Source organism: Anabrus simplex, chromosome 2 (assembly GCF_040414725.1).
Source record: "Anabrus simplex isolate iqAnaSimp1 chromosome 2, ASM4041472v1, whole genome shotgun sequence".
Lineage (NCBI taxonomy): Eukaryota > Metazoa > Arthropoda > Insecta > Orthoptera > Tettigoniidae > Anabrus > Anabrus simplex.
In genome coordinates this window covers 470,580,528-470,724,706 of record NC_090266.1, presented here as the reverse complement: position 1 = coordinate 470,724,706, position 144,179 = coordinate 470,580,528, and positions in this window count along the sequence as shown.

The window sequence follows — 144,179 nt, the reverse complement described above, 5'->3', positions numbered from 1 at the left end:
TCATTCAGTCAGCCAACAACGACAGTCTATATCTACATTGGGTCAACAGACCTTTCTCCTCTCTGCTTACAAAACCATTCTCGTCTTTCAACACATTGTCAGAGAAGCAGCTCTCTGAGTTAAACTTGTATCTTGATACGACACACCAAACTGTGTCACCATATTATACCGAAATCAGGCCTCACATACGCCTGTATTCAATTACATGTTTCCCATCCCTCATGAGGATAGAATACTCTCATTTACGGCTCCTCACGCCTCACATTTAGAATATACAGATTCGAATCCGGGCTCTCTTGGCCTTTTCTCGTATCTAAGCCTCCTCGAGCTACTTTCACACATATCTCATTGCGGTGTTACACACACATACCTTGGCCCTTTCCGGCCACGCATTTACCCTCTGTAGGTTCTCATTTCAAACACGGCTATAGATGAGTCTCTTGTGGTATCATATAAAAGACCCTTTCTGAGTCACAACGGTGTAAACATCTCACTGGTCTCGCTGCAAGATTGAATACATGCCCCATGCGTGATCATGCACATCCTAATGCTGTTAACTATGCCATCTTCAATACCAGGTTCCCCGTTCGAATTTCTAGAAGTATATTGAACTCCAAATCATTTTGAAGACGTTGACGTCAATATAACCCTCGCGTCCATACATGCCACATAAGAAATCTACATACAAAATCGCGTAATAACCACTAAACTATCATTACCGCCATACCATATAATGCAAAGCTAATAAAACACATAGCTGACGCATGACGTCAGCCCCAAGCTATTACGTAACCTACACTTCATATCAACATGCATATCGTATTGCAAGTTACATATATTTAATACTAGCTGATGTACCCGTGCTTCGCTACGAGATTCTCAGAAAGACTGACTTGGTGGTTTTCCTAACTGAATTCAACATAGGTCATTACAAAAACGTCAGAAGGAATGTAGCGATTGAAAGCAATGTTATCATATAAAATATTCGATCAAATAAAAAACCGCACACTTTCTCACATTCAACGAACAGTACTACGGTGCCGATCTAAGAGTCCTAAGTTCCAGAGCTGGAATAAGCAGGTCGCAGACTGCCGTGAACACTCCCCTGTCATTATTCCGTTAAATATGCACACTACTCATTCCAATCAGTGCCTCAGAGTAGGGAATGAATAGCTCGAATACTATGATGAACCAGTGTGTTACGTACCAGATATATCATAAAATGTATGAACCAGAGGAGTGGCATGCTAAAGAAGAAAGTTATCTCACTCCCCAGCTACTCCGCGCCAATATACAGGCAAGCTGTTACAGCCGGAACGACCAGGCGAGTTGCCTGTGTGGTTAGGGGCGCGCAGCTGTGAGCTTGCATCCGAGAGATAGTGGATTCGAAACCCTTTGCCGGCAACCCTGAAGATGGTATTCCGTGGTTTCCCATTTTCACACCAGTCACACCAGGCTGTACCTTAAAGCCAAGGCAGCTTCCTGCACACCACTATTCATTTCCTATCCCATCGTCGCCATAAGACCTACCTGTGTCGGTGCGACGTCAAGCAAATTAAAAAACCTTGGTACGCTGCAGTAATCCTATCTATGGGGGATGAGAGAAAACAGAAGACAAAAAGCACATCACAACAAACAATGGTCAATGTAATGTTATTGTTGATAAAGTTTATGTGCTTTCTATATTGCAGGCCTTCACATTAGTTTTCTTTCGACTCTGTGATATTAGGGTGTCTTACAAAATTATTTATATCGTAGGCTGTAGTTCGTTATTCTCAGAATTTACATACCGATTTTCACTAAATTCTGTTTACCCATTTTCTCGTGACTCGGCGCTGATATGGACTTAGTAACAAAAATACAAATTTATGAATATCTCTGATTATATGCGGTACGGTAACAATGTATAAGACATAAGTGATCGGAAATTTAATACTTCTTACATAACTACTACTAACTTACGACATAAATAAAGTTATGTTAGTTATGTAGTATTTATCGATACGACCACTAATAACATAAATAATTTATTTGAGAATTACATTTCAGGCCTTCCCCTAAACTACCATTTCACTCAACGTGCATAAAATCATTTGTAGCCTAGATTGCATTATTTCATCACCCGACATTACATACCGATTATCATTAAATTCTCTTCAACCGTTTTCTATTGATGTGTGTACAGACAGACAGACAGACAAACAGACAGACAGACAGACAGACAGACAGACAGACAGACAGACAGACAGACAGACAGACAGACAGACAGACAGTAATTACGGAAAAGTAAAAAATGCATTTCTTTGTTACTGTGGACATGACAGATACAGAAATATCATTAATTTCAAATTCTCACCAATGCACAGACAAAACACTTATTTTATATATAGATCACATTTCAGTCCTTTCCCTGAACTACCATTTCACTCAGTGTGATAACATTATTGATAGCCTAGATAAAGGAACCTATTCCCCGACTTTGCATACAGTTTTCGTGAAGATACCACCACTAATAAAATAAATATTTGACAATTAATTTTAGGCCTTTCCCTAAACTACCAATTTTCTCAGCGTGTATAGCGTATATTGTAGCGAATTATTTGCCATCTTTGTCTAGTGATTTTCATTAAAACACGACCACTAATAACATAAATATTTGAGAATATAATTTCAAGCCTTCCCTAAACTACCATTTCACTCAGCGTGATTAAAATAATTTTTAGCCTAGATTGTAGCGGTCCATTACCCGAGTTTACATTACGATTTTCATTACATTCTCTTCAGCCGTTATCTCGTGATACGTGTACAGACAGACAGACAGACAGACAGACAGACAGACAGACAGACAGACAGACAGACAGACAGACAGACAGACAGACAGACAGACAGACAGACAGACAGACAGAAATTACGGAAAAGTACAAAATGCATTTTCTTGTTACTGTGGACATGACCGATACAGAAATACCATTCTTTTGAAATTCTGAGCAATGTACATACTAAACTCTTACTTTATATATATATAGATTACATTTTAGGCCTTCCCCTAAACTACCACTTCACTCACTGCGAATGACATTATTGATAGCCTAGATTATAGCGACCTATTCCCCGACTTTTCATACCAATTTTCGTGAAGATACGACCACTAATAAAATAAATATTTGACAATTAAATTTTAGGCCTTCCCTAAACTACCATTTTTATCAACGTGTATAGCCTATATTGTAGAGAATTATTTCCCATCTTTGTCTAGCGATTTTCATTAAGACACGACCACTAATAACATAAATATTTTAAAATAAAATTTCAGGCCTTCCCCTAAACTACCATTTCACTCAGCGTGATTAAAATAATTTATAGCCTAGATTGTAGCGGTTCATCACCCGACTTCACATTCCGATTTTCATGAAATTCTCTTCATCCGTTTTCTCGTGATGCGTGTACATACATACATACATACGTACATACATACATACAGACAGACAGACAGACAGACAGACAGACAGACAGACAGACAGACAGACAGACAGACAGACAGACAGACAGACAGACAGACAGACAGAAATTACAGAAAATTAAAAATGCATTTTCTTGTTACTGTGGACATGACCGATACAGAAATACCATTCTTTTGAAATTCTGAGCAATGTACATACTAAACTCTTACTTTATATATATAGATTACATTTTAGGCCTTCCCCTAAACTACCACTTCACTCAGTGCGAATAACACTATTGACAACCTAGATTATAGCGACCTATTCCCCGACTTTGCATACCAATTTTCGTGAAGATACGACCACTAATAATATAAATATTTGACAATTAAATTTTAGGCCTTCCCCTAAGCTACCATTTTTCTGAGCTTGTATAGCCTATATTATAGCGACTTATTTCCCATCTTTGTCTAGCGATTTTCATTAAGACACGACCTATAATAACATAAATATTTGAGAATTAAATTTCAGACCTTCCCCTAAACTACCATTTCAAACAGCGTGATTAAAATAATTTATAGCCTAGATTGTAGCGGTTCATCACCCGACTTTACATTCCGATTTTCATTAAATTCTCTTCAGCTGTTTTCTCGTGATGCGTGTACAGACAGACAGACAGACAGACAGACAGACAGACAGACAGACAGACAGAAATTACCGAAAAGTAAAAAATGCATTTTCTTGTTACTGTGGACGTGACCGATACAGAAATATCATTCTTTTCAAATTCTGAGCAATGTACAAAACAAAACTCTTATTTTATATATATAGATTAAATTTCAGGGCTTCCCCTAAACTACCATTCACGCAACGTGATTAAAATAATTTATAGCCTAGATTGCAGCGGTTCATCACCCGACTTTACATTCCGATTTTCATTAAATTCCCTTCAGCCGTTTTCTCGTGATGCGTGTACATACAGACAGACAGACAGACAGACAGACAGACAGACAGACATTACGGAAAAGTAAAAAATGCATTTTCTTGTTACTGTGGACATGACCGATACAGAAATACCATTATTTTCAAATTCTGAGCAATGTACAGACAAAACTCTTATTTTATATATATATATAGATATATAGATTACATTCCAGGCCTTCCCCTAAACTACCATTTTTCTCAGTGTGTATAGCCTATATTGTAGCGAATTATTTCCCATCTTTGTCTAGCGATTTTCATTAAGACACGGCCACTAATAACATAAATATTTGAGAATAAAATTTCAGGCCTTCCCTTAAACTACCATTTCACTCAGCGTGATTAAAATCATTTATAGCCTAGATTGTAGCGGTTCATCACCCAACTTTACATTCCGATTTTTATTAAATTCTCTTCAGCCGTTTTCTCGTGATGCGTGTACAGACAGACAGACAGACAGACAGACAGACAGACAGACAGACAGACAGACAGACAGACAGACAGACAGACAGACAGACAGACAGACAGACAGAAATTACGGAAAAATAAAAAATGCAATTTTTTGTTACTGGGGACAAGACCGATACAGAAATACCATTCTTTTCAAATTCGGAGCAATGTACAGACAGAATTCTTATTTTATATATATAGACTTACGTTAGTGAAAAAGGCCCTGAGTCAAATCTATAGCTACAAGTCATGCTTAAATGCAGTTCAGCTCATCTGAAATCCTCCGTCATCGCCTCATCGCGCCATCTGGGCTTGCGTTGTGGATTTAGCACATCCTAGCGCTGCATACACTGGATCGTGAAGCCTGGTACTCGACTCCTGGGAACGGCATTTCAGACGCCGTCTTCTTCTTTGTCGATCCTCGACGAGTTCTCCAATCTGGATGATGAAGTATGACACTCCTCTTTACTGCCCTGTATGTGTTCGCGTTCAATGCCACGACCTAGACCATATGTTAATGAATTAATCTCCTACCTATGATAGCAGTTAGCATGCTACTAGGCCTGGAGTGCGCAGACTTGTCTATGTTGTAACATTCATCTGTATTATTATTACTATTATATTTGTATTATTATTGTTTTATCTGTGTTATTATTATTATTATTATTATTATTATTATTATTATTATTATTATTATTATTATTATTATTATTATTATTATATATATATCATTCGCTGGGGCCATCAAGGACCACGTTAAGTCTTGTTGCATTTGACACTGAACTTGGCCTTCTTTAGAGCCCAAATTTCCCTCATTCTTTGTGAGTGGGCCTGCTTATGCTCCTCTGTCCAAGGGGCACCTTGTCTTCTCTTCCGTTGCTCGTCTCGGTTTAGCCCGTTCGTCAAAATTTTATTGCGGAAGAGATCTCTGTTAAAGGCGTCTTCAGCTGAGATATGTAGCATTTGCAGGTCTTCTTTCGTATTTCTAAACCAGGGAATTGTGGTTTTGGGGTTTGAATCAAAAAAGTGAAAGATTTTTTTAGTTAACTTTCTTCTGTCCATTCTTTTCAGATGACCGTAAAATCGTGCCCGTCTTTTTCTGATTGTGTCGGTAATTTTCTCTATTTTGCTGTAGACTTCCTTGTTGGATCTCTTTTGATGGATTCCATTTCTGTCCATTGATCCCAAGATTCCTCTCACGATTTTGCGTCCTCTTTTCTCCAGTTCTTCAAGGAGTCCTTTGTTGGCATTTAGAGACAGGGTTTCGGCTGCATATAGAACTACTGGCTTCAGAACTGTTTCATAGTGACGTATCTTGGTGTTTTGGGAAAGGTTTTTTTTTGTTGTAGATTGTGCGGGATGTTTGGTAGGCTATTTCCAGTTTGCGTACTCGCTCCTGAAGTGCTTCTTTGTCCAGTCCATTTTTCATGATGATCTCACCCAGGTATTTGAATTTGTCTACTCGGGTGATGTCCCCGTATTTTGTATGGAGTTTTGGTGGAGCCTCTTTGATGTTAGTCATTACTTCTGTTTTCTCAAACGATATCTGCAAACCAGTTTGTTCGGCAATTTCCTTTAAAATTTCAACTTGAGCTCTAGCGGTTTCTATGTCGGTTGAGAGAACAGCAATATCATCGGCAAATGCTAAGCAGTCTGTTGTGATCCCCTTGGATTTGGTTCCTATTCTCTAATGGACTGTAGTTGGTTTCCTGTAATCTCACCAGCCAGGTTCTGATGATCTTTTCAAGAACACAGTTGAAGAGTATCGGGGATCGCCTATCACCTTGTCGGACTCCTGTTTTGATGTCAAAGGAATGCGAGAGACATCCGTGGAACTTCACCTTGGATTTTTATCGATCAGGGTGGCTCTAATTAATGCCAGCAATTTCAAATCAACTCCAAATTCATTTAAGATGTTTAGCAGGACTTCCCGGTCAATGGAGTCGTACGCTTTCTTAAAGTCCACAAAGACAGACACATACTGCTTGGAACGTAGTGTACAATATCTGGTGATCGTTTTGAGATTTTGGATCTGTTCAGCTGTTGAGCGTCCTTTTCTGAACCCTCCTTGGATTTCACCTATTTGATGTTCGACTTGTGCTTCCAAACGCTCCAGGATGGCAAGTGATAGAATTTTGTAAGTCACGGGTAGCAAAGATATTCCTCTGTAGTTGTTGATGTTCTTCATGCTGCCTTTTTTGTGTAATGGATGGATCAAAGCTATTTTCCAGTCTTCGGGTATATTCTCCTTGTTCCAAATTCCTTCTATTTGCTTTTGCAAGATATCAAGTGATTCTTCTGGGGCATATTTCCATAGTTCTGCTACTACTGAGTCTTCCCCCGGCGCTTTGTTATTTTTGAGACGGGCAATGTGGCGCTTGATTTCATCTCTGTCGGGTGGTCTGGAATCTGGGTACCTGAGTAAAGGTTCCTTGGTCTCAATGGCGCTTTGCGGTTTAGAGCAATTAAGTAAATTCTTGAAGTAATCATCCAGAATGCTGCAATTTTCTTCATTTGACGTCGCCAACGTGCCCTCCGTTCGCTCAAAGCATAGAGATGGTGGTTTATAGCCAGTGAGTTTGCGTTTGAAGGTTCTGTAGTACTCTCTGCTTTCATTCTTCCTAAAGTTTTATTCTATCTTTTCAATGAGAGATTTTTCGTAATTACGTTTCTCAGTTCTGAACACCCTAGCTGCTTGGGCACGTTGGGTTTTGTAGGTTTCCCCATCATTTTCTGATTTCGTAGAGTAGTACTGTTTCCACACATTGAGTCTTTCTTGGAGGACTGATTCGCAGGTACTATTCCACCAGGCATGCTTTTTGCTTCTCTTGATTTCTGCAACGTCTTTGGCGCCCTCAACAAGGAGACATTTGGCGTTGTTAAAGTCACAGTCATTTGGTCTAGCCTTCTCCTGGAATTCCTCGACCCTTTGCCGAAGTTTATCATTGTCGAAGCGTGTGATCTGTTTGGTTGTCGTCCTTGTGTTTGCGGGAATTGGTTTGAATTTGATAAGAGACATATAATGATCTGAGGCCACATTCATGCCTTTCTTTACCTTGACATTCATAATCTCAGGGCTGTTTCTCCTGGAGGTCGCAACATGATCAATTTGGAACTCTTCGAGAGCTTGGACGGGAGAACGCCAAGTCATTTGCTTTCTGGGTAGATGGCGAAAGTGGGTCAACATGACCTGCAGCTTGTGATTTTCGCAAATGGTCACCAGTCTTTTGCCGTTGGGATTGTTTCTTTTGTGAGCAGGGTAATTTCCTATAACTTTCTTGTACTTCTGCTCACAACCTAGTTGGGCATTGAAGTCACCCAAAAGAAGCTTGACATGGTGTTTGGGGATTTTGTTCAATTTTACATGCAGTAGGTCCCAGAAATTATCAACTTCGTCTGGATCAGACTTGTTCTTATCGTTTGTAGGAGCATGTGCGTTAACTAGGGCGTAGGTTTTGTTCGCGCACTTAATTTATCATAATTTAATTTATCATAACACTGAGGCTATATTACCACCAACACATAAAACTAACATCACCGACAACGTGTCTGAGCAATCCCTACTCTAATGAAGACCTAGATTTCCCAATAAAAAGACGTAAAAGAAAAATGAACACATATGAAACAACACCTGGGTTCGAACCGATCCTCGCTAGTATAGACATCGCCAGGCTGATGGACAGAACCACCACCGACCTTATTTGCAACACACATGACATAAAGGACACATAGATCATACATGATATGCAACAGATATGTAAGGCACTTTGATCTTCCTTCAGACGCCGTAAACCTCCAATATCTACGTTGAGCATCGAACTGACAACCTCTTGCAATGAAGACAGGCTCCTGTAATCCCTATCTATATTATACTCGAACAATTAACAATCATTCACGAGTCAACATTAGCATTATCGGACGGGCCATTTGTTAATAAATACACTACTCTGGCGTGTTGAATGAATCGCATATTTTGCCGTCAAACAGGCCTCTCTCTCTCTCTCTTTACTTCAAAAAGCCCCTGCTTTCTACAGAGCTGGGACGTACAAAAAAAACACGAATGGTGGCAGGGCAGACGAAATGCTCCCCATTCCACACGCGGTCGACAACCCACCATTAACAGGCGTAACATTCCCTTTCATAAGGACACAAGACCACTCCACTAAGAAGCAAGTATACCATAAACCGAGGTCTCAAACCCTCGCGCAAATCACCTCGAATTCAACACATATTTTCCCAACAGTATCACATCACTTTCACAGCACGGCTCCGGTATTACAATGCTAATATTTGCCCGATCATTATTATTATTATTATTATTATTATTATTATTATTATTATTATTATTATTATTATTATTATTATTACCATTGCCATTCTACATGACTTACCCGATGCATTAATCATACACGGTCATCGTGCGGATTCTATTCAGCAATTACAACACAATTACGTACTCGCACGGCAATTAACATCTGATTACTGACTGCTAATTAAACAATGGTCAGCACTTGGTTACTTTATCGTCACACGGCAATACATTTATCAATTAATTAATATTCACACGGTTTGATATTTGACACTCGTATTATGATCACATCCTGGTAAGCTTAATCGCATAATCAATTAAAATCACAACGCTCCCTATCTAAGTATTTCAAAAGGAGGGGTTTTTGGCTGTCAGTTCGGCCGCTGAGCCTCGTAGTTACGTGTCTTACACACTATAGTACTTACCGTTTTACTTGTCATGCACTTATCAAAATAATAATTACTCTAATTAATAACTTCTCTCACTGCACTCCCCTAAACTCACTACTCCTGGTCTTCTGACGCAAATAATCAAACAAAATCTCCCAAGAAAGAAATAATTGAATAACTCTCTACCACATGCAACACTAAAGTATTATATTCCCTAAATTATTTACAATCAATTACTCAGACCTGTCGTCGGCTTCCTAAAGTAAGAATTAATAACTACGCGCCCATTCGGCGCTCTATTTCAACTGGACTACATCTTTAATCCTTTATAGCGCCAGCTTACAATAGATATTCCCATCCCCATTAGGCATGCCAGATATTGAAAATTTGTACTCATCTCTATCACATGATGACACCTTCGTCAGCTCGGGAAGTCCATCCTGGACTTACTCCTGGTCCATGGGCACCGCGGTGATTACTTGCATTTCCATACCACCTTGAAGTTGAGAGTCCATGGTTCCGTGCTTGTGGAGCCGCTGGCAGTTAATCCTGTACACACACAACGCCACTGTTTAATTCCACACTCCGGTTAACAGCGTTCAATGTGAACGTCCCGTCACGATCTCGTATGCGACTACGTAGTCCGCGGTTCAGTACCGAATCCCGTCTATCTCTCGGCCACTATTCAGTCCGCCGCTACGTAATACTATCGGGCTATAGTAATGATAATAATATTACTTTACACATCACGGTTTTATAAAAAGTTAGCACTGGCGTCACAGGGACCAAAACTATGCACTGTCTATACGAATTCTATTATTTCACTTAAAATGGGAGTTAACTTCACTTGAACAAAGAACTAACGAGGGCATAGCCGAGCATAGCTTCGCCGTCGATGAGCCGCGAGTCCAGAATGACCCTCATCCCTTACTGCAGTGGTTTTTACAAGGGAGCGATGCCCCTTCCACTAATTTGCGTATTGCCTATTCACGGCATACTCGAGGTATAATAGTACGGCTAATCGGTGACCAATATTTAGTTGACGAGATTGAGACATAACCATTCAGTTATCCTTCGATGGATCTCCTTCAATTAATTAAAATCTGTCCGGCTTCCCCCACCTTGCGTGGTGAACTCCCTTCTTCGAGGACGTGTCATGAGAATAACCAGATGGCCCAGTATTTTTCCACGCAGAAACCACACCGTATTCTTTCTTCTTCTGAAAGTTATCAAGAAAAGGGACATTAAACACTCTAAATAAATGTTCCAGTGACACTTATCCCTTTTAAACCGGAAGACGACTCCATAATTCGAGTTTCATTAATTTTCTAGATCGTAGATAATTAAGTTGGCTAGTCCGAGTCCAAGATGGCTCCTATATTTCGTTTCGAAAAAGTTGGTTTCCCCTCATTCAGTGAGTCTTCAGGAGGGATGTCTTCTCTCGAGTGATGTCACGGGGAATCCCCAATCATAACCCGTCCCGGGTCTACGTTGGCTTGGCTTCCTCTGCGGGCCCCCCCGCTACACAAGGGATAATACTGCGCAATAAGTCGCAGACAAAGAAATCTCGTAGAATAATTTTTAAAAGACACAATTTATCTATCTCAATGGTATGAATATTAATTACTGTCGGTATTACCTCTATTAATGATATGAACATTAATAAGTTTCAGCATTGTTTTCCTTAAATAGCATTGCGTGCGTAATTACGAAGATCAATATCAACCAAAGGTCCTTGGATCATGCCCCTGTCGGGTTCATTATTATTATTATTATTATTATTATTATTATTATTATTATTATTATTATTATTATTATTATTTTAAGTAATAAAATTGAATTTTGATCGGATTCGCTTTAATAATCCTTTAAAGGAATGAATGAAAATAAATAAATTAATCAATTGAACACTTTATACTATGTGTTACCAATCCAAATACATTAAACATTGATGCTTTTTTCCACGAAGTTGCAACAAAAGGGCGAGAAAAATCTCTCTCTGTAGAAGAGACATAGCCTATTTCTGATTAAAGGCAAGGTTTACTCCGAAAACAATGCTCTGTTCGAAGTGATCGGAAATCATTTTCCAATCTCAACAAACAACCTTCTACCCTGAGCGACAAATCCTAGGCTGAGTTAAGGAAGTTATTCAACAAATTATTACAATATAACAGTATGTATTGCAGATTCTTAATGACAAATGGATCGCGACTTAACGTTGTCGTTGATTTTACCGAGGTTTCTAATGCTCAAATCACAGGGCGCCTATGACATCATTTTAAAATTATGTCAGATTCGAATTCAGCAACCTAAAGAATCCTTATATTTAGATGTAATTGGCCATGTTTTCGGCATTTCTGACCACTGTGCGTCGCGTTTCTTTTAGGCGCTTGTCATTTTCATATCATTTATATCATTTTTTTAATGACGTATACAAACGACGCTGTTAATTTTACCCATAGCACCCGTTGTTGAAGAGAAAATCAATTCTCGTGTTCATGATTGCTTCTTTTTGACCACTTACTGAGCGCTTTGCATAGATCTAGAACTTTGGAGTCTCTGAGATATTTCGATACGTAATAACATTAACGCAAAAATAAACCCTTCAGAAGTCTTGCTAATGTGGATGCGATTGTTCGCAATGAACTCGTAGATCCGAATTATTCAGGTATGGAAGGCGCGTCTGCAGACTTCCAATACTCCTACTCGCTCCCAGTACTCCTCGCCCAGCGTTAAGCTGCGTCGTGTCATTATTTGCATTATGAAATAAATGTACAGTGGGTGTAAGATGTGAAATAACGTTCACCACAGCCTTAGTAACCCACACTATTTCGACCAGACGAATATTAAGTACAACATTAGAAATGTCTTTGTTCTTTTTTTTGTTTTTTTGCTATAGGCTTTACGTCGCACCGACACAGAGAGGTCTTGTGGCGACGATGGGATAGGAAAGGCGTAGGAGTTGGAAGGGAGCGGCCGTGGCCTTAACTAAGGTACAGCCCCAGCATTTGCCTGGTGTGAAAATGGGAAACCACGGAAAACCATTTTCAGGGCTGCCGACAGTGGGATTCGAACCTACTGTCTCCCGGATGCAAGCTCACAGCCGCGCGTTTCTCTTTCGTGCTCAAGTCATCCTCTAAACCACCTTCCCTTCAACACGAGTGGCAAAATGAGTAGCTAACACCCCCATCGTCCTTACCTGATACTTAAATACCATGTTTCATGATATTCCACCCACTCCTTTTCATTGATTCTGTAACAGACAGACAGGAAGTAAACTAAACATGATACTGGCCATCACAATCCAGGTATCACGTTAATATTACAAAAACAGACGAAAGATTAATTTGTAGATCTTTCCCTAACGAGTATGTTTCACATTATAGAAATTATACAAATTAGTTTTTAAATGCAAAGGAAAATTGCACCTATGATAATCATTGTCAGTGTTGGGATTCAAACATCAGAAACATTGGAACAACTTCCGCTACCGTTATACCATGCGCTCTAATAGTGAGTATTGACTTTTAGGCACGCTTCATTTTAATATATGCCTCCTTGAGGTGATTCATTTTGCAATTTTCAACGTACTGTGTTATTTAGAAAACATATTAACTTGTTAATTAATTAGCCAACCTGTTAGTAAGATTGGGAGAGTGCTAGGTACCTCATATTTCAAATCGGGTAGATAGTGAACAACAAATAATCCGATGGTATATGATACGTTTTGCATAACGTTTAAGATATGTATGAGATTTGTTTCATTAATTTCTGTGAGGTGATTCGTTCTCCATGGTCTGAGCGAAAATGAGTCTTGACATTGACGTTGTGAACATCAATCTCCGTTATAAAATATTGGCACGATATACACGGCCGAAGAGAATTTATGAGGGGGTGTAAAAGCGTAAAAGTGAGTTTGAAAGTTATGTACCACTCTCCCCTCCCCATCCCACCTTCAGGTGTAATCTGGCCGGTAAAAATCGTGCATGAAAACTTTGTGAAGCACGGGAGGCAGAAGTCATAAATCGTGTGTATTAAAAGGAACGCGCTTGCTTGCTCCGCCGTGCTGGCTCGCCGGCCACGGACAAGAAGTAACCAAGTTAGAAATCCACGCCCACTTAGTGGAATCGTGGACATTTTTATGTTATATTTATCACGTCATCAGCAACAGGCGTGCGTTAAACCAGGCCGAGGAAATATATATATATGCGATAGACATAATTCGGACTCTCTTGTCATAGACGAGTTAAGGTTTCATTTCTGTGAAGTCTGTCTGGGATGAAGCAGGCTTTACAGAGAGCAAGCACCTCGTATACAAAGAAATGCTCGTTCAGAGCCTCCTTACATTACAGGAACTGTTTATAACAAGTTTAATCAGCACGGCCTGAACACAAACATCAGGTTATTAAACACTCAAGGAAACGAAAGCATTCATCAGTTAAATGTCCGTAACATTCTTATTCCTATTTTTTACCTTTTTTTCAGTTGGTTTTACGTCGCACTAAGTCAGACAGGTCTTATGGTGTCGATGGGAAAGGAAATGGCTAGGACTGTGAAGTAACCGATCAAGACCTTAATTATTGAGGACTTACCTGATGTGCAAGTGGGAAACAATGACGAACTATTTTCAGGGCTACCAATGGTGCGATCTGAACCCACAATCTCCTGAATGCAAGCCAAGAGCTACACTCGCACGATTCCATATGCGTATTGTTACAAGGCTTAGTGGCTCAGATAGTAGAGTGATGGCTTGCTGAGCCCAAGTTGCTGGGTTCGATTCCAGTTTAATTGGAGGCACTTGAATGTACAAAAATTTGTCAGCCTCGCTTTGATAAATTTACCAGCACGTAAAAGAACTTCTCCAAGGCAAGATCCCGGCACCTCGAAGTGTCGAAAATCCGTAAAGGTAGTTATTCTTATTTAACGGGTATCGTAAAAATGATTAGGCCTTCAATGGTGGCGATGTAGACTGATAATGCTGATCATAGAACACTTATAATTTCAATGTTTGCCGTGAGAGGTAGTTCAAAACTCACCAATCACGCCGACAAAAATTGTCCGCGTATGCCTTAGGACACGGAGGCTGTAGAGATTGGAGATCCATTTTACGAATTTATCTGTTGACAATCATATCCTCATGATATTCTGGACTACAGTATTTTAAATTCTTATATAGGCCTACCCGCAGTACCTCAAACAAAACCCCACCGTTTGTAATTTCGTACATTATCACAACTCTAGCTATAACATATCGTGTTCCACAGTCATCATAAAATGAAAAAGTCATGTTTAAAAACAGTGCTGATAATTCACAATTAGATTAAAAGAATAAAAACCACAGTCAATATCAGCAAAAAATTACTTTCTTATGTTAAAACCGGTTTTCGGAATTAAATTCCATAATCAGTATCATGAATTACATTTAAGTTTTTAAAATATTCTAAATTATCTAATATCTGGTCACCTAAGCTTTTAAACAGCGATATGCTTTATGTGGGTTGTTAGATATTTTATAACGTTTTAGAAACTTAAAATATATTCGGCTCCATGGCTAAATAGTTAGCGTGCTGGCCTTTGGTCACAGGAGTCCCGGGTTCGATTCCCGGCAGGGTCGGGAATTTTAACCATCGCGGGAGCTGAGTGTATGTCTTGTCTTCATCATCATTTTATCCTCATCACGACGCGCAGGTTGCCTACGGACGTCACATGAAAAGACCAGCTCCTGGCGAGCCGAACTCGTCCTGTGATCTCCCGGCACTAAAAGCCATACGCCATTTCATTTTTCAACTTAAAATTAAAAGGACCGAGCTCGATAGCTGCAGTCGCTTAAGTGCGGCCAGTATCCAGTATTCGGTAGATAGTAGGTTCGAACCTCACTGTCGGCAGCCCTGAGAATGGTTTTCCGTGGTTTCCCATTTTTCACACCAGGCAAATGCTGGGGCTGTTCATTAATTAAGGCCACGGCCGCTTCCTTCCCACTCCCAGGCCTTCCCTGTCCCATCGTCGCCATAAGACCTATCTGTATCGGTGCGACGTAAAGCAATTAGCAAATTTTTTAAAATTAAAAGATATGTTATTGATGGGATTAAATTCCGAAAAGCGTTTCTAACAAAGCTAATTAATTTGTCCTGATATAGACTGTGCTTCAATGTTTTAATATAAAAAATAACGCACAATAGATCCACACATATTCATTATAGACTGCAATGTTCTTCAGCCTCTGTGAATTAATTCATCGCCCCAGCAATCCTGTATTTGCAGCTAGCTCTGTGGTGGTGCTGGTGCTGGTGCTGGAGGTGATTAGTGTTTTAAGAGGAAGGGCAACTAGGCAACCATCCTCAACAAAACACTAAACAGAGAGAACAAAAGACAGGGATCCAACACTTCGAAAACTGAAGGTATCGCCAAAGAAAGACAAGACCCACGAAGGGCCTGTAAATGAAAGACTCCCTAGCCCTCGGAACCTAATAGCGTCGGGCCGGGAAAGAACAATACTTTACCGAGGAAAGTCGGATTGAATAGATGAAGGTGAGGAGTCTGGCTCAAGTAAGTTGAAGCAATGCTAGGACTCAGTTAATCTGCCCCATGGTCGCCAAACCCACGCTCCCAAGTTAAGAGCCACTAAGACCCCTTTTAGCCGCCTCTCACGACAAGCAGGGAATACCATAAGTGTTATTCTAGTGCCCCCACGCACGGGGGCCTGGTTTACATTCACACCCCTTTTCATAAAATCATAAAAAACTGAGTCTAACCTTGGTCTCCCTCTACTTCTCTTATCCTCCATTATTCTCCTAGGCTACTGGACGATTTGGCCGTGCGGTTAGGGGCGCGCAGCTGTGAGATTGCATCCGGCAGGTAGTGGGTTCGATCCCCAATGTCGGCAGCCCTGAAGATGGTTTTCTGTGGTTTCCCATTTTCACACCAGGCAAATGCTGGGGCTGTGCCTTAAATAAGGCCACGGCCGCTTCCTTCCCACACCTCTAGCCCTTTCCTATCCCATCGTCGCCATAAGACCTATCTGTGTCGGTGTGACTGATGGCCAATAGCAATATATATATATATATATATATATATATATATATATATATATATATATATATATATATATATATATATTCTCCTAGGTAAGCTATTCTTCTCCATTCGCCACGCATGGCCCCATCATCGATCCGGTTCATACGCACAGCTTATATAAGTAATTACACAAGTTGACAAGAATGTCTGCTCAGAGAAGTACATGGATCTGTTAACAAGAGACGCTCCAAACCTTCAATAGAAATTAGTGGCACATCCTTGAGTACAGGGACGGTGGGTGGAGCGAAGACAATGAATGCGGAAGGAGTAACACTTAATTTCATTTAATTTAGTTTAGAAAGCCTTTTCCAACTCTCCTCTTAATCTGCTTACCCTCCAGGGTTGGTTTTTCCCTATCCCACCTCTACCACCTCAAGGGCTGTGTCCTGGAGCGTGAGACATTGGGCCGGGGGATACAACTGGGGAGGATGACCAGTACCTCACCCAGGCGGCCTCACCTGCTATGCTGAACAAAGGCCTTGGTGGGGGATGGGAAGATTGGAAGGGGTAGACAAGGAAGAGGGAAGGAAGCGGCCGTGGCCTTAAGTTAGGTATCCCGTCATTTGCCTGGAGGAGAAGTGGGAAACCACAGAAAACCATTTCGAGGACCGCTGAGGTGGGAATCGAACCCACCTCTACTCAGTTGACCTCCCGAGACTGAGTGGACCACGTTCCAGCCATCGTACCACTTTTCAAATTTCGTGGCAGAGCCAGAATCGAACACGGGCCTCCGGGGGTGGCAGCTAATCACATTAACCACTACACCACAGAGGCGGACCTTTACCAACTACTTTCATATTGAAGGTAAATTATTTTTTAGTTTTCCACTTTTGTTCAATTTGCAATTATATTTCCGATTTCTTTCGTTCATTTCTATTTAATAAATTCCTTGTTTAAATCAGATACAGTCTGATCACTTTACAACTTATGTAACCCTAAGATTACAAAGTGGTGGACGTTCTGCGCCCTGACGCAAGAATAACGTTAGTACAAATCTGAAGAGCGTCCATTGCAGAACCCGAAGATAAGAAGAGCTCATGCTACAAAATGATTTAAAGGGCACAGTGTATCGTGGCTGCCCTGCGTGTAAACAGAAGTTGTTGGTAACAAAGCGTTCCTCGCCAAGTATCAAAGGGATATCAATACAAAGCAGATCCACAACTCGCACGTCAGAAGCGAATTAGCACACGAAACATGAATTTGGTAATGATAATCCATTTTCAAATGATACCAACTTTTAATTGGCTTCTTCATTTGAAGGAAAATTTAGGTAGCAATGAATAATGTATGTAACTACCTTTACAAACTTTTGATTTATCAAAGACTGTAGCATGTAATAAGTAACTTATTCCATCTTTAGGTAAAAACTTATAATTATTACAGTTGGGGATACGTATATTATGGAGATATTTCAAAATGTGATCTAGATTAATTTAATTGATAAGGAAAGAAACAAAGCTCATATCATAGGTAAATGCAAACCTTCGTCCAAATACTGCGGTGCAAGAAATCCCTCTAAAATAACCGTAAATTGTACTGTCTAAGTCGAAGCTCGATGGTGTGATATTGGGTTTATTGACACATTGCAATACGGAGCTCGCTTAATCTTCATCATCTGCGCTTTGGATTGTTAGACCAGTGGGTTCGTATTTGAAAGTACATTGTAGTGACACACCTACATCAGTAGATTTAATGCCATGTTAAAGTTCCCTTTTAATGAAAACGTTTCGACACTCTGGTGTCTCTGAAAATCTGTAACATCTGAATAGACGTTAACAACGTAGATGATGATGTTGATGATGATGATGATGATGATGATGATGATGATGATGATGATGATGTTCTTCGTTATTATTATTGTACCGGGCGGTACACCTCCACTCCGCTAATTTAAAATGTGCGCCTGTGGAAACTCCTCTGCTGGAGGAAGTCTGAACTTTATTTACCCTATTAATTTTCTAGTTTCTCAGAAGATGTCACCACCTGGAAATTTTTGAGTTTGTGAACTGTGTCATTTTCGACGTACTTTTGTTTTGCTTGAAGTAAGAAGCGTGAACTTTCTCTTCTAGAGGACACCACTGAAAAACTACAATAGTGCAACCTAGTGCGGAGTCAAGGAACTATTTTGTTGGAGAAATTTTTATTTCAAATGTTTGGTCTTTGCTAAAAAATTTTTTCAGTCTTTGGTTAAGTTGGCTGTATACCCCTCTCTTTCCCCTTGTTTTGCATTTAACCAATCCTGAATTTCTTTGAGTTATTTCCGACCAATCCGATGTATCTTCCCCCAACTTGGATATGTTTCTGTACCCGAGCCAATAAAAAGTTTGTGGGAGGGTGTTTTCTTTCCCCTAACACCTAGAACCTTCCGCGAGAGGATATAAACTGCTGATTTTTGGGTCTCCGGGCCACTTCTGTTCCATCTTTCAGTGTATTAAGTACATAGCAGGAGGCGGGAAGCGCCTCTTTCTCCGGCAGCGGTCAACTATAAGGTAATGGCCGATTAATATATTCTTGCTTTGCTAGCTCAGCAGTTTAACTCTCGGGGCGGGTGCGAAGCGTTCCACCATGTAACCTCTTCCTAAAATGTAAATGTAACTACTCTTTTCATCTATTCTCTTGGAAAGCTACATTCTGGGATAGAGAGTGCTAACCCTCTCGCGCTCCCACTCATATTGTTTTGAGGTGAACTTATTTTTCTCAACCTATTCTTCGTTAATGTAAAACAAATTGTTCTCTTCTTAAGTCACCTCTTTAGTATGGGATTAGCCCTTGTATTAACGGCCTAGCGCCAAGTAGGTCTTAATCTAGTGTATTAGGAGTGCAAGTTCGCCTCCTCTCAAATTGTTATTTTAGAGGTCATTTAATTAACATTCTTTTCGTTTAATAGACCTCAGTAGATTGGGTATTTTACCCCCTGTGTTTATGTCCGTTGAGGACAGCTTGAAGGTGGAGTTTGGTGTGGCCTGGGAGAGGCTTAAATTTGAGAGCGAGTGGCTCTTTTGAAAATTGTATGTTGTATGCCTCGAGGAGGCTTTTCAGTGTAATTTGGAGCAAGGGCTCCTAGGTATGAATGGGGTTTTCTGCCCCTCTGTTAAAACTTGTGTTTGGGGTAAAACTGAGCTGATTGCCCAAGCATTGTGAACTCGGGGCGCGAAGCCCAAATTCTGTAAATATTGTAACTACCTTATTTTGACTTGCTATTCTGTACCTGCCATGCTTGTTACTTATTTATTTTGAAAAGAAAATATAACCGTATTAAATTTTAAATTTACTTTACAGGCACTATAATTTCGTAGCTTGAAATCCATTCACACCCGCACCTTCTTTCACCTCTACCTACCGCTAAAACACGGTAACAAGTGGTAGCAGAGCGTGGTTGAATGGGTCTCAATTTAGCCCCTTTTGACGGCTAAACATTGTTTGTTCCGAACTCTAACTATTTTCCCAGTTGCTGGAATTTTTTGAGTTTTTCAAAATTGTTCTGTCACCATGCCCGGCCCTCGCGATGTTCTCCATCTTAACTATTTGCGCAAGGAGGAGCTTATCTATGAATTGACTATTAGAAATGTACAATCTGGAGGCACGGTTGCAGTAGACACAAACAAGCTTAGAGAGTCCCTCGATTTGCCCATTTCCATCCCCAATTTGGGAGAGAAAGAAATTGACGACTCTCTTTCCACGATCACGGAGAATATTACTGGGCTAGTTTCTGTAGTTCGTTTTTTTGATGAAAATGATCCTTCTCCCAATCAAATTAAGCGTGTGCAAGCTAGGCTATATCACTTTTCAAATAGAGTTAACGATCTGTTGTCTCTAAAGTTGAATGACGTTCAGAAGAAGGAAGCTAGTACGCTGCTTGAAAATATGTCTGAATTATCTAGCAAGGTCACTCAATTGTTAACTGGGGAAGTTCCTCCCAAATCCGATCAACCCACCATAGTGAATGCAGGTAGTGAGGAAGCGCCTCCCAAGGGAGAAGTTAATAGGATAACCGTTGCTGCTCAAACTATCCCTGCCCCATTGGACAACGAATCTGAACGTCGTGCATCATTGAGTAACATCCGTTCTGAATTAACTTCCTTGCCATTGAAACCTTTACCTACTATGTCACCCGGGTTTAGCAGCTTGCCTCATCCATTGGCAATGTTGCTCAGAGGTATCTCTAAGTTTTCCGTTAATACCACTAGTGATGTAATTTCTTTTTTAAGATTTCTAGTTGAATTTCAGGATCATGCCCTTGTGTTTTCTCTTTCTCCATGTCAAATTTTGCAAATTATCTATCCGTATGCTATTGGTATTCTCTCAGATAAAATCGTAAGAGCCATTGCCGAGCAATCATCTATTGAGGATTTCCATGCCCATTTGCTAGCTAACTTCATCCCGGCTAGGGCCAGGTCCTCCCTTATTCAGAAGTACTATTACCGTGTACAACGCTTGGATGAAAACTTGGCTGATTTCATACAGGACATTAAGTTTTATACTAGGGTGTTTGCTCTTCATTTCCCTGAGGATCAGATTGTACAAGCTATTGTGGAAGGGATTTCACCACCCTACAGGTCATATTTGTGTTTCGCGGCGTGCCCGCAAACTTTCTCTGAACTTGAAGCATTGGCCGTCTCAACGGAAGGAGTTAGATACGCCGATTCTTTGCGTGTCGCGAAAGAACCCCCGCCTTCCTTTAGTAATACTCGGCCTCCACCTCGCCGACCAGTCAATCCCCGTAAATGTTATGCTTGCGGGTCGCCTGACCATCTGCGCAACAAGTGTCCACTGATCAAGTCAAGTGGGACAAGGAATGGAGCCGGGTCATCACAAGGCTGTTTTAAATGTGGGGCTTTCTCACATATCGCCAAGAATTGTCCCAATTCGAATAGCACCCCCTCCTGCTCAACTTCTGGTGCAAATTCCACCCATGCCAATAATAAAAAGTGACTAGTGGCTTCGGCTGAGTCGACTAATCCATCTTCCCGAGACTCAGCCCCTGGTAAACAGGTTGTAAATTCAGGCAACGAGCAATTTTCAAATTTATCTTTTGAAGGTCCCAAAGAGTGTCTTAGGATTGCGGCGGATTCCCCCGCACCGGTTCCTTTTCTTAAGATCGAGTTAAATAACGAGCCTATAACAGCTCTCTTAGATTCAGGCAGTGTTTGTTCGATTATTTCGGCTGAATGGTATTCAAAATGGAAATCTGTTTGTAAGCTTCCTAACTATTGTTTGTCGGCGATCCAATACGTTTCGGCTAATTCCTCTCCATTAGAAATTCTCGGTTCCTTATATGTCAAAATTCGTATTTTTCAATTCACATGGAAAGTTAAATTGTTTGTGGCCAAGCATTTGTCTTGCCCCATTATATTGGGAGCGGACTTTATTTCTCACACTGGTCTTGTGCTCGATCTTCAGAGTAGGTCTTGCACTTTCAAATTTGCCTCTAATTGTAACATCCCTTTATTAAAGTGTAATTCTGCATCATGTTCTTCTATTTCGCCTACCCAGGATGAGATGTTGTTAGACCTTAGACATCTACCTGAGGAGCAGGCGGATAGTATTCGTAAATTGTGTCAGTCGTTTCCCGAGGTGTTCTCTGATACTCTTGGTGTTACTGATCTTATTGAATACAAAATTGAGGTCACGGATTCGATTCCTGTCCGTTTTCCACCTTATAGGCTATCTCCACCTAAAATGAAGGCTCTAAAAGAAATCATCGATCAGATGTTGAAGGATGGTATTATTAGGCCCTCTAAGTCGGCGTATTCATCGCCTATTTTTTTAGTCCCGAAACCCCAAGGAGGCTTCAGGCCTGTCATTGATTACAGGGCTCTCAATCGGAAGGTGGTGTTACAATCTGTGCCCCTTCCCGACCTTCATTCTTGTTTTTCATAGTTTCGTAAGGCCAAGTTCTTTACTATCTTGGACTTGAATCAGGCCTATAATCAAATTCCCCTTGCCGAAGAGTCTAAACATCTTACAGCGTTCGCCACGGACTGGAATTTATATGAATACAACCGCGTGCCTTTCGGGCTCCCCACGGGAGCATCTGTACTCACTAGGCTATTAGATAGGGTCTTCTCCGACATCAAATTTGAGTACTTATATCACTACTTGGATGATGTCGTCGTATTTTCAGAGACTTTTGAAGAACACCTAGATCATCTGCGAGAAGTTCTCGATCGCCTTCGTAAGGCTGGGTTAACTGTTAAGTTGTCCAAGGTTGAGTTTGCTAAGCCCTCTATGTCTTTCCTAGGGCATATTGTGTCACCTGATGGTGTAGCGGTCGATCATTCTAGAACACAGGCCATCCGTGATTTTAAACCTCCCAAGGACATTAAAGGTATCGCCAGGTTCATTGGTATGGTGAATTTCTTCAGGAAGTTTATTCCTAACTTCGCTAATAGAGCGGCGCCCTTAAACCTTCTTCGTAGGAAAGGCATCAAATTCGAGTGGGGACCTTCTCAACAAGCCGCTTTTGAAGACCTTAAATTAGCTCTTTGTAATGCCCCTGTACTTGCTATGCCTGATTTCTCGAAGAAATTCATTGTCCAAACCGACGCATCGTCGTCAGCGGTAGCTGCAGTCCTTCTTCAAGAGACTGAACTAGGGAGGCGCCCCATCGCCTATGCGTCTAGGACATTGTCGGCTCAAGAAGCCAAGTATTCCATCTATGAGCTCGAAGGTTTGGCAGTATTATTCGCCTTAGAGAAGTTCCGTCTCTATCTGGAACATGTCAAATTCGACCTGGAAACAGATAATCAAGCCTTAAGTTGGGTCTTAGGTAGGCCGCGTCGTACTGGTCGTATAGCCCGCTGGGCCATCCGTATTTCTGCCTTCCAGTTTGATGTTAGACATATCAGAGGTACCGAAAATGTTGTTGCTGATGGACTCAACCGTATGTTTTCTAACGACGTCGAGACCCACGAACCGGTCGACAGTTCATCACCTTCCGAGTCCATAATATCTAAGGTTAATGCCATCCTAACAGATGCTCCCATGCTCTTTAGGGATATCGAGAAATACCAACGTGAAGATCCGACGCTGGCTCCGATAATGGAAACCCTTTCTTCTGGGGAACATGTTGTCCCTTATATTCTGAGGAATGGTGTTCTATGTTGCCCTTCGAGGCATGATAAGATGATGAAAGTTGTTGTTCCAGCGGTTCTTGTACCTATGATCTTCAAGTATTATCATGAGACCCCATTAGGAGGGCATCTTGGTATCATTAAAACTCGTGAAAAGATTCGTGAAATGTTCATCTGGAAAGGTATGGACGGTGAAATCCGTGAACTAGTAAAGGCTTGTAAATCCTGTTTGCTTAGTAAACCGACCATGTCCACCAAGGTAGGCCTCTTGTCTTCTCAGCAAGCGTCGCGCCCCATGGAACGCCTGTATATTGATTATGTAGGACCATTCCCCCAGTCAAAGGGTAATGCCAACAAGTTCATCCTTGTGTGTGTAGATGGTTTTACAAGATTTTCTTGGTTATTTCCGACTAAGCTGGCTACCGCTCAGTCTACCATTACTTGCTTAAATTCTATTTTTGCTTCTTTTGGTCCGTGCCAATATATTGTATCTGATAATGCTAAGGCTTTTACATCTAACTTATTTCGTAAATTCTGTTTTGACTTATCCATCTCTCATGTAACTACTTCTGCTTATTACCCTCAACCATCTCTGGCTGAACGGGTTAATCGTAATCTCAGGTCCGCACTTATTGCCTATCATCATGAAGATCATTCCAGGTGGGACACGTCCCTGCATTGGTTAGCTTTTGCTTTGAATTCGGCGGTTCATGAATCTCATAAGTTCACTCCAGCTTCCTTGATGTTCAAGTTTGTTCCCAACAGGCCACTCTCTAACCTTTGGTCTCTGAGTGACATTCTACCCGAGACAATAGATCCGGATAATATTAAAGATCTTTGGAAGAAGGCTAAAGCCAATCTTAAGGTATCTCATGAAAAGGTTAGGGAAAAGTATGATCGTGGACGGAGACCCACCACTTTGAAGGTAGGTGACCAGGTGATGGTCAAGAATTTTGTTCCCGCGGGCAAGCTTGCCCCCAGATTTCATGGGCCATGCATCATTCTCGATTTTCTTACGCCGGTTACATTGTTAGTAAGCAATCCAGCCACCGAGAGGATATTTAGGGTTCACCTGTCCCAGGTGAAACCGGTGTAAATTTTGTGTCAACTTGCTTCATATAATTTGATAGGAATATGAAGGTTATATTTTTTTTGAGTTCCATTCTTAAGGCATTCTGCTCCTTCTATTTTATTTTATATTTAAGCATTTCTTGTAAACCTCCCCCGATTTGTTAAACTGCCATCCTGTCCTTGCTATGGCCATTACCACGCTCCCGTCTCCTGCTCCACTACACACAGTGGCTGGCTTAGATGTAATGCCATGGATATCTGCACGCCGCCGGCCCCTCAATCTCTCTACATGCCTGTGCCCTCAAAAGAAATATGATGGTCCAACACAATTCTGCCGCCTAGCTTTAATGTTTCAGTGCCCCCGCAGCCGCGCGGCGCTGTGCCGCGGCTGGGTTCGAGGACGGGCCCCCTCGGCCCCAGCGAGGACGACATGTGCACGGCGAGCCGGAGCTCTCCTCCCGGCCAAGGCTGATGTGCGGCGCACGACCTGCTACTTGCCCGCAGCCTGTATATGTTCACCGCGGGTGCGGCGTGCTTCAACACCTCTGCTCCCCTCATAGTGCGGGCGAGCGGTATCTCAGGGTACTTGAGGGGTCCGAGCGGCTTCCTTTGGACGCAAGCTGTAACGGCCGGTCTGGACATCCAACTTAGCCTACATCAACTACATAGACATTCCTGTTCAACCTTAATACCGTTTCATGGGAATTCAACAGCAATATTTGGTGGACATTGCAAAATTTTTCTTCACTTTTAAGTATTAAAAGTTTATCCTCAGAATTCAACTACTACAAACAGAAAGACTTTACTTCACTTGCAACAACAAAATTTTGAAACTGAAACAAACCAAATTAAGAAAATCTCATAAATGCTTCTGCAATCTATCTTCATATTCACATCATAACTTGGAACTTGTTTCAAACTGACTTCATGTGTCATCCCTCGAGGAACTTTTGGGGGGGGAGGTCTGTACCGGGCGGTACACCTCCACTCCGCTAATTTAAAATGTGCGCCTGTGGAAACTCCTCTGCTGGAGGAAGTCTGAACTTTATTTACCCTATTAATTTTCTAGTTTCTCAGAAGATTTCACCACCTGGAAATTTTTGAGTTTGTGAACTGTGTCATTTTCGACGTACTTTTATTTTGCTTGAAGTAAGAAGCGTGAACTTTCTCTTCTAGAGGACACCACTGAAAAACTACAATAGTGCAACCTAGTGCGGAGTCAAAGAACTATTTTGTTGGAGAAATTTTTATTTCAAATGTTTGGTCTTTGCTAAATTTTTTTTTCAGTCTTTGGTTAAGTTGGCTGTATACCCCTCTCTTTCCCCTTGTTTTGCATTTAACCAATCCTGAATTTCTTTGAGTTATTTCCGACCAATCCGATGTATCTTCCCCCAACTTGGATATGTTTCTGTACCCGAGCCAATAAAAAGTTTGTGGGAGGGTGTTTTCTTTCCCCTAACACCTAGAACCTTCCGCGAGAGGATATAAACTGCTGATTTTTGGGTCTCCGGGCCACTTCTGTTCCATCTTTCAGTGTATTAAGTACATAGCAGGAGGCGGGAAGCGCCTCTTTCTCCGGCAGCGGTCAACTATAAGGTAATGGCCGATTAATATATTCTTGCTTTGCTAGCTCAGCAGTTTAACTCTCGGGGCGGGTGCGAAGTTCCACCATGTAACCTTTTCCTAAAATGTAAATGTAACTACTCTTTTCATCTATTCTCTTGGAAAGCTACATTCTGGGATAGAGAGTGCTAACCCTCTCGAGCTCCCACTCATATTGTTTTGAGGTGAACTTATTTTTCTCAACCTATTCTTCGTTAATGTAAAACAAATTGTTCTCTTCTTAAGTCACCTCTTTAGTATGGGATTAGCCCTTGTATTAACGGCCTAGCGCCAAGTAGGTCTTAATCTAGTGTATTAGGAGTGCAAGTTCGCCTCCTCTCAAATTGTTATTTTAGAGGTCATTTAATTAACATTCTTTTCGTTTAATAGACCTCAGTAGATTGGGTATTTTACCCCCTGTGTTTATGTCCGTTGAGGACAGCTTGAAGCTGGAGTTTGGTGTGGCCTGGGAGAGGCTTAAATTTGAGAGCGAGTGGCTCTTTTGAAAATTGTATGTTGTATGCCTCGAGGAGGCTTTTCAGTGTAATTTGGAGCAAGGGCTCCTAGGTATGAATGGGGTTTTCTGCCCCTCTGTTAAAACTTGTGTTTGGGGTAAAACTGAGCTGATTGCCCAAGCATTGTGAACTCGGGGCGCGAAGCCCAAATTCTGTAAATATTGTAACTACCTTATTTTGACTTTCTATTCTGTACCTGCCATGCTTGTTACTTATTTATTTTGAAAAGAAAATATAACCGTATTAAATTTTAAATTTACTTTACAGGCACTATAATTTCGTAGCTTGAGATCCATTCACACCCGCACCTTCTTTCACCTCTACCTACCGCTAAAACACGGTAACAATTATTATTATTATTATTATTATTATTATTATTATTATTATTATTATTATTATTATTATTATTATTATTATTATTATTATTATTATTATTATTATTATTACACTGGCGGTAAAAATATCCAAACGCCATGAAATACGGAATGTAAAATGCGGAAATCGTGGCAATATATTTGTCGAGGTAACATATTTAATTGATTGAAGATACAACACTACAGGTTAATATCCACGCGAGAAAAGCCATCGCAAATGTGCCATGCTGGTCCATGAATAACCGGTGTAATCGTCTGACTGTTGAATGCAGGCATGCAAACGTGCAAGAATTGTGTCCTACAAGTGCCATATGTCAACACTATTGGTTATATCTCGGCCAAATTTCATGTCTAATCTACTCAGCTAGGAGCAGATTTCGATAGGCATTTCATTTAAAAATCACTGAATAGACTGGGAGTTTATAGGAAGACCAGACGAATTTTTACAGTTTTCTCTTGCACTATTCATTATGTGTAAAATCTGTAAGTACAGTATATACGAAGCGCCAATTAATTTGAAATATTTTTTTATGTAAGTATTTTCGCTTACTCTCCAAATCTTAAGACACCCAGGACTTGTTCAGTTGGTTTTTGAAGGAAGTGTAGGTGGTAATAACGGTAGGGGTAGACCAAGGTATGAATATGACAAGCAGATTAGAGCAGATGTAGGATGCAATAGTTACGTAGAAATGAAAACGTTAACACAGGATAGGGTGGCATGGAGGGCTGCATCAAACCAGTCTATGGACTGATGAATCAAACAACAACAACTCCAAATGACAATAAAGTTACTATGTTCTACAGGCTTCATGCTTTTCAGCCAGTGACGGTCACAGTCGCCGACGTACAGTTAGTTACCTGAAGGATCCATAACAGGTGAATATCAGAGGATGCATCAAATTCCTCTCGGCTTTAAAATTATCCCCAACTAATGCATCTGAACACCGAGGTAACATGAGGTAGAACTTTTCCACTTGGAGTGTCTGTGTGTCTATCCTGTTATCTATCTGTTTATATATTCCTAAAAGTGAAAACCTGCTGAACCTATTTCAACCAAACTACGTACTTCGATCCTGCTCACTGAAGATTGTGTTATCAGGTGCATATTATGTTATGGTAAACACATGGAGTTGGTATTTATAGGAATATTATTCACAAATAGTTTCGTTAACATTAGGTCTACGAAAAGTTTGTGTACAACAAACATTTATGAATATTGAATTTCAGTTCCTTTATGAGATGTACGTTATTATCTTGTGACGGATAATAACGCAGATGATTACGAAAAACAGGATTTTTACTCCAAGTCCCGCGCCACATGTCGCGCATGTCACTTCGAGTTGGGCAACGGGAAAAACTATAGTCATTTTACTCTGTTCGATAGGACAGATATTAACGGGGTATCACCATTGTCAGAGTGCCGCGGCAGTGGTCAGAGATGTAACATGCAACCTGAGAACCACGGAGAATTTCACACAGATTTCGGACCAGGAACTACACCGTACAATTAATTCGTAAATCGTCCTCAATCTCTCTAGACTTTGTTCAGCTTCATCATATTTCACGTTACTGCCACACGCTTTCGTAAGAGAGTATCACTTTAACATGTCGCATTAAACGTGTGAAGAGAGCCATGTTACTTCACATAAATTCCTGAAGGAAACATGTTATCCACTACAAATTCCCGTGCGAAGAACGGGTACAAATGCTAGTAATTAATATGTATTCGTACGTATTCTTCTTCTTCTTCTTCTTCTTTTTTCTACCGCTTTTACCACACCTGTGGGGTCGCGGGTGCGAACTGTGTGGCACATGTGGCACATATGGATTTGTCCCTGTTTTAAGGCCAGATGCGCTTCCTGTCAGCAAACTTATATGGAAGGATGCAATCACTATTGCGTGTTTATGTGCTGGTTGGTAGTGTAGTGTGTGGTCTGCATATGAAGAGGGAAGTGTTGGAACAAACGCAACCACCCAGCCCCGAGCCAGAACAATTAATCAAACACGATTAAAATCCCTGACACTGCCATGATTCGAACCCCGCATCCTCTGAACCGAAGACTGCAACGCTGACCATTTAGCCATGAGTCGGACATGTATGTATTCATATATGGTTTCAATAAATATTTGAAAGCAACATATACTGTATGTGCAGTCTTACGCAATACTCACTGAAAAATTCTGTTCAGTTCACGTTTCCATTTATTCCGTCTGTAAGGGTTTGTTAACAGCGTATTCTATTGATTTACGCTCGAACTCTTTTAAGACGTTCTGTCGACAGCCGTAAAATTTATGAATATATGAGGAAATGAAAGAATAGAACAGTTGGTAAATACTTAGCATCTTATAAATAAAATTTTAGGGGTCCATTGTCTGTAATGTCATTTATTTTGCCAAATTTTGTTATATTTATCCGTATAAGGCCAATTCAAGACCGTACCAGTAGTTTTAACTTTCGTGTCTGTTTGTCTCTTAGTTTCTCTGTTTGTTCCAACATCACGGGTAAACGGCTGGATAGATCTCGACCAAACTTCGTATTTAGAGCCTAGTCATCCAGGAGCAGGGTTCGATATACGTCTGATTTAAAATCGCTGAATAGACTTGGGTTTTTTACGAAGACCAGAAGAATTTTCTTTAATTTTATCTTACACTATTGATTATATCTCGGCTAAACTTCATATGTAGAGTCTACTCATCCAGGACTAGGTTAAAAATGCATACCACTTAAAAATTAGAGAATAGACTGGGGGTATGTAGGAAGAGCAGAAGGGAGTTTTCAATTTCCTTTTACACTATTGCTTATATCTCGACAAAATTTCATGTTTAGAGTCTACTCATCCAGAAGCAGTTTTCGATATGCATATAATTTAAAATCACAGTATAGACTGGGGTTTGTAGGAGAACCAGAAAAGTTATCTTCAATTTTATTTTACACTATTGATTATACCTCGACTAAATTTCACATTTAGAGTCTACTCATCCAGGAGCAGGTTTCGATATGCATGTCATTTAAAAATCACTGATTAGACTGGGGGTTCGTGGGGTAAGACCACCAAAGTTTTCCAATATTCTCTCACACTATTGATTATATGTAAAATCTGTAAACTATAATTATGTGAAATGCCGCACTCTTCAAATTACGGAGAAAAATACTATTTTCTACGTGCTTCGTGCTCTGCAACCAGTGACGGACACCGTCGCAGATCTACAGTTACATAATGGATCCATAACAGGAGAAAATCAGAGGATGCATCATATTACTCTCGACTTTAAAATTACCCCCACCCAATGAATCTGAACATGGAGGTAACTTGAGGTAGATCTTTTACCTTTGGCGTTAGTGTGTGTGTCTGTCTGTTTGTATATTCCTTCAAGTGGAGAACTGCTGGACGTATTTTAACCAAACTATGTATTTGGATTCTACTCACTCAGGATTGTGTTATCAGGTGCATATGATGTCATGGTAATCACATGAGGCTTGTATTTATAGGAAAATTATTCTCAAATATTTTCTTTAACAGTAGGTCTATCAAAAAACTGTATACAACAAACGTTTATGAATATGTTATTTCCGTTCCTTAACCCCTCAGCGTCGCAGCCGTTTAAAGAGCTTCCTATCCCGCGGCCGGATGAGATTTCAACTACGCGAGACTGAAATACATTGATTCACTTAAAGCGTTACTACTAGTGTAAGAGTGGCCCGATATTCACGAAATTTGGAATTCCTTATGGTAGAACTATGTGCATGAAGATAATTACATAATTGTTTCACATTTCCTTAGTAATTTAGTTCCGTGTGATAGAGTTCGAAGCACTCTTCGAGACAGAGACCCAAGGCACACTCCTGGCAGCAGTACACCGATGTCTTCTTTTCACCGTGTTTTGAACACGCGATACAACGTCTCTGAGGTTTGGATTTCTCACTCTTGGGTGCTAATTTCCTGATAAAACGTATTTCCTGCAACCTTGGAACTGTATTATCTGATGCGCGCCGGCCTTGAATATTTCGTTTCCCGCCCGAGAAGCGTATTTTGTACTACGTAAACAAACCTTCCATCAGCTGAAACTGATAAGATAACTGCTCAATGTTTGTCCCTGTGACTTGTCTAAATATTATTGGAGAATCTAGGAATCATAATTCACTGTTGAAAGCTTCCCTTTGACCTGTATGCGTATCTATAGCCTCCTACATCGTCACTCTCATCATTTACCACTGCTACACCATCTATTTCATTATCACTAATGCTAATACTGCCACTACTACTTCCGACTAAACTTTCATTTGAATTATACAATATTTCATGCACGCTACACTCAGCAGGAGCTAGCCATTGAGCGCGGTGCGTCACACAAGCTAATGAAGCTGCAGCGGGACCGAAAGCGGCAGGACGAAACTGAATGAGGGGAATAATATTTATGACGAATCAAAACAACTCTATACATATTTCAGATTAAAAGGTCGATACATCGTCTTTCAAACGAGATATATACCATGCACAACTGCTTCTCGTGTCGTATGAAAGAAAGCAGCACTAACTGATGCCTATACAGAGTACTCGTAGAGAGTTACGAAAAGACTACAAGCTGAGAAATACAGACATATAATAAATAAACCGCACTCTTAATACAAAATTAGAGCAAAGAACATCACACGAAAAGACAAACTTCTCAGATCATCATTTCTTTATTTTATTCTGTGGGAAAGAATGAAGCAAACGGACTATTAAAAAAGCAGGGATTGGTGCTCAGACATAATTGACATATACTTATCCTTGCAAAAGCAGCTACACTTTAACGATTTTCAATACTTATTTAGAACACTGATAAACCCGAAAATGTCTTCTTGGAAACAAAACAATTTGCATATCCGTAACACCAAAACTCTTCGCGCTATAGCCGTGAATGTGAAACCATGTATGGGTCTATACCACGTATAGAGGTCGGCGGCTACGGAAGAAAAGGGGGTCTATACCACGTATAGAGGTCGGCGCTGAGGGGTTAAGCCATGTACGCATTATTTTATTGTACGACAGATAATAATGGAGATGATTACGAAAATTTGTATGCGTAGTCCAAGTCCCGCGGGACATGTCATTCATGTCACTTCGAGTTGGGCAACGGGAAAAGCTAAAGAGCCATTTTTCTCTTTTCGATAGAACAGACACTAAGGGAGGTATCATCAATGTCAGGGCGCCACGCCAGTGGTAAGGGATACAACATGCTACCTGAGAACCATGGAGAATTTCTTACAACTTCGGACCAGGAACTGTACCGTACAATAAATTCGGATATCGCTATCATTCCTTCTCGACTATGTTCAGCTTCATAATATTTCACATTAATGCCACACGCTTTCGTACGAATATAACATTATAACATGTCGCATTAAACGTGTGAATAGAGCCATGTTACTTCGCATAAATTCCTGAAGGCAACATGTAATCCACCGCAAATTCCCCTGCGAAGAACGAGTACAAATGGTAGTATAAAATATATATTTTTAAAAGTGTATTTCTATAACTATGCCCTTGTTTTTAACAAATTGCTTTGCGTCGCACCGGAACAGATAGGGCTTATGGCGACGATATGACAGGAAGAGACTAGGAGTGGGAAGGAAGCACCCGTGGCACAGCCTCACCGTTCGCCTCGTGAGGAAATGGGAAACCACGGAAAACCATCTTCAGGGCCGCAGACAGTGGGGTTTAGAACCCATTATCACCCGAATATTGGATACCGGCCGCTCTTAAGCGACTGCTGCTATCGAGCTCAATAATAATTATGACTGATCACACTGAATTTTATTCAGATACTTCCTCACTAAAGTACCTGTTATGAACAAAAAGCCGTTATTCCGATAAACTAAAATACAGCGAGACTGGGGTAAGATGTGGTTAGCTTATTTCTAATACTAAAGCGTTGTGTGTCATCAGTTACAAATGATTATATGATGAATCCCTAAAATAATATCCTATCATTCGGTACACGTACTGTAATGTATAGCAGAGCATACTGAGTAGTGTTGCCAACTTATATTTTCAAGATCCGCTAAATAATACTAAAAATCCGCTAAAATTCCGCCAAGAAATCCGATCTGAAATAATGAGCAATAAAAATGAGCAATAATAATAATAATAATAATAATAATAATAATAATAATAATAATAAAAGTAAATGTCTGCATGACCTCATCTGTGAGTTTCACTGGGATTAACCCTCTGTCTGCGAGCCGGCGATTTAAAACTTGTAGGCGTTTTAGTGCCGGGTGCAAACTAGGGCCACACACAAAACAGGCCAGTTCATCAAACGGTCTTCCTTCATAGCATAAATATAAATGCTACTCTCTCACAGTTTCATTATCTGTCGTCATTCGTCAACTAAGAGATAAGTAACCTTTCCACACGCATTACAAATTTATGGTACCATGACATCATAACATCATATCCAAATAACATGTTTTCCTCATGTGACTGCTAGCTCCTGGCAATAAATACGGAACAGTTCGGAGACAGACTGGAGTACAAATTTAAGAAAAACGTAAAATGGATAAAACACTATATTCCGTTATAATAAATCTACAATTCCGCCAAAAAGTCCGCTGTCCGCTAAATTATATATTTCTCCGCCGACAGTCTTCTAATTCCGAAAAATTTAGCGGAAAATCCGCTAAGTTGGCAACACTGGTGCTGAGTTGGCCAAGTACGAGGATCAGACTATGCTGAAATTTATTAACAAATTCATGCTACTATTTTATCCCCCCCCCACCACCTCTCCACCTTGGCAGATACACGCTGCCATGGACTTTGGCTTGCTAAGACGACTGCTGCCTAACCTGGTGGCATACATTTATCTGAGAAACCCATAGTCAGCTTGACGACATATTCAGTCGTACTACTTTGCTTTCATGACCAGTTTCGCTAACGCTCACATAAGCCAGCACCTGAGTTGGTCTCACGAAACTAAGCGAACCCCACTTCTGCCCTCAGTCCAGAATTAAAATCCTTAGACTGGCCAGGAATCGAAGCCGTGACATCCGATATGAATCAGGCACGTTACCCCTATACCACGCGGCTGCATTTTTTTTAAAATTTCGCACATGCAATATAGACTGTGTAGATATTTACGGAACGCGTTGCTTGTATTACGCATTGCATTCCTAAAGTACTCAATATTAAGTCCGAGAGAAAATTTTTATAATCTGAAGCTTTAACCATCCTAGACCCGAAGACGTTAGCGGAAACTTAGGCTGCCCAGGCAAGGCGGTAAAAGTGTGCTCGGTTTACTTGAAATGATGTGGATTTCCCATCAGAAAGTCGAAAAACTTTGAAACCAGATGCACACCTCCGGAGGAGCATATGATCATGTGGATCCCTCAGCCTGCACGAGAAATAGGTACCAGTTTAATTCCCGGGGGCAAAGGTGATCAAGTATAGAGCTAACCACTGTATCATACTAAGTGCCGAGGTTACATGTTTGGATACATTTACTTACCAGTCCTCCACGTGTCCCTCGAGGCTTCTACGGCTTTGCTTTGTGGTAAAGACTTAATGTTAATTGAAGTATGATCTGTTTACCTGAATTCTACTATGTACTTTCTCGCTATATATGCTGCTCATTCCGTAGCATACATCGTGTGCGATATTAGAGTGTCTTTCAAATGAAATTTTTAAAACTATACTGTAGTACTCACCATAAAAGAAATCATCATATGCCATAGGTGTTCCAGAATTTCACGTTTTTTTGCTAGTGGCTTTACGTCGAACTGACACGGGTAGGTCTTATGGTGACGATGGGATAGGAAAGGCCTAGGAGTGGGAAGGAAGTGGCCGTGGTCCCAATTACGGCACAGCTCCAGAATTTGCCTGGTGTGAAAATGGGAAACCACCGAAAACCATCTTCAGGGCTGCCGATAGTGCGATTCGAACTCCTTATATCCCGGATGCAAGCTCGCAGCCGCGCGCCCCTAACCGCATGGCCAACTCGTCCGGGATTTCACGTTTAAAGGTACACTGCTAATTTAATTATATTTTAGCTTTTGCCGGTGTATACGCTCGCGTTGGAATTTGTTTTGTGCCAATTTATTAAATTCGTGGAAACAAAATATTAAACAAAACCGTTTTTGAAAAACGGTGGAACATGCAGACACACACTGCAGAAAGAGATACTTTCAATTATTGCAATGAAGTCACCGTGCTTCCGTATCTCCCACAGGGCTGAATGGCATGGGCAATAGAAGCGCTAGCAATTATGAGCCCAAACTGGCGGATTCGACCTCGGCTCAGTCCAGTGGTATTTGAAGGTAATCAAATATGCCAGCCTCGTGTTTGTAGACTTACCGGCACTGAAACTAATCCTGTGGGACAAAATTCCAACATACTGGTTTCTACGAAAACCGTGAAAGTGTAGTTATTGGGACGTAAAACCAATAACATTATTTTTACTGTCATTATTATTATTGTTATTCTACATTTATAACATTTTAGTTGTCCGGCACCATGATTAAATGGTTAGCGTGCTGGACTTTGGTCACAGGGGCCCGGGTTCGATTCCCGGCAGGGTCGAGAATTTTAAACCATCATTGGTTAAATTCGCTGACAACGGGGCTGGGTGTATGTGACGTCTTCATCGTCATTTCATCCTCATCGCGACGCGCAGGTCACCGAAGGACGTCAAATCAAAAGTTCTGCATTTGGCGAGCCGAACTTTTCCTCGGACACTCCCGGCACTAAAAGCCATACGCCATTTCATTTGAACGTTTTAGTTGCAATACATGTACTTATTAAAGTACATAGAATGGAATTTTTATTCGGCTTTTAAGTACGTTACATACAATAGACATTATCATATTAAATAATCTCACATCCGGCAATTGCTGGGGCTGTACCTAAATTAAGTTCACGGCTATTTGCTTTCCACTCCTAGCCCATTCCTGTCCCATCGTCGCCATGAGATCTACTGTATCTGTGTCGGTTCGACTTCAAGCAAATTGTTTAAAAAAATTAAATAATCTTCATGATTGGTCCGTACTGATGAACAATTACAATTACAATTGGATGACTTTGTCAAAAAATCATAATATACAAACGGAAACTGTGAATAACATAGATAGATAGATAGATAGAATAGAAGAGAATCGAAAAAAATAATTAATTGTGAAGTATTCCCGCACTTGTAAAAAAGGTGTCGATTTCGTTTGATGACACCTAGGGTGGATATGAAACATGCCTTGATGAGTTCAGATAGTGCCTTCTAGCTATCTTCCAGTCAAGACACTGGAGAATTTGAAATCGATTATTGCAGTGCTGCTTTGAACATACTGTAGCTCAATATTCTACCAGTCTCCACCATTTAATGCCTTCAGTCATAGGTTTGAGCCTCATAGACACATTATTTATATATGGACTGTGGCATCTAGTAGACCTACAAGTAGTCGGTGCTGAGGAGTAACGCTGTCATAAGGTATCACTTTTGTATTTTCGACCATCCCAAAGTCCTTTTGTCTCGACATCCAGTAGTCTGTTTAGGAACTTTAGCTTCTACTACGGTGAGTGATAAGGTGTGTGAATTCCGCGTTCTAAAAGAAAGGTGCTTGTTACGGACAGATCCCACGCTTCAGAAAATTTTAGGGTTCAAATGGCATTTTCTTTCGGTAAACATATCCATAGCCTCCATGGTTCCGTTCAAAGTCATCCCTTGTATCCATTAAGATCTCCACAAATGAAAATAATGTAACTATCATTGAAGGCTTGGCTGTGTGGTTCGTGCTCCTTCCAAAATTTGTCTTTCTCTTCATTAAGTCAGCCAGTCTATAATAACGTTATTGGATTTACGTCCCACTAACTACTTTTCGGAGACGCCGTGGTGCGGAAATTTTTTCCTGCAGGAGTTATTTTACTTTTTCTTAAACCTAATGGCACGGGTCGGATGGGCTTGAGCAACTCTTCGCAGTTTACTTCAAATAAAAATCTGTATATTTTTGCGGTTTTCGAAGACACCTAAATGCTTTAATTTTGTCCCACACTAAATGATGTACATGCCGGTGAATCTACGAATACTGGGCTGGCATCTTGACATACTACCGGACTGGGTCGATGTTCATCCACCGGTTTGGGCTCATTGCCCACGCCATTCTGCCCTGTGGCAGATACAGGGGCACCGCAATGGGTGGTGAGATTATTATCAGTCCTGAGAATTATTCACATAGAAATTTCATAATCGGAAGGCCTGTTGCGCATCAACGTAACTGAGGACCGACTTTAAGTGTGACATCAGCACTCCAGATGAACGTTATTTGAAGCTTTCTTGTAAGAGCTGAAGTGGCGGAGTGCGTGTGGTGTATTATTTTCTTAAACGCTTCTTAATATATACTACTGATCGGTGATACGTATCGCAGAATATATTGAGGATCGTTATTCAATTTTGTCGTTCACTGTGTGGTTTATTTTCATATGGTCGGGAAGGTTTTTACGATATTTGTTTCTGTGTGATGAGCCGTAAAAGTAGTATCCACAAATGTGCTCCTTGCGAGTTGTCTATTGGAGATAAATATACGGTATGTTGTCGCAGCGGTTTTTGTAGATTGCTTTAATAGCTGCACGTTTTACTCATATGATTCTTATGAATAATTTTCAGGCTATGTTTTCACTTATAAGGGTTGCATATGTGCAATTTTATAGACTTATTTCATTGTATTTAAATTTCTTTCACTCCAAAGAAGTAAACATGATTATACCAGGTGCATGCATAAGGCTATTCCGGTGAAATGAAATGAAATGAAATGGCGTATGGCTTTTAGTGCCGGGAGTGTCTGAGAACATATTCGGCTCGCCAGGTGCCGGTCTTTTGATTTGACTCCCGTAGGCGACCTGCGCGTCGTGATGAGGATGAATTGATGATGAGGACGACAAATACACCCAGCCCTCGAGGCAGCGAAATTAACCAATGATGGTTAAAATTCCCGACCCTGCTGAGAATCGAACCCGAGATCCCTATGACCAAAGGCCAGCACGCTAACCATTTAGTCATGGAGCCGGACGGCTATTCCGGTTTCACTAAGAGATGGCACCAGCGAACAGTACGTAGGGTATGAATTTGACACACACGTCAGTTTGTTCGTCTGACATTAACCTACGATCAGACACAAGTTGAGTCCGCCAAATAATAGGGTCTATGTTGTATCGTTCAGTGATCATGTCGACGTCTGTTCCTGAAAAAGAACATTTGCGGCACGCATTGCTTATATGATTTAGTCAAAATAAAAAGGCTGTGGAAAGTCATTGTTAGCTGGCAGAAACATATGGCGAACACGCTCCACTGCTTAGAACATGTGAGACATGGTTTCGACAAATTAAACCTGCTGATTTGTGTCTGGTGGGACCAGAGCAGTATTGTATATTATGAACTCTTGAAGCCAGGCGAAACCGTTAAAGCACAACGCTATCGCCAACAAATTATTAATTTAAATCACGCATTGATCGAAAGACGACCGGAATGGGCCACAAGACATGGCAAAGTGATTTTGTTACACGACCCTGTGCCGTCTCACACAGAAACACCAGTCAAAGACACCTTGAAATCGCTTGGATGGGACATCCTTCCGCACCCACCGTACTTACCCGACCTGGCGCCATCTGACTCTCACCCCTTCGCACCAATGGGGCTCGCGCTCGCAGAGCAGCACGTCAGCAATTTCGAGGAAGTTGGAAAGTGGCTAGACGAATGGTTTGCCGCAAAAACAAGCCGTTTTTCTGGCATGGTATTCATAACTTACCTGAAAGATGGGAGAATTGTGTAGAGGTTGATGGCCAATGTTTTGAATAAACGAAAAATGAATTTCCATTGAAAATAACGCTTTTTCTTTACCATAAAAACCGGAAAGAACTTGTGCATACACTTGGTAACGGAAAGGATTTTTGGGCACAAATAGGTTAAAGTGCAAACGTACGTAAGCAAGTCGCAAGTATAATCTAGCCCACGCAATGCTTCTGCACTGAGATTTTCAAAAACATTGGGGATATTTACCATCAGAACCCCTCAAATTTATGGAACTCGCCTATACAGGATATTTCTAAATTCCTACTATAGACTTTGAGGGCTTGGAGTGGGGACCAAGACGGTTACGTTTATCATAGGAACTTGTGCCCGGAAACGTACTGTCTTCCCGCTACCCTCAAAAAATCACCACAGCACACTTTCACATCTCCCGCATTTTCGGCGCTCTGTCTGACTTCTGCAGCTTGTCGTCTGGGTCCAATAACAGGCGGGGCTCGATGTGACGACCACCGACGTCAACAGAGACACGGACGGTACCTACGTATAATGTTCTCGTACATACGTTCATCAATACCTGGTCCTCCAACATCGGCCGCAGCCATAAACCGCGCCAGTAGATTTGCCTCAGATTCCACAGGGGTCTCGTAAATCAAGTTTTCATAAGACCTCAGAGGTAATAGTCTAGCGGTGTCAAGTCGGGTGAACGTGCAGGCCAACAATCGGACCACTACGACCTATCCACTATAGCACAAAACTTTGGTGCAGATGAACAACAGTACGTGCAGCTTACTGCTGGGTACGTAGTAAAGAATTACTGCTGCACTGTAGTATGAACGGAAATCACAGGTACAACAGCAGGATGGTACAACACGTCCCCGTGCGGATCACACACTCAATTGAATGGTATGGAATGTCAACAAATCTATGGGGGTATGGGGCATCACGTGATCGTTCAATGACGTACGTACTCTAGTCAGTAGCGCCGAAAATGAGGGAGATTTCAACGTGTGCTGTGGTGTTTTTTTACGGGTAGCGGGAAGACGGTACGTTTCCGGACACAAGTTCCTATGATAAATTTAACCGCCTTGGTCCCCAATGCAAGTCCTCGAAGTCTGTAATGGGAATACAGAAACACTCTGTATACCTGCAGAGTGGACTAGTTGATACTTGCTACTTACTTAGATACGTTCACAGTCTATCTTATTAGTGCATAAACAAAACCTTTCCCTAAAGCCTACGAAAATCTCGAAGAATTAAACGTTCTAATGGTGAAAGAATTACTGATAGTGGTTGATTTTTCATAGATTACCCTTACAAACGTTCTGTTTATAACATTAGTATAGATATCAAGTAATAGAAATTAACCTCAATTATATATTAATAACAAGGTTGTGAAGAATTCGGGAAGCTAAAATTTACTCTCAGATGCAAGTGATACTCATCTAAATGTTTGACATTTCTTACGCTGTGTAAGGCATGAGTTTGTCAATAACATTTAAATATAAGAAAGATTAAGTGGTTGGTAATAAGGACTCCATCTGCAAAAGGCTGCTCGTGGAGGTGATCAAATTATTGCCGGTCCAAAGAAGAAGTCGCCTAAAATTTCCTTGTTTGGAGAACCTACCTTCTGTCTACAGTAGCCCTGAACAAGGAGTATTATCGGCTAGAATGAAGAGTATGCAAACTGTTGAGCAGCAAACGTGGCTGTTTCATTACGTGTATTGTTGCATTAAGGAGCACGAAGTGATGCGTGCGTGACCCTCGGCCTGATTGATGGTTTTACATTCCAGCCACGCAATGGTGGTGGTGGCACGTGTGTACAGCAGCATAATATATGTTTCACAGTGCTCTTCATTATGTTCGTATTGCTTCAGTGGAAGTAGCAAGCTTACTAGCCTCGTGTATGTCACGTTCGTTCTCTGGAGTACCTGCGTTCTATCCCTCCCTCCATTTTCTTGTACTCTCTCTTTCATCTCACTTCACATCCCCTCTTGTCCCTTTGTGTTCTGCACATGATTAGTACTCCAACACAGCCCGTCTGACTCAAGTGGGCCACTTCCTTTAAAGTGAGTTCAGAATATGCAACCTGCACACAACGCTTGAGCTGCACTCAACAATATCCCTCCTACCTCAAGAATGAGATACATTAGACCTGCTTTGTCTCTTATTCTCATGAGCTCATGAATATACTGAAATGCTTCAAATTACCTGAAAACAGAAGTCAAGAGATTGGCTCAGCATGTCACACTTTCCTTATTATGGACGAGGGGGAGAAGGAGACTTGATTAAATTGCAAATAAACCGTACGTTTGAAACATGTAAGTCAGCTCAGGACTTCATATTTACAAAATATCAACAGAAACACGCACTACGATTGTGGGGGATGTTGATTTACTGTGACTCTGCGGGTCAACTCAAAAGTATCGACAGCTTCACTTTTTTCAGTTCTCCAAGAAGCATTATTTGAAAAAAAAACGACTGCAGGGGTCATTAACAACGGCTTGCAATAGTGAATGTTAGTATGGAAGAGTGGCTCATTCTGTGAAATACAAATGATGGTGAAGTATTCACACGGAATCCTTAATATTTATAACTAGCAAAGCAACGTAATCTCCGTACAGGCCATGAAGGCCCTTGGAGGAGTGAAAGGTAAAGGCTTCCACTATCCTTAACCTCGGAACTTGATGGGGTAGAGTGGTTAGCTCTACGCCCTGCCGCCCTTGCCCCCAGGAATTAACCTGGTACTCATTTTTGGTGTAGGCTGAGTGAACCTCAGGGCCATATGCACCTCCGGAAGTGGAAATCTCGTTTCTTAAATTTTACGAGTTCCTGACGGGGATTCGAACCCACGTCCTTCCGGGCGAACCGAGCACTATATTTATAACTGGCCTATATAATTTAGAAAGTTCTTGGATATTCCAAGGCCATTTAGATATTCTTAGCTCCCTTACTTCGTACTCCCTATCAAATATGAGTTACCTAAAAGTTCAGAGTTCACTTCACTCAAAGTTCACTTCAGGTACCTTATATTAATCTCTCTCAAAGCACATTTTTGGGTCGAATTCAATTGATCTTCCTTTGCACCGGTTAACTGCAACAATATCAACACCACAAAACAGTTAGTCACAGCACTCTTAAAGCTTAATCCATGTTGCTTCTCACCCTGTGGGGTCTGTAATTTACCAGCCGCTTGCCTTTGAGTTTTACTACAGTTTGAGAAACGGCAGTGCAATATGATGGAACATCAGCCTCGTACTGCACGATACATTACATGACATCGTCGTCCACTCAGAGCAACAAAGCCCATTTCTACTATAAATGCGTTAATTCGGCATATTAACAATGACTTATTATTTTCATGTACATAACATTTAAGCCTGTTGCCTTTCGTTCATAGATGCAGTAAGCTACGCTATAATTCCGCTCTATGGTACTCCGACTGCCCTCCCCCCTACACCCGATACGTTCAACAGATTCAAGACGCCATTCTTGGACCCTACAGCCTTAATGCAGAGAACCACTTCCTCCTATCATGCCACAATTAAAACTTCACCACACTGTAATGTAATGAGTCATCCATGGAACATATCAAAAGCGGAAAATAAACGACATCCAGCTTATTTTGGTAATCTTCGGTAGCTTACTGATTTATCCATGGAGGTGTGAGAGTGTTTACCACGCGAGCGACTGAATGGTCAGATCGATCAATCAATCAATCAATCAATCAATCAATCAATCAATCAATCAATCAATCAATCAAACAATCACTTCTGATCTGCATTTAGGGCAGTCGCGCAGGTGAAATATTCCCTATCTGTTGTATTCCTAGGCTTTTCTTAAATGATCGCAAAGAAATTGGAAAATCATTGAACATCTCACTTGGTAAGTTATTCCAATCCCTAACTCCCCTTCCTATAAACGAATATTTGCCCCAATTTGTCCTCTTGAATTCCCACTTTATCTTCATATTGTGATCCTTCCTACTTTTAAAGACACCACTCAAACTTATTCGTCTACTGATGTCCTCCCACGCCATCTCTCCACTGACAGCTCGGAACATACCACTTCATCGATCAGCTCGTCTCCTTTCTCACAAATCTTCCCAGCCCAAACATTGAAACATTCTTGTAACGCTACTCTTTTGTCGGAAGTCACCCAGAACAAATCCAGCTGCTTTCCTTTGGTTTTTTCCAGTTCTTGAATCAAATAATCCTGGTGAGGGTCCCATACACTGGAACCATACTCTAGTTGGTGTCTTACCAGAGAAGTATACGCCCTCTCCTTTACATCCTTACTACAACCCCTAAACACCTTCAAAAATAGGCAGAGATCTGTACCCTTTATTAACAATCATATTTATGTGATTACCCCAATGAAGGTATTTTCTTATATTAACACCTAGGTACTTACAATGATCCCCGAAAGGAACTTTCATCCCATCAACGCAGTAATTAAAACTCAGATGACTTTTCCTATTTGTGAAACTCACAACCTGACTTGAACCCCGTTTATCATCATACCATTGCCCACCGTCCATCTCATAACACTATCGAGGTCACCCTGCAGCCGCTCACCATCTTGTAACTTATTTATTGCTCTGTACTGAATAACGCCATCTGCAAACAGCCTAACCTCTGATTCCACTTCTTTACACATATAATTGATATGCACTGACTGACAGAGCAAATGCAACACCAAGGAGGAGTGGTTCGAAAGGGATGAAAGTTGGGGAAAAAACAGAGACGGCACGGACGAATAATTGATGTTTATTTCAAACCGATATGCAGGTTACACAATGCGCACGGCATCGACTCAGTAGGATGTAGGACCACCGCGAGCGGCGATGCACGCAGAAACACGTCGAGGTACAGAGTCAATAAGAGTGCGGATGGTGTCCTGAGGGATGGTTCTCCATTCTCTGTCAACCATTTGCAAACGGCGTCCAATGAGATCCCACACGTGTTCGATTTGTGAGAGATCCGGAGAGTACGCTGGCCACGGAAGCATCTGTACACCTCGTAGAGCCTGTTGGGAGATGCGAGCAGTGTGTGGGCGGGCATTATCCTGCTGAAACAGAGCATTGGGCAGCCCCTGAAGGTACGGGAGTGCCACCGGCCGCAGCACATGCTGCACGCAGCGGTGGGCATTTAACTTGCCTTGAATACGCACTAGAGGTGACGTGGAATCATACGCAATAGCGCCCCAAAACATGATGCCGCGTTGTCTAGCGGTAGGGCGCTCCACAGTTACTGCCGGATTTGACCTTTCTCCACGCCGACGCCACACTCGTCTGCGGTGACTATCACTGACAGAACAGAAGCGTGACTCATCGGAGAACACGACGTTCCGCCATTCCCTCATCCAAGTCGCTCTAGCCCGGTACCATGCCAGGCGTGCACGTCTATGCTGTGGAGTCAATGGTAGTCTTCTGAGCGGACGCCGGGAGTGCAGGCCTCCTTCAACCAATCGACGGGAAATTGTTCTGGTCGATATTGGAACAGCCAGGGTGTCTTGCACATGCTGAATAATGGCGGTTGACGTGGCGTGCGGGGCTGCCACCGCTTGGCGGCGGATGCGCCGATCCTCGTGTGCTGACGTCACTCGGGCTGCGCCTGGACCCCTCGCACGTGCCACATGTCCCTGCCCCAACCATCTTCGCCACAGGCGCTGCACCGTGGACACATCCCTATGGGTATCGGCTGCGATTTGACGAAGCTACCAACCTGCCCTTCTCAGCCCGATCACCATACCCCTCGTAAAGTCGTCTGTCTGCTGGAAATGCCTCCGTTGACGGCGGCCTGGCATTCTTAGCTATACACGTGTCCTGTGGCACACGACAACACGTTCTACAATGACTGTCGGCTGAGAAATCACGGTACGAAGTGGGCCATTCGCCAACGCCGTGTCCAATTTATCGTTCGCTACGTGCGCAGCACAGCGGCGCATTTCACATCATGAGCATACCTCAGTGACGTCAGTCTACCCTGCAATTGGCATAAAGATCTGACCACTCCTTCTTGGTGTTGCATTTGCTCTGTCAGTCAGTGTATATAAGAAATCATAAAGGTCCAATAATACTGCCTTGAGTAATTCCCCTCTAAATTATTACGGGGGCAGATACAGCTTCGCCTACTCTAATTCTCTGAGTTCTATTTTCTAGAAATATAGCCACCCACTCAGTCACTCCTTTTTCTAGTCCAATAGCACTCATTTTTGCCAGTAGTCTTCCATGATCTACCCTATCATATGCCTTAGATAGGTCAATCGCAATGCAGTCCATTTGGCCTACTGAATCCAGGATATCTGCTATACCTTGCTGAAATGCTACAAGCTGAGCTTCAGTCGAATAACCTTTCCTAAACACAAACTGCCTTCTGTCAAACCAGTTTTTAATTTCGCAAACATGTCTAATATAATCAGAGAGAATGCTTTCCCAAAGCTTACATGCAATGCATGTCAAACTGACTGGCCTGTAATTTTCAGATTACCGGGCGATTTGGCCGTGCGCGTAGAGGCGCGTGGCTGTGAGCATTCATCCGGGAGATAGTAGGTTCGAATCCCACTATCGGCAGCCCTGAAAATGGTTCTCCGTGGTTTCCCATTTTCACACCAGGCAAATGCTGGGGCTGTACCTTAATTAAGGCCACGGCCGCTTCCTTCCAACTCCTAGGCCTTTCCTATCCCATCGTCGCCATAAAACCTGTCTGTGTCGGTGCGACGTAAAGCCCCTAGCAAAAAAAAAAAGTTCAGATTTTTGTCTATCACCTTTTCCTTTATACACAGGGGCTACTATAGCAACTCTCCATTCATTTGGTATAGCTCCTTAAACTAAACAATAATCAAGTAAGTATTTCAGATATGGTACTATATCCCAACCCATTGCCTTTAGTATATCCCCAGAAATCTTATCAATTCCAGCTGCTTTTCTAGATTTCAACCTTTGTATCTCACTGTAAATGTCATTATTACCATAGGTAAATTTTAACACTTCTTTAGTATTACTCACCTCTTCTATCTGGACATTATCCTTGTAACTATCATTCTTTACATACTTCTGACTGAATGCTTCTGCCTTTCGAAGATCCTCGCATACACACTTCCCTTGTTCATTAATGATTCCTGGAATGTCCTCCTTTGAACCTGTTTCTGCCCATGCATATCCTTCCAGTTTTCACTAAAATTTGTATGACCACCAATCATGCTTGCCATCACGTTATCCTTCGCTGACTTCTTTGCTGGATTCAATTTCCTAGTAAGTCCCTTCAATTTCTCCTTACTTTCATAACCATTTATAACTCTACTTCGTTCCAACCTGCACCTCCTCCTTAGTCTCTTTATTTCTCTGTTATAATATAGTGGATCCTTACCATTCCTTACCACCTTTAAAGGTACAAACCTATTTTCACATTCCTCAACAATTGCTTTAAACCCATCCCAGAGTCTGTTTACATTTTTATTTACCATTTTCCAGCGATCATAGTTATTTTTTAAAAACTCCCTCATGCTTTTATCAGCTATATGGTACTGCCTAATAGTCCTAATTTTAATACCTTCCTTTCTTTCACATTTATTTTTAACTACGACAAAAACAGCTTCGTGATCACTAACACCATCTATTACTGCGCTTTCTCTATAGAGCTCATCTGGTTTTATCAGCACCACATCCAATATAATCTTCCCTCTAGTTGGTTCCATCAATTTCTGAATCAGCTGCCTTTCCCATATTAACTTATTTGGTCATTTGTTTTTTATGCTTCCTGTCGTTCGCATTACCTTCCGAATTGACATTTGGTAAATTGAGATCACCTGCTACTATCACATTCCTTTCCATATCATTTCCAACATAGCTGATTATCTTATCAAATAATTCTGAATCAGCGTCAGCGCTACCCTTTCCCGGTCTGTATACTCCAATGACATCAAGTTGCCTATTATCTTTAGAGATGAGCCTTACACCCAGAATTTCATGTTTTTCATCCTTAACATTTTCGTAGCTTACAAATTCTTCTTTCACCAGAATGAATACTCCCCCTCCTACCATTCCTATCCTATTTCTACGATACACACTCCAGTTCTATGAGAATACTGTATTTCTGCATCCATTATATCATTTCTCAGCCATGACTCAACTCCTATTACAATATATGGTAAGTATATATATCTATTGAATTACTTAATTCGATTCCATTGTTTACAATGCTTCTACAGTTGAGCACTAACTTTTTTATGTCATCCCTACTTGATTTCCAGTTTCCTGTTCGCTTAAGACCGCCCCCTAGGCCACCCTGTTTCCTTGTGATGCTGTGGGTGCATGATAGGAGGCAAAAAGTAATCCGTACGGGCCAGCTTAGTCGGAAATAACCAGGAAAACCTAGTGAAACCATCTACACACACGAGAATGAATTTGTTGGCGTTCCCCTTTGATTGGGGGAAGGGTCCGACGTAGTCGATATACAGGTGTTCCATTGGGCGCGACGCTTGATGAGAAGAGAGAAGACCTAGTTTAGTGGACAAGATGGGCTTACCAAGCAAGCAAGGTTTACAAGCTTTTACCAATTCTCTAATTTTACCGCAATTTACGGGCAATATAATACCCCGTTCCTCAACACATAAGGGACGACATGTTCCCCGGAAGAAAGGGTTTCAATAATAAGGGCCAGCACAGGATCTTCACGTTGATATTTTTCAATATCCCTGAACAACTTTGGGGCATCAGTTAGAATGGCATTAATGCCCGAAGGTATGGGCGCGGGAAAAAAGGAACTATCTTCCAATTCGGAGGTCTCCACATCATTAGGAAACATGCGGCTTAATCCATCCGCAACAACATTTTCAGATCCTCTGATGCGCCTAACATCAAACTGGAAGGCAGAAATTCTGATGGCCCATCGGGCTATACGACCAGTACGACGCGGCCTAGCTAAGACCCAACTTAAGGCTTGGTTATCTGTTTCCAGGTCGAACTTGACATGTTTCAGATAGAGGTGGAACTTCTCTAATGCAAATAAGACTGCCAATCCGTCAAGTTCATAGATGGAATACTTGGCTTCTTGAGCCGATTGTGTCCTAGATGCATAGGCGATGGGTCGCCTTCCGAGTTCAGTTTCTTGAAGAAGCACAGCAGCCACCGCCGACGACGAGGCGTCGGTTTGAACGATGACATTCTTCGAGAAATCAGGCGTATCAAGGACCGGGGCATTACAATGGGCTAATGTCAGATCTTCGAAAGCGGCTTGTTGAGGCGGCTTCTTGAGGCGGCCCCCACTCAAATTTGACGCCTTTCCTACGAAGTAAGTTCAAGGGCGCCGCTCTGTTTGCGAAGTTAGGAATAAATTTCCTGAAGAAATTCACCATGCCTATAATCTGGTAATACTTTTGATGTCCTTAGGAGGTTTGAAATCACGGATGGCCTGTGTCCTAGAATGATCGATCGGAACGCCATCGGGCGACACAATATGCCCTAGGAATGACATAGAAGGCTTAGCAAAACCTACCTTACATAACTTCACAGTCAACCCTGCCTTACGAAGGCGATTAAGGACCTCTTTTAGATGACCTAGATGTTCTTCAAAGGTCTCAGAGAATACGACGACATCATCCAGATAATGATACAAGTACTCAAACTTGATGTCGAAGAATACCCTATCTAGCAGTCTCGTGAGAACGGCTGCCCCCGTGGGCACCCCGAAAGGCACGCGGTTGTACTCGTACTAGTTCCAGTCCGTGGCAAAAGTTGTTAGATGTTTTGATTCTTCTGCTAGATGGATCTGATTGTACGCCTGATTAAGGTCTAAGATGGTGAAGAACTTAGCTTTCTGAAACAATGAAAAACAAGAGTGAATGTCGGGAAGAGGCACAGATTGTAACACCACGTTCCGATTTAATGCCCTATAGTCAACAACAGGCCTGGAGCCGCCTTAACGAGGAATACGCCGAATTAGAATGTCGAATAATACCATCCTTTAACATCTGATCGATGATCTTATTGAGGGCCTTCATTTTAGGAAGAGATAGCCTATAAGGTGGAATCTGACCGGGGTTGAATCAGTAACTTCAATCTTGTATTCAATAAGGTCAGTAACACCAAGACTATCTGAAAATACATCAGGAAATATCTGACACAACTTACGAATACTATCAGCCTGCTCCTCAGGAAGATATCTATGGTCTAACAACATCTCATCATGGGAGGCGAAACAGATGAACATGACACAGAACTACACTTAAGCAAAGGAATTTTACAATTACTATCAAATTTGAAGGTGCACGACTTGCTCTGAGTGTCGAGCACTAGACCGATATGAGACATGAAGTCTGCTCCTAATATTATGGGGCAAAACACGTGCTTAGCCACAAACAGTTTAACTTTCCAGGTGTATTTAGAAATACGAATTTTGGCAAAGGTGAAACCTAACATTTCTAATGGAGATGAATTAGCCGAAGCGCATTGAACTAAAGTCGAACAATAATCAGAAGGTTTACAGAAACTTTAATTTTGAGTACCATTCAGCCGAAATAATGGAATAAACACTCCCAGAGTCTAATAGAGCGGTAACGGGCTCACTTTTCAATTCCACTCTTAGAAAAGGTACAAGTGCGGGGGGGGTCTCCGCTGCAATCCTAAGGCATTCTTTACGGCATTCAAATGCGGGGTTAGAAGAACTTCTTCCCTGTTCCGAGCTTTCGGTGGTTTTAACCGGGGCTGATCTTTGGGAAGATGAATTTGCCGACTCAGCCGATGCCCCTAGTCACTTTCGATAATTCGAGTTGGTGGAGGTTGTACCAGAAGTTGAACAGGAGGGGTTGCTATTGGCATTATGGCAATTCTTAGCGAGGTGATTAAAGGAGCCACACTTGAAACATCCTTGTGATGAACCTGCTCCATTCCTTGTCCCACTGGATTTAATCAAAGGGCACTTGTTACGCAGATGATCTGCAGACCCACAAGCATAGCATTTGCGGTTGTTGAAAGTTCGGCGAGGTTGAGGCCGAAAGTTACTCGAAGACGGAGGGGGCTCCTTAGCTACTCGTAAGGTGTCGGCATACCTAACTCCTTCGGCTGAGACCGCAATAGCCTCTAATTCAGCAAATGTTTGAGGACGTTACACGAAACACAGATATGACCTGTAGGGTGGGAAAATCCCTTCAACAACCGTCTGTACAATTTGATCTTCTGGAAAATGAAGAGCAAATACCCTTGTGTAGAACTTAATGGCCTAGATGAAGTCAGCGAGATTTTCATCCAGTCGCCGTACCCTGTAATAGTACTTTTGTATTAGAGAGGACATTGCCCTAGCCGGAATGAAATTCGCTATAAAGTGTGCATGGAAGTCTTCTATAGAAGATTGCTCAGCTATGGCTCTGACTATTTTGTCCGAGGGGACACCTATGGAGTAAGGGTAAATAATTTGAAGAATTTGAGAAGGAGAAAGAGAAAACACTAGAGCGTGATCTAGAAATTCAACTAAGAATATTAAAAATGAAATGGCAGCATTAGTAGAATTAATAGAAAACTTAGAAATTCCCCTAAGTAACATAGCCAAAGGATGAGGCAAACTACTGAACCCGGGTGACATAATAGGTAACAGCCTAGGGGGTGTAGAAGCTTCAGAGAGAGCATTATTTAAAAAGAATGGTGGAATAGATGTACGTCGATAAGGCTCATTTCCTAATGGGGCAGATGTTTGTTGCGCTGCTACGGATTTTCTGCTTTCTTCACCCTTGGAAGAATCCTCCTCACTTACGATGTTTACAACAGTGGCTTGGTCGGTTTTGGGGGTAGCTGCTCCAGTCAACAATTGAAGAACTTTATTTGACATTTCAGAAAGGTGTTCAACCAGGTTACTAGCTTCCTTAGCATGGGCTTCTTTTAATTTAAGAGACAATAGGTCCCTAACTGTATTGTAAAAGTGAAACAATCTAGCCTGTTCTCTTTTAAGTTGGTTAGGAGATGGATCACTCATTTCAAAAAGCTTACTACAGAAGCTAGCTCGGTAGTGTTGTCCGTGATAGTGGATAGAGCCTCATTAATATCCCTTTCTTCCAAAGTTGGGATACTAAGAGGCAATTCTAGGGACTCTTTCAGTTTGGTTGTATCGGCCTCAACCGTGCCTCCAGATTGAACATTTCTAATAAGTAATTCGTAAATCTATTCCTCCTTGCGCAAGTAGCCGGGACGGAGGACTTCACGAGGGCCAAAAATGATAAAAGCAATTTATAAATTTGGAAAAGGAAAAAATCCAGCGACTGAGAAAATTCTTAGAGTTCGGAACGGATTGTATGTTTAGCCGTCAAAAAGGGGCTTAATTGAGACCCATTCAACCACGCTCCGCTACCACTTGTTATGGGGTTACCCGTGGAATGCAGAGGTGAAACAAGGTGCCGGGTTAAATGGGTCTAACTACAATGTCAAGAATTGAATTTAAAACTTAAACTGAAGGTTATATTTTCAGAACTTCACACATGACAAGATTTTATGACAATATTGCAGGTACAAGTAGCAACCATTAAACAAGATTGGGAAAAATCAAAGATACAGAATCTTAACACTTTGGGCTTTAAGCCCCTAGCCTTACATTTCCTGAGCTACTAGCTCAAATTTACCGAAGAGCACAAATTTATACAAGGGTAGAGATCCCCTAATTCAAAGAGCACTTGCTCCCAACATTACAACATCTAGACTTCCAGAGGCATACATTAATCATACAAGACATTGAAAAAGAGCTAACAGGCTCTGAGTTTCTCAAGCCTACTCAAGGCAGCATTGCATGAAAATCTAATCATCTCTGGCTTTACGAGGCACTATTTACGCATAGAAATCTTATTACATAGAGGTATCTAGTACCCAAACTACAGGGCCTTAGTGAAAAAGATCAGGTTGAATAAACGGCCCGATGACAATTTGAATGGAGTCGAAGACTGAGCTCCAAAAAAACTTTAAAACCTATAGGGCGCTTGGCCGACAAAACAGGGGCTATTCCCAAATTACTGAGGTTGCTCGCATGGAAAGAACTTTAATACATTGCAGAAACGAAAGATTACAAGAACGAGGCACCTCAGACCAAAATGAAAGGGAGCTCGAGAGGGTACTTCACTCTCTATCCCCGATTTACAGTTAAAGGTTTTATGAAGTGTTTACATTAGCCGAAAGAAGATTTACAGTTCAGAAAAGTTGGTTATATAGTTAAAGATTCGAACCTTTCCCTCCGGTTAAACTGCGGAGCTGGCAAGAAATAAAGATGTTATGTGGCCATTACCTTGTCGGTGTACTGCTGCCTGATGAAAGAAGCGCCGCCCGCCTCCTGCTTTGACACACACTAGTTCAGATGACAATCAATTGGCCAAAAGACTAGTAAATCCGCAGTTTATAAACCCTCGGGGAAAGTTCGAGACCATTCAATCTTAACAAGCCACACCTCTCAATTTTATTGGTTCATTTAAAAGTTACACTGAAAACCGAAGAAGAAGAAGAAGAAGAAGACTGCGATTGGTAGAAAATTAATTACAGAAATTAGGGATTGGCTGGATTCAAAACTGGCGGAATGAAAAGTTAAATATTGCCAACCGAAATATAAATGAACATCAATTAGTAAAAAAAACTTATGAATACAAAACTTCTTTAAATAAAAAGTTCTTTCACTTCACACCAGGGTGCATGATCATAGTTTTTGTAGTGACATGTATGGAAGAAATTCCAAACTTCTTGATGAATGGCAAACAAAACAAGTAGAGATACAGTCAGTACAGGAAACTTAACAATAACAAAATTACATTAGATTTTTGTGGTGACATCTTCTGAGTAAATTTATAAGTTGGTCTAGTTTCAATTTCACTGTTTCTCCACTATTCTTTTAGGCGCTAGATTTAAATGCGCTGAGTTGGGGTGTACCTCCCGGTACAATTACTATTATTATTATTGGTGGTAGGAGTAGTAGTAGTAGTAGTGGTAGTAGTATTTAACAGGGCCTATATTGACGTAAATAAGGGTAATTCTTTTTTACAGTGGTTGATCACGATGCCATGTGGTAATGAAGTCATATTCGAAACGGCTAGCTTTTCAGCCAGACTTCTCGCACAAGAATTACAAAGTAACTGGAGAATCGGATCCTCGATGAGTTGACATACACATTACATCTCTTGCCTTGAAGAAGCCGGGTGGTTCTTCCTTTCATTCCCCTCTCCCCTGATTGTCGAGCCAGTGGGACGTGTGGGCAGGCGGTGAATTAAATACCTTCCCTTTCCCGTGTGTTTCGTTCATGGTAGATATCCTCGTACATCGTTTCTTCCACCTCCCCTAACTCTTCAGATGTGTGCATATGTTAACGTGTCTAATGTGACCAATGAGAGAGAGTGTGTAAGCAGGTACTGGGTGGTTCTGGGAATGTACTGATTTCTTGCGTGAAATGAATATTTTTGGCCACGAGATACTAAAGATTTCGAGTGTACAAAAAGGTAGGATCAGTGACAGGAGGGTACTCAGAATGAGGAGACAAAGGATAAGTTAGGAATGAACTCGACTTATCAAGCGGTAGGTATGAACGGCTTCGGTGGTGGGGTCCTATGAGACCAATTCGAGAGGATAGGCTACCTAAGAAAATAATGGACTCGGTCATTTGTGTTAAGAGAATTAGTGGGAGACCACGATGAAGATGGTTAGACTCGGTTGCTAAAGACTTAAATATAAGACGTATGGAAGTAAATGAGGCCTAAGATAGTTACAAACACAGGACTGTGGAGACGTTTAATAAATTCTCGGTTGCTTGCAGACTGAACGCTGAAAGACACAAGAGTATGTACCGAAAATGTTTATATAAATGAGATATTGTTACAGGAGTTGACTCATGGCTGAGAAGTGATATTATGGAAGCGGAAATTTCCTCCCGGAACTGACGTGTTTATCGTAGAGAGAGGATATAATCGATATGAGGGGGAGTATAATACAGGCGAAAGAAGAATTTATCAGCTATGACGAAGTGAAGGGTAAGAAACATGAAATTCTAGTTGTAAGGCTCATCTTTGAAGATGGTGTTTGGTGTTTTTAGGGTGCACGGACCTTGAAGGTGTGACTCTGACACTGACACGGAATTATTTTGATAAGATGAGATAATATTTGATGAGGACAATGGCATCAAAAAGAACGTGATTGTGACAGTGATCTCAATAATTTATGAACTAGGAATTTAACGAGAATTACATATAGCATGACCAATAAACGGTAAATAGGTTGACCAGGGAAGGACAGGTGAATCATAATGTGATGGAACTTAACAGGAAAAAATAGGTCTGTGTTATTCTGTAGACGTGGGTGTTGGTAAAACCTTATGAGCTTTATAGAGAAACTGAAGTGACTGGTGGTGTAAGACGAATCAGAATGTGATGGAACCTAACAGAGGGAAGTACGGGTGTATTATATTGTAGACGTGTGTGCTTATAAAACAGGACAAGCTGTAATAGAGAAACTGATGTGATGGGTGGTGTAAGCGTTCACGTAGCTGATCTAGTCGTAGTTAAAAATAAATATGATAGAGTTTGAATATAAGGCTGTGACCTAGCACAAAGTGCTGGATAAGATAGGCATGAGTTTTCAAAACATAATTATGATCGAAACATTTGTTGAGACGTGTGAAGAGAATTATAGAAACCGTTCAATACCACGTTGTTAGACATATCGGGAATTCTAGCAAGATATGTGTGCCGTTTTCCGCATCAAGTTATGTAATATTTTGTTACAAATAGCATTTTATGCGCTGTCCGGGATACGAACGACGCTGCGCAAGTTTGGAGGCCGGAGCCCTAATTACGCGTAAGGAGATGGAGAAGCACTCAATACAGCGTGACTTTGGTATTACACTCTCTATCGTGCAAGAGTGCTAACGATATGACGTTAAGCTTAAAAAGCTGCCTGTGTCAGGAGGCGTGGCTAAGTTGCAGGGTTTCAACCAAAGAACTGTATATTACCATCACTACCCGGCCTATTTCCTGAATACCAACAAACAGATTTCGCGGGCTCACTGATAATAATAATAATAATAATAATAATAATAATAATAATAATAATAATCATGAAAATTCGTCACAAGCACTGGAGAACTACATAAGAGAGATCAATAAACTACGCATAATTTGCAGTATCTTCTTTTTCTTCTTCTACCGCTTTTCCCACACATGTGGGGTCGCGGGTGCGAAATGTGTCACACATGTGGGTTTGGCCCCGTTTTACGTTCGGATGCCCTTCCTGGCACCAACCATGTGTGGAGGGATGTTTTCACTATTGCGTGTTCCTGTGGCGGTTGGCAGTGTGGTGTGTTGTGTTGTCTGAATATGAAGAGAAAAGAAACATCCAGTCCCCGAGCCACAATAATTAATCACAAGTGATTAAAATCCCCGACCCGGCCGGGAATTTGACCCGGGGCCCTATGAACCGAAGGCCTCAACGCTGACCATTCAGCTAAGGAGTTTGACGCATAATTTGTAGTATCTAATGCTGTAAAAATGTTATTTACTTCTCGACGCATTCTCAATGACGCCACTTATGAGAGCATCGCAGTGATAAAAACCAGATGGCATTTGGGGTTTTTCTTAACTCAGAGCTTGGAGTACCCACAACTCTCACTACGCGTGCCTAAAATACAAAGGCCGCAGTCGTAATTACCATGAAGCATGCTAACCGATTTGAATGAAAATAGTTCAGTAGATAGAGGATGTAAGGAGCTACAAATTGAGCATCCATTCTACTCTGGAAGATGACTATTAACGGAGCGAATATGTACATGTGGGAGGGGCGTTCCCATTCCATAGTTAACTCCACTATTCGACTATATAAGGCGTTTCATCCTGCACATTTCAGGTTATTCCATGCCATGCTTTGTGTACTACACGTCACAGTGCACTTTAAGTGTTTCTTTGTGCACATATCTACAGTCATTGTGTGATGGGTGTGTGTGATATCCACATCAATTACGTGTGATCAGTACTCCTCTTGTGAAGGAGTGAACACAAGATATTATAATGGAGATGCTACACAGAGTAAATAAATGAGTTTCACTTAGAGAAATCGTCAGTGTGTAGTGAGTCAGTGATTATTGAAAACTAAGCATCGTTGTGCTACTATTATCTAGTGCGCAGTTACCGGAGGCTATAAACGCTACCAAATAAATATAGTCAAATTAGCCAGTGAAGAGTGACGCTCAGTTTTACTTGTGGTAGCCTATGAGTCATCGCTACCATTATCGCATTTATCTTGAAATCAGATAAATATTACTTCAAATAACCCGAATTACATTTGTGTTCACATGTATGGGAGTGCTCCTTATGTGAGTGCCCCTTAAACCCAGTACCTACAACTACCAGAGCGTGCCTATGCGCCAGCAGCATTCCTCAATGGAAGGACAGCGCGGGATTTTCAACGGCTTGGAGGTAGCAATTTCCAGCACATCAGGCAATCAGCGCAGAGCCAGATGAACCCAGGACGCTCTACTAGCGAGAGGGCGATCGTGGATAACTAAATCTTTAGAGGTATCGCCAGCTGACAACAGGTTACACACCGAAACGATAAATACATTCCAATGAGATCTTAGAATGAAAATCCGTCAAAGGTCGCATTAATATGATATTTTAACTTTGTAGATAGATTCAACAGCATGCCTGTAGATTTCATGTATAGTGCGCAGATAGCGAGGATTTATTTTAGTTTTATTTTTCTTGTCTTTTTGGTGATTATTGGTTAATCACAAAAGTTATCTCCGTGTATATGCATGAATTAGTGTTTAATGTCCCATAGGTTGTTATGTGTGTTTAGTGATGCACTCATAAATGGGGTGGATTTAAATAATTCGGTTGACTTCCATAGAATTTCCATTTAAGTCAGCTGGTAGGAACTCCATAAGTTCCTCTTATTCATTTTCCAGGTACTTCACAGATAAATTTTGCATAGTTATAGGCATCATTCTTTAGTTTAAGGATGCTGATAAGTGAGGGGGGAAATGGTGACTCGAGGTGCGAACTAATAACCAAGTAAGATACGCGAGTGTGTGAAGTATTATCCTTTAATTCCCTGTCGGTAAGGGCCACCTTAATATGTTCTAGAGGTATTGGAATAGTGTGGATACTAAGTACATGTGTTTGAAATTGAGGGCGATGAAGAGAGTAATTTGCAGAGGCATTTGAATAAAGTGAAAGTGAAAGATATGCAAGACATGGGAAATAATTATACAAGTCAGCAGTGTAATTTTCGAAGGCATTTGAATAAACTGAATGGTATGTGAATAATATCCGTGGAGGACAATATGCCCGGAAAGCATGCGATGTATGAATTAATAATTAATCATTTATTCCGGATGGAATTGCGAGCAACCGCTCAGCTGTTCGGCCAGGACGAGTTCTCTAGGCGAGTGAAATATAACCCCAGAGTTGAGGGGGAGAAGTGTCGAGACTTCACACGTTTCATTGGTGTTTGTTTCTTTTTTGCTGGCCCTGTATCTAGATGATGTTCTTGACCTGCAGAGATATTTCCGTCCATTTTAACGCATGGTACTTAAAATATTTACTCGCATAGTCATTTGTATTTACCATCTGAAGGCTCTGTGTTTAATGAGCCGGTAGTTGATACATCCTCTCCAATTACGGTATTAAGAATAAAGTCGTAGTTAGGAAATTTGAGGTAGCACCTCGAGCCAGTAAGGCGTGGTTCGATATCAAACCGATGTTGAAGTTAATGGGTCAGTACCTTCTTCTTCATAGTACCGTATCAGGTCCCCCTGACGTTGGCGATCACTGTGGCGAATGCAGAACGATCTCTAGCTAGGTGGAAAAGTCTTTCAACACTGTGAATTCAGTCCATTCTTTGATGTTTCCAAGCCATGATGTTCGCCTCCTCCCGACACCTCTTCGACCCTGTATTTTGCCTTGTACAATCCGCTGTAAGGTGAGGTAACGGTCATTTCTAAGGATGTGGCCAAGGTAAGAGATCTTCCGGAGTTTTATTGTTTGAACGAGTTCCCGACTTCCTCTTGCCCTTCTGAGTACTTCTTGGTTCGTTAGTCGTGCAACCCACGAAATCCTGAGCATCCTACGGTGGATCCACATTTCAAAGGCTTCCAAGCGTTTCACTGATATGTTCTTGAGAGTCCATGTTTCCACACCATATAGCAAGGCTGACCATATATAGCACTTGACCATCCTCTGTATAAGTTTTAAATTTAAGTAGTCATTGCAAAAGAAAGATTTCATTTTTGTAAATATTTTTCGTGCTATTGCTATCCTCTGTTTCACTTCTTTCTCGGGATCAAGTTGTTCAGGGTCAGTACCAGGAGACCTTAATACGGTCACAGATTCTGGAGAGCATTGGAGTGTATTTATTGTCTTGTTAAACAAGGGAAATGCTCCACCGTATTGTGTATTTTGTTGTTTGTGTTTTGCGTAATAGTGTGATGATTCATTTTGAAGTTATAGGCTCACCAGCGTTGTAATGTCCACATGGTAAATATTAGTAATAAGTTTGTCACCCCGGAGGGACAGGTGAATTTCGGTAGCGTGGGGATGTGTAATGTGATATCATACGAACCATTAGTAACTGGCAACGATGGGATTTTTATAACTAAGTAATATGCTGATGTATGTGGAAAGTGATTATTGATTACTAGCAAAATCCTACCATAAAAACTACTAGAAATGCCATCGTCTTCGTGTAATTTATGTTGTTCTTTCACAATAATAAGTGGATGGTATATCTGCCATAGGGCAAATAAGGTCATTGGCCCGTGTAAAAAGGTGGATATCCAAATGTATCATTATCAAGTGAAAGGAAAAATACCTAACATTTGGCAGTGAATTTGTAATATACGCAGTGTTGAATGGTTTCGGCTTGGGAATGTCAGAATGCTATTCAAGAATGTATAACGAACTCATACGAACATTAAATGGCATTACCCAAGCGATAAGTTAAGTGGAGCATATATTAAAAATTGCCACCTACGCAATTATTTGGCGTCTCATATATGTACGGAATGTTTCACAGATGACCTCCCAGTGAATAAAGTTGTGCCTTGAATTTGGTAAATATCCATTCTCATTATTTCTTAGATTAATGTATTCGTCTATCCATAGTGCCCTACTTTCAAGATATTTATATTACATCCACACTTCATTTCTCCGGACAGTACAATGAGCCATTTGCTCTCGAGCGTAGCTGTTGCTTCGAATTAAAGTAGGGAGGATGGTACTTAGATGTCCGGGTTTGTTTCTCCGAAGTTCTTCACCATAAAATTTCCGTCCGTGACACATTGGTGAGGTAGGATTGTTATACTTAGTACTCTGTTGATGTCCGGGACAGGTACAGTATATAATTTTAAATACGGGTAAGGAATATTGAAGAGCTATTTTAATATAATAGAGAAATAAGGGATTAAGAAGGAAGTGCGGGTAAGAAGGAAATAGAGTTCGGAATTGTTTTGGAAGTAAGGAGGAAGTGAATTAATTTACCATATAATTACAAGCCACTCAAATTAACGTGTGTTATTTGTAACCTCTGAGGAGGACTTCTTTCTGATTATTTGAGGCAAGTTTGTGAATTTACTAACTGTTTTTTGTAGAAGGCAGCTCGGGTTTTGGAAAGGTTATTCCTCTGAGGCTCAACATGCAGATTTCCAGCAAGATACAGCAGATATTTAGATGCAGGAGGTCAAACAGACTCTATCGCTATTGACTTATCTAAAGCTTTTGATGGAATAGATCATTGGAGATCGCTGACGCAAGTGAGTGCAATCGGATTAAGCAAAGTAGTGGTTGATTGGGAGGCTACATTTTCAGAAAATATAACTGAGAGAATAAGAGTAGGTGAAGCACTATCCTATCCTGTAACGATTAAGATGGGGGTTTTCCAAGGAAGTATAATTGGGCCTTTACGTTATTTCACCTTATATATACGACTTCCTCCTCCTCAAGCCCTCAAAACGGCAGCAATACGGCGAGACATCGACTCAACAAGGATTTGGAATTGTTCTGGAGGAATCTGGACTCACGCATATTGAACTGCTACCCACAATTGGTCTTGCGTAGTTGGTGCGGGTTTCATGGAGCGTAAACCAGCATTGACAGCATCCAATAAATGCTAGACTGGTTTCAGATCGGGGGATCTGCATTGCCAATCCATGGTCGTAAATTCACTGGAGTGTTCCTCCAACCAACTGCGTGCCACAACAGAGCGGTGACATGGCGCGTTGTCCAGTTGAAACATTGCATCTCCATCAGGGTACTCTAGGGTAAGAAAGGGATGCAGATGGTCTGAAAGAATGTCCACATAACGTGTAACTGTCAGCGCTCGCTGCAGCCGAACAGTGGGGCCTAATTGCGACCGTGAGAACGCCGATCAGACCAGAACTGAGCCAACTCCCGCCTGGACACAACCTTGTTAACACGCAGGATCCATCGCTTCATGGGGCATACGCCACACTCTCACGCACCCATCAGGTCGATACAACTGGAACCGGGATTTCATCGGACCATACAACACGCCGCCACTGTTCCATGCTCCATTGCTGATGTTCGCTGGCCCATGCTCCTCGTTGAGGTCTATGTCGAGGTGTCAGCAAAGGGACACGAGTTGGTCGTTGGATGGTGAAGCCTATGAGGTGCAGTAGCCTCTTTACAGTCCTGTTAGAAATAGGATCCTGACTCCCAACATTCACCTGGGTGGTAATCTGACTCACAGTAGCCCATCGAGTGCCCAGTATGGTTCTGCGGAGGCGACGTGATGTCCATTCGTTAAACACCTCTAGTCTTCCCGTGCGGCGGTTTATGAGGGTGGTAACATTCTCTCTGCGATATTGAATATCCTCCCTCGATACTGGTTACCTCGGACACCCGAATTCACGTGTAATCTCCGCAATGTTATGGCCCATGCGCCGTGCGCCGATGATCATCTCACGTTCAAAGTAAGTTAACTCACGACGTGTTGCCATCTTCACGACACTGGTGTCTGTGACAGACTGCTAAGCTACGCCGCAGGTAGCCGCAACGTTCAGGGGTCATACACGGCACATTTCCCGTGACTCTGGCCACTCAGTGTAAACAAGATTCAGGATTGTGTTTGAACGTGAGGATCTTGACAAATTTGTGCGACGTACAGCAGACAAAGGTATTGTAAACGGAGTGAAAATCCAGGTTGTATATTTCACCAAGAAGAAATGTCCTCGCAGTTTTAATTACTGTGTTTATGGAGTGAAACTCCCTCATGGGGATTACTGTAAGGACCTAGGTGCTAATAGAATGAAAGATCTTCATTGGGATAATCACATTAACAGTGTTGTAAATAAATATAGTTTTACGGTCCTTCGGAGAGAACGATGTGCCGGAATGTTGTCAGGCAGGAGTTCCTTTACGTGCCAGTAAATCTACCGACACGAGGCTGACATATTTGAGCACCTTCAACTACGACCGGACTGTACCAGGAACGAACCTGACAAGTTGTGGCCAAAGGCCAGTGCCTCAACCGACTGAGCCACTTAATCCGGCGTTGTAAATTATGGTTAGATCTCTCCATGTGGTTGTGAAGGTATTTTGGCGCTGTGGTAAGGATGTAAAGGAGAGGTCACATAAGCCGAAAATAGAGTATATTCCCAGCATATGGGACCTTCCCTATGATTACTTAATTCGAGAACTGGAAAAGATGGAAGGGAAAGCAGTACGATTTGTTTTGTGTGATGTCCGGCTGGGAAGACAAGGGAGTAAGGAGACGAGCTGCTCGGCTAAGTGGAATCAGATCTGGCAGTGGAAAGATACTTGTAGAAGTATTAGCTTGAATTAAAATTTTGAAAAGTTATAAAAGAAGAAGGTATTGTTGGAATTGAAAGGGTCACTTTGGTGCAGATGTACATTCGTAGAAAAAAGAATTATGGACCGTAAAAATTTGCCAAGGGAGATGTTCGATAAATTTCCAACTTCTCTGAAATCTTTACCAAAAAATATTGAGTAAGCATTTCCGGCATCTATCATTTGGGTGACAGACCTAAATGAAGATAAGCGGTTACTGTTTTATTTAATAATTTAATTTAATTTAATTTAATTTCAAATATCCCACAAACATTGGCTGAGTTTTTAACCTTAGCCCAATGTGGTGAAACATTTGCTGACAAGGCCTCTGACCTATCATGCTCCTACTAACATAATAGGGCGTAAATTAAACTGCTTTTGCTGTTCGGTCTTGGCCTTGTGTCTATGTAGTGGTTGGGACCTGCTGCTGTCCTCTGCCACGCTTTTGAGGTCTTCGTGATTGTCAAAAACTACAACTTTTCTATTCCGCCTGCTGTATTCATGTCTTGACTTCTCCTATCGCTTATACCCTCATTTGCTTCACTCTTTATAAGGCGGATCTTGGACATATCAAGATGTGTCTTGAGAAACAGTTGTTTAATAATTACAACTTTGTTCATCAATTTTCATTCGTTTAGGTGTGCATTACTGTTTCAACAAATCTTTAATTTCTGACCCCCTCCCAAATACCAAAACAGAAGTCTTCTTCCATTTCATTATAAGTACCATTCAACAACTATTTTTTTGCTAGTTGCTTTACGACGCACCAACACAGATACGTCTTCTGGCGACGATGGGACAGTAAAGGGCTACGAGTGGGAAGGAAGCGACCGTGGCCTTAATTAAGGTACATCCCCAGCATGTGCCTGGTGTGGAAATGGGAAACCACGGATAACCATTTTCAAGGCTACCGACAGTTGGGTTCGAACCTGCTATCTCCCGAATACTGGATACTGGCCGCACTAAGCGACTGCAGCTATCCAGCTCGGTTCAACAACTTTTAATAAATTCCCCCTGAAATTGGATAAGTTAACAAACAGTATCGATAAATGATCCCGTCTTGAAGTTTCTCTTTGCTTTCCTTTACCGCCGATTCCAAGTAAACACAACCGAAGAGAGGTTTCTGAAACACTGCCTCATTCCTTTGCAGATAGTTCCCTTCTTTCAAATCACTGTATCTCTGCTCTTGAGTATATTAACGGATTGTGCACAAATTTTACTTCAAAAATTAAGTTCCCAGAAGGAAACCAGAATTTAATTTCATCGATTGGAAGTGTTAAAAAATTTAAGCTCTTTAGGCCACTTCAGTTGTGAAGTGACCAGCGTTTCACCCCAGTGTAGCAGTGGGCACATCAGTTTCATTGCCATACCGTTCCAAGACGCTGGCTGCTAGTGTCCCGATGAGAATCCACTACTAGACTCCCATGTAGAACAATGCTTAAATACTTTTAACCTTTATTTCTATACACAGTACTTCGTACCAGTTATCTTCAGAATATGAAAGGCTGTAATCCAGTTAATATTATGAATAATTGTTCTTTTGGAGTTTTACACATACCGTAACATTGTATATGACAGGTGGGTAACATATCAGGATATAACGTATTAATCTATCGTAAGATCTCGGGTACAGGATACATTTTTAATCAATTTCAAAACACTGATTAAATATAATGTACAATTCAATTTAGCATTTTATTAGATTCTTACTTCGAAGAAACCACCTCCGCTACATGTAACTACAGTAAGGAAGGGACATTACGATTTTATTACACACCAGCGCTCATGTGAAGTAAATCAAACACACCAAATTATTCAGGAATATATTTCACACTCTGTTGCCAAATCTTAGAAGACGTCTTGCATATTTCACAGGCTACTTCCCCGTCATCGAGATGGAATATAGGGGAGAGACTTACTCACACTATTTTATTTTCCAAACATGTTTGTCATTTGAAATTCATTGACGAGAAGAACCCTGCTGAGCATCGTAAACCTAATGAAAGTGGAATGTGGTGTAGTGTACTGAATAATATGATTGGAAATTTAATGGAGCTGAAGACGGTGAAGGGAGACGTACTCACCCTATATATTTTTAGATCAGTCTATCCTGCTCTATATTCCGTACCGTGCTTCACCCGGAATCAATACCCTAGCTTACCCCTCCCAACTTCCACCTTTCCCAGCTTCTTAATTAATTGAACAACGCTCCTCTCGGTTTTGCTGGGAAGGCGAAGGGGGCAGGGATAGGTCATCCCCACTGCTTCGTTCACTTGGACTTCCGGTGACACGTAAGTAAATATGTGGTAACTGTCTAATCAAATGGCCTCAGGTTAGTTCAATGCCGCTAACCTGAATGAGGTAGGTACGAATTTAACTCCAGGAATACCAACTCTCGTTTTAATTTCATAATTAACCAGCAGAAGTGGAAATACTGTGTGACTACCACACCTATAGAAAATAAAATTTCCACTGTGGATGGTGCAAAACAACTCCGGTATTAAAATATAACTTTCCGAAAGTTATAAAGTCTTTTTTAATTATCTGTGCAATATTTTACGTCTGACGGCACATAACAACCTTCATGTTGTGCCATGTATCAATAAAAAATGTTAAACTTAATTTGCCTAATGGAAAATATATCAAATACTTCATCAGTTAGAGAATGCCAAACCGATTCTAACTAGTAAAATTTCCGTGAAGTTCTAAATATTTTTTAATAAATTAATACTTAGTCCTACATCGCACTCATTAATTTGACGATATGAAACAACAGTCGCACTGGATAGATTACATTCGACAACAGTAAAGAGTAAAAATATGGTAACAACTGGAATCACAAATTCTTGTAATGAAATATTTGCCAAAAGTTAAATATTTGCCGTTCATTGCCATTCTAAGGAATAATTACTCGGGTTCTTCGATGAAATACTTCAAGCCCCACTGGACAACAGTTTAGAAGCCTTAATCATTTGTTATTTGTTGCCTTAATTAAGGTATAGCCCCAGCATTTTCCTATTGTGAAAGTGGGAAATTGCCGACAGGTGTGTGGACCGTGGGGTTCGAAACCATTACCTCCCGAATACAAGCTGACAAGTACGTGAAGGAAATAGCACGGCTAACTCGCTCGATACCTCAGTCTTATGAATTTGCTTGTTATTATTTGAGGCTAACGCTGGAAATGCAGTGACTCCGGATTCGAAATGGGGAAATCATGGAAGACTACATCTAGAACGATGGGAATGGAATTCAAGTCCACTTCTCTATTCAATTGTCTTTACTGGGCTACGTTCACTCTCATATTTGGATGTAAGATATATGTGATAACGCAAGGAATTAAACCCGGCCTTGTCAGGTGAGAGACATGTTGAACTAGATAGGGGTCATTCGCTGAAAAATTACTTTACCACCCTTTTCCTTAAAGAAGTAAGTTATTGCTGTTTACTGTGTGTTTAATTTAGTAGGGATAATGAAATGAAGCTAGGATACTCGATGCTAAATGTATGCCAGTTATAGGCTACTAATTATGACTTCTATTCTCACGGCTGCTAATCTAGCTGAAAGCATTACCAGTGTTGAAGAGCAAGAGTAGACGGAAGTAGCCCATGCTTAAGATTGCACTCACCTAACCTAGCTAATAAACCTGGTACAGTATGTGCACTTCATACAATAGGTGGTTGAGAGACGTTTGCCTACTCTTCAACATCAGTAGGGATACTCTAATAGTCGTTATGATCTTTCATCTTTCGTGAAGTAAATAATTAACGTTTTACGGGTTATTTTCGAGTAGCGTCTTCAACGTAAGATAGGCCTATAATTTAACACAGCACTTTCTTGTGCGAGGTAGTATAATGAATAAATTCGTCGTTTTACGACAAAATGTACTAGCTTGTAAATATTCTTGTGATTCTTACATTCTGTACAGTCAAACATTTAAGCGCATGATTTCTAATACTATTTGACGAAAGCCTCGAGTGAATTAAACCGTACCTAGACAATGTAGTGTTTCAAATTCTGACCTCGATGTACTATAATATACTAGCGTGCAACGGTTTTTTAAGTGATACTGATGAAAATAACTGTGTAATCCGCGATTTGTCGACGAATCGTAAACCTGTGTTTTGCCCATAAATGGTTTGTATCGTGTGAGAAGGACTAGGTGAAATGGCATAGTGAAGTTAACTAGTGATAGTGATATAATTGAGATAATATAGATAATATATATCCTGCTAAAGCAAATACTGTATTCTCCAAGGAACCAAAACATTTTTGGAGATAAGCATCAATTCTATTTAAGATTTAATCACTCACTATAACCGCAGCAATAGACTAATACCACCTATGTTCCGCTGACGTATAATTTGAAAGCTCGCATTAAAGATGAACATTTTTGACCCAAGACATCTATATATATTTGTTCTATTGTTCTAAAATTTCATACTATACTGTATGCTAGCAAACATAGAAGCTTTTAACAAGTAGACGGATGCGTATTCTATAGAAATCACACCGTATAACATCATTCCATAAGTTATAATTTATATTTTAGGTAGAAAGAGCGAATTTTAGAAAATACTGTTAAAACAGAAACAAATATTGGCATGAAATTAAATTGCACATCATAGTGTAATCCTGAGAAAAGTTTACCAGATATCGTAGTTAATAAATGCCAGTGGTACCTTTTAAACCAGATATACAGTATATTTTGCGGACATTCGAAGGAAAATGATCAATATACAGTGGACTATTTTTAATCCGAACTCCAAGGAGAAACGGAAAAGATCGAATCACCCAAAATCCAAATTAACCAAGATTGGCTATTGTAGTGGAAATATAATAAAGTACTGTATAAATACATAAAATGTAATACATTCACTGTAATTAATAATTATTACAGTGTTATGAATTCTACAATACCTTAAAAGCTGCCATGTTGTCCTGTACTGTAATGATGATGATGATGATGCTTGTTGTTTAAAGGGGCCTAACATCGAAGGTCATCGGTCCTGTACTGTAGATAAATGTTTTCGCACGAAAACATACTGTAGAAATACTAGTAAAACAATAGCATTTACAGTATTTACACAACAGTGGACTATTTTTAATTCGAACTCCAAGGAGAAACGGAAAAGATCGAATCACCCAAAATCCAAATTAACCAAGATTGGCTATTGTAATGAAAATATAATAAAGTACTGTATAAATACATAAAATGTAATACATTCACTGTAATTAATAATTATTACAGTGTTATGAATTCTACAATACCATAAAAGCTGCCATGTTGTCCTGTACTGTAATGATGATGATGATGATGCTTGTTGTTTAAAGGGGCCTAACATCGAAGGTCATCGGTCCTGTACTGTAGATAAATGTTTTCGCACGAAAACATACTGTAGAAATACTAGTAAAACAATAGCATTTACAGTATTTACACACAATTTATCACATTGTAACAATACACTAATTATTATTCCATTGATCACTTGGAAAAGTTCGTGATATTTGTTTGCTTGGGTTTGTTTACTTTTTCATGATAGATAAAATGTTCATTTTCATTTAAAGCTTGAAACGCGTCATCTTAAACATTTGACTGAGTTTCCTGAAGTATTCTTAAATTTCTTACCTTTTCGACAGATTGAGACGTGGTCGGAGAAGGCTCTTCTGTGACGTCATAACTTCTCTCCTCTTCATCATTGGATTGATTGGAATTTTGTAGCAATTGTTGCAGAATCTTGTCTCCTGTCATATCTCAGGTTCCACGTGCATTTCTGATTCTCCTGGAACAATTTCTGCGTTAGTCCCTTTATTTTTGAAACGTAAAAAGTTTTCAATATTGTTTGCTCACATTCCAATGTTGACGATATCGGTATGAGGGAAGGGGAAGCTTTCCGATGGCCAAGTACGGCTGTCCATAGGGAAATAATGGTCAAGACCGTACCGATCCTACACTCATTGACAGTCGCAGTGATAAAGGTTAAATCCGTCAACAACAGCGATTAAATGACTACGAAAAGGAAGCTAAAATAAAAATAAAGAATTCTTGGGAAATGTTTGAAGGCTTCAGTTCGTGGAATCGTTACAAAAGTAACTTGCAATAACATACTGAATTCGAATGGTCAATATTTAACTTTCGAAAATTTGAAAAAAAATACCACTTTTTGCATCGATTAGAATTCGAATGTCAAGAATTCGAATTATCCAATGTTCAAACTATCCAATGTCGAATTAACCGAAGTCCGCTGTATTAGAAAGCCGTTCATGTACGCTATTGATATAAGGAACGAAATAACTTCGTATATTATTCTATATGGAAATAATTTGTACTACCTTATATGCCACTTGTTGATACTGTTACTAATAAAACACTTATTGTTTTCCGGAGCTAATTCAGTCGAGAATCGCCGAATCAGTAGGCACTTATTCACTATGCTACTTGGCATTCAATGACAAAACATCACTAATTACTGGTCATTTACAACAGTATCTTTGTCCTTGCAGCGGGTCTTCGCTAGCAGTCTCCTTGTAATTTGACAAGTTTCAACTTTCATTTGACTTCGCGCGCACTTCAGTCACTTTACATAGCAGTTTCATGTAGTTAGGTTCGAGTACTCGAATGTTCGCTATCGCAACGCACGAGAGTACACTTGGCTCGATTCCAGATAAGACCGATAGCTTGCACAAGCAAAACTCGTGACCATTCCACACGCATTACTCGACAAGACAACACAACACAATTCATCACCAATAACAAAACAACTACCAATCCTGTTCGAGGTGAGCTTGCTCTTATACACATGGTGGTGAAGTTCTAGTATGTTCAGGTTGCACCCAGACTAGAAGTATACTGCTTTCTCCTTCCAGAAAATTCGCGGGGACACTAGACAAACAGAACAAAAGAAACCAGGGTCGTCACATGGCTGCAGGCCAGCCGGTAGCTTGCCAGCCAGACTCACACATCACTTACAGAAAATCGGAAGGGGCTTCAAGAGGGCTGACAGTCGCATTACCACGTAAGATTGCACCCCTTCGAGAGCTGATCGTCCCTATCAGTTATCTTCTTCAGATATTTCTCTGTAAGGCGCCAATCGGTCCTTATGCATCGCCTTCACCTTGCACTTCGGGCTAATTTGTATTCAAATAATGACGTAATTTATTCTTTTCAGAACACGCTAATAGAGCTTGGGAAACGATCCTGCCTTCCTTACAGGGTTATACAACCACACTAGATCGTTTTCATGATACACCATATCGTACGCTCGTTGGTCGTATCGTGTTTTCAATCCTACCCTCAATCTCTTCCAGACAGCGGCGTGTACATCCTCCAGTTTCCTTGCCAGATCCAGTCTCAACTGGTTGGTCTGGTTATGATGGTCTTCAGATTGGACAAACGCTATATCCATTGGGAGGCGCAGCTCTCTTCCTTGTTGGTGTGCATCCTGTGGCCTCGTACGTACACTGCAGACCGTTATGCCAACAGGAGCATGGGAAGACGTCGATCCAAGTCCCACTGTGCTTCCATCCCGGCATCACGACTCAAGTTGTCCTTGAAATCCACGTTGGTCCTCCAGCAGGGAACTTCGCGTTCGCTCTTCCTCTTGAAGCAGAACTTGCAGTCTTCTGGAAAAGTCTACGGATTAGTGCGTCGACCGGCAGAATATACTTTATGTCGTGGAGATCTTCGATCTTTCTCTGTTTGCCATCCAACTTTCGATCTTCCACATTCCCCTCCATCATTTTCTGTCCTCCTTAATCATCTTCTAGCGTCTTCTCCATCATTTTCTGGCTTTCTTTTATCTCCTACTGGCTCTTTTCCACTTTTCATGGATTTCTTCCACCTTTTTCATCATGTTCTGGCCTTCTCACACCTTCTTCATTATCATCTCGAAGAACGTATTTAACTGGTTCTCCCTTTTGCTGTGGCTTCTGCTCTCACTTGCAGTGCAATAAATTACAACAAGAGGAAACCTAAAGACAGAATTTTCTGAAATGTTTCCTACGGCAGTCTAATACTGCAATATCGGGTCCGCTGATTAACGCCGATCACAACGATATGTCAAACACGGGGTCTATTCCGTCTTCTGACACAACATCTTTACGAATAAAACACTGAATAAATTTATTAAACTAATTTCATCTATGATGACCCAGTCAGTACACACCCATACACGACTATACTCGACTATGACTGACAACACATCACTAATGAATGGTCATATTAAAAAAGTCTGTTGTCCTCACGGTGGGTATTAGGCTGGCAGGCTTTACCTGGAACGGAGGTCCTCCATGTAATCTTGAATGGCAGGTTTCAACTTTCACTTCTCATTGCACGCACTACAGTCACTGTACACAGTATTTCCATGCAGTCAGGTTCGAATACGCGAAAGTTGACTAACACAACGCACGACGACTGTTCACTTGGCACGAGCGAACAAATAGCTGCGCGTTTCGCTCACGAAGCTATCAGCTTGCATTCGGGAGATAGTGGGTCCGAACCACATTGTCGTCTGCCCAGAAGGTGGTTGTCCGTGGTTCCTCATTTTCACATCAGGCACATAATGGAGCTGTACCTTTGTTAAGGCCACGGTCACATCCTTCCCTCTCCGAGCTCTTTCCTATTCCGTCGTCGCCATAAGACCCATCTGTGTTGGTGCAACGTAAAGCAAAATGTAATCACTTGGCACGACTCCAGACAAGACTGAAAACTAGCAGAAGCAACTCACGTGACCTCTCCACACGTAGCACTCAACGAGACAACAAGACAAATAAACAGCAACAACTAAACAATGACACTACGACTGTCCGAGGCGAGCCTGCTCTTATATAATTGGTGGCGTTCTAGTATCTTCGGAGTGTTCTAGTTTCGTCTTCCACAAAATTCGCGGAGACACCAGATAGAAGCCACCCGTCACGTGAGAGCAGGTCAGCCGGTAGCTGCCCAGCCTGACTCACTCATTCCTTAACGATAATACCGAAGGGGACTTCAAGAGGGCTGACAGTCGCATTAACACGTAACGAAAATTTTAAGTGTAATATAATCAAGGTAAAAATATCCTCCATTCTTGTTATATGTTCTTCAGCTGAAATTTTATGTACTGTAAGACAATTTACATTCCAAACTATGGGCTTTAAAGGTTCTACTTCCAAGAAATCTGTTTAATCTAATCCCTTGGATATAAAAAATCACTTTCCGTGGGGAGTTTGTCAATTACAGTACACTGTATTCTAAATTTGATTATTTCTATATCCCCGCCAAAGAATATTTGAGTATCTATATATAACGGACGCGTCTTCGTTGTATATAATTTCTACAACGGTTTTACTATAGTAATTTTCTCGTGAACGTATTGCTTTTCTAATTGCAAACTCGTTATTTAGCTAATAACTCCATAGATCGCGTTAACTATTATTCTCGTATTATCCAGGGAACGTGCTATTGAATATTTTTGTATCTATATGCATGGTCAAGGGTAAGAGCAACAGCTGTGGTGAAGTGCAGCACGTGTTCAATACCGACTGATCCCTTGCACAAATTGGCCTGATCAATGTGAGTATGGGTCGTTAGCTTGTTTAACACCACCGTTTTCAAGTGAATGATGGCTTCTGTGCCTACCAATGAAGCTCACCCCTTGTATGCTCAAGGCGACATGTGCATTCAATGGCATTCACATTTATTTTTTTTTGCTGGTTGTTTTACGTCGCACCGACACAGATAGGTCTTACGGCGACGATGGGACAGGAAAGGGCTAGGAGTGGGAAGGAAGCGGTCGTGGCCTTAATTAAGGTACAGCCCCAGCATTTGCCTGTTGTGAAAATGGGAAACCACGGAAAACCATTTTCAGGGCTGCCGACAGTGAGGTTAGAACCTACTAACTTCCGAATACTGGATACTGGCCGCACTTAAGCGACTGTAGCTATCGAGCTCGGTCATTCACATTTTCTCACATGGGAAATTTTGATGTGAGTGAGTGAATATACTTGTTTCCTGTATTCCACAAAGTGATTTGGAGAAAGATAATAACATGTTACTGTTTTTACATCCCACTAACTACTTCTTGACGGTTTTCGTAGACGCCGAGGTGCCGGAATTTTGTTCAGCAAGAGTTGTTTTACGTGCCACTATATCTACCAACACGAGGCTGATATGCTTGAGCATATTCAATTACCACCGGACTAAGCCAAGATAGAACCTGTCAAGTTGGGGTCAGAATGCCAGCGCCACAACCGTTTGAGCTATTTAGCCCGGCGATTTGGAGAAAGGAAGGAATATTCATATATCGTATGTTTTTCACGTTTCCTCACGGGAAACATATAGTGAATTAAATATGCAAACCTGAAATGCGAGTCCAGGTGAGTGAAATGAAATGGCGTATGGCTTTTAGTGCCGGGAGTGTCCGAGGACATGTTCGGCTCGCCAGGTGCAGGTCTTTTGACTTGACACCCGTAGGTGACCTGAGCGTCATGATGAGGATGAAACGACGATGAAGAAGACATATACACCCAGCCCCCGTGCCAGAAAAATTAATCAATGATGTTTAAAATACCCGACCCTGCCAGGAATCGAACCCAAAATCCCTGTGACCAAAGGCCAGCACGCTAACCATTTAACCATCGAACCGGACTCCAGGTGAGTAATTCATCATGTAAAATAGGTGTTTATGTCATGCTGAGCTGTGCTTAATCAGAGGCACTACGGATCACTGTTTGACACCAGTTCATCATCATCATCATCTGTTTACCCTCCAGGTTCGGTTTTTCCCTCGGACTTAGCGAGGGATCCCACCTCTACCGCCTCAAGGGCAGTGTCCTGGAGCTTCAGACTCTTGGTCGGGGGATACAACTGGGGAGTATGACCAGTACCTCGCCCAGGCGGCCTCACCTGCTATGCTGAACAGGGGCCTTGTGGAGGGATGGGAAGATTGGAAGGGATAGGCAAGGAAGAGGGAAGGAAGCGGCCGTGGCCTTAAGTTAGGTACCATCCCGGCATTCGCCTGGAGGAGAAGTGGGAAACCACGGAAAACCACTTCCAGGATGGCTGAGGTGGGAATCGAACCCACCTCTACTCAGTTGACCTCCCGAGGCTGAGTGGACCCCGTTCCAGCCCTCGTACCACTTTTCAAATTTCGTGGCAGAGCCGGGAATCGAACCCGGACCTCCGGCGGTGGCAGCTAATCACGCTAACCACTACACCACAGAGGCGGCGCTAACCGAAATGTGCCGAATCAAACCCATCATCTTGGGCTCCGAAGGCCAGAGCTTCGTGTGAAACTCTCAGCCCGTCTATGATAATTATATTACTGCTTCTGAAATGTCAAGAGGTTAAACTAAAATCCATTCATCTGCGTAGCCTAGTCTATTATACAACAGGACTGTGGCGATGAACCATTCTTAGATACGGGTATCTAATTCAGGCGCTGAGTGGGGCAATCATGAGTGCGGTTTCCTAAAGTTCTCGCGCCAACCTTCAGGTAAGTACAGATGTGATTTTTAATTTAGATCCCAGGAATATTTCTCAAAAACGAAATCAACCAATTATTTATACACGCCAGTACATTAGATCGAAATATAACACAAATATGCGCTTCATGCATACACTAGAACGAGAGGCTGATGGAATAAATGTCGCAATATAGGTGTTGCAAACCCATCGACTACGTGCGACAGTTAATTGGGTGTGAGTGACGGTGGTTCTCGAATTTTCCTTCCTGTGTTCCCGAAACTTGAGATTACGTTATTTTTGGTTATGGTATGTCTCGAAACCTAAAGTGAGTCACTTCACAAAACGTTCAAAATATATTATTCAGACTGGAGATATATTTAAAATTAACCATTTAATGCTTCTTCTGGTGTGAATCGTGTCAGTTTTATAAACAAGACTTGGATGATTATGAAAAGAACATATTTTGCTCCCTGGCTACATTTAAATGACTTACTGCATTTGCATTAAAATAGCAAATCTGGTGATTCTCGTCGCAAATAAGTGGTTCATATTCATGATAAAATGCATATTTCGGGCTTATTTTGAGATTACGTCATATTTTGAGCACTTAAAAAATAAAAGTGGCATATTTCAGTCATATTTGGGCAGTTTGATCAGCTGTGCATTTAGAGTAGTAAGTGGAGAGAAAGAACCCCTATCACCGAATCACTGTAAAATACCAGAAGCTAGAATCGATTAGAAAAACATCATGTATCTGTCGGTAGCGTTTCTAGTGTTGCGGTTTGGTGCAGGAATGACCGTCACCGTTGGTAATAAATTCCATTAATATGGTGATGCTGCAAGACAGGTAGTTTTCAAACTTGAAGCTCTCCCGCGCAACAAGGATACCTTTGATGAGGACTTGGTTTATGAATAATAAACAAAGATATAAACAGGCTATCCTTAAGGAACTTGAAAGGTCACTCTCATGTACTTGAATGGTAATATCGGAAATTCTATTAAGTATTTCAACTTATTTTATTAACATTGAGTATGTGAAAGAGATAGACGATTTGTTTAGTTCGTGGAAGTATGTCGAGGTTTGGAATCAAGCTCCCTGAATAGATCTGAGTTACATATACAATCAGCCTGTCGATACTGATTTTTCTGCTAGTGGCTTTACGTCGCACCGACACCGATATGTCTTAAGGCGACGATGGGATAGGAAAGGCCTAGGAGTTGGAACGAAAAGGCCGTGGCCTTAATTAAGGTACAACCCCAGCATTTGCTTGGTGTGAAAATGGGAAAGCATGGAAAACCGTCTTCAGGGTTGCGGACAGTGTGATTCGTACCCACTACCTCCCGGATGCAAGCTCACACCCGCGAACTCCTAACAGCACGGCCAACTCTCTCGGTCAATAGTGATAATAAAGTCCTGTACTCCCACTTATTTCTTCCTTACCCTCAACTCTTCCTGTATGTAACTATTGAAATTCATTTCCTCTCAGTCCATCCCTGTGTAAGGTTGAAGTGGCACCACGCTGAAATCCTGTTGACGGCCTCCCCCCAGGTGGCAGGGTAACTTGCTTGCTGTAGTCTCATTCCAGTCAATTTCTTAATCGGGTCCACCCATCCTGATGGTGCACATTCTGTAGGTCCTCGGCCGTTCACTTTATAATCTGGGCCGAATTTTTTACAGCTTCTGGCCTCCCGGCAATGTGACCAACATACCTGAGTAGTTTTTGGCTGATAAGAATCGGCAGTCTTTTTCGTACGCTAAGCTGTTTCTCGATTGTTTCATAAGTTCGGTATACCTTCAAGCTTATTTGGAGTAACTTCTTATGATAACACATTCCTAGAGCATCAGTTCTCCGGCGATCAACCATCTTCATCACCCAAATTTGCACTTCACAGGTTTCAAGAGGGTTATTATGATTCACAGAAAGATGAGTTTCGTTTTGTTAAATTCGTTCATAGCTCATAAATTACTGCGGTTTGTTGTTGTTTTGGCCATGGTTTGATGTTGCTCTCCATTCCGTTCTGTTCTGGTGCTAGCGTCTTCATCTCCTCGTAACTTATGCATCCCTCTTCTAATCTAAAATTTCCTCATACAAAGGGCCCCCCCCTCCCCATATCATTTTCTACTCCTTCAATATGTTCCTCACAACCTGGGTTGAGGATTTCAGACTGTCTCAAGAATTGTTCTGTCAACAGTTCTACTGGTCAAATTTCGTAAAATCATTCTCATTTCACCATGTTGACTTAGTACCTCATCATTTGTGATCTCATCTACCCAACTCCATGTCAACATTCGTCTTTAACTTCACATTTTAAAGCCATTCCTTCTCTTCCCCTCTCAAAGCGCCTGAGATGGTCAGTGCCGTTAGATTGGGACATCGCCTGACCATTGCAGCTATCTGAGTGCTGAACAAGATTAAGTTGCAGGATCTTTAATTTGTTCAGTGTTGGATTCCGTGGTGGAGTTAGTGTGGGACTTAGTGTTCGAATCAGTGTAGGAATCAGTGTGTTGGGATTTGGTGACTGGGCTGAGTGTGACACAGGTGTTGGCTGCCACTAGTGTCCCATCCAGTTCTGAACGAGGAGTTGTGGTTGTTGTGTCGGAGTACGGAACGGAAAACTTTGTACTACCTGAGAGTACTGAGTGTATACTTGTGCGGAATGAGAACCTCCGTGAGCCAGCGAAGGAAACAGCTAAGTGTAATAGGATCTGGTTTGATAGTCGCTGCTGAACAATGTTGATCTGTTACGGTTTAGTTGTTCACTGCATGTGTCTGTGTGAATTACTGGACTATCTCTGGACTCAAACAGAGGAACAATCATCGTGTGTTGCGTGGCGAGTAGTCCCGTGTTCAAAACTGAACGTACGCAGTTACCGTGTGGGGTGGCTGGACTGATAAATGCAAATGTAAGACCTGTCAAATAGGTTGACAGCTTCCTTCCGGTAAAGACTGTCCGGATGGAGTCCTGCTGTGAGATACTTTTAAACAGACAGCAGTTAGTAAGTGTGGCCGTTCATGGTTGAATAGAATTGTTTGTGTGTGTTTGCATTTATTTGGTCATCCTGCACAAAATGAGAGTAATTAAACAGACGCTGTTTTATTCGTTACAGTAGTATCATGATCCCTTTACTATTACCTGTATGCTTTGTTTCTAAGTTCTACTTTTAACTGTGTCGACAAACAGGTAAACGATCGCATACAGAGATTCGAGATGAGTAATTAATAAGAAAATATTTACATTTATTGAGCTTTCTCCGTTTAAAATGTCTTAAATATTTTGCATTTAATAATGAAGAATGACTTAATACTTATACTGCTCTCCTTTTCTAAAGATCAGTAAAGTCAATAGAGCAATTTCAGATATTCCTAAGTTCTAAGATTCACGGTTGCCGTAAAATTTTTTCATTGTCATCGTTTTACGATGTACAAGAAGTTGACTGACGGATACGACAGAAATGTCGATGAAATAAGTACCAGGTAAAAAATGTAAAACAAAGGAGTAGGAATACAGTAATCTGATGCCGGAAACATCACCTAGCAACACTTTTTATTTTTACTTTTCCTTTACGAAATTGTTATTGTCACCTTGTGGTATGTCCGGCTCTATGGCTGAGTGGTCAGTGTATTGGCCTTCAGCATTTGGGAAACTAGTTTCTATTCCCCGCCGGATGGAGGAATTTTAATCGTCCCTCGGCTCGGGGATTTGTGCTCGAGATATTCCCAACATTCCTACAACTCACACACAGTACCTAACACTATCCTTCTCCAAATTAAACTGCAAATACCCATACACAGCAGACGCTTCTCTCCCTCTTCAGGCGATCTGCCTTACGTAAGCTGAATCATGCTAGGAATATCCGCACGAAGTTATTATTATCTTGAGAAATAACCTAAGTATAATATCGAGTTAATGTTACTGATTACGCACAGATACGTTAGGCAGTGAATTGTAAACGAATGATTGAATCCTAAGTTTTCAGTTTCCTAAAAGTCCAGCGCACAGTCATGATAATAAAGTATATCACCATCATCATCGTCATCATCATCATCGTCATCATCACCATCATCATCATCGTCATCATTATCGTCATCATCACCACCATCATCATCGTCATCATCATCATCATCGTCGTCGTCGTCATCATCACTATCATCATCATCATCTCCCGACTGAAATTCAGAATAGCATTGGAATTTGAAAATTGGCAATTGAACAAGCATATAGAATTATTGCTTCTTCCTTTGTGAATGTTTTTAATTATTTCGGAAAGTGAATTATTCCAACCTGTCGTGGATATCAAGTCAAAATATAAACTTGACCAATTTCAGATGAGGGAAGGATGGTAACTGTTTATCGATTACCAGTAAAATTCATATCTGTACTTTTATTATTATTATTATTATTATTATTATTATTATTATTATTATTATTATTATTATTATTATTATTATTATTATTATTATTATTATTGAAAATGAAAACCTACAACCTGTTTTCCAGTCAGTGACCGGGTCAGGGATGGAATGAATGAAGCAGATATAGGCTATTAGTACGATGGGGTCGCCACTCCCAAAGTGATTCTATTAATGACTGATAGATGCTATGAAATGAGAATGCAGAGGTTTGCTGGAATGAAAGATGACAGGGAAAACCGGAGTACCCGGAGAAAAACCTGTCCCGCCTCCGCTTTGTCCAGCACAAATCTCACATGGAACGACCGGTATTTGAACCACGGTATTCAGCGGTGAGAGGCCGACGCCCTGCCGTCTGAGCCACGGAGGCTTCTATTATTATTATTATTATTATTATTATTATTATTATTATTATTATTATTATTATTATTATTATTACAATGTTGTTCAATGTTTTATTTTTGAGGCATTATTGGAAATATTTTACGTTAAAAAATATTATTCTGGTTTGAATAGTGGAAAAATAATTTTATAGGGTGGTAAATTTTAGGCCTGAAATGTGCAATCAGTATGGAGGGGAGCACACTGGAATTGATCTAACGAAGCATGCAATTATTCTAGAAATTTTTCATTCATCTTTATAACGACAGATTAAAAAAAAAAATTATTTACTTTTATTTCATTTCAAGGACTTTGCCTTTCTCCAACACAGTGCCAATGACCAAATCCCTAACCGTATAATTTATTCAACGGAAACTTGTTCAGTATGTGTTAGGCCTACATGTACTTCTTCCGTATTCTAACGAAATATTGCAGACTGAGTGAACTGCCTACGAAGGGGACGTATTTGCTTTTGGACACAATTTGCTTTCTGTCAGTATTTGACGGATGACTTTCTGATAATGTAGTAAAATTCCACAAAATATCGTGTAGAGTTATTATAAAAATATGTTGATTTTTCATTTATGGTGATTCCATTGCTGCTAGCCGCTAGTTACGGCGTATGATTAATTCATGGAAGCCTTATGCAACTCTAATTAATTGTTTTATAATAAAAGTTCCTACGCACCATTGGATGGTATAAGCCCAAAATACCGTAACTGTTAAATGCGGAAACCTGGAAATAACTATAACTTAAATTCGACATTATAATGTATTGCTTTGTATTGTAAATGTTCATACACATGTTAAATTAATAAGTACAATGAATTCGTTATTATATAATGAATCCTTCATAATTATGGCAATTCGTTTCAATTATGTAACATGAGTAGCGAGGCTGTGATATTAATAGACCAAGCGCTGATTGGCTGCTGGTCGTTTAACTTCACAGCTCGGGAGATCTGAAAATATGTCCACCGTTTCGTTTGATCTTACATGAAGGGTGATTTTAAAAGTGGGCGTGGCTTGACTGCATCCATGTGTTGGCTAGGGGAGAGGTGTGATGATCGCCAGTCGGGGTATGGATCGGCGATCTTTTCGCTTGTGACGTTATGATTGGAGTTCCATCAGCGGCTGTCGGCATTGGTGTTTGCATAGGGGGAGTCGGGGATCGCGAGTTAGTTTTTTGCTTGTGACGTCGTGTCGGGAGTTGATGTTACCATAAGTCGTCCTGTTTAGCAGCCACCTTGCCCATTTGCCGCCCATTTTTGGATGACCTGATCGTGTGTTACAATTTTGACGCGATAGTGGGAGCAGGTATCTTGTGTTTGACGTCAAGCTACATACTGATTGCAGCGTGGTAGTTATCTTACCCATGATCCTTTGCGCCAGCTCTCCAGACCATCTTATGCAAGGTTTTTCTTTTGTGCTTTGGAAACAAAATATTCGTCCCGTGGGTTCGGGGTTGGAACCGCAGGCAGAGTGCATCATGTAACTAATCACTGCTTCGTATCCACTTGAGCCAAGGAGGCGAACGATGGATAGGTGATAGGGAGAGAACCAGAGGTCACTTAGCCTACAGGTTATAAAAGAAGGATTAGGAAAACGCGACAGGTGGGGCCACGGGTATGAAATACGAAGAATATATATAACACACATGTTGGTTATATAAAAAAACAGCTATAGTACAGAAGCATGTCTGAAAATATACCACACTTTTAGTTAATAAACACAACAGATACTCTAGCTTAGAAGAAGATAGTTGCGTTACTTTACATAGGTTTGAATTTCGTTTGTACTATACACATACTTTTAAAAGAGAAAATAAATCGTAAAACTATGCAGAGGCACATTAGGTAGATAGTCTACCGTATTAGAAATTGATAATGCCCACACCGTAAGTTAGAAACTTTATCATCAAGCTTTATCTTGGCACAAAGTGTACACGTGGTGTAAGCGAGATCGTATGGAGTACTGTTGAGATATAAGAGCGGTATTAATATGAAGGTAAACTTCGTAATTACCTATAGTCAGGGCAACCTATTTCTTAACTCTTTTGCTTTGTTAAGGTAATCGCACTCTGTTTCGAGGGCATACATTTTTGCTCGAACACCTACGAAATTGGTGAGTATATCAATATTAATTTCACCCGTCATGTAACCAACCTCCTTGCGATAACACCTAGACATGTGGTAAGGGTTGTCGAGCTTATATTCACCCGTATCAAACCACTAAGGAACGTCTCGCCTAATGTCTCGGTATACAACATCGGTTTGAATAAGGTGATGTAAACTATTTGTCTCTGTGTAGCAAAGAACGAGCTGTCCTTCATGCGGATACTTCGGTTTCATATCATAACAGTGGAATGAGGCTAATTTAAGTTTAGCGAAGTCCAGAATACATGGGTTTGTCAGTTTCAAACTGTAGCCTTTACAATGGCAAAGCAATCTTCGTCGAAAGTAACTCGCTTCTTAAAAGTTTGCTGAAGAATAAGGTGCACCGTTCCGTACCTACCACCTCGCCGTGAAACAAGTTTTATGTCATGAAATTTCCGAAAATAGAGTTGTTTATTAATTTGTAAAACTTAGATTCGAACTTAGACGTCCCTTGATATCGATTCTCTGTGTTCAATTCAATTCAATACAAGGACGCACCCAAGCGGTTTATGAAAGCTGCAGTATTCTGTGAATGTCAGCACATTGAAGATACTGTTTCACGTTCGGTAGTGTAACACGTGTCGCTCCTTATTGTACAGCGTACTTAAGAGCTTCGAAGTAGACCCCGTGGGCGATATCACCTGAATGGGACAAAGCGGGAATCTTTTGTGTGCATCGTGAAATTGTTCTTGGTAGACGTCAACCTCTAAAAGAAAACCGACTTTGGCATGATAGTCGACTTACATCACATCAAAAGTGTCTGGGTACTCCATCCACGAAGTTGCTGATGGGAAAACGTTGCATCATAGCCCACCCATACAAACAATTGACATCGAGATACAAAAAGTATTAATCTGGTATGCCAGCTTTGTAGGTATTCATATATTTGTTCTTGAGAACAGAAAACAATACCTAAGCGAATGCTTTTTTCCGATAAAATGAACCAGGTCTGTATCGGTCAGAAGCTCCCATTTTATGTTTGTTTTCTTGAAAAAGGCATCCCAAGACAGACAAGATACCGTAATGTAATGAACCTAATCTAGACTGTTGGTTTGCTTGCGTAGAATGCGAGCATTTTCAAACACGTCTATGAGAAGTAATACGCCTGTCTTCAGGTAGATATCAGAATAGCCACTAGACGCGCGACAGCGGAACGTTTACCACACAAACACATTTCGCTCGCTCATAGTGCTCCTTTTGGATTGTTTTCTTTGTGAGTGAGCTATGAAAAGCATGCCGAGGATGCAGTTGAGTCTCATTGAGAACACTCATGTCTGATACGTAAGGAAACACATCTTTCTGATGCACGAAACTGAATTCCGATCGATTTGGGATATGCAGCCTTCTCGGTTTAAATAGTAAACGTACTCTTAGAGAGAGTGATCGGAAATTAAAATACTCAATAAAACGCATATGCAAAGTGATCGGTACGCCTTTCTTACATGACTTGTACCCTTCCATATTGAAGGCATGACCGTTACGTTACCAAGATTCGGCAAGATGGTATACCCTTCTACAGATACACGTCTTTCGCAGACAGCCCATGCGTTAATATGACTACCATGACCGTATATATTGTGAAAGATTACAGGCAGAGAAGTTGGAAACACGTTCAAATAACTGCAAGATTTATGTGCTGGTCCTCTAAACTTTCCTGTCAGATTAAAATGATCGCGCGCTTTACAATCTTTACTATGGTTGGAAGGCCGTTCGCAAATATGGCATGCAGTGTTGCTCTTCAGTAGTGAGCAGCTCCACGGGAAACCCTGAAGAGTAGTAATCCCTAATGATTTTCATAATATCGCGAAGTCGACTGACGAACACTTCACAAAAATCGTTGCCGGAACAAAGATCAAAACGACAGTACTCTTAGATAAAAACAGTGTAGATAGTAGGCAATGCTGTGTTCAACATGCTGAAGGTAGTTTAGCATTAGGTTCTTCTTGAACATCTATCGGTTTAAGATAGTTATCTAAATCAACATAAATGACGAAAAGGAACAATTTCTTTCTGTTTTAATGCGTCAAACTGATGATCTCTGGTGGTCTCTGTCGGCAGATTTAAAGTAGTCGGATGAAACAGAGAGCAAGACACTTTGCGTTGCTCAAGTTTGGACCGAGAATAAAAATAGGAAAAATATCGTTCACACACGGTATCGGTATTCCCTGTAAATATAAAACTGTTCTTTAGTGCCGGTTCCCGTCCTCACGTGTTTTTGCTGGATGACAGGCGCTCTCTACAGACCATGCAAAGTATGCGTCATCATTACTTTGAATATTTACCACCGCATGTTGGTTGCTAATGGTATTGGCAGCACCACCAGATGAAGTGCAATTAATGGTTGATGGTCACATACAAGTTTAACAGTTCACGCAGGGCCCACCCCCTGTCTCTTTCCTGAAATTCGATCAGTTTCGCGAAGAGAGGTTTTACTATGTAATCAAGGTATCATTCATGGAGACTGGTAGTCAGTGTAACGATTTTGTTTTCGGTGTTAAAGTTAAACCGTCTGACCTCTTCACTTGTTGGCTTAATAAATTCTGCTTCAAGTGATGTGTTTATTTTGAGGGTAGACTGCCTTAAATCTTGTTGTATATACGTTCTAAACCGTGTAAGACCAGCTTGGAGGAAAAATGTCGGGTCTTAGAATGAGCGATTCGTGTTGTGAATAGCATATTTGCACATGCGTCGTTAGAGACAATAATTACGCAACCTCTTATTAAACCACATGGTTCTTATCAATGGACGTTGGTTCCTGTAAAAGTGCAAGACCACCTATCTACACATTTATTCCGAAACCATCACAATACTGACTAAGCTGATTAAATAGATGCTGTTTAGTATGAGCAAAGAAGTCCTGTGTTAGACTGCTGTCTGAGATACCTTCATCTAAACACGTAAGTTTCGCCATTGTTTCGTTTATAAAAACAGCGATAACAGTAACTGTAGTTTACTTTGATACTAGAATAACTATCTACACTGAACCTAGATTAAGTAAAACAGAATGCACTTTAAACAAACGATTATTTACTGTAGTCCACTTCGATATTAGAAAAACAATCTACTAATTTATACTGACCCCGGTACTTTGGAAACGGAGTAGTCTCTATCGTACAATGAACAATTTCTGAATCACATTCTGTATGAATGTGAGTTAACAAGTGTTGGTGAAACTGTAACACGTAGTCACTGTCATCACAAAACACAGCTAAGGATGTTTTGACCCCTCAGCCTTTATATTTGAAAAGTGAAATGAGTAAAAATACACTTTTCACCATGAAGTCTTAGAGTATCACTTATAAAAGTCAGCACACTTAAACCTGCATTTCAACGTTGCTCAGATTGTAAATGACTTGATACTGTGATGTGTAGATACGAACACAGTTTATATTGCCAGAAGGCTTGCTCTAACAGTCGACTTCTTCTGGTTCTTCGTCTAAAGACAGTCAGTGGATGTTGGGACAATGCTTAATACGGCCTTCGTGCCCACACCAAACATGTTTCCAATCCATGACTTAAGTACAATGTTTTTGTTGTGCAGACTGAAACCTCACATGGTTACGGTTGTTCACAATGCCTGCGCACACCATGTCGGTTCACCTCACTAACGTCATCGACGGAGGGTAAGAATACGGTAACCGTATCTGCTCCAAGAACGCACACATCAGTGACTATGAAACGTCCGTAGTGTGTGTTGACTGCACGGTAACTGTGGTCTACCAGTGGAGTGCCTGCAGATAATTCTGAGAGCCTCCGCACAGCAATAGCACCACACTTGTAAAGAGCAGCCAAATTAGCAGTATTGTTCTTAGCAGACGATCTGGAAAGAAGAAACACTCAGTTCTTAACATGCTTGTTATTATTACATTAGACATAATGCATGTAGAAATGTTAACCTAGACCTTCTTACGTCTCCTTCGTTTTACGAGGGGGTAAAATTGTAGAATTTTATCGTAAAAGGGATTCTTTGATGATAATATTTGTTGACCTAAGGAGATTAACCCATTCCTTTACATTCTCTTACAATGACGGATTTAAATCAGAAATACAGTACTGTGAATATTCATTTATTTTCATTGTGACTTTTCCAGAGTAATATTATGTTCACACGTTGCGCTAGTATTTTTCTCGATCGTATTATTATCGAAGGTCATTTTTCCAAAGTACATGTTGCTCCATAAAGTTGATCATCTAGTTCACACAATTCCCTTTTTCGTCTTGTATCTTTATTTTGTGTCAATAATAATAATAATAATAATAATAATAATAATAATAATAATAATAATAATAATAATAATTAGCCTACACAATGAATTGGGGTTGGCTCCTGGGGTAATTTGGCCCAGTTTTACGGCCGAATGCCCTTCCTGACACCAACTTTATATGAAGGGATACCTTCAATATAACGTATAACTTTGGTGGTTGGAAAGGAGGTGTAATGTATGTAGATGAAGGGAAGTGCATAGGTATGAACAGAAACATCCAATCCCGAGCCATAGGAATTAACCAAATGCAGTTAAAGTTCTCTACCCGGCCGTGAATCAAACCCAGGGCCATTTTAAACGAAGGCCTGTACACTAAACATTCAGCCAAGGAACATGATAATAATAATCCTTGACAGGGTAGCAGACGGCGAGTTTAGGACCATCTCATATCGCTTTAAGGAAGCGCGAGGATTGAATTTAGAAGGGATAGGTATTAAAGATGCAACACTTGCAGTGCTTCCTCACTTCACTTCAAACATTTTCCTCTGACTTCATTTCTATATCGAATCGGGTATACAAAATTCGAAAGTGAATTTTATTCGATACCGACTTTCAACGTATTAGGTCGTGTTACGTACATTTAGTACGTGTTGAAGAGATGGGTCTGGTTGTCATTTTTGTTCTGTACTTAACATTCATTGAATTTAATCCACTGTTTGTCTCTCTGCCCCTTTATCTATCTGTTTGTTTGTTTTTTCGTTTCTTAGTTCCAACATTACTAGAAAATAGCTTAACAGTATTTCTCCAAACTTAGTGTTTACATGTAGGGATATATATATATTGTAACAGTAAATGTGGTACTTCGGTAGACATGAGACGCAGGGCGTGTACCATTCGTTGAAGTGCATACAGAGGGAGAGGGTTTGTTTAAATAAATCTTAAAATTTTTTTCCAGAGTTTATTAAGGAATTGATAGTAATGTCACCTCTGTACAGCGGATACAGTAGAAAATGTCCCTCGTCCTATGGCTGGCGATGTCCTTGGATTCCGGCAGCTCCATTTTCCATATCAGTGAACCACCATTCGTCCCCCGATGGAAGTTCTCGAAAAAAATCCATTCGATGTCTTGAAGATCCATGCGACGTTAATGAATGGCGTTGAGGTGGTCCTTGTGAATGGTGAACATGAATGAACATCGTTAAGCCCTGGGGCGAGTTAATGTAAAGGCTGCTTCTGCACAGATGAGAGGAACGTTTATAAATGATTTTAACAAAGTTCAAACACAAAATGTATCTTTATCACACGGTGAAATGTCACTCAATTTTGTCCCGTGTTAAGTGAAAGAATGCCACTAGACTCGAATAAGCATGTAAGTTAATACTCATAAAATAAAAGTCCACTCGAAACTTATCGTCGAGTTTAACAGAGTCACTTAAAGTTTGTGGCACTTAGTACAACGTAAGGTAATGCCGCATGACTTAGTTCTTTGAAGCACTGTTCAACATAATTCATTGAAAATAAAGATGTTCCACTCGTGAATTAGAACTCATTCACGTATTGAAAATAACATGAAATCAAAAGACGAAATTAATCGAGTATTAACAGTCCTTGGTTCGACTGTTCGTAAACTGAATGTTCGCAGAATTGAAATGCACTGTTCACACATGCACAGTTCACAGTTCATGACCTAAAATATTGACACAGTTCATGGAATGGTAAATTAAATTTGGATTCAAACACAGTCTTATAACTCGAAGTATTTAGTACTCGGTAAGGAGCAATCAGTTCTAAGTCCTGTCCATAACATAAAACTTCAATTTCGAGCACTCGAAAACGTTTGCGAGTCTTAGACACTCGTATAGAGTAACAGTCAATAGATAATGCCCAGACGATACACAATTCATCTCACGTCCTATCGGAGTAAAAGGATGTCACAGTATAAAGAAATCTGCATAAGTCCATATTCAACACGATCAGGTTAAAGTCCACGGACTTGAAACTTAATAGCGGCTTCACGCTCGATCACGGTGCCCGCGAACCGACTGTGCGAACACTACAGTCTAGCGTGCACATAGATACTCCGGCCACACACTGGCATCACGCTCTGGCAACATGCTGTAACACACTGCAGCGCACTGCAGCACACTCTAACATGCTGGAACACACGCTGGTCTGCTGAGCGAAGCAGTACGTATTTATATCTGATCCGGGCCTCCACCCCTTGTTCCATAACTTTATCGTCCCAAGTCAGATTCACGTGAAATTCGGCAGGAACATAGCTAAGGGATCAAGTTATATGGCGATGTTGTTCAATTTGTTAAATTATTATCGTGGGAAAAGTTATTACCCGTCGAATCTCGAAGAACATTCTACATCAGTCTAGGCTCTGTAGTGCGGCGAGGCATGCTGTGACGTCACCCGCTCACTACGTCACACGCGCACAGCTGTTGCTCGCCGTCCAGTCAGTCCTTCGTAAGCGGTCCGGAGCGTAACACGTAAGTTTTAAAATTTCTATGACGGGGACTTTGTTTGTACCGCCGTTACCGGTACAATATATATTTGCTAGTTGCTTTACGTCGCACCGACACAGATAGGTCTCATGGCGACGATGGGACAGGAAAGGGCTAAAAGTGAGAAGGAAGCGGCCGTGGACTTAATTAAGGTACAGCCCCAACATTTGCCTGGTGTGAAAATGGGAAACCACTTAAAACCATCTTTAGGGCTGCTGACAGTGGGGTTCGAACCTACTATCTCCCGAATACTGGATACTGGCCGCACTTAAACGACTGCAGCTATCGAGCTCGGTGTAGGGATATTCTGGGTGTGTAGGCCTACTAAGCTATATGTTATTTGATCAGTGTACTATTGTGTAGCAATATTAAGGGCGTCAAGACGGGAAAAGTCAAACTGAGCTCCTCATAGTAGTTGTGTCAAAAGAGTGCACATGACACACGTTGTTTATAACGTAATTTCCGGTCCTTCACAGTATATTCCAAGCGTTTTTGCAGCATGAGAAATAATAACGTAGATATCCGGATTAATATCATTTCCACTTGCTTCCAAATACGTTTGCATTGCAAAGTCAATAGCCAGCAGTACTAACTACTGAATAATGCTAAGTCGTCACGGTAACGAACTGACTGGCCATGGTGGAAGTGATTGGCATGATTATGTTTATAAGAGTCCGCCTCTGTGGTGTAGTGGTTAGCGTGATTAGCTGCCACCCCCGGAGGTCCGGGTTCGATTCCCGGCTCTGCCACGAAATTTGAAAAGTGGTATGAGGGCTGGAACGGAGTCCACTTAGCCTCGGGAGGTCAACTGAGTAGAGGTGGGTTCGATTCCCACCTCAGCCATTCTGGAAGTGGTTTTCCTCCAGGCGAATGCCGGGATGGTACCTAACTTAAGGCCACGGCCGCTTCCTTCCCTCTTCCTTGCCTATCCCTTCCAGTCATCCCATCCCTCCACAAGGCCCCTGTTCAGCATAGCAAGTGAGGCCGCCTGGGCGAGGTACTGGTCATTCTCCCCAGTTGTATCCCCGACCAAGTGTCTGAGACTCCAGGACACTGCCCTTGAGGCGGTAGAGGTGGGATCCCTCGCTGAGTCCGAGGGAGAAACCGAACCTGGAGGGTAAACAGATGATGATGATGATGATGTTTATAAGGTGTAAAACCGCAATATCATTAGGCTGTATTGGCCAGAAGATAATAAAGACGACAAGAAACGGGAAGGTAAACGTCAAGGAATGATCACTCGATATAGCCTATGACCAACAATCATTTATGAAAGAGGGGAGGAGGATTGAAAGCCTATAATGCCCTATAATTGCCAAACCAGGGGAAAATAAAATATTATGACCTAGAATATTCCAAAACCTAATTCTTACCAACATTAACATTACAGTAACAATATTTCAAATGCGATTCTTGCCCGCGTGCGCACTCGCCTTTGAACCATGAGAGCAAAAATAAAAATGGAATAGAATAGAATAGAATAGAATAGAATAGAATAGAATAGAATAGAATAGAACACTCCCATCCCCTAGTTCCGGATCGCAGGGAACTGTTGAGGTAGTAATAATTTATTGCAAGTCAAATTATTTTGATACATGCATATTCTTGTTACAATGAATGCATCTGTTACTACAATACTACTCACTAATACTACTCACTAATTATACTCGATCTCTAAATTTTGTAGTTCTAAGATTTATATTTTTGTCCTAGACATTAACATTGTTATAAGTTTAGGACAACATGTATTTTACCCCTATTAATTGAATTAGTGTTAGTGCAAGTATTTATTTGTGTCACTAGTCTGAACAGTAGAACAATGAACAATAGATATTATGTATGAACTGAATGACTGTATGAATTAATGGATGGATTAAACAGGAGATTCTATTATATTGGTACACCGCATGAATGAACGTGTGATGAATGGGTGAATGAATGAATAGATGAATGAGTTGAATGCTCTCCGCGTACATCTACGGAACTCCAGCAAGCAGCGTGCGAACATTCTATGTGAATGAATGAATGAATGAATGATTAATGCATGAATGCAAAAGTGATAGAATGAATGGAATTAATTCATGCATTAGAAAAGGTCTCCTTCCCCGTCACGGATAACCACCAACTGGAGAGAGAGCATTTATTATTAGATGAGTAAATGAATGAATGAATGAATGAATGAATGAATGAATGAATGAATGAATGAATGAATGAATGAATGTATCAACGAATGAACGGAGAGCAAAAATAAGTATTCTCCAGATTCATAGAATCGGAAGCCACAGTACATCATTGCTGCATTTTTGCTGTCGATGGCGAATTATGTGGCCTACAGTATCCTCTTCGATTTAAGTATCATTTCCTGGGGGGTTCAGTCCAGCAGAAGCAAGTTGCTGATATGATACGATTCACGCCACGGGCTTAGTGGTGGTCTGTGGAGGGACTGTGTGATTTACATTTTGTGATGGATCCAGTCAAAGCCCTGCAGTCTAATCTTCTTGGAGTGAAGGGCAGTCCGCTCCCAGTCTCGTCATCAAGAGCAAACGATGTTATAAAGGTTTCTTGAAGGAAATATCAAAAGGAAAGTTAATGAATACCTCGTTTCCATTACTCAATGAACTGTTAATAAACAGGAAACAAAGAAGATATTACGCCTTACTTACTTTTATCACTTTCTTTAACTTAGAAGCCACTAATACCAAAAAGGAGCATTGACTTCATTTTCAATTTCGATGAGAAAAATAGGTCCTCTCCGTTCGTTTCGTGTAAATGCAGTCCGACTCGTTGGCTGAACGGTCAGCGTACTGGCCTTCGGTTCAGAGGGTCCCGGGTTCGATTCCCGGCCGGGTCGGGGATTTTAACCATAATTGGTTAATTTCAATGGCACGGGGGCTGGGTGTATGTGTTGTCTTCATCATCATTTCATCCTCATCACTACGCGCAGGTCGCCTACGGGGGTCAAATAGAAAGACCTGCACCTGGCGAGCCGAACCCGTCCTGGGATATCCCGGCACTAAAAGCCATACGGCATTTAATTTCACCAAGGCAACGTCCAGTTCCATGGCTAAATGGTTAGCGTGTTGGCTTTTGGTCACAGGGGTCCCGGGTTCGATTCCCGGCAGGGTAGGGAATTTTAACCATCATTGGTTAATTTTGCTGGCACGGGGGCTGGGTGTATGTGTCGTCTTCATCGCCATTTCACCCTCATCTCGACGCGCGGGACGCCTACGGACGTCAGATCAAAAATCCTGCACCTGGTCAGCCGAACATGTCCTCCGATACCCCCGGCACTAAAAGCCGTGCGCCATTTCAATTACCAAGGCAACCGTGGATCAAATTCAGGTTAACGGATGTGAAGTGCTCGAAGTGAAATATCACGTCTCAGTACTTTGAATTTCATGACTGAAATGAAATGCCGTATGGCTTTTAGTGTTAGGATATCCCAGGACGGGTTCGGCTCGCCAGGTGCAGGTCTTTCTATTTGACCCCCGTAGGCGACCTGCGCGTCGTGATGAGGATGAAATGATGATGAAGACAACACATACACCCAGCCCCCGTGCCATTGGAATTAACCAATTAAGGTTAAATCCCCGACCCGGCCGGGAATCGAACCCGGGACCCTCTGAACCGAAGGCCAGTACGCCGACCGTTCAGCCAACGAGTCGGACAATTTCATGAATGACTTATCTCTTTGTATCGTGATTGTAGCTACGAACCTCCAATTTCACACGGAATCCTAAATACAGGGACGTGATTTCAAAAATTCCATATAGGCCTACATTGGCCGGGACAACACCGCAAACCTTCGGGTGAATCAAGTGGAAGTGACACTCGGCTACAACGCCCCTTTTCAGTAGTAGACTAGAGAGTTGGAAATCCACAGCCTGTTTCCAGCCATTCGACAGGGTCAGGCATGGAATGAATGAGCCATCATCTAGCGGCGAGGATAGGAATTGTGCCGGCTGCCGAAGCCTGTCGCATTCCTCTGGATCAAAGATTAATGAATGACATATGAAATGAAATGATATTGGAGAGTGATGCTGGAATGAATTATGACAGAGAAAACTGCAGTCCCCGGAGAAACCCTGTGCCGCCTCTGCTTTGTCCAGCACAAATCTCACATTGAGTGACCACGGAATCCAGCGGTGAGAGGCCGGCGCGCTGCCGCCTGAGCCACGGGGGCTCTTCTAGAGTAGAGGGTTAAGGATGTTAATTTTCTAAATTAAGGACTTCGAGTGAGCCTTGCGGCAGGTCTCAATGGTCGTTGCCTTTAGGACAGACCCTCTTCCTTTATTCAGCCTATTTATCCCAGGACAATTAATCTTCGGAGTTTAAGGTCCTAATACTTCTATTCATTGCGGCTGGAAGTCTCGAATATTGCAAAAGAATAACTTGGTCGTCTTAGAGATGATTAAGCCCAGCAATTCTCAGCGCATGCCAGAGATGTTCAAAGAATAATTTCTCGTCATACTTCAAACTAGCTTCAGTAATACTATAAAATCTGCTCATAGATTAGGGATATCGTGATTTTTATGATTCGCTTAACTGGACAATTACGCCCATTACAGCCAGTTTTCTATGGGCCCAGAAATAATTCTCCTATCTAGTTTCCTTCTAGCTATTACTTTCCGCGACCTCCAATCATCGAGTTAATGGAGCGGTGAGCATAATCCCCTGAACTTCATCATATCAAACACATGTGGCATTGTGACTCTTTCACGAAACCTGTAAGAACTTATAATGCCCTCTGACAAGATTGATCGCAGCCTTTGTTAACAGATAAACCTTGTTTCCGTTTGTAACTTAATTTATGATGAACGGAGTGTTTGAGACTTATCTCTCCTCATTCTTCTGTCTTCCCCTTAAGGCCACATTGCGTTTTTTCACCCTTTATTTCCATAATACCTGTTTAAACTTACCTTTCTCGATGTGATACATTTGCATTCGCTACAAATGATGATTATTTATAAGATTTACATCTATGAAACAAAACTTTTCAGCATTTTATTAAATTGTTATTAAGGAATATTATATGAACGAAGGAAGAATTCAGAAGAATGCAAAGAAATATAGGATTAATTAAAGAAATATAAGACTGATTTATTCAAGTTATAGCTCTACAGTATGTAACGGATGTCAGTTTCTAGTTCTCTTCAGTAAAATATATTTGGCCATAGCTATCGAACATGGAATTGCCCTTCACAACAAACCAAACCAAATCCCATGGCACTACAGCCCTTGAAGGGCCTTGGCCTACAAAGCGACCGATGCCCAGCCCGAAGGCCTGCAGATTACGAGGTGTCGTGTGGTAAGCACGACGAATCTTCTCGGCCGTTATTCTTGGCTTTCTAAACCGTGTCCTTCACAACAATTGGATGTAAATAAATGTAGATGTGCAGGCATAAATCTTTTCAAGAGTTTCCGATTAGCAGACAAGTCTATGCTGAATTATTATCATCCTCCCCATGCTATTGCATCAATCTGCCATTCAATTACTATATGTGAGTGCGTAGCACACAACAGCCGTAGCCATGTTGAAACACCGGATCCCGTGTGATCTCCGAAGTTAAGCAACATTGGGCGTGGTCAAGATGTGGATGGGTTGCCATCCATGGCTGTAACAATATGGAAGCTGCTGGGGTATGTGTGGTGCAGATTAATGACATTCAGAGTACAACCAGTGTGTCTGAGTGTCATGAAAGGTGTTGCTCATAGGGTTAGTTGTGCTACAATAGTACTGTCTGGCCAAGTGAGGAAAGCAATGGCAAACTACCTCATTCCTCATCTTGCCTAGTACGCCTCATTTTTTGTACTGCCATTGGTTTTTGTGGTTTCCCTATAACTGCATAGCCTTTGGTGATGCTATTTGAGGATCCAACCAGCCTCTGGGCTGATGACCTAACAGACAGACAGATTCCAGGAATTGCTTTAAATAACCGAGGTCGTTTTTAAATACTGTTCTTTACAGTTTATGTGCTTACTGCTTTCACACATAGAGAGCCCTCCACAGCAATGAGATATAAATAGATGTAGAGGTGTAGCCATTAAAGATTTGTGTTTACGAAATTCAATTCGTCAACAATTTATTAAATAGTTGAGAAAATACCAGGAGGAAATTCAAAAGAGTCAGACGAACTACATAAAATATTTGTAAATGTAAACAAATGTATGGCTGGTATATTCAAACAATTGTTCTATGTAACAGAAGACTCCTTACAGTACTTTTCGTCTTACAGTGGTTTATGCGCCCATCGCCCATGGCTACCAAACAAAGAGTCAGTCCTCTACGTACATCTACCCCTTATTTTTTTTCTAGGGGCTTTACGTCGCACCGACACAGATAGGTCTTATGGCGACGATGGGATAGGAAAGGCCTAGGAGTTGGAAGGAAGCGGCCGTGGCCTTAATTAAGGTACAGCCCCAGCATTTGCCTGGAGTGAAAATGGGAAACCACGGAAAACCATCTTCAGGGCTGCCGATAGTGGGATTCGAACCTACTATCTCCCGGATGCAAGCTCACAGCCGCGCGCCTCTACGCGCACGGCCAACTCGCCCGGTCATCTACCCCTTAAAAGCCCTGTCAGGGATGAGGTGAGATGAAATTACATGGTATATTGTGCGGCCGGTTGCCCTTTCTGACGCCAACCTCAATTGAGGAGCTAGTGAATATGAAATTAACGACGGTGAATGAAAATCCCTTCAGCCCCTGGTCGCAGGTTCGTGCAACTTCGGTGTTAGTTTTCGAACTGCTGATCTAAGTCGTTTCTCAGCTTCGAACCGGACGACAACGATTATGCGGATTCCGCACTACACTATTCAACTGTCTTTCGTTTGTCAACCTGTCTCCAGAAAGCAGCAGCGACTTCTAAACATTGGTGATAGAAAGTGACCATTTGCTCTCAAGGTAAGTGTTTTATATTTTTAGAAATAGGACGCTACTGGGCTATATTTGGGTATGTGCCGTTTGTAAACATTACACTTATTAATTTTTTGAACGTCAGTCAGTTGTAAAATTAATAATATTCATATGTACTTGCATGAAAGTTCAACTAGCACGATTGTGGCTGACGGGCTTTGCTTGAAGTCGGCGGGAATTCTAACCTCAACTGAAATATTACTTTGTACACATTATTTTTTAGTTAATTCATTTTTATATCGTAACTATACAATCTGAAGATCAAAATCCATATTATTTAAGCTTGCGGGCTTAATAATGTTATTGGCTTTACGTCCCACTAACTACATTTACGGTTTTCGGAGACGCCGAGGTACCGGAGTTTAGTCCCGTAGGTGTTCATTTACGTGCCGGTAAGTCTGCCGACACGAGACTGGCGTATTTGAGCACCTTCAAATACCACCGGACTGAGCCAGGATCGAACCTGCCAAGTTGGGGTCAGAAGGCCAGCGCCTCAACCGACTGAGCCACTCAGCCCAGCGCTTGCAGATTTATCTGAGGACCGGGCATGACACTGTTTGGACAACTCTGATATTAGTGATTTGTCAAGTGATGAAGGTGACTAAGTACCCACGGAGTCCACAGCTGTTCCCTTAGTTCTAGGAGATGAGAGCGACACTGGTGGTTAAGATAATAATGGCAATAATGTGGGAATAGGAGAAAGGAGTGAACCAGTTAGGACTAAAAGCGGAAGATTAATCTACAAGAGACACGAATTTGCTGTAAATGCTCATCCCGCCTCTAAGGATTACCATTCAATCCAGGTCGGTATCTTTCATTTTCAATTGCTTTCAATTTAAAATTACGGCAAACATTAGTAGGCGAAGTTTTACATTTTAATAAGGTTTTCAAGTAACACTCTCATGTTTGTTTGTTTTTTTTTTTTTTTTCAGAATCCGCCAGAAATCTAAACAGCTCTGCAGTATTTTACAGACTACTTCAATTATCAAATGTATGAAAGAGGAGCAGAATTGATTAATATTTACAGTGTTATAAGGGTAAATCTTTAGGACCCACTACCGTATAGTCGAGTTAAAGGTTTTTTGGTGGGGTAGGTGGTGGGATGAACTTTATCATGGGCTGTATCCCCTTTCATTAGGGTGAGGATGTATTAGCCGAAAGGAATCAATTTGGACTTGGTAAGTGATTGTATGTCCAGTTGTAGATTCTTTTCACTGTGAATAAACCTATATTTTATGGAAAACCAGTCAACCCCAGATGTAGGGAATAAACTGTGGAAAGTACAACCTGTTATTGTTCCAGTTAGGATTCAATGTGGAAAACTGCTAAGGGACCATGAATACTACTCTATAGATTAACAGAAGGTTCCATACAATGGTCGCTGCACCTTAAGGCAGTATGTTAAAAACAATCCGAGGCCTGTAGGCTTAAAAAACTTCGTTCTGTGTTCATCTAAGAATATGGTCTTGGATTCTGAAATAATTGCTCAGGTTGACACTACTCCACTGCCAAACAGGTCAACTAGGTCTGGGACCAGCTTTTGTAAAGCGACTGGTTTGCACTTTGCCAAAGGGCAGGTTTCTTTATTTTTATAGGTATTTTCTCTTGACCATTATTAGAGACGTTGGGACAAAATTTTGTTGAAGCCACGGGAATAATTCCGGACAGGGAGAAAGGATAAGATGGGATGAAGAAGTTGAACTCAACTTGAAAGAAAGAAGATGAAGAGCTACATACCATGTCCTAAGCCTGTCTACGAAAAAGTGTGACGGGTAGGATAATGATAATGATTAATGGTAGTGATTAACATGATTAGCTGCCACTCCCGAAGGTTAGGGTTCGATTCTCAGCTATGTCACGAAATTTGAAAAGTGGTACGGGGGATGGAACTGGGTCCACTCAGCCTCAGGAGGTCACCTGAGTAGAGGGGGTTTCGATTCCATCCTCAGCCATCCCGAAAGTGGTTTTCAGTGGTTTCCCCACTTCTCCTTCAGGCAAATGCCGGGAAGGTTCCTAACGTAAGGCCACGGCTGCTTCCTTCCGTCTTCTTTGTCTGTCCCATCCAATCCTCCCGTTCTCCACAAGGACCCTGTTGAGCATAGCAGCTGAGGCTACCTGGGCGAGGTGCTGGCCCTCCTCACCAATTGTATCCCCCGACCCAAAATCTCACGCTCCAGGACACTGGCCTTGAAGGGATAGAGGTGGGACCCTCGCTGAGTTCGAGGGAAAATGCCTGGAGTGTAAAGATATTAAGAAAAAAGAAAGAGAGACGTGTTCCTTTATTTTTAAAGGAGATTACAAATACCAGTTATCACGACCGTAACATCATTTTTGAAGTATAAGTATCCCCATTAAAAATCAAAACCTTTTCACTTCTTCATCCCCCCACCCCGACACTCTTAAGTGGATTTTCCGAAAACCAAAATATACGTGTTTCTCTATTTATAAAGGAGCTTCCAAATACCGATTTACACTACTGTAACATCTTCAGTTTTTGAGATATATGTAACTTCATCAAAATAATTTAGTTTATGAGGTATAAGTATCCTCATCCAAAGAATTCAAATACATTTTTCAATTATTTTACTGCTCTTAAGTGGATTATCCGGAAACAAAAAAGACGACTTTCTTTATTTTTATAGGTGATTCCAAATACAAATTTTCAAGTCTATAATATTTTCCCTTTACGAGATGTAAGTATCCTTATGAAGATAACTCAACCCCTTATTCAGTCCTTTCAACAACCCAATGCAAGTGGATTTTCCGAAAACAAAACAAAAATACGTGTTCCTTTTTAATAGAGATTCCAAATATCAATTTTGAAATTTGTAACATCTACAATTTTTGAGATATCAGTATCGTAATAAAAATAATTAAATCCCCTTCACAGCTCTTTTTACCCCGTCCCCCCTAAGTGGTTCTGTATGTGTCCCGTTATTTTAAAAGAGATAAAAATACCAGTTGTTACATCTGTAACATGTTAAGTTTTTGAGATATACTGTACATATGCTCATTTTAAAAACTCGCCCCTTTTTCACTTCCCCTTAAGTGGATTTTCCTTAAACAAATTATCAGTTTTTCTTTACTTTTACAGGAGATTCCATATTCCAATTTTCACACCCGTAGCATGTTAAGTTTTTTAGATATACTATAGATATATTCACTTTGAAAATTTACCCCAATTTGTCACTCCTGTTCAACCCCCATTAAGTGGTTTTTACAAAAGAAGAATACGACTTTCTTTATTTTTGAAGGTGATTCTAAATACTAATTTTCTTATCTGTAACATCTTAAATTTTTTAGACTTAAGTGTAATAAAATGTATTCAACCCCTTTTAAATCCTTTTTCACCCCCTTAAGGGTATTTTCCGAAAACAAAACATACGTATTTTATTATTTTTAATGTAGATTCTCCATACCAATTTTTACATGTATAAACTGTTACGTTTTCCAGATATAAATGTACTCATTTAAACAATCCATCCCCTTTTCACGCCCGTGGTGACGGAATATCCAGGAATGCTTCCTTAGCGACCTACCTTCTGTATACTGTAATATAAGTGTAGCTCTAATATTTTATTTATTTATGTGCAGTAGCTTTGTCTCGGCAATGATGAATCTGTCAGTCAGTCAGTCAGTCAGACACGACTTGTTATTTTATATATATTAGGAGTGGAGGTTTCATCGCAACTACTGCTGCTTATTTTCCATGTAAGTTTTTACTTGTAATAATTTATATACTTTTTGTATTGTTATTGCTTGTATTTTGACTGTCAAATTTTGTAATTATGATCTAACACCTAACTAGGGTAAGTAGATTAAGTAGTTTAAAACCTAACTAGTACGAATGTGCGGGTCAATGTTTGAAAAAAGTAGCAATCCTCGAATTTTAAATATATTTTCGTGCTTCTATTTTCCAAATAATGGGTAAAAACATGCATTACACAGAAGAATTCAGGAAAATATCTCAGGCCTGAAAAGGGTAAGGAGATGGAAGGTATCATCGGCTATTGCCTATGGATAGGAGCTGTCCGGGCATTTTCCTGGAAGTGAAAATGGAATACCACAGTAAACCATTCACAGGGCAGCCAACGGTGGGTTTCGAAGCCACTCACCTCCCGAATGCCGAGCTTGGCTCCACAGCCATAGCATGTTAACAAGCTCGGCAGTCAACTCTCCACAGCAATGAGATATAAATAAATGTAAGTGTATAGTAGCCATTAATATGTTGTACTGAAGGGAAGCAGGTGCATAAGAGAGGTGGTATCAGCAGGCCAGCATCTCCCTTCTCCACCTGGTCAACCCCTTCGCGCCAGAGGTGTATGAGTGCGTGTCTCCGTGCGCTGGGGAGGCCGGAAACATCTGCTACACGACTTGAGCAATTGCAGTTTGAGATAAGGAACATTTCCATGCAGCGGTTATTTAATGAGGTAGGTTTTACTAAAAATTTAGTTGCACCATTTAGCATGAGCACTCGTGAGGTACCCACAGTTTTTAATATCTCTCCTCATGAATAACTTTACAAATCACATTCAGCTTTTTAACATCAGGGTTGAAGATTCCACGTTCTGTTAAACATTAACTTCTTTTCCGTGTTCCTCTTCCTGAGCTTTTCCCTAATTCCCGGGTTCGGTGCTCTGTATGGTTTTAGCCGAGTTTTACGACCGGGAGCTTTTCCTAATGCCAGTCCTCTGTGGAAGGATGTATTCACTATTGCGTATTCCTGTGGTGGTTTTTATTGTGATATATTGTATATGATGTTTCGCAATAACATAAAACCCAGCTCCCGAGTTACAGGACTTAACCAGACAGAGATAAATCTCCGATCAGACCAAGAATCCAACTCGGGGCACTCTGAACCACTGACCATTCAGCCAAGGAATCGAAATAAAACCTGAACGAATGTAGTGTACAATAATTGTTTCACTTGTAGGACAGAGGTCATAAGCTTCGTAATTGCAACATGTTGATCCTACAACTAAGCGTAATAAAAAATATTCTGAACAAGAATATTTTCCTTACAGATTTTGGATGATGACCTAGATGTTGTATTTTAAGACAGATTTTTACCTACTCTAGTTTATAAACTTAGTGCCACTACACTTTTGAATCAGTAAATATACTTATGCACCAGGTATAAATTTCCACCAGCTAATCATAAGATAACACATAATTCAGTGAGTGTGTGTCCTCTAACACTCAATAGACTTATGCACCATGTATAAATTTCCACCAGCTAATCATAAGATAACACACAATTCAGTGAGTGTGTGTCCTCTAACACTCAATAGACTTATGCACCATGTATAAATTTCCACCAGCTAATCATAAGATAACACACAATTCAGTGAGTGTGTGTCCTCTAACACTCAATAGACTTATGCACCAGGTATAAATTTCCACCAGCTAATCATAAGATAACACACAATTCAGTGAGTGTGTGTCCTCTAACACTCAATAGACTTATGCACCAGGTATAAATTTCCACCAGCTAATCATAAGATAACACACAATTCAGTGAGTGTGTGTCCTCTAACACTCAATAGACTTATGCACCAGGTATAAATTTCCACCAGCTAATCATAAGATAACACACAATTCAGTGAGTGTGTGTCCTCTAACACTCAATAGACTTATGCACCAGGTATAAATTTCCACCAGCTAATCATAAGATAACACACAATTCAGTGAGTGTGTGTCCTCTAACACTCAATAGACTTATGCACCAGGTATAAATTTCCACCAGCTAATCATAAGATAACACATAATTCAGTGAGTGTTTGTCCTCTGACACTCCCGGCACTAAACGTCGTATGCTACATAAATAAATTAATAAATAATAATCCTAAAATTATGACAAATTAATTGGCGTTCTTTGTGAAGGTTGGATCGTGCCCTTGTTTTGTGTACATTACATATATTGAACCCATAATTCCACCTTTCTAGATATTGCAACTGCAAGATGCAACTACGAGTACAACCGTAATTCTTTATTGCAAACTCATCTCACGTTCCATGACGTGACAACACCAAGTGGGAAGCGAGCCATGCATTCGTACGAGGTCGGAACATTTCGGTAGACCTCGGGTAATTCATAATGAACTTCTAGATAATAACCCTCATTGCGAGAGATTTAGGCACTATCTTTTACAAATAAACAAGTAATTAAGAATTTTAAGAAATATTTCACGAAGCTGAAGTCCACAGGGTGGGAATGTATTTAATTATGCCTGGAGAGAAGTTGGCATCTATGTTGGCCGTGAGGAAAACACGTGTCAAGGGCATTCAATCGAAATGCGAGCGAAATCGCCTGCAATAAATTAATTAATTACGCCCGTTAAAGGAACAGGAAAAGTCAGCAAACTACACCATCATGACTTGAAAATTAGGTGGAATTATGGGGTGTCTAGAAGAAATCATTCCAGTGGTCATCAAATAGTATGATTGCACCACAATACATCATGATAGGTAAAGAGTCTCTAGAAAGGCTTTAAATACCCCCACCTCAGACAGCAGTTTCACTTACTATTTCATGGTCCTAGAGTGTGGACCTGCGACGGGCAACATCAAGTAGAGGTAATCAAGTGTTCCTTCAATTAACTTGTGAAATTTATAAAGTTAGTTAGCTCGAGATAGAATATTTTAACCGTGTGGTAAATGGCAAATCAAGACTAAATTAGCTATTGATACAGTGTAATTAAATCTATCATAATCAGTAAATAAAATCATCGCTTAGTAGCCTATAGGATTCCTGAACTTCTCAAATGGAAACAGCGAATTCATAGATAGCTTTCGTGAAATACGGTGACACGGTGTATTTTTGTAATTGGTAAAGAGGACTGTGGACTGGCGGAGATAAGCTTCGGGTTTCACGGTCAGTCATATCTTTAAAACACCTAGCCTATGGCAAGTTGGAGTTTCCCGCAAACCAGAGTTGAGTTCTCGGCAAGAAGCGGAGCAGTTGTAAATGTTATATGTGTCTAGAATTATTTATTATTTACGTGTGTTGAATCAATTAAAGTGTAGGATCTGTGTAGTTATAAGTAGTGTATAAGAGAAGAATGTGTCCTGTAATTATGAAGGGCTAAGTGAGACTAGCACCAATCTTCGTCGACTAGTTCGCAAACTTGAATAGGTGCCATTTTCAGATGCGCAAACAAGTGTATCTAACACAACTCCTCTTGGTTATGGGATTCTAGTTTCCGCCAGTCTACTTCCATGCCTTTAATTAAAAATTAAAAAATCGAGTCTAAGAATCGTCGCCCTGGTCTCCCTCTACTCCTCATACCCTCCATGGCATTTTTGCTAGTTGCTTTACGTCTCACCGACACAGATAGGTCTTATGGCGACAAAAATGCCTAGGAGTTTGAAGTGGCCGTGACCTTAATTGAGGTACAGCCCCAGCATTTGCCCAGAGTGAAAATCGGAAACCACGGAAAACCATCTTCAGGGCTGCCGGCAGTGGGATTCGAAGCCACTATCTCCCGGATGCAAGCTCACAGCCGCGTGCCCCTGACCACACGGCCAACTCGTCCGGTACCCTTCATGGACGAGTCAAATATTCTCCTGGGTAACCTACCTTTCACCATTAGTGCACATGACCCCATAAACCGAAGCCAGTTTATGCGTAGAGCTCAATCAATCGTGTTACTTTTGCATAGCCGTCGTCTCCTCTTTTTGCATGTCTGTTTGTTCCAGATATCATTCTCGTTACTTTCATGTCTGTTACTTCTAACTTATGAAAAAATATCCCGAGTTTACCCCGCTATCACTCCCGGACAGCAAAGTCGGTCTGTAAACATATCGATGTATGTAAATATAGTATCGTCCGAGAACTAACTTCTTTCTTTCAGAATGCCGTTGATCGCAAATGCCTGCGCACTGCTTTGCTGCACCTTGATTCAGCTTCACTTGGTACTCTGCCACCCCGAAAAACGTACACATCCTATGTACTTAAAATTATCCAAATATTCCAGCTTCGTCTTCCTTACCTGACACTCAGTCCTCTTCGGTTTCTTCCCTGATGACATCACTTTGGTCCTGGAAATGACAATGTTCACATCATATATCCTGAATGTTTCTTCAAGCTCCTAGATATAAGATTGCAGGCTTTTAGCATTGTCTGCCATTAACACCAAGTCATCAGCGTAGGCCAAATTGCTTACAATATTTCGACCTAACTGAATCCTTCCCTGACATTTTATACATTTTAGCAAATGGTTCATGTATACTATGAACAACAAAATTCAAATATTACAGCCTTGTTTAACCCACGTAATAACACTGAACCCAGAACTCATTGTACCATCGATTCTCACTGCAACTCGATTGTCAACGTACATGTATTTGGTTGCCTGTAACATTCTAACTTAATCTCGCAATCGTCTTGTATGTCTAACATGATTTTCATTGATATACCTTCCCTAGATCTACGAAATAGGAGCACCTAGATATTCCTCTCGTAACATTTTTCAATTACTTTGTTTTCGTAATGGAATGCCTCTCCGGCGTCAACCTCTGGAATGATTCTAGCAAGGAGAATGACAAGTTACATACCGGTACCTCCCACAAAAGATGAGCAATTCTCACTCTTCCCTCTACAAACCGAATCTCTAATAATATTAAATAGAACTAACTCATCCTTCCGTATATATTTGATTCATAGCAAATGTCATTAAGTGAGCCTATTCCTTACATCTTCTCATTTCACACCAGGGCACAACGTCGCTTAGTGGTTCGTTTCTGTTTCTCTGTAACTACTTTAGGTCAGTCATGGACGGAATCAGTAAAGGCTGGGTGGAGTCAGGTATAGATAAATGTGGAAAACGTACTGAAAGGAAAAAACTACAATCTACGGGAATGGGCCTGATTTTGTGTTCATTCTGTACTGGTTGCGGATGTTTCGAATTAAATATAGAAATGCAGACAAATATCAAAACGTACAGTAATAAGAAATATAACGTTGGTATATTCAAGGAAATGTTCTATATAGTAGAATATATTTTTCAGTACTGTTCGTCTATGGCTACCAAACGGCCCTGCACAGCAATGGAGTATAAATTTGTTGTACTGAAGATAAATGAAGTGAAATGGCGTATGGCTTTTAGTGCCGGGAGTGTCCGAGGACATGTTAGGCTCTCCAGGTGCAGGTCTTTTGAGTTGACACCCGTAGGCGACCTGCGCGTCGTGATGAGGATGAAGTGATGATGAAGATGACACATACACCCTGGCCCCGTGCCAGCGAAATGAACCAATGATGGTTAAAATTCCCGACCCGGTCAGGAATAGAACCCGGGACCCCTGTGACCAGTGGTCATCACACTAACCATTTAGCCATGGAGCCGAACACTGAAGAGAAGTAGATGCAGAAAAAGGTGGTATTTGCAGGCTAGCATCTCGACATGTCAACATCGTACGATACGAATTGCCTTATTGACTTTTCCGCACCCTTCAAAAATCCGACTACCTCTTTCGGGTTTAAATCCGCAATCTAGGAGTCCAAAAGCACACTTTACCACCGATCATCAAAAGAAAATCAAACTCTTCCTGTTGCCGAACTATCACCAACAATGCCTTTTTTTTTCTATTTGCTTCACGTCGCACCGACACAGATATGTCTTATGGCGACGATGGGATAGGAAAGGCCTAGGAATCGGAAGTAAGCGGCCGTGGCCTTAATTAAGGTACAGCCCCGGCATTTGCCTGGTGTGAAAATGGGAAACCACGGAAAACCATCTTCAGGGCTGCCGACAGTGGGGCTCGAACCCACTATCTCCCGATTACTGGATACTGGCCGCACTTAAGCGACTACAGCTATCGAGCAATGCCAATTTTAGCGCCGGCAAGAACCATATTTATCATATTCCTTAGACGTCACGCGACTTGGGTGAGCCTAGGGGTGAAAATACAGTGTAAGGTGGGGCATAAAGTCTAGCTTCGTGATCAACTGTAGAAGCTTAAGGAAACTGATTACCTTGGATCAGGGCCTCTCAGGGTGCATGCGCTTGGTGCATGCACTGTGTACGGTGCGAAAGTTGACTTCGCTTGGTTGACCAGAGTGTAGATTTGGAGCAATAGCGCTTACTCTCTCTTCATTCACGCCTGTCTCGCTCGCTCCCCCTGCCTCCCTCTTCCACATTTGCTCCGTAGCGCTCCAAATCCGAGCTGAGTTGCGCCGAGCTTAGCCGAGCTTAGCCGAACTTAGCCGAGTAGCCCAGAGACGAAGCGTTGGTCCGAGACAAGCCGAGCCTGACCGATGCACAGTGCACGGAGCTCTTGCGCCTCGATTTGCACGCGTGAGATTGAGAGGCCCTTCCTTGGATCGAGTAGAGGCACATCAGTCGCACAATCACCACTCCACACTCCACACACACTGAACTCTCAGATCTTGACTCGTAACTGACTACTCAACACGACACAACACCAGCAACTACTGTTGGAGGCTAAGCTGCTTTCATATGCCTGATGATGAAGTTTAGGGTTTTCGGACTGCTGGCGGAAGACGAGTGTCCCAGTTTCGCAGTCACCACACTGACCGACAATCGAAATATTGTCTGTCACATGAACCAGAGGCCGGATGGGTGATTCACAGTCCGACTCAGTCATCCCTTATAGGAACTACCGAAGATTACTTAAAGACTGCTGATGTCAATTATCACGTAACAATACATCAAAGTTCCGTATTAATTCATTCAGATGGAAACGTCTGGATAGAACGGGTGATGATAGAACTAAAAATGAGGTGGCCATGGGCACAAAATTTCCTTGATAACATTTTAAAACTTGTGGGACACAGGACGATTGGTTCAGCCGCCTATCCTCTCGCCTTCCAATCCGAGTGTTCCGGGCTCAATTCTCAGTGACTACAGGTATGATATTTAGTAAGACCAGCGCATGACGTCAAGAAGGGTGTAAGAATAATAAAGTTACTGGCTTTACGTCCCGCTACCTACTTTTACGGTTTTCGGAGATCCGAGGTGCCGGAATTTATTCGTGCAGGAATTCTTTAACGTGCCAGTAAATCTACCGATACGAGGCTGATGTATTTGATCAAATTCAAATACCACCAAACTGAGCCAGGATCGAACCTGCCAAATTGGGATCAGAAGGCCAGTGCCAGTGCCAGTGCTTCAACCGTATGAGCCACTCATCTGGACAAGAAGGGTATATGGCTCCTCGTTTGACCCCACAGAAGTGAGGTAAGCTGATGATGAAAATACATACATACTACGTACATCTTCATTATTGTCCGAGCAAGTCGCTGTGCGGTTTGAGACACGTAGCTTGCATTCGATAAATTGTGGGTTCGAGCCCAACTGTCGGCATTCCTGAAGATGGTGTTCCGTGGTTTCCATCTTCACACTATACAAATGCTGGGGCTGTACCTCAACGCCACGGTCGCTTCCTTCCCACTCCTAGATCCTTCCTACACCACCGTCGCCATAAGATCTATCTGTATCCGTGCGACGTAAAGCAGACTGTTGTTTTGATTTTCAATTCAACAAATATGTATTTTTCTGGACTTGAACCTCTGCCGATTCGGTGATAACCCTGTGGTGATGTCACTCGGCTTTGACACCTCGAAACTCTGACCGCGCATTTCTCAACATAAATTTATCACGACAAAATGTAAGAAATAAGGGAAAATTGATCCCGTGTATACTGTGTTACCAGCCTGAGATAAATCTTGTCCGTCCTCACGCACCGGACATGGAAGAAGTTAATAGGAATGTTTGTAGGTCTGCTCACCCAGCCCGAGTGCTGGATTCACGCTGACTGCTGTCACGTAGCAGTGCGCTTCCCAAACATTGAAAGGTCTTTAATAAATGTCCCTATGAAAAAATATGTTCGTCTCTACAAACGGGTAATATATTATTTAAACATGTAGGGCAACAGTTACCAACAATTTGATTCGAAAGAAAATGTAACACATATTGTAGATTGTACCCTGTCCGCGGTTAACTGAACTGTCATGCAGGTAGTAAAATAATTGGTTCCATAAAATTTTCACAGCGTCGTTTTCACTTCTTTTCACTTGTCAACAAGGAGTAAGTGCAGAAATACTTATAGTAATTTCATATGGCCATTACAGGCGGTTGCAACCCTTCTTAGGCAGACCCTCTGATGAAGGCGGATGGCGTCCGCTGTGTATTGGAATCTGCGTGTTATGGTAGTGAAATGTAGTGTTGTTTGTGGCGTGTAATTTCATGAACAATGTGGACAGCTCAAGCGCTCAGTCCCCGAAGCAAGGGAATTACATGTTTACGATTAAAATCCCATGAAGTCGTCAGAAATTGAACTCGGGGTCCCGGGGTCTGAAGGCCCAGCGATGAAGCCGGAGAGCATTACTGAAAATGGAATATTAGAATAATATTACCTGTATTTTACTCCAGGTGGCGAAGATGAGATCAGCATAAATGTGACATTGGCAGAAAAAATATTCTCGTCGGTGAAGGAGGAATAAACACAGCTCAGTGTGAGAGCCAATATCCAAGTTTCATGATGAACTCACCAGCAGCAACTTTTTTTAAAAAATTTGCTTTACGTCTCACCGACACAGACAGGTCTTATGACGAAGATGTGATAGGAAAGGGCTAGGAGCGGGAAAGAAGCAGCTGTGGCCTTCATTAAGGTACAACCGCAGCATTTGCCGGGTGTGAAAATGGGAAACTACCGAAAACCATATTCAGAGCTGCCGACAGTGGGGTTCGAACCTACTATCTCCCGAATACTGGATACTGGCGGCACTTAAGCGACTGCAGCTATCGACCTGGGTGATCCAGAAAACTATCACCTCCAACCTGTCTCATATGACATTAACCCACAGAAAACCATCTTCAGGGCTGCCGACAGTAGGGTTCGAACCCACTATCTCCAGGGTGCAAGGTCACAGCTGCAGGAATCTTGGGGGCATCGTAAAGGGTAACCGCCCATTAACTTTCCGTTCTTTACTCCTTTGGTCCAAATCAGTCAAACGTGGAAATAAAGGTTCAGAAATACTAGAGGGATAACTTGAAATCATCTATATATATAAAGTAGCTTGTCCTGACTGACTGACTGACTGACTGACTGATTCATCATCGCCGAGCCAAAACTACTGGACATAAAGAAATGAAATTTTGAGCATAGATTCATATTAAGATGTAGGTGCTCGCTAAGAGAGGATTTTTGGATATTCCGTCCCTAAGGGGGTGAAAAGGGGGTTGAAATTTTAAAATGAGTGTATCTATATCTCAAAACTTTGAAAGTTTACACGTGTAAAAATTGGTATTTAGAATCTCCGTTAAAAATAAGGAAACACGTATTTTTTTGTTTTCAGAAAATCCCAATAGGAGGGGTGAAAATCGGTGAAAAAAGGGTTGAATGCCTTTAATCAGAATACCGGTACTTATATCTCAGAAAATGAAGATATTACAGACTTGAAAATTGGTACTTTTGATCTCTTTTAAAAATAAAGAAACAGATATTCTTTGTTTCTGGAAAATCCAATTAATAGGAGGGTGAAAAGGGGGGTGAATTTTTAAAAACAGTGCATCTATATCTCAAAACTTTTAAAGTTTACAGAGGTAAAAATAGGTATTTAGAATCTTCACTAAATAAAGAAACACGTATTTTTTTGTTTTCGGAAAATCCCAATAGGAGGGGTGAAAAGGGGTGATAAGTGTATTGAATGCCTTTAATGAGGATACTTATATCTCAGAAACTGAAGATATTACAGACCTGAAAACTGGTACTTTTGATCTCTTTTAAAAATAAAGTAATACGAATTTTTTTGTTTTTGGAAAATCCAATTAATGGTGGGTGAAAAGGGGGGGTGAATTTTGAAAATGAGTGCATGTATATCTCATAACTTTTAAAGTTTACAAATGTAAAAATTGGTATTTAGAATCTTCATTAAATATAAAGAAACATGTATTTTTTTGTTTTCAGAAAATCCCAATAGGAGGGGTGAAGAGGGGTGAAAATGGGTTGAATGCCTTTAATGAGGATACTTATATCTCAGAAACTGAAGATATTACAGACCTGAATATTGGTGTTTTGAATCTCCTTTAAAAATAAAGAAGCAAATATTTTTTTTTGTTTTTGGAAAATCCAATTAATGGGGGGTGAAAAGAGGGTGAATTTTTAAAATGAGTATATCTATATCTAAAAACTTTTAAAATTTATAGATGTAAAAAATTGGTATTCAGAATCTCCTTACAAAATAAAGAAACACTTATTTTTTGTTTTCGGAATATCCAATAAAGGGGGGGTGAAAAAGGGATGAATTTTTAAAATGTGTGTATCTATATCTCAAAACTTTTAAAGTTTATAGATGAAAAAATTGGTATTTAGAATCTCCTTTAAAAATTAAGAAGCACGTACTTTTTTGTTTTCGGAAAATCCCAATGGGAAGGGTGGAAAAGGGGGAAAAAGTGGTTGAATGCCTTTTATGAGGCTACTTATATTTCAGAACCTGAAGATATTACACACCTGAAAATAAAGAAACAAGTAATTTTTGTTTTTGGAAAATCCAATTAATGGCGGTTAAACTGGAGTGACAAATTGGGGTGAAATTTTTGAAAGACTATATCTACAGAATATCTGAGAAAGGTAAAATGTTACAGACGTAAAAATTGGGTATTTGTAATTTCCTGTAAATGAAAGGAAATATAGGTGATTTGTTTTTGGAAACTCCCCTTAAGGGCAAATAAAAAGGGGTGAAATTTTAAAATGAGAATTTCTACAGTAAATATAAAAACCTAACATGTTACAGAAGTGAAAATGGTAATTTTATCTCTATTAAAAGCAAAGGAACGTGTATTTTTAGTTTTCGGAAATACCACTTGGGCGGAAGTGAGGGGGGGGGGAAGTGTGTAAATGTGACTGAAAATGGTGTCGATTTCTTTTAATTAGGCTACTGATATCTCAAAAATGAAGATGTTACAGACAAGAACATTTAAACATAAAGAAACACGCCTTCTTTCAATTTTTCTTTTGGGGGGGGGGGGGGTTAAATAAACTTAACCCTCTACTGCATACTGTTGCCTTTGGGCAACAAATAACTTTTCACCTGTGTAAATGGATAAATATTGTAGACAGAGGTAGTTACCGACCTACGGTTATGCAAGTTGTACTTGCGCCTTGCAGTACGTACCCATGGCCAGTAGGTAGTAATGTTCGGTCTTTGAATGTTAAACGCTTAGCGTAAAATCGTGAAAAATCGTATATATATTCAACAATGGAAATCCACATCACATATGAGTGTTAAGCTATTAGCCCCAGTTAAGAATAGATGATACATCTAATACATTGAGCGTATGTTGAACATTAAAGCTTGAAATTTTCTTCACCAAACGAAAACGAAAAATAATTCATGCAGTAGAGGGTTAACGGCGGTGGGGTGTAAAAGGAGGTGAGACCAATTGATCTTACTGTTCATAATGTTCTTTTAAGGAGCCTCCGTTGCTCAGGCGGCAGCGCGCCGGCCACTCACAGCTGGGTTCCGTGGTTCAAATCCCGGTCACTCCATGTGACATTCGTGCTGGACAAATCGGAGGCGGGACAGGTTTTCCTCCGGATACTCCAGTTTACCCTGTCATCATTCATTCCAGCAATACTGTCCAATATTTAATTTCATTTGTCATTCATCGCTCATTGTCCCAGAGGAGTGCTTCGGCAGCCAGCACAATTCCTACTGTCGCCGCAGGATGGGGCTTTATTCATTCAATACCTTACCCTGTCGAATGACTGGAAACAGGCTGTAGATTTTTGATGTACTTATTTTGATCATAAACCGATCATTATTAATCTTTCCTGGGTTCGATTTCAACAGCCATCTTTTCCTTCGGAGAACGTTCCTAGGTTTCAGTAGAATCTCCTGGCATATAAATAAAAATGTAAGCACATTTAAAATAAACGATAGGAATGAGATTGTCCGTCAAATAGTTCACCTCTATAATAAGGTCAATAATTCACGGAAGTATGTCATTCGTACAGCCAGAAATCACGCACACTTGCCTACGAGCGACAATGGTGCTGGTCACATTGTCAACAATGGCAGCAGATGCAATTTACCGCCAAGTAGCGGTGGGGTCCAGAACAGCTAATAATAATAATAATAATAATAATAATAATAATGTTCTGGACCGTCGTCAAATTGTGCGGACCGCGCTGGAAACGGGTCCTGGCCTGGTAATGACTACGAATACAGTCCAGCCGAGGGTTCAGTACCGCCAAGGCACCCAAGACGACACCACGCCGGATCTCCTTCAGGATTTGATCCATACTAAAAACGCTTATAGGAAAAGATGGCAAAGGTTTAGAGACCCAACTGACCGCGTGGAATACCTAGACCTTCCCCGGGAAGTACGAAATCGATTGCTGCAAAGAAAGATTGAAAAATGTGAGGAACTTTGCTGTAATCTCTCAGAAAACGAGTCAAATCGCGAATTTCTGAGGATTATATATAAAACGTTAAGCATTCAATTATAAATTTCAGTATAACACCGTAGCGAAGCACGGGTATCTTGCTAGTATTATATATATAAAATAAGAGTTTTGTCTGTACATTGTTCAGAATTTGAAAAGAATGGTATTTCTGTATCGGTCATGTCCACAGTAACAAGAAAATGCATTTTTTACTTTTCCGTAATTTCCGTCTGTCTGTCTGTCTGTCTGTCTGTCTGTCTGTCTGTCTGTACACGCATCACGAGAAAACGGCTGAAGAGACTTTAATGAAAATCGGAATGTAAAGTCGGGTGATATACCGCTACAATCTAGGCTATAAATTATTTTAATCACGCTGTATGAAATGGTAGTTTAGGGGAAGGCCTGAAATTTAATTCTCTAATATTTGTTATTAGTGGTCGTGTCTTAGTGAAAATCGCTAGACAAAGATGGGAAATAAGTCGCTACAATATAGGCTATACACGCTGAGAAAAATGGTAGTTTAGGGAAGGCCTAAAATTTAATTGTCATATATTTATTTTATTGCCGGCCTCGTGGTGTAGGGGTAGCGTGCCTGCCTCTTACACGGAGGCCCCGGGTTCGATTCCCGGCCAGGTCAGGGATTTTTACCTGGACCTGAGGGCTGGTTCGAGGTCCACTCAGCCTACGTGATTAGAATTGAGGAGCTATCTGACGGTGAGATAGCTGCCCCGGTCTCGAAGGCCAAGAATAACGGCCGAGAGGATTCGTCGTGCTGACCACACGACACCTCGTAATCTGCAGGCCTTGGGGCTGAGCAGCGGTCGCTTGGTAGTCCAAGGCCCTTCAAGGGCTGTAGTGCCATGGGGTTTGGTTTGGTATATTTATTTTATTAGTGGTCGTATCTTCACGAAAATTGGTATGCAAAGTCGGGGAATAGGTCGCTATAATCTAGGCTATCAATAATGTTATTCACACTGAGTGAAATGGTAGTTAAGGGGAAGGCCTGAATGTAATCTATATATAAAATAAGTGTTTTGCCTGTACATTGCTCAGAATTTGAAATGAATGGTATTTCTGTATCTGTCATGTCCACAGTAACAAGGAAATGCATTTTTTTACTTTTCCGTAATATCTGTCTGTCTGTCTGTCTGTCTGTCTGTCTGTCTGTCTGTCTGTCTGTCTGTCTGTCTGTCTGTCTGTCTGTCTGTCTGCATGCATGTATGTATGATTGTAGACGCATCAATAGAAAACAGCTGAAGATAATTTAATGAAAATCGGAATGTAATGTCGGCTGATGAACCACTACATGCTCGGCTACAAAATATTTTATTCACGCTGAGTGAAATGGTAGTTTTTTTTGCTAGGGGCTTTACGTCGCACCGACACAGATAGCTCTTATGGCGACGATGGGATAGGAAAGGCCTAGGAGTTGGAAGGAAGCGGCCGTGGCCTTAATTAAGGTACAGCCCCAGCATTTGCCTGGTGTGAAAATGGGAAACCACGGAAAACCATCTTCAGGGCTGCCGATAGTCGGATTTGAACCTATTATCTCCCGGATGCAAGCTCACAGCCGCGCGCCTCTACGCGCACGGCCAACTCGCCCGGTGAAATGGTAGTTTAGGGGAAGGCCTGAAATGAAATTCTCAAATATGTTATTTATGTTATTAGTGGTCGTATCGATAAATCTATACATATAAAAGAAGAGATTTTTTTCTGTTCATTACTCAGAAATTGAAAAGAACGGTATTTCTGTATCGGTCATGCCCACGGGAACAACGGAATGCATTTTTTACTTTTCCGTAATTTCTGTCAGTCTGTCTGTCTGTCTGTATGTGTGTATGTATGTAGGTATGTATGTATGTATGTATGTATGTATGTATGTATGTAAGTAAGTATGTATGTATGTGTGTATGTATTGAACCATTCTTTTCATGGACCAATAGTATAGATTTTAGTATTGGATATTGGGACTACATGAGACCACCCATGAAGTCATTGTCTTATAGTATATTTCATAAAAGATTCCAGAAGAAGCGTTCTCGTGTGAAGAGAGCTAGAGCGTCATTACGAAAATCTCCAGAACCTCATTAAAGGGAGTTATGTCCCAAGCCAAGCCTCTTAATGAAGATTGGGGACGCTTCCCGGATCCCGGCAAAACTAACCTTCGGAGGGAAGAAAGGATTAAATTAATATCTTTGGTTACGGAAGAGATGCATCGGATCTGATACAAGAATTGCAACCTGCATAATTTCTGCTTAATTTTGATATGCATTAGGGCTGCAATCATAAATGCATTCGTTAAGTAGGGTACTTGACGTTCTTTGTGCGGGAAAACTTCGAGTCGCGGGCGCGCGTATCCTGCACGCGATCAAGCGGCGTAGCTACGTCAACCTGATTATAAATGCAAGGCCGCCTGGCACATCAGGCTCATTCTTTGACCGTAAGGCTGCTTGAACGAAGTCGTCATGCTACAAGTCGGCACCGCGAACAACGTTGTATCTTCGAGCTGCACATACAACTAGTACTACTGAATCTGCGAGGAAGTAAGTAATCAACTTGCATATTCAGCTAAATTCTTGATATTACCTGTGTTGATATGCTATGGTGAGATGAGGTACTGCCTATAATAGACTGATGAACTAGTAGCTTCATATTTCTGTGAGGTCAAGTTGTAACTGACGTAATGCTAGAATAAATGTAGGCTCAGGGTAGTTCTTATACCACGACATGTTGTCCGAATGAAAGGATGGAATAACAGTGTTACTAAGAGTGGTGAAGAAATTATAGTGTACCAGGTTTAAAATTCAGAACAAGACTTGGTCAATGTAACGTGTCAGGCACGATAGCAGTGGAAACAGGCATGGAGTTTGGACAGTCTGTAATAAGGAAATTTGTTTTCAGTTACCCCTGCATCAAGCCAGAACGAGCTTCTACATCATCATTGCGAGGAAGCCACAACGGGAGCTGAAGCCGGCACGACATCGGGAATCGATCCAGGAACGTTGGGCGTACCTGATCAGCGCGACGTCGAAGGGGACATCTTCCAACCATCTAAGGAGCTGTACGAAGGAGCCACGCAAGATAGAATGTCTCCAATTGTTCACCAGTATCTGCTGCAAGCGTCGCAGTTTGTCATGATGTGGTAAATTCAGTGGTCCACAGGAAGGGCCGCTCCGTCATGTCGTCAATCATATAAGGTCAGAGCTTTCCAATTCTGTTTCAAGCATGTCATTTAAATTTAGATAGGAATAGGGGGGCCGTCAGCCAACAGGTTAGTTTCTGGTAGGAAAATTCTTGGTAATAACGAACTAGGCCTCAAGCTTCCTTGTTGGTGTGTTTATATTTCATTTCGATAGTATTATATTAGCGTACGTGTTATCTTCATGGGTCAGGTCGAACTCCCTTGGTCGTGGTAGGTTAGTCAAACAGGCAGGTACTATTTATTGTGTCGCGTTTAGGCATTTGTCTCTGCAGACGTAGGCTGTATAGTTGAGACCAGGATTTAACCCGTAATTCACCTAGCTTACTGACAGGGCGAGCGAGTCCGAATGTTTGAGAGATGTGGGCAGTATGCATGTAGGTGACTGTATGAATTGATATGAGGGAGCCCCAGCACAGTTTGAGAGTGTATTGGATGCATTTGAGATGCCTTATTATGGCCATGTGATTATCGCTTACTGATTTGTGCCTTTGTATTATCAACGTTGAGCCCATGGGAGGCGGAAATAAGATTTGTTATATTGCTGGTGATATTGAGATGAGGGCGGATAACCCGTGTGTATTTAAAAGAGTGCTTTTAGCAGCCAGATTATGTGAGGTGTTTTGAAAGGCGAAGTTTCTTAGAACTCAACTACGAGTCAGTCAGCTGGGCTCATAAATTGTGTGGGCTGCCGCTTGTCGAGTGCACGACTGGTGAGGGTTATTGTGCCTGACGTCACAGTCTTGAAACTTGGTTATATGGCTGTCTGCAGCTTGTCGAGTGTGTAAGGGGGAGAAGACGACCTTGATGTTTTGAACGCAGGGAGAGATTTTTGTTCTGTTTGTTCTACTTTAATTTTTATACTGGCCCGTTTGATATTGACCCCTTTGACATGGTGGTTGTGTTCCTTTTTATATTGTTTGTATATGAATATTCTACGCCTTACTCTTCATGGGAGCAGGGTTCGAGACCGAGTCAGGACACTGTACATTATGTGTTTATATTTCTTTGCACCGGGGTTCGATGGTACGAGGCATAGTAAAGTTTATGGAAATTCCTGTTAGATGTGTATTTCAGCAGATATCCATTTTTTTAGATTTCATTACTTACACAATTGTAACATGCTTGTTACAGCACAGCTGTTTCGTGAAGGCAGTGAACTGGTTGTCATCGGCTCAACATTATCTTTACCCCAATCATATTTGCAAGCTCTTATATTTGTAAATAGTATTTTTTATGTAATAAATCTCTGATTGTAAAACTTTGAATGCAGCGATGTTTTCTGTTAGATATTTTTTAAATTTTATTTTTAGCTGATTCTTACCTGATTGGTCACATATCCTAGTGTTTTATCTTAATATTGCCCTTTGTTCACCCATGTATCCCTGAGAAGTGCGCGATGGTGCGGCCGAGCGTGGATATGTGTTCAGGTAAGACTATATGCACAAGCTCACGTTTGTGAGAGTTCTTTCACTACTGTACTCTGGGTTCGAGACCGGCATTTGCCAGGCCGGAACCATAGGGTCCTGTAGGGCATAGTATGTATGTATGTATGTATGTATCTATGTATGTATGTATGTATGTATGTATGTATGTATACGCATCACGGTAAAACGGCTGAAGAGAATTTAATGAAAATCGGTATGTAATGTCGGGTGATGAACCACTGCAATCTAGGCTACAAATTATTTTATTCACGCTGAGTGAAATAGTAGTTTAGGGGAAGGTCTGAAATGTAATTCTCAAATAAGTTATTTATGTTATTAGTGGTCGTATCGATACTACATAACTAACATAACTTTATTTATGTCGTAAGTTAGTAGTAGTTATGTAAGAAGTTAATTAAATTTCCGATCACTTATGTCTTATACATTGTTTCCGTACCGCATATAATCGGAGATATTCATGAATTCGGATTTTTGTTACTAAGTCCATATCATCGGCGAGTCACGAGAAAATGGGTAAATAGAATTCAGTGAAAATCGGTATGTAAAGTCTGAGAATAAGGAACTACAGTCTACGATATAAATAATTTTGTGACACCCTAATATCACAGAGTCGAAAGGAAACTAATGTGAAGGCCTGCAATATAGAAAACTCATAAACTTTATCAACAATAACATTACATTGACCATTGTTTGTTGTGATGTGCTTTTTGTCTTCTGTTTCCTCTCATCCCCGACAGATAGAATTACTGCAGCGTACCGAGGTTTTTTTTCTTAATTTGCTTGACGCCGCACCGACACAGGTAGGTCTTATGGCGACGATGGGATAGGAAATGAATAGTGGTGTGAAAGAAGCGGCCTTGGCTTTAAGGTACAGCCTGGTGTGACTGGTGTGAAAATGGGTAAGCACGGAATACCATTTTTTTGCTTAACGTCGCACCGAGACAGATATGTCCTATGGCGACGATGGGATAGGAAAGGTCTAGGAAGTGGAAGGAAGCGGCCGTGGCTTTAACTAAGGTACAGTCCCGACATTTGCCTGGTGTGCAAATGGGAAACCACGGAAAACCATCGTCAGGGCTGCCGACAGTGGGGCTCGAACCCACTATCTCCCGAATACCATCTTCAGGGTTGCCGCCAGTGCGGTTCGAATCCACTATCTCGCGAATGCAACCTCACAGCTGCGCGCCCCTAACCACACGGCCAACTCGCCTGGTCGTACCGACTGTAACAGCCTGCCTGTATATTGGTGGGAAGTAGCTGGGGTGTAAGATAACTTTCTTCTTTAGCATGCCATTCCTCTGGTTCATACATTTTCTGATATATCTGGTACGTAACACACTGGTTCATCATAGTATTCGAGCTATACAATCCCTACTCTGAGCCACTGATTGGAATGAGTAGTGTGCATATTTAACGGAATAATGACAGAGGAGTGTTCACGGCAGTCTGCGACCTGGTTACTCCAGCTCTGGAACTTTGGACTCTTAGATCGGCAACGTAGTACTGTTCGTTGAAAGTGAGAAAGTGTGCGGTTTTTCATTTGAACGAGTATTTTATATGATAACATTGCTTTCAATCGCTACATTCCTACTGACGTATTTGTAATGACCTATGTTGAATTCAGTTAGGAAAACCACCAAGTCAGTCTTTCTGAGAATCCCGTAGCGAAGCACGGGTACATCAGCTAGTTATAAATAAAACTTAATAACCATACCCCATTGTTGGGTGTCAATGAAATATGATTAATTATAATATATGAACAAAATAAAATACTTAATCGCCTCACGCTTGGGCGTCATCTGTAATATATATACGATACCTGAATCAATAAAATAACTCAAATAACTTCATAAAATAATTAATCGAAATGTCCCTAAAGGGCGCGAGAGTTCACCTAAATGTATCCCTAGAGTTTTAATAGTACATTATAATTCCCTCCTCCAGGGCGTGTACATAAAGCTGCGTACTGGTACATTCAGATCTTACTAATCTTCTGAAAACGACGAAATATATAGGAACTCCACAAAGGTTCATCAATATATCCACTGATTCTAAAATAATTACGTGTTCTAAATAATATCCGTGCATGAGCACCTGATAAACGCACCAGCATATAATACACTCACAAAATACTGCTGAAAAACGCCATATTTACACAATTATCAAACAACAACAAAAACAGCGGGAAACCGAAAGCGAGGACCGAGGTAACATTAGCATTAGGGTGAAATGTGACCGGTTTCTTAACATAAGAATGCAAGAAGTTACTGTATGTTGTTGATTCAATGTACGGTTTGGTATACGCCTGTTTATCAACTTTGAAAAGGAATAGAGCGATTTCATGAAAATGTCATTCCGAGCTGAACTTTTCAAAATGATGCAGAAATGTTTTCGTTGAAGGAATTGTATGCCTCTTCATAGTTTAAGTTGCCTTATTTCGCAACGGCATGTTTCAAATTATCTTCGTTTTACTTTATAACATGATGCAGACTTTGTCATATCCCAATCACATAAAAGTAAAGGAAAGAGCTTACTTTTCGTATCAGAATTCATACAAGTTACTGAATTTTACTTCTGGTCCTTTTTTTCTTGTAAACCATATTTCAGTTTTTCATTAAATCGAAAGTGGTAGGAGCCTCCAAAGTTTCTAAGTAACTTACAAACACTAACTTATAATCATTTGTACGGAAAATTATGGTCACGCTAAACATAAAAACACTATTTCAGACAGCACAATAATTGACAGATTTAAATGTCCTTTGAGCTTCAACGTTATTCCTATGTCACCTACAAAAAAGGAATTACATATGTTCTCCCAATATGATTTAATTCTCCGCAATGACACGGTTGCTGACTGACGTGAAATGGTAAGATATTTTCAGATGGAGTAGCAAGTATACAGTGAGAAATGTGACATTGCTGTTCGCATATTCGTATTTAATATAGAATTGAACTTCATTTCAGCTGTACTATTAAACGGGCTGTGGATGCCGTTAGAGGCCAAGCAAAGAGGATAACGTGGATAACTGAAAAACCTGAAACAATGTACAAAATACTGCAAAAAACTGTTACAATTTTCTGGAGTTCACACAGATTATGATAGAAGAAATAAAGGGATTATTAAATAACAATTTTAATATCTTACAACTATTCTGGCGACTCATGTATTCTAGTGCGTGAAAGAATTGTAACTCTATTTTATAGATTATTCGTAACTGTCATGTCACCAATCAGCGCGTAAGGTCGACAGATTTCGTGTGTTTCTGTGAAAGGAAAATAAACATTGACTCATGTAATTAGCGACAAGATGGAAGGAAAATATTATGCATCAGTTAGCGATCCTGCAGTATACAGTGTACTAGTGCGAGTCAACCAAGAGTTCAATGGGTCTATTTAAAAAACACAACTGAACAATTTGGAAGCCTACCTCAAGTAATTCTAATCAGTTATTGTGAACATAACTACATATTGCATTTTCCACAAGACACCTTATTTATTTAATTTAATGTTTATCCTATTACTTATAAAGTGTCATGATATTTTGTAGTATAGATATAATATATGCGGTTCCGTATATCGAATTTAAAATAAAATGATGTCAGGATGTCACAGAGCGAGGTTTGTCACACAGAACGTTTCGATCACAACTCCATTAATAATTATAGATTTTAATAACTCTATTTTAATTTAAACAGAAGACTAAAACTACCCCTCCAAATAGGATTTTGTAAAATAGTGTCAGGAATGATATTTTCAAGCAATCTGTCGAGAACCATGTTCACCAAAAGAGTCAGTCAGACACATGCACTTAGGAAGTGAATACATAGGGGACTTTCTGGAGGCTGAGAACTATTGAAGAGTTATCTGACGGTGAAATAGCTCCCCTGGTCAAGATAGCCAAGGATAAGAGTGGAGTGAATTCGTTGATTTGACCAAGCGTCACAATGCATTCTGAAGACTTTCGGCCTTTCTTGGTCGGTCGAGATCAATCCGGGCCAGTAGCGCAGTGGGGTTTTCTATATATATCTTAATTTTCTACTTTCTTCCGTCAAATCATGTCATGTAAACTCTAATTTCAACACTTCACACAATTTAGGGAGACATTTTTCTATTAAAGTGGGCTGAAAAATTTGTCATTCACACGTTCTTCACCCTACATTTGACACATTTCAGTATGTAGGACCCACAGGTCAAAGTATTATTTATGCAGGGAGACGGACTGTGATACGGATTTCTTAATAACACAGTCACAGCTGACTGCTGTTACTACTACTGACACTACTACGGCGACGAAGTATTATTAATATCAGTGCCAAACCAGTTGACTAAGTGGTTTGGATCACATAGCTGTGAGCTCGCATCCGGGAGATAGTGGGTTCGAACCCCAATGTCGGCAGCCCTGAAGATGGTTTTCCGTGGTTTCCCATTTTCACTCCAGGCAAATTCTGGGGCTGTACCTTAATTAAGGCCACGGCCGCCTCCTTCCCATTCCTAGGCCTTTCCTGCCCCATCGTCGCCATAAAACCTATCTGTGTCGGTGCGATGTAAAGCAAATAGCAATCCTAGCTCTGTAGTATCCCATCGTCGTCATAAGACCTGTACGTGACGGTGCGACGTGAAGCAAGTGAAAAATAGCATTATAATAAGTAATAATTATAACAAACATAAGAAAAAGTAGGAAATGAGGGATAAGAAGAAGAAGATCTACTGTCATTCGAATTTGATTCCTCTGGGAAGGAAACACTTCCTGTTACGTGAAGGCATGTTGGAGAGCTGATCTTCGTTACCATTTTGTCCTCTTTTCCGTCAATAATAATGTGTATGTGGGTGGGCCTGTGGATGGTGAATGTGTTTGTAGGGGAGGGGGTGTCCACCCTCATCGTTTATCTTAATCGGCAACACGTGTAAGCTTGTTCGAGCTTGTTGTTCTGTTGTTTTTATTGCTCGAAATGAAACACCAGATGGAAGAGATATAACCTGTCTTCCTTCCCGCCAACTGTCACAAATAATCAAGTTTCACGTGTTTTCACATCCAATTCCAGGCCGCAGGGAAGTGGGCCCACTATGCTCTCTCCCTTTGCCACACACTGTCACTTTTATTGGCTTTGGCACTGAATGCGATTTGCATCGTTCGCTGCTTAGTTGAGTTCCAACATAACAGAGTGTAATGGGTACGTCCATGAAACTGGCACGTAACACTTGATTGGAATTAGCTTCTACTTACCGAAACCGTACGGCACAACAAAGCCACGTGAAAGCTTTTGTTCAATAATAATATTTCAAATCTAAAACTCATCATAAATGCAAAAATCAATATTGTGTATTTGTATACAGTTACCCTAGAAAACTTTCGCAGGTTGAGTTATATACCGGGCAGTCCATCAGTCCATTGCGATCTTAGTTTAATGTATCCCGCCGCTTTTACTATAATTCTTAAATACAACAGTCCTCAAACGGGGTATTATAATCAGATGTATAGTTAAGGGCTAGAAAACAGCAGGAATCGTCAGCGCCATTATTCACTCATTATGGATAACTCGAACGAACCAGTAAAAGGGGTACAGATTCGATTCCTTACAACAGGAGACGCACACACAGACCGAGAGCAAGAATATATAGGCTGGGAACTGCGCGCTGCATATCAAGCCTCGCAGTAGATTGCATGGCGAGGGCGCGGTAGGAGATGTGATATTCGACATTGCTCGAAGGTTCGATTCCGGAGCAATATATTATTTTTACAGCCATTTTCCTGGGATGTCGTATGGTTACATACTTGATAGCTTCCACAGACTGATTTGTTTATTTGGCCCTGTAAATGGCCGTATATATCGTGGAGTAGGGTATAGTGCTGGGTTGGACGAGTATGAGGAGGTGATGGTCTGTGGCTAGGACACAAGCAACCAGTTTGCTACATCGTACATTCATGTTCAGAAGAATTCCAGGTGAAAATGGAAACAGGTAACGTTTGGAAGAACATTTTGGCCAAATCTGAGCATGGAGAAGAACTCTGGCTACGCATTCTGGCTATAAGGGGTTTTCAAGGAAAACAATTAATTAACTGTAATTTCTTTCTGAAGATGTGTGCATGATGTAATCCCCACGCAAATAGTATGGCATTTAAGTGTTTGACCAACGCCGATAGCAACTCCACAGGAACGGTTTTTCAAACACACCTACATCTCTGATGATTATAAGTATTTAATGCCAGGTTATTTTTACTTTGGTTGTTGACGATATATTATTATTATTATTATTATTATTATTATTATTATTATTATTATTATTATTATTATTATTATTATTATTATTATACACCCTTTGGGTAACAAAATGAACAGTTATTTAACATTAAAGCACGTTATAAAGGTAGAACAAATAGTCAAAATATGAAGAAATATTTTTATATTCCTTGGCAATTGTGTAAAGAAATGGAAAGAAAAGACATCTAGTTAGCACGTAGCCTATTGTCTGTGAATAACTTCTGAACCTGTAAAGTATTCAAGGTAATAAATAAATAGCATAGAGCACCTCGACCCAGTGGAATACAAATCATGATTAGTCGCGCATGAATACGGATATCTCATGTAATTCCGTGTTTCCAAACTGCTAAAACATCGGAGTTGCATATAGACGTTGAAATGCTTCAGTTGTCGGCGACTGTTTTAATTTTTCGGTGCTTTTACTCTACCTCCTTACTGCCATCTCTATTCGCATTCTGTGCGGAAGCTGAAAAGGGTGCGGGACGACACGGACACAACCGATCATATACATCAGAAGTGAGCACAGGACGCCTTGTATGTTGGAATGTGATCGTCCGAGATCAAATATTGCTGAGGCGGTCGATCACTCGGAAGACACAGTTTGGTTTTAGATAAGAAGATAACAAGAAGAGGGCACGGAGGGCATTGAAACTCGCGGAAAATCGTGTCAACATAAAAAGACAACTAGAGGGCAAAACAGCCATTTTTAGAAGCCAGAAAACAATATCCTTCCTATTAACAAAGTAATTAAGATCCATTCAGTTTCCGTTTTCCTCTTGATTATTTTCTTCCAATTATTTGAACGGCTATTAAATTGTTATTTTTATGGAAAACTACTGCATTGTTTAATATTATTCTCTACTTTTCTTTTTGATATAAAAATAAAATTATTTTCGTGTGGACCGACTCCATAGCTGAGTGGCTATCGCTAATGCATTTCATCCGGTCCTGGGATTTTAATCGTATGTTATTAATTCTTTGGGCCCGGGGAATGGGTATTTGTGTTTGCCCCCACACTCTCCTTTTCATATTCAGACAACACACCACACTACCAACTATCACAGAAACAAGCAATAGTAAAAACGTCCCTTCCCATAGGGTTGGCGTCAGGAAGGGCGTACGACCGTAAAAGAGGGCCAAATCGAAATGTGAAGTGAAGTTTGCACCCGTGATCCCACGCGTTTAGGAAAAGCGGTATAAGAAGGAGAAGAAGAAGAGAAGTGTTTTTTTTTTTGTACAGAAAGCGTTCATAATATTTATTTACTTTTTATTTTACAAAATTCACCTCTTTGTTTCTTTAAGACATTTCGTTATGATATTATGATAATATGTTATTTTCATATACTACAATTCACCTACCGATCAAATGGCTGTGCGACTTGGGTCACGTAGTTCCCAGCTTGCATTCAGCAGATAATGGGCTCGAACCCCACTCTCGGAAGCCCTAAAGATGGCTTTCCGTTTATTCCCATTTTCACACCAAACAAGTGCTGGAACTGTACCTTAATTGAGGCCTCGATTCCTCCCCTCCCACTCCTAGACATTTCCTATTCTACTGTCACCATAAAACCTATCTGAGTCGGTGCGAATTAATGCAAATTCCGAAAAAGAAACCTCGCCTATCATTTTTGGGGGGTTTGAATAGAATATTCTTCATTTACAATTCTTTTAAACGTAAGCATTGTTTATGTCTTTTATTTTTAAACGTTATTTTATTCCAGTTAATTTCCATCCATTTTCTCATAATTATACTAAGAAAAAGCATTGTATGATATTGCAGTAAAATAGTATTCCTTTAAATTAAACAAGAATCGCCTTACTGAGTTCCTAGCGAAGTTCACCTTCTTTCATCTTAATTTCTTGCGTTCACGTGAGATATCCGTGCATATTTCAGTGCAAAGTACATCAGTTCGTCTTTGACAGTCCTTGCAACGTTATTGATGTTGATTAGCTTAATAGGGCCTATACTGACGAAAATAAGGGCCATTCTTTCTTACAATGATTGAGTGCGATGCCATTTGACAATAAAGTAATGACCGCGGCGACAAACATTTCAGCCAGCCTTCCCGCAAACGAATTACGAACAAATAGGAGAATTTGACCCTCAGTGAGTTGACATACGACCGTACGTCCGTTACCTTCAAGGAGCCAATGGTGTCTCCTCCCCTCATTCCCTTTTCTGGCGCATGTTCAAGGGCGAGATATGAGGGCGTGTGGGCAGGTTGGAAGCTAGTACCTTCCCCTCTGCACGTGTTTGGTTCATGCTAAATCTCCCGTCCTTCACATTTTCCATCTCCCCTCCTTCTTCAGGTGTATGCTTGCGTTTCGTTTCTGTATTGATCTGACCAATGAAAGAGTGTGTGGGCTGGTATTGGGCGATTCTGAGGGCTGAACTGATTTCCTTGCCTGATATGAATATTTCTGGCCACGAATATTTAGCGAACGCCAGTCTACACTCGAGAACTTTAGTATCTCGTGGCCAGAATTATTCATTTCAGGCAAGAAATCAGTACAGCCCTCAGAACCGCCCAGTACCTGCTTACACATTCTCTCTCATTGGTCACATCCATTAGACAAGTAACACATGCACACATCTGAAGCGTGAAGGAGTGGTGATGGTAACGAAGTACGGGATATCTAGCATGAACGAAACACACAGAGGGGAAGGTACTTTCTCCCCGCCTGTCTACACATCCCACTGGCTTAACAACGATGGGAGAGGGGAATGAGGGAAGTCCTTGAAGGCAACAGACGTACTGTGTATATCAACTCAGTGAGGGTGAAATTCTCCAGTTTCTTTGTAATTATTGTGTGCGAAGGCTGGCTGAAATGATAGGGGTCTCGACCATGACTTCACTACCATCGCGCTCAACCAGTGTAAGAAAGAATGACCCATATTTTCGTCAATATTGTCCCTATTAAATTAAACTACTTTAATACTCATGCAGACACTGTCAAAAGAAGAATTAATATACTTTGCACTAAAATATACACGGATATCAAATTTGATCGCAAGAAATTAAGATGAAAGTAGGTAACTGTTTCATATAAAGATTTAGAGCCTACCCCTTTACTGAAATATTATACCATTCGTTTTTCTTAATATAATTATGGGAAATGGGATAGAAATTGCTTGGGATAAAATGAGGTATAAAATACAAAACAGAAACAGTGCTTACATTTAAAAGACATGTAAATGAAGAATATTATTCATAATCAAAAAATAATGGTATGTAATAATAAAAATAAGATATTCTCATAATATCACAGTAAAATATCTTAATAGAAACAAAGGAGTGCATTTTGTAAGAAAAATGTAAATAAATAAAATGAACGCTTCCTGCACACGGAAATAATTGTATTTGTACAATCTTAAACAGTGCACTAGTATCCCATAAAAACAATAATTTTCTAGCAATTGAAATGATTGGATGAAACGAATTAGGGACAACGGAAATAATGGTTCTTCATTACTTTGTTAATATCAAGGGTGTTTAGAAAACCGTTACTATGGAGTTATTTTCAGCGCTGATCACACAATTAAATGCCACATGTATTGGGGCAGGATTGCATAGTGCACAGTTTTTCACAAGTAAATTACAGTTAATTAATTGTTTTCCCTGATTAGGAGAAGGCAGTATAGCCAGAATATTATTTTGCTTGTGGTTTTACGTCGCACTGCACAGATAAGTTTTATGGCGACGATGGGATAGGGAAAGCCTAGGATTTGGAAGGAAGCGGCCGTGGCCGTAATTAAGGTACAGCCCCAGCATTTGCTAGGTGTGAAAATGGGAAACCACGGAAAACCATTTGCACGGCTGCCGACAGTGGTATTCGAACCCACTATCTCCCGGATGCAAGCTCCCAGCCGCGCGTCCCTAACCACACAGCCAACTCGCCTGGTGCCAGAATATTTTACCGTAGAAGCATCCTAATCCGTTCCCGAGCAAATGGTGTTGGGAGTGACCTCTGAGTGCGTAACGGGACAGGGTACACCACCTGGACGACGAACATATGTGACGTTGCCTTGGTTACTTCTCCTTCATCGTCAGGGTTGGCCAAAATCTTCGCCCAAACGTTACATGTTTCCTTTCGGAGCCGGAATTCTCGTGATCGCGATTGTACATGTTCCAAGCTTCGTAGACCACAGATAGAGCAAAGTGTGCCCGATTGGAACGATAACCACATGCTATGGCAGGCATGTAGCTGCGCGAGGCAAGTTATAACACAACACAAAGCTTATTCACTGCCTCGTGATGTATTCTGGCGACAAGTATGTAGATGTGTTACTAATCTATGGAGAAGCTAGGCAGAATGGATACCAGGCACAACGCCTGTATCAGGAATACTATCTGAATAGACGTCAATCGACAAGCATGATATTTCGGAGTGTGGAAAAAGGTCTGCGGGCTACTGCGTCCCTGGAAAGTATATGGCCTGGTTTGAGATCATCCCGTGACATCTGCTCACTATGGAAAAGTCTTGGATATTATACGGCATAACCCTCATACTAGCACGGGGGCCATTGCACAGGTGACGAACGTCAGCCGCACGTCTATTATGCGGATATTGCATATCCAGTTGGTTCACCTGTACTATCTGTACTTACACCAGGAGCTCCATGGTAATGATTTAGAAGCCCGGGTGCCATTCTCTGAATGGCCTCTACAGCATATGGACACTGATCCTGCCTTTTTAGCGACCATTTTAGTAACGGATGAAGCGTGTTTTACTCAAAGATGGAACCGTTTATCACCATAATATGCATTATTGGAGGGTGGATAATCCTCAGTTGGATCGACAGGAAAATTTCCAGGTGCATTTGGGCTTGAATGTCTGCTTCGTTATCGTGGGCGATCCCCTTATTGGTCCCCATTTCTTTGAGGAACCTCTGACAGAGAACGATATCTGCGGTTTCTTCAAGATAAAATACCACCATCCTTGGAACATGTTCCAATCCTTGACCGCTGCAGAATGTGGTTTCAACATGACGAAAATACATCGTATCATATTGAATTAATAGTGGCGCTCACGATTCGTGATATTTTCTTGCCCGTAACCATACATCTCGTTATATTACCCCGGTTTATGGAGGAGGACAGTTGTATTTCAGAATTGTTCTAAAAGCGGCGGGATGCATAAAACAAGAAAGCAAGTGACGGGTGCACCACCCGGTATAATAGACGTTACAAAAGTATGGAATATCAAGGATGCAATACTGTACATCAATAATATTACAGAATATTATTTATTTTATCACAGATAACACACACAACCTGGAAATGTAAACTTTTACCAACTCAAATATTTTTCTTCCAATATCTAAGTCAAATCAACAGTAATAATGGAATGATTACATTTTTAGTTTGTTTCTTAGTGAAGATTGTCCCTTCATCAATCTGCCTTAGTACCGTCTATTGCCAGAGCAGGTATTGCTAACGTCTCTGACACGCAGTGGCAAGGTTGCGATCTGTACATCTACGTTATCTTGAGGAGGAAGGTCCCATTCCATCTGGGCAATTCTAATGAGGTCTGAAAATATCTGTGGAGTTTGTGGATGATCAAGAACAGCCGTTTTAAACCTGTCCCGTGAGTGTTAAGGGCAGTTTATATCCGGTAAAGTAGCTGCCCAATTCTTGCGGTTGATACCTGCCTCCTCCTTGAAGTTCCTCACTGATGCAACTAGATGAGGGCGAGCAATGTGGCCGACGAAAGAATATTCAACACTTTATTAATTCTAGGCTTATACAAATGGTAGGAATATTTCACCGGCTAGGCAGTTAACGTCCCTGAAATTGGCATCAAAGATGTACGACGGCCCTGCCTAATCCCAGCCCAAAACATTACACAACCATCCCCAAATTCATGCACATTTTGAATATTATGGTACTTACCATCGCGCCCTTTAGGGCTACGTCTCCACAAATATTTCCTTCGTGTATCTGGCCTAAGCCATATCAGTGTTTCATCTGCAAACATGACATGACGCCGTTCATCAATCCCTAGATTAAGATGTTGGATGGCCCATATTATCCCATTAACACGATGACGATTCTCTAGTGGAGCATGTCGATTTGTTGGAAATGGCTGTAACTGGGCACTTTACAGCCGACTGCGTACTCTTTGTGGAGATACACGGATCCAGGTTGTCCTCAAGAAGTCATCTCGTAATTGTTGGTCTCCTCTACGCTGTGAAACGAATATACTGCCCTTTACATGGCGTTCTCACCGTCGGTCAAACTTCCCTCGATCTGCCAGTTACATCGTTGGTCTCACGGTAACGTTTCTTCGTTTCGGACACTACACTTTGGATAACCCGTACAATGCATTATATTGCTGCTTGTGTACGTCCAACCCGAATCTATAGCACAATTCTTGCGCTGTCAAGCTGGCAAATATGCACTGCACGCGAAACGTAAACACCATATGAAGCTGGTATTGCACTGTAAACAATACTGCCAGTCTTCACTTAAATGGCATATTTTGCCTAGGTTCAACACAGACCGTATGCAGTGACATCTGCTGTATTGTAAACCAGCAATTGAATTACTCGTGTGTATCCATTGATCTCTGCAGGACTACACCCGCCCTAACACATAACCTGCCTAATCCCACAATATTCCAAAGTATTTTTAGGTTATTGTTCTCGTCTTACCGTTTGAAATGCACTGCCTGACAAAACATTAGAAGCACCCAGAAGGGGAGGAGGAATCGGAATGGTCGGTGCGACGTAAAGCCCCTAGCAAAAAAAAAAAAAAAAAAAAAAAAAAAAAAAAAAAGAATCGGAATGAAACGTCACGTGTTAAGAGGGCATGCGATGTTATTTCAATGATTACAAAAGAAACTCAAATTTGCAAAGAGCTTGGCAGTACGAGCCTACTTAACCCTGTGGCATTGCAACCCCTCTGGCCTGGATGTATGCACTAATTCGGTTAGTAACGGTGTCATAAAGCCGTTGTATCCCTCCCTGAGGCAAGCTGGCCCACAGCTGTTGTAACTGTTCTACATGTCACAGTGAATTGCAACTCTAATCGTTTACATACCCGCCGATGGTGTCTACGTGTACGAAGTGACATTGAAATCCAACCATTTCTTCTGGGTGCTTCAATTTTTTGTCAGGTAATGTATAAATGAGAGAGACTCCGTAAATCGGTTTATAATGCCAAATGTATTACTAATACTGTTGTAACAGTTTTATTCTACCATGCCTAACTTAACTGATGACATGTGGGGGTATTTTAAATGAAGAAGTCACGTCCGCTTGGTTCGGATTCAACGTTTGTTTGTCCAAGTAAAGTGTTCCAGCGTGGAATACATATTCCAGTTCTGTCCTGCAGCCCAAGGAAAATTTTTGACTTGTGTTCTTTGCAGAAGAGCTTTAAATTTTTATGCATGCATAGGGTCACTGACTGCACAAATTGCTGCCGTATGTTAAGTACCATGCTTTGCTGGAACAGTTCATACGTTGGAAACATCACTGGCTTTTCGTTCATGACTTTCAGTATGTAGTTCTGGCATGTATTTACCTGAACAAACTGTGAATCAAGTATTCCACCCCATCTGTTAATTCCATATTGCAGTTGCAATTGAACTAAGGCAATGTATACAGATTTCAAGGCTTTTGTTGGAATAACAGTTCTAATTCTGTAAAATATATAAATAAGCTTCTGATGTTTAACGATCAAATTTGATGCATGAAAATTCCATATGAGAGTCCGGCTCCAGGGTTAAATGGTTAGCGTGCTCGCCTTTGGCCACAGGAGTCCCGGGTTCGATTTCCGGCAGGGTCGGGAATTTTAACCTTAATTGGTTAATTTCCCTGGCATGTAGACTGGGTGTATGTGTCGTCTTCATCATTTCATCCTCATTACGACGCGCAGGTCACCTACGCGTGTCAAATCAAATGACCTGCATCTGGCGAGCCGAACTTGTCCTCGGACACTCCCGGCACTAAAAGCCATACGCTATTTAATTTTTTTCCATTTGAGGTAATTATCTGTAATTATCTCCAGGTATGAAACATTTATTGATTTATATGAAGTATAACAGTTGCAGCTTTCAGTAATTTTGCAAGTTGGTGTGTGGAGTCTTAGTGTTAGGTTGTCTGAGAGTAGCATTGCTTTATTATGTGAGAAGCAGAGGAATTTTGTTTTATCTATATATTTAAAAAAACTATGAAAACAAAAGTGAGGCAGTCTGTCCATTCTATCTGGTCGATTTCCTTCATTTTTTAAACTGAAAGGTATTCATGCACAGATTTGTCATCAGGTACTACAAATCACTTAACTGTCGCCTTCCTCAAATTATTTGATTTTTCAATTTTTTGTCCCTTTGAAGCAATCATATTTTTGGTTCTAATTGAGGTACGGAGTTCACTTTGGCCTAGAAACACTTAGTGGATCAAGCTCTTTCATTTCAGCTCTTAACTATTCAAATTGGTTGATTCTGAGGAAAGTTATGAGTGCACATTCAATTTGACGTCTCATTTCTTCAACATTTTTTCACATTGAACCAATCATATCCTTCTTTCTGAATAAGGTACACAGTTTGTTTCGGTCTAAAAACACTCAGTGGATCAAGTGCTTTCTTTTGAGGTAATAACTACTTAAATTGGTAGATTCTGAGAAACGCTATGATTACATTTGTCTCCATGACGAAGATCATTGAAGGACTTTTTAACGATTCGGTGCGTAGTGTTGTTCCAAGGAACGTTTAACTAAATTTATTTATGTTATGTATTTTCAAGTGTTTTCTTGGCATAATAGTAGGCCTACATTCTATTACAATAGCATCATGTGCTTATTTCATTAACTCGAAACTTTGCAAATACATCCGTGAGGATAGTAACGAACAACAGCATACTTTGTACATTGCAGGCGGAGCCAGCGGGAAACTGCTAGTTTTCATTTAAAGTAAGTAGGTGGTTGTTTAGCCATTTAGGAAATTTTTGATGGACTGGCACAGGAAGATGGGACATCCGAATCTCAAAGATCTTCGAGAAGCAGTGAGAAATCACACAGTGCAAGGACTCGAAATTAGTGACATTAACTCTGTCATCGAATGTGAGATTTGTTTTCAGGGGAAAATGACACATTAGCCATTTCCTAAATCGTCTCGAAGGAAATTTGCTCCTGGTGAACTCTTACACACGGATGTGTGGGGCCCCATGAAGGTTGAATCAAATGGTTTTGCCAGATACTTTGTTACATTCATCGATGACTCTAAACGTTGGAGTGAAGTTTGTTTTCTATGAAAGAAGAGAGAAAGCCTTAAAAACCATGATTGAGATGCAACAAGAAGATAAAGTTTCTGCAATCTAATAATAGAAGGCCACTATCCGCAGCCCTGAAAATGGTTTTCCGTGGTTTCCCATTTTCACACCAGGCAAATGCTGGGGCTGTACCTTAATTAAGGCCACGGCCGCTTCCTTCAAACTCCTAGGCCTTTTCTATCCCATCGTCTCCATAAGACCTATCTGTGTCGGTGCGACGTAAAGCCCCTAGCAAAAAATAATAATAATAATAATAGAAGGAGTACGTCAACAAGCAGTTTGATGACTTACCATAGAGCTCCGGCATTAAACATCAGTTGACGGTCCCAAACAACCCTGAACAGAATGGGGTAGCTGAGCGAAGAACAACACCCTAGTTGAAATGGCTCGGTGTCTGGCCCCCCACCATCATTCTGGGCAGAAGCAGAGTCAATTGCTAATTACATCAGGAACTGCTGCACAACAGCTGCGTTGGATGGATATACCCTCTTTCGAAGCATGGACGAAAGATAAACCAGATGTGGGAAACTTTCAGGAATTTCGTTCATTGGTCTGCTCTTTTGATCAAACCAAGAGCACAGGCAAGTTTGATCCACATGTGGGAAAGGGCGTGTTCCTGGGCTTTACTGCGGGTTCCAAGGCCTTCAGAATATGGATCCCTGGAAATGTCGAGTGGAGATTTTGCATGGCGTCCAGTTCCTGGAAGAACTTCCAAAGGTGGAGGGATGATTTAGGAGAAAGGAGACAAGCTGCTCCGAGCTGTCAGAGGAGAGATGGCATTGGAGGACATCAATAGACGAATAAGTTTGAGTGGTGTCTTTAAAAGTAGGAAAGATCACAATATGAAGATAAAGTTGGAATTCAAGAGGACAAATTGTGGCAAATATTCGTTTATAGGAACGGGAGTTAGGGATTGGAATAACTTACCAAGGGAAATGTTCAATATTTTTCCAATTTCTTTGCGATCATTTAAGAAAAGGCTAGGAAACAACAGATAGGGAATCTGCCACCTGGGCGACTGCCCTAAATGCAGATCAGTAGTGAGTGAGTGAGTAAAACGTGAGATCCTATAGCTATGATCACGGTGTCAACAGTCACGCATAACTACAAGCTTCCTTGCTTTTACTAACTTATGGTGCTGTCAGCACTTAATAAAAAAGAAGCCCATGGCACGACCGAGCATTATGGCATTATGGCATTTGTCGCAAGATACTGCAATGCCTTGTGGTCACCGTGACGACATCCTTGGCAATATTGAAAGCCTCGCATGCTTAAAGACTTCAATGTTGTTACTCCTTTTTTTTATTATTTTAATTCCTGTGTTTAAAGGAACTTGGTCAACAGCTTCGTCAGGATTTATATTAAGAGCGAGTATTAGCCACTCTTTTACTCGATAGGCACTATCACCAAATATAACTGCCCCGGGGAATGGCCTCCAACCTGAGTCAAATCATCTACATACGGCAGTGTTTCTCAGGGGGCTCATCGTTGCTTTAGGTCCGTAGATATAACCTTAAAGTGCCCTACACGTGTCCCTCGGGTGGTTCTAAGTAAGCAACAACATAGGCTGCTAGACCTAAATACATTTTCTTGCGGATACCCCAGCAAATAGAGAATACATCACCGTGATCATAAGTAAAAACGTTTCTTCTCAGAACCAAAGGACCTAGGACATTCACAGACAATACTACTACTAAATGTTGAAGGCATAAGCAAGGCAGTGAGTGATGTACTTATAATAGTGCTGAATGACAACCAAGTGGATGTAGTACTCTTACAAGAAACTCACTGTGAAGACCAAAGTCAACTCCTGTCCAGATGTAAGTTGCCAGGATACAGTTTTATCGCAGCAACTTTCCATGAGAGCTACGGAACAGCAACTTACGCTAAGAAAAATATCGAGCAGGTAGAAGCTTTAAGTACAAACGCTTATAGTAATATATTCACCATCAAAATTAGAACTGCTGGCATAGAAGTTATCAACATCTATAAACCTCCTTCGCAGTCCTGGGTTAATGAAGACATCCAGAATATGAAAATCCCCTAGGATGGTAGTAGGATGAAATTACTGCATTCCTTAGACTCTGCCGGGAAGGAAAAATGGCACAAACTGTCGTCTAGTATTAACTTCCAACACTCCAGCAGAATAGTATGATCCCTTCTTAGAAAGTAGTGCCCCTAATTACCATAGCAAGACCTCTAAATAAAGCCGAAACATATAGCAAACAGAATAGTTGGCATAACCAGAGCATCAGCAGACACAAAGAGGGATGAAACAAGGCAAGTCCTAAACGAGCTAAAATAGAACGGCCCAGAGATGAAACAAACTCTCAGTTCTCCGAGGATTTTTCTGGTGCAGAGATCTCAGCTGCTTTGAAGGAAACAAAATCGGAGAAAGCAGCAAGTTTGGATGGTATCCATCCCGAATTTCTTACGCACAGTGGTCTTAGAACTATAGAATGGCTTGCTAAATTCTTTAGTGACATCCTAATGAAAAGAACACTTCCACCTCTTCTTAAAGAACTAAAGTAGTTGCTGTTGTGAAGCCTGGGAAAAGTGGCTGTAATGCGGAAGATTATCGACCTACGAGTATTGCTCTACTGAATATCTGTTACAAACTACTAGAGAGATTTATCTGTAACAGAATCTCAGCTACAGTATTTCAGCACATTCTAGTTGAACAGGCAGGGTTCAGACCTAACTGGAGCTGTTGCGATCAGGTTTTGGGACTAACCAGTCATATTGAGCATGGTTTTCAAGAAAAAATGAAAACAGTTGCTGTGTTTGTGGACTTATCATCACTCTATAATGCAGACTGGTGAAAAGGGATGATCCTGTATATCTCTTGCAGGACCCTAGCTTCCTTCCTCAACAACATTCTATGTAATCGCCTAATTCAAGTACATCTCAATGGAAACATAAGCAGAACTTACAGAGTAAATAATGGATTGCCGCAGGGTTCTGTTATTGCTCCATTTCTCTTCAATCTCTACACGGCAGATCTTCCATCTAATGCGTGCCGAAAGTTTATATATGCTGATGACATAGCCCTAACAGCACAGTGCGCAGACTTTGAGACCGCTAAAGCCATTCTCACACAAGATCTCCTAAAATGGATAGATACTTCAACAACACCTAGCGATTGAAACCCAATATAAACAAAACAGAGATTAATACCTTTCATCTATACAACACGAGAGCCCATTACATTCCACACGTTCAATTCAGAGGCCAACAGCTAAAATAGTGTGCTCATCCAAAACATTGGTTATTGTGCTGGATCCCTCTTTGACGTATAAAGAACACCTCTGTAGAACAGCAGCAAAGTTTAAAACACGTAAAAACATCCTTCACAAACTCAGTGGCACTAATCGGGGAGCAAATGCTAATGTCCTCCGAACAACAGCTCTTGCCCTAGTATACCCAGTTGCAGAATATTGCAGCCCTGTATGGATCAACAGCGCACACTCAGGAAAAGTTGATGTCCAGATGAATACCATGAGGACAATGTCTGGCACACTCAAATCAACACCACTTAAATATCTGCCAGTATTAACTAACATCCATCCTCCTCACCTTCGAAGGCTAACTGCTCTGAAGAAGGAACGGTTAAAATGTACTGCAAATACACTCTTGCCAAATCATCAGGACTGCAACCTTCAGAAGCATGGAAGATTAAACTCTCGACATCCATCATGGCAACTAGGAAAGAGGCTGGTTGAATCACAGTACAACATGAATAATGCCTGGAGAGAAGAGTGGGGTGCTTCAAACCCTGACCAGCAAGGGTTGATATCTGACCCCTGTGGGAAACTTGCCGGGTTCAACTTGCCAATAAGAATCAGAGCTTCGTTGAACAGAGTGCGGACCGGTATTGGAAGATGCAACCTCTGGCTCCACAAGTGGGGAAAAAATTCCAGCCCTCCTTGCGACTGCGGTGACGCGGTTCAGACAGTTCACCAAGTTGTAATGATGTGCCCACTTCGGAGCTTCCAGGGAGGATACCACGAACTTCGTGCGGCAAGTGAAGAGGCAGTGAATTGGCTAAATTCTCTGGACATTAAATTATAAGTTATATTACCATCCATTGATCCTTTGCCCGATTGTTGTTCTATCTGCTCTAAGTGTATATAGTTTTAAGTGTGTAGCTTCTCTGTACCCTCTGTATGCCATACGAAATAATTTAAAAAATAAAAGTGTTCCTTACGAGCCTGGAATCGTGCACACTACCCAGCCAGCTAGCATTAGCACTGTAGAAGGTCAAGTCTTCTGAACTAATCACCATGATATTGAGAGAACGATACCTATGTCTATCAACATAAACTTCTTCGTGCTCTGTAGGAGCATCAGTTTTAACCAGAGTATCGTCAACACATCCACACACAGAAGGAAAGCCGCCATTCATTAGAAATTCCGTCACTATATTATGTGGATTATCAGGCCAACGTACTATGTTAGGAAATATTACATTTACTACATCATCTACGACTTTAGTATCAGTCCTGAAAATAGTTGATTTCGATGTCCAATGCATTGCTGCCACACCGTGCAGCTGGGTACCATTTCCTAACCAATGTAAGCATATAATTATTTGTTCTTTTTCGGAAATGGATTGACTTCTATTTTGTTCCAAGTTTCAGTAAATGACCGATAATTTCAAAAAGATACTCAGTCTGTACCAGGCTATCAAGAAAACACTAGCGAAAATCCGTCCAAGTGAGGTTATGAAAATTCAATAATAATGTTATTGACTTTACATCCCACCAACTGTTTTTGAAATTTAATCCCACAGGAGTTATTTTACGTGGCAGTAAATATACCGATATATGGCGGACGTATTTGAGCACCTACAAATACCACCGGACTTAGCCAGGATCGAACCTGCCAAGTTGGAGTCAGAAGGCCAGCGCCTCAATTGTCTGAGCCACTGAGCCCGGTGATTATGAAAATTAATCATGTCATTGTACGTTTTCTTGTTGGTTCCTTCATCACTGTCCTCACTTGACGATAACAAAAGCTCACGTCGTAACATATTTATATCACTAAACAAAATTCTACGCCGAGAAACTAGAGTACATACTTGTTAATTAGCAGCTGAAAAGGGAATCATCTCTTTGCAAGATTTATGTAAAATGTTCACTTCATTTCTTTGCAATTTGTATTTCTGTACCAATGGAGGAACATAACAGGCTTGAAAAGTGAAAAGATTCCTAACTTTTCACTTTTCACTTTACAAGATAAATCTGAAATGCGATGGTGGAACAAAATGTGAACTGAAAAGTACAAAGTGCAAAGAGAAACGTTGTAACGTTCGTTCGTGGAACAGGCCCCGCATGCATCCCAAAACGTGTTTTCATACTTCGCTGATACGAGATTTTGTGCAATTTCCATTACATGATTTCCGATTAACAAAGTAAGATCAGATGGCACCGAAAGTCCTTCCCTATTCAATCTCTGAAAATGCTCACCTTGGCAGCACTTGTTACTAGTTATAAATTCACAGCAGCAACTACAAACTACATTTGCAGCAAGATTAAAACCAGCATAACCACAAATTTAGAGAAAACCAGACTCATCAAATTCAATACTTTCCAGATAATTAATTCTCTTCCCACCGAGCGAATGGCCGCGTGATTTGGGTCACGTAGCTGTTAGTATGCATCCGGGAGATAGTGCGTTCTAACCCCGCTGTCGGCAGCCCTGAAGGTGGTTTCCCGTGGATTCCCATTTTCACACTAGGCACACAACGGGGCTCTACCTTAATTACGGTCACGGCCTCTTCATTCCCACTCTTAGGTCTTTCTTATCCCATCATCGCCAAAAGGCCTGTCTGTATCGGTGCGACGTCAAGCAAACTTAAAAGAAATTTCTGTATCGAAACTTCAATTTTTGGAGAAAATTGCCTGATTTTTGTAATTATTGATAAAATTATGAAAATGTTTACAATACTGAAATGATGCCTTTAACTGACTCCATTCATTCGAAAGAGAGTTCCTAAACATAACTTCTTCACTTACAGAGTGTTTTCAGTAGGTATCACTGCACCGTTGTCCGACTCGTTGGCTGAATGGTCAGCGTACTGGCCTTCGGTTCAGAGGGTCCCGGTTTTGATTCCCGGCCGGGTCGGGGATTTTAACCTTCATTGGTTAATTCTAATGGCTCGGGGGCTGGGTGTTTGTGCTGTTCCCAACATCCCTGAAACTCACACACCACACATACACTATCCTCCACCACAATAACACGCAGTTACTTACACATAGCAGATGCAGCCCACCCTCTTCAGAGGGTCTGCCTTACAAGGGCTGCACTCGGCTACAAATAGCCACACGAAATTATATTACTCCACCGTTCACATGCATCTCAGCTTTAAAGTCACAATTTAATCTAATACTCTTACCAACCTTGGGTACAGAGGTAATATCTAATTTATACAATCTACACTCATTCAGTACTATGTATGTACAACCCCGGGGAATTAGAAATAACTTTCTAATCAATATTAAATGAACAGTATTGAAAGGAAGCAATTATATTTTCCTCTTCAGCTCTCCTCTTCTGCATTTTCTGCCATTTTCCCGCTTTGCTTCTATCTGCCAGTGATTTCCTTTTTACGCTCTCCTTACTGCTAAGATAAGAGGACAAGCCTGGGAATATTTTTGGTACTGCACTCTCTTTTAAAACGGGGCAGGCTAGCCTAGGCAAGCATCGCATGCGAACGTGCTGGGTCGAGTGTGCCGGTAGAGCGGGAGTGGAGTGTGAGCGGTGAGTGCAAGAGGGAAGCGGAGAGTGACGAGGAAGATGATTGGTGTAGAAAAAATATCGGGTTGTTATCGGTAGATGGCAGAGGAGAAGGAAGAAGGAAAAAGCCAGAAAAAGGGTGGTAAAGTGGAAATGGCAATGAAGGGTGAGATGATTTTGGTGGCCGTGGTGATTATTGTATTGCTGGTCTATAGGGGGCATGGAAGTAAACTCAGGCCCGAATTCAACTGGCAACATGAGCTGGGAGGACGTGGAAGTCATAAGATAGGTGGTAAACGAGGTTGTGGAAAAAATTTACCCGTTTGAACAGATCAAAAATATGATACAGGAACAGAGGAAGGAGTTCAAAAGTATGAGGCAATGGATTCAGGAAAAAACAGATGAAGCAATGACTAAAGTGGGAAACAACGAGAGAGAAATTGTGTTACTTAGAGAGAAAATAGGAAATATGGAAAATGAGGTGTTGAAGCTGAAGATAGAAGTAGAAGCCAGCAGCCAGGAACGCAGACAGAAATGCCTGTTTATATATATGACGTGGCGAAAGAAAAGGGAGAGAGAAAGATGGGCACAATTTACAAAGTGGTAGAGGTCATCCAGAACGAAATGAAAATTAATTTCAGAGAAGTGGACATAGATGATGCGGAAAGGATAGGTATAGCGAGTGGTCACGGGCCTATAAAAGTGAAGTTGTTATCCACATTGATGGCTGAAATAGTGATAAAAAACGCGGGAATTCTACAGGGTGAAAAAATTGTATTAAGAGAGACATGGGAAGAGAAGGGAATAAGAATTTTAAAATCCTAAAGAAACATTTAGTGAGGGCCAGGCATCAAGCGCTTAGAGCGCACATTAGGGGACAGCAATTAGTGGTAAACAATGGCAGATGGATAAGATATTGGTCAGTGGCTAAATTACGGGTATTAGAACAGGGTATGAAGCAGGAAAAAGTGATGAGGGCGAGAGTGGAATAAAGGCAGGCAATAGAAATCAGTGCCAGAGAAGATGGGCATAGTGAAAAGGAAAGAACAGTGGGAACAGGGAGTTGAGTGAGCTTAGTGAAAAGGTGGTGGAATCAATTAGGGAATCAAAAAGCGAAATGGAAATGCTGCAAAAGGTATTGGGGTGGGAAAACCTCAAGAAATGGCAAGTGGTCAAAGGCATATTGAAAATGAAGGTCCGAGGAAGAAAGCAAAAGTAAGAGAGGCTATGGTCAAGGGGAAGAGCCTAAGTTTAAAGGAGCTGTGGGGAAAGAAAGCTAATAGTGATGAGGGCATAGTAACGTGAAGTTTTTAAGAGGTTTGTAAAGGGTGATTGCAAATATAATTAGACTAGGAGGACGTAGTGTAAAAGTGACCGTGATCGCAAATATAATTAGACTAGAAGATGTAGTGGAAAAGTGAATTTGATTATAATTGCTTGTATGTTGGAGGTAGTGGTATAGAAGTGGTTGTAAGTTGGATGTAGTGGAGTATGGCTAGTAAACATATAGGAAAGTGTGATTGTAAATAAAGGATAGGAGGTTGGTTTGTCATGAGTGATGAAGTTGTAAAGAGAGTGTGATTATAGTTGAGTATATTTGAATTGTAAGTTAATATGAGATGGAAAAGGAGATAGTGGAGTATGGGTGGTACATATTGGAACGGTAAGACGCGGTGGTATAATTTAATGTGGAGTTTGGCTTGGAAATATTTGGAAGGGAAGGCATGGTTGTAAGTTTTAAGTTTAAATGAGATTTCAGTGGTGGTTGCTAAGAGTGATTGGCTTGGAAATATTTGAAGGGGAAGACATGGTGTAAGTTTTAAGTTTAAATGAGAATTGAGTGGTGGTTGCTAAGAGTGATTATGATTAAGAGATGGATTTGTTGGACATAATTGTAAGAGTGATTAAGTTATAGAGATTAGTGATATAGTTAAGGATTGTTAAAATTTCCGATGGGAGGTTTAATTTATAGTTTGATTATAGTTGCTTGTAAGTGATTATAGTTTCTTGCAAAGAGTGAATATAAATAATGAAAGGTGGTTAAGAGTGATGGAGTGGAAGAGAATGGTGAAGTAATAAAAAGAGTGATTGTAAATAATGAAAGGTGGTCCAGTTTGTTAAGAGTGATGAAAAGGGAGGTAGTGAAGTATGGCTGGTAAACATTTGAATGGTAAGACGTGGTGGTATAATTTAATGTGGAGTTTGGCTTGAACTTTAAATGAGATTGGAGTGGTGGTGGCTAAGAGTGATTAAGTTGTAGAGTTTGGTGAAATAATGAAGGATGGTTGAGATATCGGATGGGAGGTTTAACGTATAGTGTGATTAAGAGATTATCTGGATGGATGTAAAGAATGATGGTAATTAATGAAAGACGATATGGTTTTTAAGTTGGAAGGTTAGTGGATTATAGTTGGTAAATATATGAATGGTAAGATGTGGTGGTACAATTTAAATATGGAGTATGATTAAGTACATTTGAATGGTAAGAGTTTGATTTGGAGGTATGTAAAGAATGATGGTAATGGCTTGGAAATGTTGAATGATAAGATGTAAAAGTTAGATAATGACGAGCGGTGACAGGTAAGTAGTACTAATATAAAGTTGCAGCGTGAGGAGAATGAGGCACACAAACACAGCATGTGATGCAGGTGAAGCTTTCAGCAAGCTTTCGTAGGTCGAGAGAGAGCGTGGCATGAGGTGTGGAATGAGTAAATTTTTGCGAGTCCAGTCAGGAGAAGTAGCAAGGTCATCAGCCTTCCTGTGCCGTAATGTCGATCATATTATTCTACAGTAATACATTTATTATGCTTGCCGTTTTATTTTATTTAACTTTATTTCATGTCTTTTTTATTTTGTTCATCAAGTTGCCGTATTGCCATGGCTATCGGATCTCCGAAAGGGAGTTGACCGCGGGCCATTTGACAGTGTTTGCCGATTATTTTATGTTAATTATTTTGTTTTTTGTTTGTTGTTTATTTGTTCAGTAAGTGGCGTTTGATTGTGTAGGCTTATTTTTTTGTATTTAGGTAGAGTATAAGTTGAAAGAGCTTGTTTAGGTCTGGATAGTGTTATTTTTCTCCATTAGCAGATTCAATTAGGTCATGCACTGTAAGATTTGGAGAATAAATAAATTTAAAATGGGGGCTTCAAGTACATATTCGCATTCCTTGCCGTCCTCATTTACTGTACGTACTTTTGTATAGAAATAAATAAATAAATAGAAATAGAAATAATCATGAAAATGTTGCATACAAGTAAAGTTTAAAATACCTTACGTAGCCTTCTACTTTCATTGAAGAGGCGTAATCGCTCTTCCAACCGGGCACTACACACGAACTAGGCATTTCCTTGTATTTAGCTATATCATTTTGAACTTAAAAGCTGTAATTCAGGAGAAAAGCAGCATGATTTCGCAGTTACTTCATTGAAGTGAACGGTGCGAGCAGTCAGTAGCCACACATCCCTACGGCGTTGTCAAATTTCTCACGCCACGGCATTCACTAGCGTCGGCTATGGTGTATGTCATAGTCGATCTGCTGTTACTCAGGTGGCATATTATCTGTCAATTGTTTACCTAGTACTTTCTTAGGGTAATTTCGAAGAATTTTGACATTTATGGAGTATTTCAATGATTCCTCTTCTTTTAAAACTGTATCGCCCAATTTGTTCTCGTGAATTTCAACTTTATCCTCTTCTCTACCTTTAAAAACTGCACTCATGTTTATCTATTCGTCAGCTAATGTCATTCCACGTCAGATCTCCACTGAAAACTCGGAAAATACTGCTTAGTCCAGCAGTTCACCTTTTTAGTCTCTAGTGTTCACAGCCCAAATTTTGCAACATGCACTGAAACCATACGCTAATTGGCGTTTTACCGGAGAATTATACGCTCTCTTTTCACGAGCACATAAAAAAGCTTTAATCTTTAGTTATTACCACTTTAATGTGATTACCGGGCGAGTTAGCACTTCCGTTAGGGTCGCGTAGCTATGAGCTTGCATTCATTAGACGGTGAGTTAGAATCCTACCGTTGGCAGCTCTGAAGATAGTTTCCCGTTGTTTCCCATTTTCATATCAGACAAATACCGGTGCTGTATCTCAATTAAGGCCACGGCCGCCTCCTTCCCAGTCCTAGCTCTTCCCCAACCCGAATAACCTCAATGCGTTACTGGGCAGTTAAACGACTAGGTAAATAATTAATGTCATCATCCCAATGAAGAAATTTCCTTATGTTAACACCTAAGTACTTACAGTGATCTTCGAGTGGTACTTTCACCCCATTAACAGAGAAACTAAAACTCAAAAGACTTTTAATAATAGTAATATTATTAGCTTTATATCCCACTAATTTTATGGTTTTCGGAGACGCCAAGGTGCCGGAATTTAGTCCCGCGGGAGTAATTTTAACGTGCCATTAACTTTATAAACAAGAGAATGACTTATGTGAGCACCTTCAAATACCACCCGACTGCCAAGTTGGGGTCAGAAAGCCTGCTCTTCAAGCGTCTTACCCATTCAGCCCTGTGAGAGGACTTCCCTTCTTGGTGAAACTTACAACCTGACTCTTCATTACGTTTGTCTGCTGTCAACATAGTGCTATATGCTATAGCAGTGCGTAAATACGTCATGCAGCCCTACATTCCTGCAGTACGGATCTGTAAGGTTCATTTTGTTTTACACGTATGCATAGGAAAATGAACACAACGAAAATTGTTCTGATGGACTGCACATCCATATGTGTTGGGGAGGTGTGACCAGTCTTAAGGAAAATAATGGATATGTGGTATTGTTTCTTAGCCCGCAAGGTATATACTGGTTGGTCGTAATTCATCGTGAATCGTTTTAAGGGCATATACCTTCTCGGTTTATACATCGATTTTTACCTAAATGTATTTAAGAAATTCTAGTAGTTTAAATGAAGCATGGCTCGGGTAGCAAGAGACGGTGTTGAGACTCTGACCTGCTCTTCTGAGCTTAAGTCCGTTCCACTCACCTCGATTGTAGCTGTCCACTATCCCTTCATCCACTCAATAGTCGCTCTGCTGTTTGCACCCTCGCATTCATAAGTATGTTTTCCCTAATGAAACATGAAGCCTCCACTGAGAGCAGATCTTTCTGATACAAACTTTAAGCTTCGGTTCGTGTAATAAGTCCAAACACTTTCATATCAGATGATTAAATATTAAACAAAGTAAGAAAGACAATTAATATTTAAACACGATTTTTTTAAGTGCATTATTTCCCCCCATTAAGTGTTGAAAATGTGATCGTCAGTTCTGTCAGTATATTAGTTTTAATTTCTTCAGTGCCCATCTCCTTGCCTGAATAGTCATGGTTGAGCCTTCGATTAAGACGACCCTGGTTCGATTCTCGGCTATGCAGGGGCTTTAGCAGCGTAAGATTAATTCCTCTAGTTCTGGGTTGTGATGTTTTTGTTCGTCATAACACACACCTCTCCATTACGTACACCACAACACACTACCAACCGCCAGAGAACCACGCGATAATGAATACATCCCTCTACGTAGGGTTGGCGTAAGAAAGGGCATCCATGCGTAAAACTGGGACCTATTCCACAAAAGTATGGTCTTAGTGTGAGTTGTAGTAATGTATGGAGTTGTACACATCTGTTCCAAAAAGATTGAAAGTCTCTTGTATATTACCGGTGAATTGTTACAAGTTTTACAAGTGACGACATATCAATAAACATACGTCATAGTTTGAATCAGCTGTTCATCTTCGTATTCCATTCGTTGAATTAGGTTATGCTTGCCTCATTTATCGTAATATCGTATTTTAAGGTAAGTTATGCCGCAAAGATTCAAAGAACTCTAATATTTATGTGAATTTCTTAATGCTACAATGTTATTTTTCAGTTTATTTCTTTGATGATAGGAAATGTCTCCGTTATTATCACCCATTCTGTTCTTCCACGATCCTCGCGTATGTTCCGCGATAGTCTGACATACCCACCTTGGCCTGTTATTAGGAATCAGATGCCGCTAATAACGATATTCGGCCGCCAAACGTAATTGTTACAAAATTGCAAACTCTGCATGAATTAATAAAATCGTGTCTATGAAACGAAGTTATTCGCTTTGAAGGAAATAGAAAGAAGGAAAGATATTTTCGGTGCATTCAGCGATAGTCTGAAAAAAACAAGACAAAATAAATGGTTGGATGGAAATATTTTACTTGGGAAGAGCTTATTGAGCTTTTGAGGGGGGAAATTGGATTACTGATTGGAATAAATTGGAATTAATGATTCCAGGAATGTCCTTCTTGGAATACGTTTGTTTAGTATTTTCAGGCTAACGAACAATTTGATGAAGTTTTATATCATTTATTGCAGCTACCACAGAATATATTGACCTACAGACCGAATATTTTGCCATCCCATGCATATCTGCAATGCCATGGTACTGACCACCATTTCCTAGCCAATGCAGTGTTGTTAGTAACTGTTGTTTAGCAGAAATAGATTTATTTCTGTTCGTAGGATGTTTTAACCTATGCCCAGTATCCATCTAAAGTTCTTCCACTTGTATTGTGCTTAACCTAAGACGCTCATTGTATTCAAATAGTGCTAAACTGGAAGTTTATCCCTTCCCTATACAGACGGTAGTTTTCATTTTCATCACCTCCCGGGCTGAGTGGCTCAGACGGTTAAGGCGCTGGCCGTCTAACCCCAACTTAGCAGGTTCGATCCTGGCTCAGTCCGGTGGTATTTGAAGGTGCTCAAGTACGACAGGCCCGTGTCGGTAGATTTGCTGGCACGTAAAAGAACTCCTGCGGGACTAAATTACGGCTCCTCGGGGTCTCCGAAGACCTTAAAAAGTAGTTAGTGGGACGTAAAGCAAATGACATTATTATTATTATTTCATTTTCATCACCGTCACTATCACTACTGCTCGACCACATATTTATCAAAATGTACCTGAAATAAGTATATTTAAAAAGCACTAGTACATTTATATATC